Here is a 121021-nt window from a genome sequence, read left to right on the forward strand (position 1 = left end):
AAAAAAACTCTCCAGGTAAGCAGGTCAGAATACAAACAACAGAAACCAACCGAGACATGTTTGATGAATAGAATGACTCTATAACTTATATGAGTGAGTGAAATGAAGTTTTAGAGTTTGAGTAACCTGGTTCACTCATAGAGCCGCTCAGTGGAAGGAATAAAGGACTGTTCACTCACCCGTTCCACATGGGTGCCTGTGGTTTGGGCCTGTCGTGACCACAGAGTGTGTGTGTGTGTGTTCAACCCTTCCTGCACCATCACTCAACAACATGCACACACAGGACTGCGGAGCCCCAACGATGATGGAAACCAAACGCTCAATGACATCATTTTACAAGACATAACAAAACTTTGATGAGTAAACTCAGCGGCGGCAAAAAATTTGTTAAAGAAAGCGTTGACTAATTTCCTTGCATTCCTTGTGTGGGTGTACTGTGTCCACCTGAACAGGTCATCAGCCAAAAACACTCTGAACTATCACGGAAATGCACAAACTGAGAAATGAAAAAGTGCAATGCTAAAAACTGTGACATGGAAAAAAGAAATGATACTACTGGCACAATTATATTGTGAACAAGGAAGGCACATACCTTCACCAACACCCAACAATCCACTCTAATTCAATCAAGCTGCCCCAAATTACACTAACCCACAGATATCAGTCGCCTAAATATGCATTTTTTTTATCTAGATCCATGAATTTTTCCTGGGGTAATTGGGGAAAATACAAAAAATATTGCCTTACATCACTAAAGGACGTGAAAAAAAAATCTTGATCCGACCCCATAACCAGATCTGCACCTGAACTTAAATGGGTTGTTCCCAGACCCATATCACATCCTTCCACCAAGAGGAATCTGATAATATACAGATTATCGGTCTGAATTTAAGGTGACATGAGCTTGAAGGAACCATTCATGTGCAAGGAGTAACTGTAATAATGCATTTACCATTTACATCCTAAGTAACAGGATCCAAGTCCTTTTTCGGGGAAAAAAAAAAACATCCCTAATAGGAATGAGTGAAATCACAGCTCAGCTCTAAAGTACTTTTTGGAGTCATCAGCATATAATATCCCTCTACGTCAGAGTCTTCAGGGGTCAAATGGAGAAAAAATTCTCTATAGTTGCATATAATTACACAATAAAAGAGACCAGCTAGTGTGAATTCAACCATTTCCAGAGAGTCTTGTTACCTCTGTTGGGTGAAACGCTCACGCACATAAAAGGCTCAGTGTAAAAGATACAAGTTTTCCATCAACGGCCTTTCACTCGCCCCACAAGGCCTCATCTCTGTTTCCGCTGGCCTGGCTGCATAGATTATAAAGATGGTCATGCACAATCAATCTCCCCCGTTCTCACCTCCCTCCCCCCTGTGGAAACGCCTTCAAAAAGAAGAGAGAAAGCCACTGTCTGGACTGTGTTTGGTACATCGCAGTCTTTCTCTCCCAGTCTCTGTCTCCCTGGCTTACCGTCAGGTTGGCAGAGCCGTTGCTGGCCTGCAGACTGGCACAGCCATTGTTTTCATTTCCCTTCCATTAAACACAGCCTTGGGAGAGGAGAGAGGGAAAGCAGGAGAGGAGAGGGGAGAGGAGAGGAGGGGTGGGGAACCATCTTGGGAGGATCTGTTGCTACTAGACAGCGTGTTTATCATAACAGCTGCTGTCCACAGGGGAAACTTGGCAGGTTGCATCAAAGACTCATTCACAGCCCACCTCAACCATCTGACACACATAACACAACCACGCACACAGGCGAACGCCCACTCCCTCGCAGGAGGATGTGCTATCATCCCATTCAATGTGCAAAACAATTTATCAAAACAACCCATGAAAGGTTAATTCTCAGGTTAAAGGAAGTTATGTTCCAGCCTTTGTTACCGCGGCCGTTAGCTCTCGGCAGCAGAGTCTGTTTTTACGATTGTTCTGGTTTTGGTGTAAATAAATTAAAGTTCCATTTGAGTGGCGCCCCTTGTATATGCCAACACATTCTTCAGATTGAGAACGGAGCTGGCCCGGCTTCAACACATCTCTCTCACAGACTCTCATTAATAGGCAGCAGTCCTCGCAGTCCATCCCCTCAAGACAGAGAGAGCAAGAGCAAGACAGAGGGAGAGAGAGGGAGGGTAGGGGGAAGCCAATGAGAGTTTTTATGCAGCAATTTAGCAGAATCCTCAAAGGCTCAGAGGATGAGGTTACATTTTATTTCCTTGTTAAGTTTCCCCCATGCGCCGTGGAGAAAATCCATTAGTGGCACTCTGCTGCCACCGTGAGGCCGAGAACAGCAACCACAAACTACCTTTCCAAAAACAGCATCATAACAGTGCAGTGAAGAGGACTGATGGGGATTGTTTGACTTTTAATGATATTGGGGAAAGAGTCACACTAGCTCATGGATAATTCTTTTTTCCCTAAAATTATTTCTGAATATCAGTTAACAGAGACGTCAGCGACACTGAGCTAAATTCATAAATTATGTTGAATCAAGTTCCATGTCTGCAGGTACAGAGTGTATATATGGTAAATGGAGTGTACTTGTTTGTAACTTTTTCAAATTTGATCGTCCACTCAAAGCACTTAACAGTATTAAGCACATTCACACTTTGACGCAACACTACTATCTGCTGCGCTTCGTCTATCACACACTTGTCATCTGGGGCAATTTGGCTCTTGCCCAAGGACACTTCAGAATGCATACGGGAAACCAGGGATAGAACCTACGACCCTTTTGGTTAGTGCATGAGAGCCAAAGTCATCACAATATGTAGTAAATGCATAACTGAACTACATAATGTGATTCACATATTAAAGCAGCTAATATCAACTTTGCAAAGAAAATGAGGCACTGATATGCCTCTGTAATGAAGGAACCCATTTCCTGCAGGTGAGTTGTTGAATATAACTGCTCTCGTGTATAAAACATGGAAGTTTCAGCTGCTATTGGAAATACACGTCTATAATTGAAAAAGGGAGTGAACGAAGAAATTAAAAAAAATAATAATATGAGCAAAATATCAGTTCTTATTACAGAACAGACTTGATAATAAAATGTTGACATTTGCATATGAACACTTCCCTTTACTACCATGTATTAATCAAAATGTAATCTGTTCGACACTGACCTGAGAATGAACATCAGAAATGCCAACTCCTCATTAATTAAGCTGATTTGGCTTCGAGACAACTGCATATGCTACAAATAACCAAATATTATTACATAGACTATGTAACCCTGCAGTAAGAGCTAAAATGGGGTCATTTGGTCTGATCAGCAGTCAGTATGTTAAGATCTGTTGAGTTGATTTATATATCATTTCGATCCTTTTTTGCAAATGTACTACTTTTGCTTGGTTTTGTTACCCATCTTAAATTTTGTAAATACTTTAGTTGAACAAAACCTTTTTTCCCACTAATCCCTGCTATTCTAGTTTTCATTCTTTACAATATGATATTGGAAAATTACAGGTTTTGTTTACAAAGAAATCGAAATGGATTTTCACTTCCTAGGTTTTCATGAGAGCGATTAAGACCCTTTATCAGCAAGTCATACACTCACACTCACACTCAGACTCTCTCTCTCTCTCACACACACACACACACACACACACACACACACACACACACACACACACACACAGGTTAGGTTTAGGGTGAGGGTTATGGATAAAAGAAGGTCATAGAGACTTGCAAACAGGCACTCCTGATCGATTGGTACAAATCCCCGAGCTGCTATGACCTTCGGAAGGGAAAAAAACAATTTGTGAAGTGCTAGGGTTAGTGTTGCTATTAGGGTGAGAGATATGGTTAGGGTTAGGGTTAAGGGCTAGGGTTAGAGTTAGGGTTAAGGACTAGGCTTAGGGTTATGGATAAGAAGAGAGACTTAGTTGAGTGCTTCTTGCCATAATATGGATTAGAACTGTAGTCGAATAGGCCTATTCACTGTGTAGAACTCTACACCAACCCTGCCGCTGTACAACACAACTCATGGTCTCAAACCCATTAATAAGGCAAGAATTTCCACAAATTAACTCTTGACAAGGCAAACCTGTTAATTGAAAACCATTCCAGGTGACTACCACATGAAGCTCGTTGAAAAAAGGCCAAGAGCACAAAAGCTGTCACCAGAGCAAAAGGTGGCTACTTTGAAGAATCTAAAATATAAAACATATTCTGGTTTATTTAACACTTTTTTCTTTACCAAATAATTCCATATGTGTTCCTTCATAGTTTTGAGGTCTTCAATATTAATCTGCAATTAAAAGGAAGAAAAGTGAAGAAAAACCATTGAATGAGAAGGTGTGTCCAAACTTTTGACTGGTAGTGTAGGTGGATTTGTTTTTGAGGCTTCTGAGTAAAGATCTCAGAAAACTAATATTTCCCATAATGAGCAAACACTCTTATCATCAAGGAACCTCAACAGAACCAGTCTTCGAGAGAGCAAGATGTCAGTGCATCATGGGAATTTAATGCTAGCTTTATCAAACTGGATACTTTTTAAGCCTAATCTTAAATGCAGAAGGGATTTTTTTCTCTCGAACTCTAATTTCTCATTGATTTTATGAGCTCTGGACATCATCTTCACTTTAATTTCTCAAAAGGATTTTTTTTTTTTTGTTGAAATGATTATGATGAAATAAAAATGCCTTTCAAGCAGGGTCTAAATCACATGTGCCAAAATAGACAAAAAACATTCACAGACAACTTTTTATAACTTTTATTTATTCAAGTAAACAGAGCTGTGCTCAAAGACAGTACACAACAAAAATAATGTCCGACCACAGGTAAACCATAGTTTATAGGGAAGTTTGTGCATATAGACACGTACTCTACAAGGTAATCTGACAGGCACACACACACGCACACACACGCACACACACACACACACACACACACACACACAAACACTGTTTATCACTCAGCTTCAAAGCATGCAGCGTTTAGTCCTGTTAGTTAATGTGTTTGCTTTACTGTTAATTTTTATTTCTTTAAAATGATTACAAAGCATTTACTTGTTTTAATGATTCAGATGCTATAAAATATAAAACCTACTGAATAGGCAAAGCCGAATAAAAAGTGAAAAGGATTTTCAATGCACTTTGTTTGTACTTTGACTAATTAAAACAAATCAATCCCCTGATTAGATGGGTGCGAGTGTTTGGCAACCATTGGTTCCTTGTCAGCTGTTCTTCTTCTGTATTTCAGTAACAACCCACAGATTTAGAGTAGAGGGAATCTTATTTAAATAAAGTAAATAAACAATGCTGTTCAAATCTAAACCACTTTGATTTTATAAACCAGCTCGTAGTTAATATAATTTACCTTGGGAGTCTTATGGCACTTTTGTTAAAAGGCACAAGTAAATAACTTTGGTCAGATAAAGCAGACTCATCGGTCAAACTTCATCATCATCCTCCCTAAGAAAATGAAGAATTTTTATGGATTTTGATACAATTTACATTCAATCTCAAGAAAATCCGATTTTTATGCAACACTGGTTGGTGTAGAATATTATGTATTTAAGTAAAGGTTCTGAATATATAGCTTAAGTAAGGAAGCATTTCTAAGTGTATGAATCTGTTTTCACAATCCAGTTAAAAATACCTTTTTGTTAGTTTGTTCAATATGAACTTCACATGAGGAAAGCACGTCGCGTATTAAAACACTCCTCTGTAGCTGAAAGGCACTGGTGATCCCATAATATCACAAGGTTGGCACCAAAGAATAAAACCTCATGCAGATATCAACATACAGAATTTTCTGTCCTGCATCACACATCACTAGGGTCACAAGAGAAAGTGATTCACTCCCTTAGTCAGAAGCATCAAAACATTGGGGTCAAACGATTCTCAGTATTAGGGAGATTTAAAAAGAATAAGTTGTAAAACTATGATATAACAAACCCTCAAATATGACTTTCGTATAGTAATACTACATCTTTATTTTCTCATAGTATTACTACTTTTTTCTCAACTATGAAACTATTCTTGTATTATTACAGCTTCATTCTTTAAACAAAACAAATCTTCAGTATCACCATAATACTCCAGTGAAGTCATCTCTGAGGACAGGAGAGAATTAAATAAATGTTTTCATAACTTGTGAAAAGTTTAAACATGCCAACACTTGGGAGCTTTACTATATCTAATGTTAAATGCTAATCAGCTGGTTTAAATGCTTCTTCAGTCCATTGTTAATTCAAATAAATTGCAGGCAGATAAAATGAACAGTAAATGTACCGTCACTTAAAATAACAGTTGAGAATATAATACTACTATTTTGAGAATTGCACTTGCACTTGTTGCCTGGTTGACAAACGTGTAATTAATCTTTATTCGACTGACAAACATTAGTAAAACAGACAAGAGATAAATGAATTCCCTCTACATACATACAGCACATTCATGCATACAGCACATACTGTACAACACTGGTGTGTGGTCGAGTTCCTCTGTGGTGACTGTGTCCAGCCCTTAGCTGGCTCTAATGGATGAAGGGCATGCGCTCCTTGCTGTCGTTGTCCCCCTCGGGCTCCTCTTCTTCCTCTCCTGCTTCACTGGTCTCTGTGCTGTCACTGGCCATCTACAGTAGAGATAAAAATACAGTCCTACTCTCATTAGGTGTATTACCGAGCTGCACCGAGAGGAGAGCAGAGGGGAACGTAGATGTGAGCAGACACGAGGAGCTGCAGTGTAGCACAGAATGTGCTCTTGGCTAATGGGCAGCTGTACAATATGGCTTCAATATGAGCATGTCTATAGGTCTAATGGCTTTTCTAGGTTTAATGTTGAGATCACCATGGAAATGACGGCGGTAAAAACAGGAGGAAATCCCACTCACTGCCTCTGTGTGACCATGACTGGACCTGAAACTGCATCACAAATGTCAAGCTGAACTATTACTCTACCAAAAATAGCACACTGCAATTCAGCCAGCTAATTAGCCACGGACATTAAGATCATTCAACTCGTCTTTTTCCTAAAAATCCTTTCCACCACAGATCTTCTTAAGGGACCAGTGTGTGGGATTTAGTGACATCTAGATGTTGAAGATTTTAGATTTCAAACAACTGTCAATTTAAAATGATTGTTGTTACCAGAGGAGTGGGCGACTTCTCCACATCCAGGATGAGTTTCCCAATGTTTCCTCTGTCGTGAATTCTCTGCATGGCTTCTTTTACCTGAGGATAGAACACAATAGTTAAGTTACCGTCAACAAGCTGAATTTGCACATATCACTAAAACAATCTCATTTAATTTCTACTTTCTCTTTTAACCTCTAAAAATAGCAGAACATTTTAACTACAAAACTATGAAACACAAATTGAAAATTAATTTGCTTCTTTTTCTCTGAAGTCAGTGTAGTTTATTTAAAGACAACAACCTTGAGAGAAGTTCTTTTTTGTGGAACAGCATTTGTCTGGTATTACATTCATTGAGCACGTCTTCTGAAAACTTACGTTTTTGCACGAAACAGACAAAACTGAGAAGTGCAGCAGGAAACCATGTGGGTTTAGTCAATAGTATAAGTGAGACAGCTGCTTTGACCCTTTTTTAAAGAGGTATATTATCCTTTTTTAACCTCCTCCACCCATGGCATGTTTGTAGTCTTCAGAGACTGTGGCGCCCTCTAGTGGATTAATTGCTAACAACTATGTCAACGTAAAGGACGCATGGAAGAATGTGGGCAACAACGGCTAAATATTTATGTATTTCTTTTCATAACAGCGGCATTAATGAGTCTGAGGGTTCTCAAAAAATTGTTGGTGGTGTTCTCAGGGGCCCACTCTCAGCTCTGAGCCCCAGATAAATATTTCGCCTTCCCTGTTGTGACACCCCTGCATCTAAGTATAATCTGGATCATTTTATTGATAATGAAAGTGTTCATTGAACCCTGAGAACATTTTTAATTTTCAACAGGAGTTGTAACAAATTTTGTATTTAATGTATTAAAAAAAAAAGAAGACAGAATTATGATACCTCACAATTCAATTGAAAATTATCTTTCAACAATAAAAGCTTTCACAGAGGGGGTCTGCTTTAAAAAGGAAAACAACTGTGGTAAATATTCCCCACAAAAGAGACGTCTGCAACCATTTCCTGGTTATTAGAGACGCAGGATCTCTTTTCTCAGAACAGCTATAATCTTAACTCCCTCAGTGTGAGACTTTAATGGCCTTAATGTTGACTAAAAGATGCTGACTCATCCTGCTGGGCCACGGTTGAGCACCTCACTGCCTGCAATGATCACAGCCAGTCTATATTAAGCAGACAAGTACAAGACACTGCTTTATTTTAACTGTGACTGCAGGAACAATAAAGGTTGCTTTTTGCATGGGAGACCCAATTAACCAGCTTTGGACCGGTTGGATAGAATGGGATTGAATAACAAATAAAATGACGTGGATAATAAATGTCTCAGATTCCTGGTGGACACAATACATTCGAGTTAAACACTGAAATAACAAATGATTTTAAGATTCATAATAAAACACAAATTGTCCTTCTGGAGTTTGGTTTAATTTAGGAGGATGATGAATGAATTAAGCATCTTCATAATAATTGTAGTGAAGATTGAATAATAAAATGAAATGCAGCTTAAGATATAACTCTCTGCCCACTCGAAGCACTGTTTATCACTGTGTTGGGCACATCATCATTTTTTCCCATCTCACAGAGTAATTACCAGACAAACTTTTAACACTGACATTACATTGTCTATCTAAGTCAGAAAAACATCAAATTTTGAATATCCCCAATGGGAGATTACATTTAATTTAGCAGTAATTATGTTTCTTTCAGAATTAAGAGACTAAATATAAAGAAGCATTTCCTCCGGATATGAGCGCTGCCATTTTGCACATTTGAAGTCAGAGTCTGTTCGGTGTTCGGGGGATGGAGCCACGTAGTGAGGTCCCATCATTACACCCATTCGACCAATTGTGAGTCAGTCTCAGTTGTCAATCATGGCATTTCAATTCGTTTTTATAACATCAAATAAATTCTTCAAACCAATATTGGAAAATATGATACACCAATATGATACACCAGTGTGATGAGAGCTACCTGAAATTAACCATCTTGAGGAAACTTTATTTGACATGTACATGGAGGACGCAGGACTAATGAACTATACTGCAGCCAGCCACCAGATGGCGATCAAGATGCTTTGGTTTCTCTTTTGCATCATGTCTTCCAACAAAACTAGCAATGACTGACCCATCAATTCTGTTATATTGATATGGGACAGTCGTGCCTGACATTTAATACAACAGAGATCTACCGACAGGGTTTTTAATCACTCCCCCACTCAAAGTGAAGGCCAGGCCTCTGTCATCAGGGAGTCTGCCCCGCAGTACGTTTTATATGAGCTGACATTTTGTTCAGATCAAACCGTACCTTCTCTTCTAGACCTAAAGTTTGTCGAATGACTCAACTAAACTACTCTTGTCGATTGGTCTAAACTATAATAAAAATTAAAGGTTGGTGAAACTCATTAAAGCTTCTCTGAAAAATTCACAGATTATTAAAGTTTATTCAGGATGCCATATCTTGTGTTCTCATTACAATCCACACAGAGACACAACTGAGCTGACTGCCTCTTTGTCTACAAGCCATTGTGTCACAAGCATTCATTTGTTAAATGAAATGATGGCGATCAAGCCAAGAGCAAAATTAGGTCAGAAACTTGTCCAGGGTGCAGCTGTGAGGGAACACGTTTGCAGAAGGAGAGAAGGGATGTACAAGTTCCATTTGCACGTAGTTCACTTAGAAACACTATTTATAAGTCCGCTTTTATTTTTTCAGTATCCTAAGTATCAAGCACCTTGGAAACCAAAGTAAAAGACAAAAGAATAATTTCCTCACTGAAACTGCTGGTGGTCAGAAAACCTCAGATTCCACTCAAGTCACACAAACTCTCCGACTTTTCATTCCAAATGAAAAAAAGGTTGCCATGGTCAACGTGTAAACTAACACCGTCTGAATTCTCCTCTCAGGCATGTACACAAATGAGGCAGGCTGTGCCTCCGACACTACATCCCACGTCATCCTCCCAACTAATGAGATTCTTCATGGGCAATGGTTCCATTGACTGGCCAGTGCAACCTGGCAAAGTTTAATGACGAGAATACGGGGGACGTTTCCCGTGAGAATTGAAGACAGAAATGATTTCATCAACATATTCTCTCTGTGACTGAAGAGAGAACGTTCGGTGAGACTTCTAATCAGCTTCCTGTGCTGTTTCACCTGCTCTGTCTCTGCTCTTAATTGAATGTTTGGAAAGTTTGGTGGGTGTGGAAACAAATTCCAAACATTCTACTCCCAAAGACAGATTATGCTTTTTTATATCACTGCTGGAAACAGTGATCAAAAACATGTACATGTGGTTTATGTGTGTATTCGAGGGTTTTAAAATCACCTTAATTGTTCAAGTTGCTCCTAAAATGTACATAGTTCAATGTTTTTAGTGTGTTCTGATATTAAAGCACAGAAAAAATGTATAATACAGGTTTCAAAACAAGGAATCTTTGAATCTTAAATCCTAAATTGAATCAACATTTTTAAATTCATCCAAAAGCTGAACACATGTGCACTTCTTTTTACCATTTGTCTATCTTTCTTTCTTTTTAAGCAAATCAGCTCCACAGGGTTTAAGTCTGGTTTAAGACTGTGCTGCTCTTCCATCATGTGACGGCAGCATCGGGTTCTTTTCTTTTAATGTTGTGGGACATTATTTTACTGGTGGATAAACCCCTGACCCACCAATGGAAAAATGGGGGAGTTCTAAATCTTATCTTGTAAATATAAATCTTGTAAATATATGACTACTGAAAGCAGCTTTTACCAATCAGATTCTACAGTAGTGGCTTACAGCTGGATGAACCTTCAGCAACTACACAGTATGACTCCATTTTTTGTTTATGGTACAAAGGGATTTAAAGGCGCTGCTATGTCCGATTTACATCTGGTCACCAAACATCATAAATGCTAAAGTTGTGGCCTCCAAGCGCTACAAACTTTGTCAGTGAAAAAAGTTCTAATTAGGCAAATTATTGACAACACAGGTTGGAAAAAAGTTTTCTGGATACATTGTTTGTTTCTGTTTCAATTCGTGTTCTTCGAATCACTCACTTTTGAGTCCGTTCACACTAACGGACGTGTGGAGCGTTCAAGTTAACTTTAAAGCTATGGAGACTTCTGATGGTAGAATATGGAAGATTCTCAAAAAATTGTAATCAGACATTCTGGGGGGGGCTATCTCAGCTTTGGGCCCCAGAAAATGGCCTGCTTTTCATACCCTGACTACGATGTTACAGCACTGGGTCATCACGAGCACTGAACGTCTTCAATACGCTCTGGACTAATCTATAAGCAACCTATGGAAAAACACCATGAGGAAAACCAGGACTCCCCAGGTGAGGAATAACAACAGGAAGAGTATTTGTAGAAATGTGGAGCAAAGTGATTGACATGGCCTGTCGGGATTTGTGTGGGTGTGAAATAATTGTGGAACAGGAAGATGCAACCTACCCACCATCTGTGGAAAAATGTTCATTAACAGCAGGGAGGAACAAAAGATGGTGTGCGAGCCAAGATGTTTTCATAAAATCTTCTCTTTCATCTTACCTTGCATCCCTGTTTGTCTTAACACACTTGCCACCAAAACGTTTTTTTTTAATCTCATCATCATTAAATTCACTGCCCCCCCCCAGGCTATTACCTCCTCCAGTGCCCACAAGGAGTCCACGACTGGCTTGATCTTCTTCTGCTCGTAGAGACGTAGGAGTTTATCCATCACTGCTCTGACGAGGCTACATCTGCCTTGTTTGAAGAGGAGGTTGAGGAGCGAGAATCCAGCTATGACCTTGTTCTCCTCGTACAGTTTAATGGGGTTCACCTTCTCCACCTGCCACCACTGCAGGAAAAGGAACAGGGACACGTTCATCCTGAGTGACTCATATATATATATATATGTGTGTGTGTGTGTGTGTGTGTGTTTCATTTGCCGTGAAACGCTACTATTTCCTTCAAATGTTGCAGACAGACTGCATCTGTGACTCACCGATTTTGCAAAGCTGAAGAAACTCTTTGTTTCCCCGGTGACCATGTTTGACGCGCCTGAAGAAACAGAAATAAAAGAGTTCGATAAAAACCGTGCTAGTGGTTGGACAGAAGTGACTGGTCCACATTGGCAGCAGAGAAGCTAGAGGGTGAGGTGCACGGGGGGGAGAAGTGGCTGGCACCTTTAGACCTTTGAGATGAGTGCGAGCATGCCTTCGCACATATTCAGGATATAACTAGAGAATTAATCTCCCTCTAATTCTGTTACTGGATTCACGAGGCTGGGCGGGACCTGAAGCAATGAACAGATATCAGAGCAGAGTAGTGGCGGTGACAGACAATATATTTCATTTTCAGGCTGTGGGAGGATGTTTTATTCCATTGAGTCTCACCATCTCAGGTTGCCATGACTGAATGCAAGACTCGCCTTGAACGGTTCAGTGTGTAAGATGTAGGTGAAAGGGATCTATTGGCAGGAATTGAATACAAAATAATCCTAGTTCTGTTTTCACTAGTGTGTTTTATTTAAATTGTACAAGTTGTTGTTTTCTTTACCCTTGAATTGGCCCTTTATATTTATAAATACTTTATATTTACATCTGGAGCGGGGCCTCTCTATGAAGGCCACCATGTTTTCGACAGTAGCCCAGACAGGACAAACTAAACACCTTTTGAGTTTTTATGACAACTGAAGGCTGCCACAGGTTCTTTTTCATGGAAGTGGAGGGTTAGGTGAGGAGATGTCACTAAATTCTACACATTGACCCTTTAAAGGAATAGTGGGACATTAGCTTAGCATAAAGACAGAGAAAGGGGGAACAGCACGCCTGGTTCTGTCCAGTGGGAACAAACCTATACAAATCTATAAGCACATTTTACAATTTAAAAAAAAAAATCTTAAAGACATAATTTTGCTGTAATATGTGTTGGCTAAAGCAATTATATTAATATCTGTCTCTTGGGTCAGACTTGAAAATAACTGCAGATCCATCCATTATCTGTACAGCTTATCATTTGAGGGTCACACGGGGGGAGATGCATCCTATCCGACCTGACAGTGGGCGAGAGGCGGGGCACACCCTGGACTAACAACCATTCACACTCACACCTAGGGTCACTTTAACTTAACCCCAATCTGCATGTGTTTGGACTGGGAAGGAAGTCAGAGTAACCAGAGAAAATCCACGCAGACACAAGGAGAACATGCAAACCCTATCCAAATCAGATATTGAACTGGGAACCCTCTTGCTCTGAGGCAACGGTGCTGACCGCTGTAGCACCATGCCACTCCCCATAACTGCAGAGATACAAAATATAAATGCCGTCGATCTTCTCATGCAGAACAACACAAAAAAGCCTTAAGTGTATATTCAAACTGTTGAAGTATTCTTTTAATCGTATATTCAAACTGTTGAAGTATTCTTTTAATCGTATATTCAAACTGTTGAAGTATTCTTTTAATCGTATAGTCAAACTGTTGAAGTATTCTGAAAGTAACTAAAGAAAACACATTAACACAGTGAACATTGAGAAGTATTGTTCCTACCATAGAGGATGTATGTTCCCAGTGGCTTCAGCAGACTCAGGCCTTTCCCTGTGTTCTCTCCACACAGACAGTCCAACAAGATGTCGACTCCCTCCGGAGAAATTCTGCAACATCGAGAACCAAGTAGAGGTGAAGTCAACTGAAAAAGGGGATTCATATAACCTTATATAGATGTAAAAGTATAGTCCAATATTAAAGTTACAACGAATGACTATTTTTATTATAGATTGATCCTTTTTTAGGTTTTAAAGTGTTGGATTGACAAAACAAGCCATTTGAAGGAATCACCTTGGGAATAAGGAAATAATTGTGATCACTGTTTTTCACCATTGACATTTATTGAGAATCAATAAGGAAAATGAGACGTAGCCCTAAAATATTTGCAGCTTAATTTCCTGTTTATCTACTTCATCAGCAAACAGTTTCAGCTCTAGTAAATGTGTTGTAAAGAGGCCATCAACCAAGACAAAATGTACTTAAAATTAAGATAAGACAAGAATCAATGACAGTCTGCTCCTTTATGACTGCGAGCACCAAAAGTGGAAACACATTCAGTCCATCTTTTCAGCCTATGACTCAGGATTAGTCTAATTATGGATTCTTGGCATTTGATCATTGAATCCTCTGAGAAAAAGTTGCAGTTTGCAACCTACATGTCTCTTTTGACTCTGCCCACACTTCTCTTCTAAAGAGATTATTGAGGCCCACATCACTCCTCATGACTAAAGCCTCTTACATCATGTAAGAAAAAGTTCATCTTCTTATCAATTGGTGTAAAGAAATTAAATAAAGCATCTGGCATGACCAGTCTCATTGAAGGTACATATATGGAAGAATGAGAAGCATGTTGTTCTCACGGGCACCTCTAAGTCCTCACTCTCTCCCTTGTTGCCCTGGACACCTGCTTGGCTAAACTGCTTGGTGGTCTTGTGATTTCCATGGTTTTTGCCTTTTGTAAAAAGATTAATTTAATTGTACTTTGCTCGTGATCCCGAGAAGAATGTGTGAGCCAGAGAGATGAAAGAAACATTAATCCCCTGCCACTGTGGACATGCGAGTAGAGAGCAGGAAACAATCAGTGTTAATGAAGCAACATTTGAATCTCTACGTGTTATCAGATAAACATAGCCATACAGCGGCCTTTAAAGCAGAAGACAGGAAAGCTCTACGACATCTTTACCAACAGACCCTACAGTGTAGATACAGTAAACCTGTAGCCATTAAAAGTTTTTGCTCTGTAGCGTAAAGTGGCTAACGGTTGTGTTGTGGATGAACACAACACAACCGATTGCTTCGGTTGCTCCACGTTGCCAGTGCAGACCCCCGCCCCGACAGATTCCACTGCTGCCTCAGATGAACTGTCGGGGGACCAAGGCCACACAAGACCCAAATAAGGGAAACGGGTAATGTCTACATTCAGTGAAGTCCACGTTATCACATTAGCTGACATGTGCACCATGTGACTACGCCTTCAAGTTCAGTCCAGCTCTAACCATTTGCAAATCGAATGTTTCTGAAACTAAATTGTCACCAACTCAAATCGAGGACGACACAGACAAACCTGCCGCGCTTACTTTTTGACCTCCTGCACATAATCCGCGTTTCTGTCGAACAGGTGAGTCACGGAGTCTCGGATGGCTGCGTGTTTGGAGCATGAGGCGATCCCGAACACGGTGACATTGGGAACGGTGGAGCACAGCTGAGCCACAGCCTGACCCTGGAAATAACAAAGAGTTGGAAGAATTCATCTGTGGGAACACGGAGTGCGGCTCTTAACGTGCTTACAATCCCAGACAGACAACACAACACACATCACAAACACCTTCTTAAAGATACTGTTATTGTACTTATCATTACTGTTTGTGTAATACTAATGATTACTTGGTTAGCTTGAATTATAACTCACAACATTGACTGTCTTTGGATTTGAAAAAGTCATTTCAAAACATAAATCAAGGATGTTCAAGAAGTGAAGACAGAAATAACTGGATGTTGATGTTTTCATTTTTTCACTGTAACATTAACAGCAGGGAGCAAGCAGCTGGCTCCATTCGCAGCAGTGAAGCAGTCAGTTTTAATGAGAGTTGGATGAAACGGCTGAACTCTCTTTGTGGCTGTCTGCATCAGTCATCAGAGGCGGACTTACTACACCACCTCCTGCTGAGTGCACCAGCACCGACATCCCCTCCCGCAGATTGGCGACCTCAAAGAGCATCATGTAGGCGGCCACGAAGTTCAGGGCGAACGCTGCCGCCTCAGCAAAACTCATGTCGTCTGGCATCTTGTAGACAAAGTCCACCGGTGTGCACACCACCTCCGCCCAGGCGTTGTAGTTCACCAACGCCATGACCCTGTCGCCGATCTGAAAGAAACATGTCGGGATGAAGCTGAATCATGTGACACGAGGGAGGTTGCGTTTTCGTCTGCGAATTGAATTTATCTGTTTGTTAAAAGGTTTACGCAAAAACTACCCGACCAGCTTCCATGATATTCGGTGGAGGGGTGGGGCACAACCCCTGGGATCAGGCCCAGATAAAGGGGATTTTTTTCTTTTTATTTAACATTGTGAGATTGGATGTTTTGCAACATTTATGTTGATTCCTCAATAATAATTAATGGATCTTGATTTTAAAAAAATCGATTTTTAGACATATTTAGGGGACTAATATGTGTGAAATTTGGTGCAGATCCAATTAGAAATCCAGGTATACTGATTAAAAATGAGGTTTCATGAGGGCAGGGTTAGGCAGAGAGATGTGCACTCTATTGAGCTCCACTCTATTTTGTACCAGGTACGGATCCAGTGGCAGGGCCAAGAGGACACTGGGTAATGAGTGGCCCCAAAAGTGCCCCTGTCGCCAGTAGTCTTTATTTTCTTTAGATGAAATAGTCCCCTACTGACAACACTGACTATAATATGACAAATTGCTGAGAGTTTATATTTTCTAAGCTTTTTTTTAACTACACAATGTGCATGAACAAGGAACCATTTTCAAAACATATTCAGTGATGTGTGTTTTTGCAGGAGAAGTGACTTGAATGTGCACCTTACTGAATCAGGAGCTGTGCACAGATGTGGGACATGACATCTGCCCCTCTCTGTAAATCGTGTCCCCTTTGGGACCCTCGGTTTTATAAACTCCTCGATCCACCACTGGTTTGTAGAGTATATTATGGACTCTGATGTATTCCTCATCAATATACTCTCAGCATGTTTATAAGTCTATTATTTTTCTTGATGCAGGTTTCTATTGTTCAGAAAATTGAGACACTTCAACATCGATCACCTCATTAACAACCTGTAACTTCACTAACCTCAAAGCCCTTTGTGTTCTCACCCACCGACTCCACGATACCACAGCATTCGAACCCAGGGACCAGTGGAGGTTTGGGGGGATTATCTATTGTCCCCTGACGAACGACCAGATCCAGGAAATTCAAGCCACTGCAACAACAACAACAAAAATCAATACAGACCCTTCAAATAAATCATGCAGCTGAACTGACTCTGACCTCAGCTGTTAAATCAATAATAAAAACCTGAATCTAAGAGAAATCCCATGGATTATTATTACTTTAATGATTATAAGCACTGAGGGTCCGATAAGGAATACTCTCTTACTACTTAATTTACATAAACTGTGAATATTTGGCAAAGGATCAGCTCAATAATTACAGCATTTAGAATAAAGGTAATTGCAATACAATGAGAACGACTGTATCTTCTTGAAAACCAGATTTGCTTGGTATGATGGGCTCCAGCAGCCAACCTGCTGTACCAGAAGAAAATACCTGTGGCTTCATGGCTTCACAACCCCTCTGAAACACAATGCAGCGTATTGACCGTTCATCCTGGTGATGAATCCTGAAATAATGAAGTGTCACAGCCCATCTCGTATTTATTGAATGACAGGTGTTGTGATATTTACCATGCTTTGACGCGGATCTTCACTTCCCCCTCCTGAGGCTCGGGCATCGGCTTCCTGCTCACCCTGAGTTTGTTAAGACCCCCGAACCCCGCCAGGACCACCGCTCGCATCTCTTTGGCGTCGCTGCGCGGACCCGCCACGTTCTCCGCGTCTCTCCCCTGCACGTGTCTGTCGATCATGAACTCGGTTTCCTCCGTCATGTCTACTCCTTCTTTCGCCATGTCGCAGACCAGCTGCTCTCCGCTCCTCTCCGCTCCTCCTCGGGGTTTACGGGGACGAGGTCGGTGCGCAGCCTGAGCGCAAACACGCGCAGCCACAACCCTCACCGCCTGCGCATTTATTCCATCATGTAACAATACCGTCCTGAATAATAGGTTTCTTATCGCAAGACACGGGAATAATGATCAATTCAACTAAACGTCACCATTTCATTGATCTGAAATTGAATTAATCCCTGTGTATTGTCTTTGCAGGAGGTTGAAGTATGAAGTGCGCCACCTGCTGGTGATGAGGGTTCGAACTTTATCTATATTCAATCCAAAAAATTCAACTCACTCAATGATTCCAGGATTTTCTACAATACTGAATATAAGTACAACTTTGAGGTACTTTAGTACTTAACTTGAGATTTCCCATTCATCCCAATTTATAGGCTGCTTCTACACCACAGAGGGAAATACATTTATTTGACTTTGACTTCAATTAGTTACTATAGATTTATGTGTTTATATTAGACAAATTATGCAGGAGTATATAAAAATAGAGCTGAATTCATTAGCTGATTAATCTCTAATCAGACATTTGATGTTCCAGCTTATTAAATAGAGAAACTTCCTGTTGACACTTTTGCTAGCACATAGCTCTGTGAAGGCGTGACGATAGGTTCTGGGTAATTGGATTGTTTTCCCTTTTATTTTAAAAACCAACCAATCTATTAAAAATAACTACACTGATTGATCCTTGATGAAAACAATTATCCGTTACAGAACTGTACAAATTAATGACAATGAGCTCCACTTCAATCAACTACAATAAAGTTCTCCTGCATATTGTAAGTTAATAATTAATCTAGATTAGAGTACAACATTAAAGCGGACCACTCAATTTTAACTATATTTTCCCTAAACAAATATACAGACATGTTTTACGTAGGCAACATTACTTTTATGTCACAGTGTAACAGTAATTAAGTGAATTCAAGCTTCTCATACTTATAAACTCCTATATAGAAAGATTAATTTGACTACAAGTGGTAACTGATTCAAATATTACACGATTCCTTTTCTTTGCAAACTTGATTGAAAACAGTTTTTCTTATCGCTACAGTTTCAAGGGTCAGTCAAGTAAAAAGTATGCCGGGGAAGAGCAGCTGCTTTTTTAATTAATTTCCTATTCTCGTTGCATAGGTAGAATAAATACAGGGTATATGTACAAGCCAATGGATTGTAACCGATTTTTAAAAATCAATCATATTTCATGGGAGTGTAACATATATGTTGTGATCAGTGTGAATGATTTTCTAAAGTAAAGCTAAACAAACTAGAGTTTCCCTCGGTTTAAAACAAGGGTCTGTAGTAATTATCTGATAATAAGAGTGTTATATTTACTGAACTGTATTTCATTTTACCAACATCATTTCAACCCTGAGAAGACCAACATGACTTGACTTTGTACTGGCTTTTAACCAAGTCGTTTTGTGCGTATCAAAGCCTTCATTGGTTTTATACATATATATTTAATCTCAGAGGAACAGATATCTCACTAGTTAAAACATATCCTGGAATTCATTTACTACACAATTTCCTCTTTAAAGCTGTACATTCATGAACAAAAGCAGAAAGGTGAGAGTCAGCAGTGGAAGGACTTGCTCTAATGTTTTGGGACATCAGTGAATATTCGCAGTCCATGCATTCCTTGAATCTCTTCCTTCAGTGCCTGTGGAAGAGGAGACAAAACAGCTAATGAAGAAAATTCAACGTGAACAAACATTTTCTGTTTATAGTAACCACGTCCTTCTAAGTTAAGGGGATCATCATAAAAAGATCAAAAGAATGGTTGAGGAAAATGTTCAGTAAAATCAGCAAGGAAAGCAAAAAAAAAAGTAGAAGTATACCATATAACACAGTTAGGACAATATATTACTTTACACTGCCACCTTCATTGTTGTTATTAGGATTTACCTGATTGACTAACTGGTGTTGCTGAATCGTCCTTTTCCCCTTGAATTCACTGGACTCTATATGGATCTCATACATGGCCCCACAGCCACCTACACAGCACAGATAACACAAATAACACTGTTAAGTATTTGATTCATTATGGCAAATAATTATTATATGAATCAGTCGAAAAATGAATATTGTTTATTCAAGAGCTATCTTGGGATGTGACCCACTGACATCAAACAATATATTGCTATCCTAAACAAACAGGACACACCTCTTTACGAGGTGTTAGAGCTTCTTTTACATTTTATATGAATATTACCTAAACAAATCTTTAATCGCAATTTTTTGATAGATTCATGGGACCTAGTGACTCCAAAACAAGGTCAACCCTTTTTGTGGATAGTGTGCTTTGGAAATGATTCCAGGGGATTCATAAAAGTGATGAACCTAGCTGTAGTTCGATTCTTTCTGAGGTTCAAGCATTGAACTATACAGCTAGGTTCATCCCTTTGTTGTCTCCCTTTTCCGGTGTGGTTTTTGTATTTTGCCTTGAGTTTCTGTATATGCATGTGTTGTGACTTTTTGGAGAGCATGTGTCGTCAAATTGATGAAATCTCACCTCAGCCATGGAGAGTGTGGATTACCAAAACAATTGAACTCATCTACTAACATCTTGTTATAACTTTAATTGCAGACTCTTTTGTCCCTATCAGGATCCTGTAGGAATGATCAGCCAGTACTTGCAGTGATCTGATTGGTCAGTAGTTAACCAATCAAATCAGTTGGTGAAGTTAACTTGAAACTGAACTTTCTTCATGTTAGTGAAAACCCGGGATAAACCTGAAGAAACCTCGCCAACCTGCAGCTCGGTCCTCTGGTCACTGTGGAGGTGTCTGTGTGTCTTTTACCTGAAATATCCACGACTCTGAGGGACGACGCTGAGGGAAACTTCTCCTTCAGGACGTTGGTGATGCGGACCTCTCCGTCTGTCCCCGTCTGTGAGGACACATGTCTCCGCACCGGGCCGAGCACAACAACCTGAGGAGGCAACAGACAAGCAGCGGTCAGTGATCAACTTCCCTCCACAGGTCCACCGACCGACCGACAGAGAAGTGTTGTTTACCCGGTTAGTCGAAAGCAGAGCCCGCAGTGCAGAGGTCATGGTGCCGGTCAGGCCCCGTTTGCACGACAACATTGTGGAGTTTATTTATGAAACGATCACATCCACACTGGTGATCTCAACAAGTCATGTCCTCACCACTGCTCCGGCTCACAAATATGACGTCACACATCCGGGTCCCCGATGGTGCTCTGGCTCACAAACATTATCTAGATATTGCAAATATAAAATCTAAGGTAAATATACAAGGAATAATACTTAAATGATATGTAATACAATGATGGCAATATTACATCAATAACATATAAATAAATATCAAATATCAAGGGATGGAGAGGATGCCCATATTCTTTACTTACTTAAGTAGAAACACTATAAAAACATAACTACTGCGTTGAAAGTTTTACTCAAGTGAAAGCATTTGAGTATGTAAAAAATGTTCTTCAAATATAAAAAATAAAGTTTTCACTGTATAAATAGACCATCATTATTCATTATCCATGGATTAACGTATAAGAAATATTTCACTACTGCAGGCTTATTTGTAAACTTTTGGGAATAATACTTACTAGTAGAATTTCTATTTTAACTTCTGTGAATAAAATCTCTAAAGGATTTATTATACTTTTGTTTACTGGAGTCAACATGTATGTGAGGAGACTCAGAGACGTTTAAATCTTTTAATTGAAGAAACCTTGACAACAGGAAAATCTCAATTTTGCTCCCTCGGTTACATGTTCCTGGGTTACTTTCAGTAAAGCTTAACTCAACATTTTTAATTTAAGAAAATTAACCCTATTTACAAATAATAGTTTCTTTTTTAACACAGAAACCCTCTGTGTGAACATCCTCAGGCTCATGAGGCAGTTACAGCCAGATGGTGGCTTCAAAGTTCAGTTTGACATTTTCATAGCAACAGGTCTGAATGAGAAGCTTATCTCACCCTGCAGGTTGTGGAGCTCTGCAGTAAGGGGGGAAACGGAGCAATCACTGGCTGTTGACAGTTGTCATGTCCCTTTTCTCTGAGCTTTGTTTGTGCACAACATTAATGGCCGAAACACAAAGGTGGGCAGCTGTCAAAGAAGCCATCCTGATCCCCAAGGGCTGGTCAGTGTCACAGCGGCTGACGTCAGTACCCTTTAAAGAAGTGTTACCATGAGAGTCTGAGCAGTGTGCAGATGCAGAGATGGACAGCACTGCTTTCCCAACACTGACTTTGTTGATCCTCTCCCTCAGCCAGAGTTCTTTTGCTGAGCCCGACACGGAGACTCTATCCTGTCCAGAACACCAGGAGGGCTTTGACGGCTCCTGCTATGAGTTTGTGGGTCTGCAGCAGCCCTTTCTGAGTGCCCAGGGATGGTGTGAGCGGGGGGGCGGACACCTCGCCTTCATCCTGAACGATGAAGCTCAGCAGTTCCTGCAGAAACACCTGGAGCCAGAGAAGGACTGGTGGCTTGGGCTGGCACCTGCTGCTCCGAACCTCACGCTGGAGGCTGCTGCCACTGAGGGTGAGAGGACACGTTGTCAGAGGAAGCAGTGTTGAAATGATTTAATGAGAGTTTATATAGATTTTTTTGAACAACAAATTTGTGATAAACGTTAAATCTCTTTTAAAAAGTTAGAAATTAGATCAACTGCTGTCATTATTGCAGTGTGCACGTGAAGTGTGTTTGTTCACTGACATGAATGGAAGGCGTTGGATATCTTCCTCCACCAGCAGGTGTAATGACAAATATTTCCCCATTCATTTGAACCTGTCAATAGGCTCGCTGTCAAGTGGCCTGATTTACAAATGTGTCTTTATTGCCCTTCACAGAGAACGAGTCCTTATCTTTCCCTCAGCAGCTCAGTCTGAGGCTTTGTTGTTTTACGATCCCTAATCACATCTTAACAAATAACTGATGACCTTCTCTGAACATCCTCTGCAGCATTTATGCGTGAATAGCAGGATATAAAACCGAAATTTGTTGTCAGTCATTTGAGGGAATTTAATCCACTTTTCTCAGGTTCCCTTGCGTGGCTGGACAGCTCAGATGTCAGCTACAGTAACTGGGTGACCGTGCCAGTTGCCCAAGCATCCTGTGGATATGTCCTGAGTCATTCAGGTTTCCAGTGGGAAGCCACAGCGAACTGCAGCCAGGAATTCAACTTCATCTGCCAGTTTGGTATACAGCCCTAAATATAAATATACACACAGAATTAAACGTATGATGTGTTTGCTCCCCTTGTATTATTCTTTTATTCATTTTTTTTTTTTTTTTAATTCTCAGATTCCGGGAGATCTATTGCATGTGATGGTCGAAATGCGACACTGCAGTGTGGTTCTGGTCAAGTTATAGAAATTGACGACAGCTTCTATGGTCGGAAGACGGTTCACTACTGCCGATCCCAACTGACAGCGTCTCCCACGTCTTCGCAGGAGGAGTGCAGCTGGATCGATGTGGTGGATTCAGTCACAGGTACTTTTATCAGTTTGTCTGTTGGTTGGTTTGTATGTTTTATTGTAAGCGAGATTACAAAAACAACTGGACGGATTCCCACGAAACCTGCTGGTGAGATGAGGTTTGGGTCAGAGAGGAACTCATTAAATATTGTTGAGGCTCCAGATCAGGGGGTGGATCCACATAGGCCATTTAAAATGTTTTCATTGATTTTCTAGGGGGAAATGAATGGATCTTGTTAAGAAAATGGTTTATACATGGTATACAACTGATATCTACGAGTGTGTGAAATTTGGTGCAGCTTGATTAAATTGAAAGGGGACTGTGTTCTACAATACTAAATTTTTGTAAATCTGATGTATTTTTTCATTAATAGTACATGTAATATGTTCTGCTCTGGCTATGATAGTAATAAGTAGAAAAATATATGTCTGACAGATTTGGTTACTCTTGATTTATTGACAGGGTTAGCTCGCATGAATAATGGGGTATTAACTGTCAAAGGTATATTTGTATTTACACTCAAAATCTACAGGAACATATTTGGCTTTGTTAAAAGACAAGATAAACATACTGAAAGAACAGCCAACTACGCTTTTTGTTACGTGCTTTGTGTCAAACATAAAAAGGCTGATTGCCCCATGACTGCAGAGTATAGGATTACTCTGTCAGGAAAGACCTTAGACATGTCCCCTCCTGGGAGCTGAATAATGGGCTTTAAGTTAAACTCACAATCATGTCAGTGTGGAGTTTTACTGGAGGAGTTCAAACAATCAGTGAGCAAACAGTTGGTGTTTCTCCTTATTGTTAATACACCTCTTACGAAAAGCTTTCAGCCCCTTTTTAGTAGCGGGTCATAAGAAAGAAGATAATATATATATTCAATAGGATGACGGTTGAACTGTGTCATGTTTTTTTAATAAACCTATTGGAACCCACTTGATTTCTGTCTCATTCCAGCCAATTGCCACAGACTGCAGGCTTGTCAGGCTCCAGTGGATCTGAGCTCTTTTGGTGAACCATGTCCTGCGCTGGGAAGTTACCTCTCTGTAGAGTACCACTGCAAAAACGGTCAGACGCTCGACTTTTTGTTTTACTTCCACTATACGTAGTCCTTTGCTCTCTATAATAATACAGTATAGATTATATGGAGAAGATTAGGAAAAATAAGCTGTATTTACCATGGCCGACTTCTAAATATCTTTGTCTTCTTGATTATCAGGTGAGCGTCTCTGAAAACACTAATTTTGTTTGTAAGAAGACTCAGAGGTGTCGGACATTTTAGAATTTATACACAAATCTCTTGATGCGTTTTTTCTGCACAAGTGCTGCACATAGATAAACTGTATGAATGTGTGTGTGTAATAAAAAACTCTACAGTAAAGTGCTTTGAGTGGTCATCAGACTAGAAGAGCGCCATATAAATACAGATCGTTTACTATCGTTGTTTGTTTTTATTACTGTGTGTCATTATTCATTTTTTTACGATTATCTGTCTTCATGTTGTTGCTTATTTATTGGTAAAACAAAGACAGTTTTCCATTGAGGTGAACAATTAATTCCTATTCTATTCTATTCTATTCTATTCTTATACCAATATATTTAATTACTTTACATGTTTAGCTCACTTCTATTTGGAAATTAATTAAACTTGTGGTTGTTATTGTTGTTGCCCTCAGACTTTTTGCACAATATCTCGTGTTCCTCTTTTTGTGACTCTGAATTGTGTATTTCTTGTCTTACCACCATGTAGTCTCACTAGTTGATGATCAACTCAAACAACCATGTCAGTGGTGTAAATAGCAGAGTGATCACCTTTGTTCCTTTTTATTAATATCTGCTGCCACGTTTCCATGATCATAAACCAACACTGTGATCTCCTCCCAGGACTCCACTTGTTGATGAGCAAACTGGCGGCTGTCTTTGATAATGTCACCATCACAGTGAAGTGGCTCCTCCATCCATTTCAGGGAAACCTTACGTGCACAGTGAACGCTGGAGACGGCCACACTATTGATCCGTACAGCCCGGAGGAGTGAGTAAACCCATCAATCAAATTCAGTAGATATTCCACAGATGTTGATAGTGGAGCTTTATTTATAGTGAGTTGAGTTTTATCTGACCTCTCTCACAGGATGGAGAGTTCCATCATTCACAAATTCACCCGCCCTGGTGTTTTCATGGTTGAGGTGGAGTGCACCACCAGCGACTGGCACGTTGCAGCTCAGAAAGCCATAACCATCCAGGAGCCTGTTGGAGAGTTTAAAGTGATCAGGTGCTATAGCAGGAACAAGTCAGCAGATGGCGGTAAATGCAATGCGCTGTATGGCAGCCCCGTTCAAGTTCAGTTGATGGTTGAAGCAGGTGAGTAAATAAAAATAGGACAAAATGCTTCTGATAAACTGTTTATCATACAAACAAATATATAACTTGATTCCCCTGATCGCTGTCAACAGGTTCAAATGTTTCCTACACGATTCAACGTGAGGACTATGTGGTGGCAAACACATCAGTGGACAGAGGGATTGAACCCCACAACATTACACTGAACTCAAGTGTGGCAGAGACGCTTGGCCACGGCTGCCACAACCTGACTCTGACTGCTTCCAATAGGGTCACAGCCCGCTCAGTGTCCACTGACCTGGAGCTGTGTCTGCTTGAGCCTGTCAGTGGCCTGCAGGCCTCAGTGATGTCAGAGGACAGCGAGTGTCCAGTCTCCTCAGAAGTCATCTTCAGGGTTTCATTGGAGCGAGGGGCCCCTGTGCAGCTTTTCTTCAACCTCACCGGAGCCAGGGAAACTTTGTCTGAGACCAGAGACATGCTCAATGGCAGCTTACAAGATTATATGTTCTCCAGTCCGTTAGAGGGTACCTGAAGCTTTAAGTGTTTTGTAATTAAATGAAAAAAAATTATGCTATGACAATAAAACATACTTAAAACTCTTTTCATACAGGGTTGTTTAAAGTTGAAGTTCGAGCCGTGAACGCCTTTTCCGTCTCTGATGTGGACGTGGACTTGGAGAAAATACTCGAGGCTTGTCAGAATTATTCCGACTTTTCACCAGATGAACTTGGAAACATGGTATGTTGACTGGTATCAAACAATAATAATTTGTGCACAGATGAAATATGTTTTTTTAGATAAAATGATCAATATGAGTGTATGTGCTTGTTGCTGACTGAGTTTTTAATCTACAGACCGACGATACGAGCGGTGCCGACTCTCCCAACTTGAAAATAACTGCTGCTCCTGCCTCTGTGATCAACTACGCTAACATTGTCACACTGACAGTTAATGGAACAGAATCATTACCCAGTAAAGGGCTTACGTTTGCATGGAGGTGCAGTAAGTACAACAACCACAGACATTTGAATTGAATCTAATTGTATCAGTTAAATCATGATTAACATAATGGAGACGATTAGAGGAGCTAATTGAAATGCTTAGTTTTTGACAGTGAGAACATTTTCGTGCAGGTTTTTCCACGAGGATATAGAGTAACAAGCCAGTGGGAAAAAGTAGTCAGCTTTTGAGGTCTGGTGGTCTGCTCCAAAGCCCAAATGTGGGGCCTCTTGTGCATTCTAATGTCAATAATCCTTCATACACACTGAACTCATTAATTTAATCGTTTAATGGGTTGTTAAAATGTACTGAATTATTGTTAAGGGATATTAGGAATTATCAAAAAAACATTTCGAATTAACCTTTTACTTTGTTTCACGCAAAGCAGGAGATAATGACTCAGTACCAAGAGACACCACAAGGCTCATAGTGTTTAGTTTCTGGCTGTGCTGACACTGCTTTATTTTTCTAAAATAATAATAATAATTTCTATTTGGTTTCTCCGTCCAATCACCAGTAATAGAAGATTAAAGCACCAGTACAGTTCAGCCTCATCATTCTCCAGTTTTGACCTTCGTTTCAGCTTTACCCACATCAGATTTTCTGTTTCCTTTCCCTCTGGATTAAAGCTTAGACACTCCTGCACATGTAAAGACACTCACTGTGTCAAATATGTAATAATTCTCTTGGAGGGCAGTTTCTGAGGTTATTGTTTCGTGCTGACGTTCTCCTGGGTCTCATTGTGTTTCTGTCGTTTTGTCTGTTCCCACTAATTCTGTGATTCACAATCTCTTTAGTGCTTTTTTAAAGCTCGGCCTCTGCTTCTTTCCCAAACAGGAGGAAACTGCAAATGCAGAAACAAAACAATGGATCAGTTTCACGTCATCGAAAAAGATTGCCTTCCTAATCCCTTTGAATTTAACAAATACGTTTTAAAGGTGAAACAAAGAAGCTTCTTCAGGAAATGGGTTGACCTTGGTTCAGCTTCAAAATGCATCACTGTTGCTCCTAAAGAATTCACAAACGTCAAAATCAGGTAACATGTCACCAGTCAGAAAATAAATGATCTAACATGTTCAAAAATAATCATTCTGTTGACTGTTTGCAAGTTTTAAGGAAAAGTTATTCCAAAACTCTTGCAGTGCTCCACACAAATAGCATGCAAAAGAAATTCACAGGAAAAATGTCAAGCTTAAACGTTTGTCTTTTTTAGAAGCCACAAACTCTGCAACTTTAAATCAGCATTTATTTAAACAGATTATGTTTCTTCTTGCAGTTGTGATAATTGTGCTTCTATAAACGTGAACGACAATGTGAAGCTGAAACTGAGCTGTGACACAACTTGTCCCGACGTAGACTGGTACATTGAGGACCCCAAACCTCTGAAGGTGGGTCTGAAACAGCAATTTCAAGTTTTTTTAAATGTTTTTAAATAAGAGATTAATGTGTCAAACTAATGTTAATTGATTGTTCTTTTCACAGGGTGCCGTTGCTCCATGTTACAACCGAGCAGGATGGAGGCCCCCTATTGAGAAGCAAGAGGGCGGCACTGAATATACTGTACACAAACAACATCTGACAGTTTCAAGGGACAAACTGCAAAACATCATAGTGATTGCTTACGGTGCGTTTTCCTCCCACAGTCGGGGCTACAGGTCTTAAGAAACACAGAATCTTATGGTTGTTGTTTTCTTCCAGGCAAGAAGGAGGCAGGATTTGCTAGGTTCACTCTTCCAGTACCAAACCCTGAGCCGCCTGAACCAGCTGCAAACCCAACCGATGCCCCAACAGGCCCCAGCCCCCCCTCGTGTAGCATCTCTCCCACGTCAGGGACGGTTCTTGATGCTTTTGACATCACGTGCAAACCGAGCTCCTTCTGCTCTGAAGGCTGTTTTTATTGCTTCACGACTGACACAGGTGAGATTGTGATGCATCTTTTGAGTCAGTGTTAAACAAACAAAAAGCAAAGACAAGGAGACAGAAGGAAGAGGAGAATACATATGGTTGGAGGTGAAAAATGTACAATTAAGTGTTAAAAGTATAGTGAATGAGCCTCAATGGGCTGCGGGTAAGTTTAGTCATAATCAGCATTGTGCACAGTTTATTTTATCATTTATTCCTCAGGTTCATATTAATTGTTAAATGATGATACAAGAATAAGAAAACTGTTTGGTTATTAATACAGGGATCTTACCTTTTTTTTATTGTAAATGAAGTAAAGCCTAATTTTTCCCAAAAGAAACTAAAGAGAATCTATTGACTGTGAGTTATTATGGCTAAAATGGGTTTTGGACCTTACATTTAGTGTTTGGGGTTAATCTTGATTTGTGCCCATTAAGCAGCATGAATGTAGATAAATAAAAAAAACAGTTTTATTAAATTGTTTCTTTTGTCTTTCAGGAAAACATCTGCGCTGCAGTAATGCAAATGAGGTGAAATCTGTCTTCCTGCCACTCGGAGACAAGAACAACAATTACAGCTTGTCTGTTGTGGTGACAGTGAAGCATGGAGATGAGAAAGTTACCACGACTGTCACCGCTCAGGTTTGTCATCATCATCAGCCAGTTATCACAGAGGTTAGAGAGAGAATCAGGAACATTATGAAGTGGAATAATTCAGATTGATTCTGTTTGTCTCACTGAAGGTAAGAAGAAGTGAGTCCAGCTCCTCGGTGGAGGCTCTTCAGTTTGCAGTGCAGGACACTGTGACTCAGTTAGAGGAGCAAGGCCTGCTCTCTGGAGAAGCACTCGGACAAATGTTCACCTCAGTGTCTGACATGCTGAATACGGATGTCGGCCAAGATCAGAAGCATGCAAGGACGAAGGTAACAGTGGAGGTTGAGATGCAGAAACGTGCTCATACACTGCTGTGACGTGTGTGAGGCTTCCTGTTCGTGTTGTGAGTGAGCGGAGAGCATGTGCTTTTCTTTCTTACAGCTCAGAGAGACAATGCTGACCAGAATGGCCACAGTGCTGGTGGACGCCCCCTCCAACACAACGCAGGAGGTGCAAGTGACGGCCCGAGCTGTGGCTGGACTCACCCAGCGCTCGGATGAGCTCACTCCCGCTGCTCAAGTACAAAGCTTTATGTCATGTTCAAAAAAATCTTTTGGATAATAAAATATAACAATTAAGTCACAAGATGCTGTGCAGGCAGCAGTTTGTACAGTCAATATGTAATAGTAATTATCATTGATTGCACATCACTGCATGAATATTTGATTAGTAAATTACAAAAAATAAGAGTTAATTGTCTCCTAGCCTTAATATTTCAGCTTAGGACATGTTGACAATCTTTAACACTCACTATACTGCATCATCCAAATCTAAATGCTTTTTCAAAGCCTTTGTTTGATAAACAATACATTTTTTAGTGAATGTAAGTGGAAGTTTAATTTGAGCTTATTTCATTCATTTTGTTCAATGTTATCCCAAAAACATTGTGAAAAAAAAGGAAAATAGGAGCAGGAAGTAGAGACGTCTTAAGTTAATCTTTCCCTATCAAATAACACAATATTAACTTCTTTGATTTCCTTTCTTTTCACCAATCACATAAGAAATCAGTTTTTCTTCATAAAACTGTTATGAATCAATTTAGGTCTAAACTTTAATAAAGAAGGAAAGAAAATTATTTTGATTATTTTGAAGGTGACTTTGCAATAAGTGAAACAACAAGGGTATTTACAAATGTTAAAATGTTGTTCTCAGCCTGAAATCTTGAATAAATAGAATTAATGAAAAGTCACTTCATAAATAAAATGTGTTGGTTTCAGTGGAATACTTTTTTCCCCAGCTCTTTTGAAAGTTGGACATTGATCAACTCTGATCTTTTCCGTATTTCTTCTCCAGGAAGAAGCAGGTTCGTTGCTGGTTGACCTCAGCGCCTCCCTCAACACCATCAGTATTACTCAGGACGACAGGGACGATGGAGGAGTTGTGAAAGCAGCTACACCAATAGTTGAAGCAGCCAGTAATATTTTGAATGTTTCAACGAATGTAAGAAAAATAACACAGGCAGTTATTTTTGTTCATTTTTCCACAAGCTTCACAAAACCGATCTAAAATTTTCTACAGAAAAAAGTCTCGGACTTCCTCCTGACTGGGATAAACAACGTTCAAAGTGCTTTGCTGAATAATAAAAAGATGGATGGAGACCCTGCCATCATTGACTCTGGTCAGATCAGCGTTTATGTCAACAGGTGAAGAGATGACATGAACATGTACAGAACACTCAACTGATATTTGCTGAAGTCACTGACATGATTCTGACGTGTTCTTTCTGCAGAGTACTTCCAGAAACGATGCAGAAACAAGATATAAACGTGCAGAAGAGCAGCTCGTCCAGGTTTTCATTCCCTCGACTGCCGGAAGACGTCGTTTCTTCAGATGAGCCGGTGGATGTCAGGGTAAGGGAGAGAAACGTTTACAGTGAATTACAAGTGGCCAATCAGAGCCTGAGATTCATCGTCCTACTCTGTGGTTGGTCCTTTTCAAGTCGTGTCTAAGTGGCTCTGCGTGGATATGTCCAGGACAAGATTATATTATAGCTGAACATCTAAAGATCACAAATGACACAAACCACTGCTGCCAGGCTTTTATTTTTATATTAATAGTTTTTATCTTGGTACATTTTATGTTTTGGATTTCATTACATACATTATCTGTTTTATTATAAAGCACTTTGTAACTTCAATTTGAAAGATGCTATACAAATAAGGCTATTCATATTATTCATATTATTATTGTCATTGTGCTTAGACCAGTTAAAATATGCAACAGAGAACCAATGTGTCTCAAGTTTTTATTTGCAGCAGTAACCAATCTGCCTCTGTAACCTTAATGTTTGCCCTCGCTTGGGTCAATTTCCTTTTGAGAATACTATATTCAATATCAGGAGAAATTATTGCATCTCAAAAAGAGTGAAAATAGTATCATCAGATTCGGTTTGGTTTGCTAATGCAGCTTTTTGTCTTATTGATACACCAATGTATGTTTTCCTCTCTCCAGATGATGAGCTTTGAGAAGAATCCCTATTCTTGGAAGGAGGGAAACATCACAGGAACTGTAGGATCAGTGTCTCTCACCAGGGTCAACGGCACGGTCATTCCTGTCGAGAACTTACCTGAAGAGATCGAGGTAATCTTTATTTTGTAGAAATACGTTTTGTTCTTCAGGATAACATCGACAGATTGTTTAAAATAATGTGTTTCTTATATCTTGGTCTTCAGATTCTCCTTCCAAGGCCTGACGTTGGGCAGGAGAACAGCACGATCCTTGACCTCGCCAATTTCAGCACGATAATAATCGATGTCCCCTCGCCGGATGTGACACTGGTGCTGAAAATGGAGCCGTCTGATGACATTTCCTTCATGTTATACCTGGGATATAAAGATTATCCAAATGAGGAGAATTATGTTGCTAAAACTCAGATCCCTCTAGAGAATACCAAAGAAGGTAAAATTAACTTATAAAGTATTATTTAAAATGTACTCACTGGATCCGTTCCTTGATAATCACACGCTAAACACATATTTATCTGCATGTGTGCGTGTTTTTCATACACAATCATTTGTTGTTTTCAAACAGAGGAGAAATATACCTGGGTGCTGAGTCCCAGTGACAGAACAGCAGGCGTTGGTGTGCACTACCTTGTGATGAAGCCCATTGTAGAACCAGGCATCAAATCCATCAACACCACTGTCACAGTTGTTTCCATCGCTGCTCAGTGCAAATACTGGAATGAGACAGACTCCTCTTGGAGTGAAGATGGCTGCAGGGTGAGTGATAAAAAAAAAAAAACACAAGTGCACGCAACAGTTCATCATTAAGAAGGGAGCTGTGAAGTTTGATTGGCGACTTCTCTTTTTTCTTGTCCCCACAGGTCGGTCCGCTCACCACGCCGTGGGTCACTCAGTGCCTCTGTAACCACTTGACTTTCTTCGGCAGCTCTTTCTTCGTCATGCCCAACTTGGTGGATGTGTCACGCACCGCCGAACTTTTCGCCACGTTCACCAACAATCCCGTGGTGGTGTGTTTCGTGGGGGCCATCTTTGCTGCTTATCTCCTGGTGGTAGTGTGGGCCCGCAGGAAAGACATCCAGGACTCAGCCAAGGTAACTCTCAGTGAAGTATTTCCGCATATTATACTGTTGGTATGATGTGCCAGATCATTTGGTCTGATTCAGACTCGATGGGTCCAATTTGCGCATTAAAAGAAGAAATATGAACTACACTATATTTTCTCAGTAAATAATCGATGTAAACTTTGATCTCTGCATGCTGTGTCTTCACATTCACATGTAGGTCAAGATAACAGTGCTCGAGGACAACGACCCCCTGGCCGAGTATCGTTATATGCTGAGTGTCAGCACCGGACATCGGCATGGTGCATCCACCTCCTCTCAGGTCAGTGGTGTCTGTTGAAACCTGAGGGGGAGTCACATAAACAAAATCCGTCTGATGTTTTTTATGTTGCACAGCATTTATGACAACAACGCTCTCCCCTCGTCTTGACTGACCTTTTCTGTCTCAGGTGACAATAACTCTGTTGGGTACAGAGGGAGAGAGTGACCCCCACCACCTGACGGACAATGAGAAACCTGTGTTCGAGAGGGGCGGCGTGGACATGATACTGCTGACCACACACTTTTCTCTTGGAGATCTGCAGAGCATCAGACTGTGGCACGACAACTCGGGAGAACAGCCGGCGTGGTACGAGTTAGAGATTCTGATGTGATCAAACTTGGATGGCACTCGATGGAGCGCTGCGTCGGCCAATCACACGCATGATTGTTTAGTTCTGACATTAGAAATATAAAAGATAAAATCTAAATGATTTATTATCTCTGTAGTTTATGTTTTCATTGCTGTTTCTCTGTTTATTGGCAGGATTACGAAAAAACGGGTCAATTAATTTGATTGAAACTTGGTGGGAGAGTGATGTATGGGTCAAGGAAGAATCCACTTATTAATTCCCTTCTAAAAAGGGGGCGGATCCAGGATTCCCCCCCCCCCCCCCCCCCCATCTATTTAACATTGTGAGTTTGGGGCTGAAGCTTGGTGGAGGTTTCCACCATCCAATTGCCCCTCTAGTTTGTAAAATACAATAACAAAATTCTTGGGCGCCCCCCTTGATCTGTATCATCGCATTAATGTAAGGGGTTCTCTTCAGGCCTCACACCCCAAGGCCCAACAGTCCCCTTTAGAAACCACATTTAAATTCACTAGATCAAGATTTTTCTTCATTATTATCCTCTGACAAATCAACACAAATGTTGAGAAATACCTGTTAAACTAAGTGGAAACACAAATGTCCTGAATGTGCACCCTGATCTGGATCTGCAGCAAAATCTTATGGGTTCTTCCCAGACTCATACCACATCCTTCCACCAAGATTCAGGTGAACTGTCAAATAGTTTGTTATGTTGCTTAGTATCAAACAAACAAATGCAGATGAAATGATTACCTACTTAGCTGAGGTAATTCATTTAAGCTGGAGTCGGTCAGTTGTCATTATTTTTTGCACAGATATCAAATAGTTAATGATGTCATGTGCAGGTATGTCAACAAAGTGATGGTGCAGGATCTGGAGAGTGGTCAGAAGTGGCACTTCCTGTGTAACTCGTGGCTTGCTGTGGACGTGGGAGACTGCGCTCTCGACATGGTCTTCCCTGTAGCGACAGAAATGGATTTGAAGAAGTTTAGGTGAGACCTGACCCAGTGAAGACACATCACTGAAATGTTATAACATATAGTACATACTCATTTCTCTTCCACACTCTCTAGTAACTTGTTCTTCATGAAGACGGCTAAAGATTTCCGCGATGGCCACATCTGGTTCTCTGTGATCAGTCGGCCTCCGTGCAGCACCTTCACACGTGTGCAGCGAGTGTCCTGCTGCTTTTCTCTCCTGCTGTGCACCATGTTGACCAGCATTATGTTTTGGGGCATCCCGACAGACCCATCTGAGCAGACCATGGACCTGGGTAGGTAATGTTATATACACATTTATATGTTTCTTTTGACTGGAATTTACTGTTTCTCAGACAGTGGTGAGTGACTAAAGGAACCTGTCTTTAATTTAGAGCCAATCAAAATTTTGACTTTACTTTGCAGGCCACATCGAGTTCACCTGGCAACAGGTTATGATCGGAATTCAAAGTTCAATCATCATGTTCCCCATCAATCTCCTTATTGTGAGCATCTTCAGAAACACTCGTCCTCGTGAGAAAACCAGTAAAACAGACGCGTCCAAACAGGGGAAGACCCGCCGAGTTTCTCCCTCACAGATGTCTTCGCCACAGAAGGAGCTGAAGGATATCACAGCAGACACTGTGATCAAGGTGAGGCCACAGGCATCCAGAACAGGACCCGTGTCCCTCCTCTGTTCTCCATGTCTGAAGATCTTGTTTCTTCTACACCAGGACATAAAGAAAATTGCTCAGTCGCTCTCGAAGGCCATGAAGAGTCCGCTGCCCCTTCATCAGGAGCTGCGTCAGCAGGCAGACATCAACACTCTGCTGTCTCTGGTGGAGGACATCATCCGACAGCAGAACCGAGCGGCAGGAGACTTCTACTCTGACGCCTCCAAAAGAGATCACTCCATGATCCTCAGTTTAGGTGAGTTACCTTCACAATGCTACTGATATCATGTGACATGATTCCTACCTATTTTTATTAGCTCCTACATTTGGAGGACCAGAATTATTACCAAATAAAATAACAAAACTAGTAATGTTGAGAAAAGTCTGTTAATATCCCAAAATTTTCCCTCAACAGAAGTTTAATCTGAAGTTGATAAGGAGATATACAAATTACTCCCTATTATTATTTTGTCTAGTCTCTGTTGAAAAATGTAATTAAATTATAGGAAAAACTGTATGTTTCCTTTTACTGTTTTAAATTATAAAATTCTCAAGCAAACTTTCCTGTCATTTCCAGACTCGTCATAGACCAACTGAATGATTTGGGTGTGATAAGTGATGATGTCATTTGTCTAGATTAGTTGATCAATTATTTTTATATTGACATATTTTCACACACAAATAAATAATGCAACAACCTCTTAAAGGAAAAATAAATGAGTATATAATTCCTCTGAATTATTAAAATAGAAATGTGGTCAGATTTTTTACTGTGTTTAGACTTTACGACTTTTAAATGAACAGTTTCACATCCTAACTGACTATTGCTGTTTTGAACTGCTGAACAGAAAACAGTGTGTGGGGGAGCCCTGAGAAGACTTCAGATGAAGCTCAGAAGAAGAGCAACAACAGCCGATACCTTTACAGGCAGCTGCGTCATGTCGAGAAGGAGCTGGGGCTGCTGGGACCTTCGCGTTTTCCAAACCCGGACAGCTACAACCGAGCCATGCAGCAGGTTCAAGGGATGAAGGGTCTCCTGGAGAACCGCCTCCCAGCATCCGGCCTGGACGGTGACCAGCCCGACCGCAGCCCCAGTCCAGAAGAGAGCATCAGCAACGGGGACTCCGCCAAGAAAGGAGGGCTGCCCTGGTGGTTTGTCTTTGTCGGATGGACACTGGTGATCGCAACCAGCGGTGTGTCTGGATACTTCACCATGATGTACGGGCTGACGTACGGGAAAGATCGCTCGATCAGCTGGCTCATCTCAATGCTGGTCTCCTTCTTTGAGAGCCTCTTTATTACTCAACCCCTGAAGGTAAGGGTCAGATAACAAGTTCCATCATTTGTGTTGAATTTACTCTATTAGGCTGATGTTTCCAGGGCTCCTTTCAACACCAAAGTCACCCAGTGTTTGATACAAGACGTAGCAAATTCTTAAGAAGATAAACCAATTTAAATAAAAAACTAAATAAAAAATTCCATTCCATTGAATTATTGAAACTTTTTACAAATATCAATTGTTTTATAGCTATTTGTAAGCCTTTCCACTTCCAACATATATTTATAATACATTGATACGTGTGCATTTAAACGTGTCATCTTCCAACTCGTACATACACAGATTGTTTAATAAAAAATTATCTACTCAATGAACTTGATAGCTACTGTAGTGCTGGAAATTTCCTCCTGTGGTGTTAATAATTTTTTTTTTATTTATGATGTTTCCTGCTAAAGTCTGAAACTCTCCTTCTCTCACAGGTTCTTGGTTTTGCCGCTTTCTTTGCTCTCGTCCTTAAGAAAGTGGACCAGGAGGAGTACGGAGAACCACAGATAGATGACACTCTTAGAAATCCAGGTATGTTTTAACTCTCATTGCAAATGTCAGTTGCATTATTTTGTGTGAGAAGAATAGTTAATAGACCTCAACAGAAACTCTCCCCCTCAGACGATGCTTATGCCGTGCGGGCGGCGAGGAGAGACAGCACATGCAGCTTCTATCAGCCGCCCCCTCCCACTGACATCGAGAGGATGAGGAACAACATGATTAAAGAGCGGAAAGTCTTCGGACTAATGGGGGAGATTCTTAGTAGGAGAATCCACTTTGATACATAACAACACAGGAAGCAATCCAGCAGTTTGAGATGCTGATGTGAGCTATTTGTTTGTGTTGCAGCCTACATGGGATTCATGTGGATGTTGCTTCTGGTGGCGTACGGTCAGAGGGACCCCAACGCTTACTTCCTGAGCCGCCACATTCGACAGAGCTTCAGTAATGGGGTCTCAGACAGTATGAGCATTCAGGACATGTTCAACTGGGCCAACACGACTCTGCTGAGCAACTTGTTTGGAGAGCGCCCAGGTCAGTGGTGAAGTTTGATTTATTGCACCGTTTTATTGCAGAAATCCCTGTTTGTATTTGCAAATCTGCACTTATGACAAAATGATTTATGCCCTCTGCCAATGAGGTTATGTTTTCACCCCTGTCCGTTTGTTTGTCTGTAAGCAAGATTGTAAACTTTTGCTGTGGATCCAGGATTTCATGTTTTATCTTCACTTTGTTTAAATTTAAAATTTTTAACATTTAGCATTTTCTTTAATTTCTCAGAGAATAATCTTGATGATAATGTGTACTAGTCTAGTTATTAAAGAATTTATTTAGTAAATAAATAATTAGCTAAATTATATCATTGGAAATTTGGGCTGCAGTTTCCCGAATACACAGAATTTTTCAGGACCCTTATCAAAATTGATTTGGACTGACTGGGACAGAGAAAATACTAATTATTCTTGTTTTGTTGAAGGATTCATCACAGACGGAAACTCAAAGCTGGTGGGTAACGCTCGTCTTCGTCAGGTGAGGGTGAAGAGCAACTCCTGCCAGGTCGCTCGTTCCATGCAGCAGTCTGTGCGGGAGTGTCACTCTCCGTACTCGTGGGAGCTGGAGGACATGGGCTCCTACGGTCCAGCCTGGAGCCGCTCTGAGGGAGAAAACACCTCAGTGACCCTTCAGAGCCCGTGGTCGTACCAGTCCCAGCGTAAACTGAGGGCCTTCCCCATCTGGGGCAGTGTGGTACTCTACAGAGGAGGAGGGTTTGTGGTGGATCTGGGGCCGGATTTAACAAATTCTAGCAGGTAGACATCTTAACATGTGTTGTGCAAGTTCACTACTCTCATGAACAAGTTCAAAGTTCAGTTCATACAAGTAAACATGAATAGTTCACGTTCATAGTTCACCATTTAAATTCTGAACTAGTTCATATTTCAGTTCATTTCATAGTTTTAAGGTGGAAAGTGAGAGTGAAAGACTTAACTTGTTAAAGAAAACCTTATCCATCACTACCCCTTGCCTTTACTGTCGGAATGTTTATCAGACAGTGTGTAAAAATCCCTCAGATAATAATAAGGTGCATCGGATCTCGGATGTAGTTGCTGAGTCTGCGTCTCTGCTTTCTCTTGCCATCTGTATATGAGACCGAGAGCTGTTGTGTTGCAGGTATGGCCTGCCCCTTTAAGGAAAGTTTGTAGTGTGTGACGTAGTGCACCAGGGTATTGTGGGAAAATACGCTAAAAGTGTGTTTATAAGGAGAAGTGACGGAGCACCTAGAGGTGATGCGAGTGTTGCTCCTGCTGTAGATCCGAGAAATAAAGTGGCCGCATTCCAAGTAAAGAAACATCTCCTCCTCCTTCTTCACGGAGCGGTCCGGACGGCTGGTTACCGACCAGAAGTCTACTGCGCACATTCTGCGCAGAAGCCCATTGCGCAGGAATTGCGCGCGCAGCTTCTTTTTTTTTTTTTTTTAATTAAATTAAATTTTCCCTGTTTTTATATTTAATTACTTTAAATTAACATAGTGTAAGATATTTTGCAATTAATAGGAGAAGTCCTGCCAATTTTAAGTGTAACATAATGCCAGCTTAAAAATGTGAAGGAGTGGGATTCAAACCCAGGTTGTCGTTGTTAGAGACCGAACGCTTTACCGACTAGATCACTTCAGCTGATGGCTTTGGTTTGGAACTAAGCACATTAAGACGATGGACAAATTATCGTGTGTGTGTCGGTGTCATTTTATGCTGCTTTGATAAACACTTCAGAGAAAATATTTTCTACTTTACTACATTTATATGACAGCCTTACTTAAAAGTTACTTTTATATTTTTGGCTTTTAGATACTGGATGAAACCTATTGTTAGAGAATAACCCAGTGGGGGGGGGGGGGGGGGGATATTTTTTGAGAGAAGATTCCAGATTCATTCACTATACGGCTTAATAGAGCTGTATAGTCTCTGATCCATGAAGCTTCCTTCTACCAAGTTGTGTGGTACGGAGCCGAGACACTGGCCAGAGAAGAAAACACTTGGAATACGTTGCTTGTTTGGTCTGCATATGTGTGCCATGAGTGATGGGTAACGTAGTGCGAAGTCTAGTTAGTTGGTTTCGGTTAGGCTAAATCGCGGACATTTTACGGGCACTGAGCAACGACATGATGAAAGCATTCGATTTAGGCTTCTCTCCTGAGGAGAGAGTATTGAAATGTCCCGAGGGTCAGTGAACAGGTAGGGGTGGGGCACGTGACAGTCTAGGCCAATGGCTGTAGAGTTTTGTGGGATGCCAGGCTCTCATTGGCTGATGAGTTGGCCTATCAAGGGTGAATGAGGAAGGGGAGTGAAGAATACAGTGGTGGATGAGAGGAGTGTCGGAGTTACGAACAAGAAGTGTGTCGTGTTCGCTGGACTTTAATAAAGTTACACATAAAGAGAGAAGTTTCCTGTCGTCTATACGCGAGGACGCTACAATATGAATTTGTTCACCGTTCAAATTCATTATTTGTCATTGAGTTGCGTTCAGTTCATCGTTCTCATAAAAGTGAACGTGTTCAATGAGCGTGTTCTTTTGCGTTCGTTCATGCACAACACTGCATCTTAATACATAAAGAATCCACTGATGTTAACTCAGGTGATGATAAAAAGATGTTTAGGACTGAAAAGACTCATTATTTGACTTATTTTATCGATTAGATAATTCAAAGACATAACTTTATAGTAAAATGCAATGGATCTATTTTCTGACAATTTAAAGATGAAATCAATTTACCAATTCATCCAAAACAATCCACACATTAATCTATAATATAAATAATTGTTAGTGGCAGCCCTTAAGTTGATAAGGAGATAAACTAAATGCACAAAAATACAAACAAACTTAATACACATTTTATATATTAAACCTGTGTATTTAGATTTATAAATGTGTGACTATTTGCTTTAACTTATTGTCTTGCTGTGATTAATTTAGATCGGTAATGCTGCTGATTCATGATCTGTAAGTTGTGAGTCATGTTAACATCATATCATTTATCTGTCTGTGCAGATCCCTTCAGTACCTTTATGACAACGCCTGGTTCGATGTGCACACCCAGGCCGTCTTTGTTGAGTTCACTGTGTACAACGCCAACGTCAACCTCTTTTGCATTGTCACACTCATGCTGGAGTCCGCAGCCACAGGTGCGTTGTCCATGTTCAGCCGCTGTGTGAGAGCTGCCCAGTGATTAGTGTGTTAATGTGTGTGAAATGTTGTGTTTCTTTCAGGAGCGCTCCAGTTCCGCAGCGAGCTTCAGATTGTGCGTCTCTACCAGTCAACTGGAGGCCTCCACATTTTTGTCATGGCCTCTGAAGCCATCTACTTCCTCTTTATCATATATTACATGTTTGTTCAGGTGTATATCCGTTATCCTTATTTTACCACCACCACTAGAATAATGTGGCTTACACGTTCTCACTTGAACTTGTGACACAGGCTCTTCTCATGTCCTGACAGGGGAAGCTGATGAAGCAGCAGAAATGGGCGTATTTCAAGAGTAAGTGGAACCTGTTGGAGCTGGCCATCATCATTCTGAGCTGGAGTGCACTGTCCGTCTTCATCAAGAGGACTTTACTGGGTTTACGGGACATGGACTATTACCAGAACAACAAAGACCAGTAAGCAATAACGAAAACATGTAAATACATATTTGAACACAGGTGTTAAAATGTGGGTGCATTTCTCTTATTTATCTATATTAATACTGAATATTAGTCAGATTTACAGTACGTGTACATTGTTTGCAACCAGCTCTATTAATCATACAATTGGTAGTTAATCAAATAAATTATAACTAACATAATTATGTGATATTATACATGTTTAATATTATAATGTATGAAGCTATGTCATGTACCTCACAGAAACAGGCCCAATCAAATATACCTTGCAACTGTGGGACAACGGAGCTTCAGCACAGTAGGAGAGCTTGAAATAAGTGTTAAATCTGTTCAATAAAACAGAGTTCAGGAAGTCAGGTAAAGAACTGTACCAGAAATAAGTGCTAATATGGCATTTTAGAGCATTAGAGTCTTAGGAGAAGTCCTGTCAGATGAGTTCAGCTATTATTTTTGTATTCCTTTCCAAATCTGCTCATATTGGTTTTATTGCTCCTTTCATCATTATCTGTTCAAGAGTTTCACAATTGGGGTGGAAATTCTTCCTCAGTATATATTTTTCTAAATCTCAGGAGTTGGAGCAGGTTGTCTAGGAGAAATTATTTACTGGGATTAACCCTTTGAGATGCATCATCTCATTTTCAAGGGGGTCCCCAACACAATAATACAAGTACAAACACATATTTTATCAAGCACACACGCACAAGAAAACAGATTACAAACATCAGAACAAATAAAATACAAAGTACAAAAGCAAACAATTAATGCTAAAAACAATGATAATAAAAAAGTGACTCAATAGTTCGTATAATAAAAAAGGTCAGTTATATCAGTATGGTCATTGATACAATTTGAGATCGTAAACTGATCCCTAAACTGCCCTGCCATAGGTTGATGAATGGGGAGGAATGAGTGAATGAGTGTGTGTGACTGACTAAATGTGACCATAGAGCTTTTGAGTGGTGGTTCAGAGTAGAAAAGTGTTTTATAAATACAGCCCCTTTTACCATACAACCTGACTCTGTCTCCAGATACGCCAGCTTCCATGAGACGGCCAAGGCTGATGCGGTGCTCGGGTATCTGATTGCCTTCTTGGTGCTGTTGGCGACCGTCAAACTGTGGCACCTGCTGAGACTGAACCCCAAGCTGCACATGATCACGTCCACACTGCAGCGAGCCTGGACGGATATTTCAGGCTTCCTGGTGGTCATGACCATCATGTTCCTGGCCTACTCCATTGCTGTGAGGAGTTTCCCACACTCAACTGCATCAACATGCGGTAGGAGAAGTCATTGAATAAGTGGTGATTAACACACAAATCTTCTTCTTCTCAGTCTAACCTGATGTATGGCTGGAAGTTGTACTCCTATCGGACTCTGCTGGACGCCGCGCAGACCATGGTCAGCCTGCAGCTCGGCATTTTTAATTACGAAGAGGTGAGTCTGACACTTTTCGAACTGTATCACAGCAGATTATGCCTGCTGTGCTTTCTTTAATAATGTGTTTCCTCCTTCAGGTTCTGAATTATAACCCGGTGCTCGGAGCTTTCCTCATCGGCTCCTGCATCGCGTTCATGACCTTTGTGGTGTTGAACCTCTTCATCTCTGTCATCCTGGTGGCATTCAGTCAAGAGCGGATACATCACAAGGTAGCTCACCCATGCTGAGTCTGAGTGTGCGTGTGCGTGTGTGCGTGTGTGTGTGTGTGTGTGTGTGTGTGTGTGTGCGTGTGCGTGCGTGCGTGTGTGTGCGTGTGTGTGTGTGTGTGTGTGTTTGTGGGAGAGGAAACAAAAAAAAAATACTCCATGTGGCCACATGAATCCCAGACCACCGAATATTGATACCGGGTCTAACCAGGATCTTATTTCTCTGTTTCACAGCCATCAGAGGAGGAAGAGATTGTGGACCTGATGCTCATGAAACTCTGCAGTTTATTCGGACTGAAATGTAAGAAACAAGGTGGCGACAGCCCGACCGAGAGGCCATTTGTTCCATCTGTCTCAGCGACATCAACTAATTCTCCTGGAAAAATTCATGACGACTGATATGTTACTCAAAAGTCAGACGTCCAAATGTGATTTATGTCAGTTATCGCTTTTGCTGTAGCTTTATTGCATCTTTAATGAAAACCAACATGTTGCTTTGCGCCTGAATGTTTGCAAGTTTGTAAATTATTAGCATTTCTTTCTATGGCTGCAGATCCGTTATTATTAAAGAGAGAGCATAGAGAAAGCAGGATCTAAGGATGTTTTGCAGTGAGCCACTGTATGTAGGCTTCAGTATATTTGTTAAATAAATAGTTGTGCTTCTGTGACTAAACCCTGTGCAATACTTTTCTTCCACTAAATAAATATTCCTGAATGTTATATTTGCGTCTGATCTGTTAAAAAAACATTGGCTGTAAAACCAAAACCTTATACATCAAACATGATTTCCTTCAGCATTCAGTTTAAATGTGCTCACCATGTCCAGTAGCAGATAATAGTTAGATTTATCAATATGTGTAAGTATATAAAAGTAGCCAAATAATACTCAGATTCAAATTCAGTGATAATACTAGAATGGCACCCAGTAACCCTTATGAAGCCACATTTTATTTCACTAGATTCAGATTTTGTTCTGAATCTGCACCAAACTCCACAGACCCATAAATACTAGTCCTCTAAAGTTGCCTTTTTTTTATAAATATCTTTAAATTAATCGCTGAGAAAAATGTTGGAAAATGTCTGATGTGTTTTGAAGAAAGTGTAAAAAAAATTATCCTGGATCCATCAGGGTTGAAAACATAACCTCCTTGATCCTTGATGTATGTAATAACAGTTGCTTCTTATGAAACAAGCACATTTTAAGTTGAAGTATCTAAGACATACGTAACATCTCAGTAATAGCAACGACTTTGCAACGAAAAACAGTGAGGAGTGAATAACTGTCCACTTTACCACAAATGTAAAGTGGCTTAATGAAATAAAGCTAATAGCAAAACAACAATTCTGAGAGCATATAGTGCTATATAGTGCTATACTACTGCTGGATGTTTTAAGATTCAACAAGATATCATTTTACTGTATGTATATAGTCAAAATACATAGTAATAAGTAATACAGTCAGGGGAGGTGAACCATAAACATCACCACACACTTGACGTCTATCTTCAAGTGCCCTTTAATGTTTTTTTTACCATTTCAGCCTGTGGTACTCTCACGTGCTCCTGATGTACACCGAGAAGGAATAAAGTCGGTGTGCGCTACATTGTTAGAATCAACCCGGGGTCTAATCAATGTCATTAAACCCCGCTGTACTGAAATAGAGGCTTATGTCTTCCTTCGATCATCATTGATCCTTGTTGTTCATCCTGTCCTTTTGTGATGAACGCACCGTGTAACTTGTCGGAAGGTGTTCTGTGTCGGTTTGTGATATGAAAGGACAAACTCTTACAACACAAAGCGATATTGATAACCAAATGTAAAGGTCAGATGACAACAAAGGATGAGTCGGCTGACACCGGGCGAACAGGGAGGTGATTCTAGGACACATGAATACACTGCTGACAATTTAGTTTAAGCAGCCGCCCCAAAAACAGATAATAATACTGAAGCCAGTTCTGCAAGAATCAACACTTGTATTTTTAAAACAGTGTTTGTACTGTTCAAAATGAAATACATGTGAGTAGAAAATTGTTTGAAGATGGGAGACCATGGGATAAATATTTTCCTTTAAACGTTTGATGATCTGATGGGGTTTCATAAATACTGATGAGGAGGAACTTCAGTTCAAGACATAAGATCAGATAAAGAAGTGATTAAAGAAATGCTTCAACCAGTTTATTTTGAATGTGTTAATGTGAGAAAATATCACAATAAGAGGCATAAATATGGAATAACGGAATGTTTTGGGATATGTTGTACAGATAAAAATACATGTAATGTGCAAAAGGATACTGAGTAGATGCGCTATGAAAAACAATGCTACATTTGTTTTTACATTATGACTAGTTAGAGAGTCCGACTAGTGTTCCCACAGTGTCTTGAAAGCACTTTGTAACAATGTTAAGAACAGTGCTATATAAATAAAGTTTATTATCGTATTATAATATAGATAAAATAATCCTTTAAAAAGCAGCGATAATTACTCCCCCACACTGTCCAGCTTGCAATCAGTGATTTATTATGCTGCGATCTTTCGGTACTCGACCATCAGGCAGATATTTCTAATACTGAGAAGCCATCTTAAATAGTTACTGGCCTGTAAAAAACCTGTAAACCAAAAAAAAAAAAAAAAAAAAGGATTTCATATACAGTCGAAACTGCATATATACATCTATGACACGTAATAAAATAATCCTTTATCAGTCCTGCAAAAGGGAAAGTTGACATATTACATCAGCAAAGGAGTTGGTTTTCAATTTAAACATAATATGTACTGCAATTAAAAATAGAAGAATGAAGCACAGCATTAGAGCACAAATACTATAATAAAAATGTTTCAGATGACAAAAAAGTAAAAAAGTATAAATAAGACATTACGGAATTATCAAATTAGCCGGTAAACTAGATTAAAAGTGAATAATGAATAATTAAAGATAAAATGTCTAAGCACACCTATCAAATATCTTTAAGAAGCATTGGAAAAGCAGTTTTTTCACATGTGCTCATATACGATCCAGACCCGTCATCGTTGCATCGCTTTCTGCGTGTTGCGTCACGTGTGTGGGCGTGGCTCGCGGACGGGTCTCCTGCTGGCTTGCACATGCGCGGTGGGAGGAGCCAGGTGGGCGGGGTCCGGTCCGCTCAAGCTCTGAGTGACAGCGGCCGCAGTCGAGCAGGAATAAACAGAGAGAGAAGAGACACGAGAGAGAAGTGAGGCGACCGGAGGCTGTGTTAACTTTGTACCGTGACGGCGACACGCGCAGGGACCCCACCGCTCATCGCCAGCCAGTGTGTGTGCTGTGGTGCGACCGCTGGTGCCCGGTTCCCCCGCAGCGCGAAGGAGTGCGATGCCCTCTGACTTCACCTCGCTGCTCTTCAGCGGGGACCTCGAGCTGACTTCTCCCGGAGCCCTCCTCCACCTCCGAGGTAACCACCGCACCTCTCCCCCCGTCCGCTGCGTGGAAATGTGCGTTTAGCTCACTGCCTACCTGCCCTGTGTGGGTCTGTGTGTGTGTGTCTGTCTGTGTACCCCTGTACTTGTATCTTACTGAGAACCATTTTTAGCATAGACCCTACAGAGTGAGGACATTTTTGGAAAGTGAGGACTTTTCTTCAACGGTCCTCGCTTCTTCAAAGGGCTGTTTGGGGGTTAACACTTAGTTTTAGGGTTAGAATTAGGTTAGAGTGAGAGTGCATTTTGCCAATGAGTGTCCTCACTAAGATATAAGTACAAACGTGTTTGTGTTTATTCATTGCCCACCCCACGTCACTTTTCAATCTGTTCCCCATGTTGTAAAATGTTGTTTCCTGGAGCACGGCAAGGTGGTGTTTTTTGTCCCGCACACCGGTCGGACCAGTTTACTTTATCTCCTGCCAGCTAAAAAAAAAGAAGCAGTGCCGTACATTTTCTGTGGGCTGCTTAAGTCAAACGGTGCCCCCACCCCCCCCCCTGCAGTGGTGCTACTCTCTCTCTCTCTCTCCCCTACCATTAGCATAAACTGTAAAGTGTGCCAGTCTGGGTGTGGGAGCCTCATGCGGGTAGAGGAGTGACTGAAGCTGCTGTCAGACGTGCTCCAGGTCCTCTGTATTTTCTCCAGAAGAGTATGTAAACACAAATGTCCAAGTGAGACGCTCAGCAGTTTCTACGGACTTTATCCGCCTGAACTCTCCGAATAACGTCTGTAGATATCCAGGAGAATTCAATGTGTGAACACAGCAGAGGATGCCCCGCTGGATTCACCGCTAGGTTTCTAGCAAGCAACAGATGCAAAAACAGACTACAAGAAATCAAATGTCTCCCGGTAAAAAAGTGTTGACACACAGGTAGAAGACATCGACGAAGATGCCAAGAGAGTTTGTGGCAATAACAGCCGACAACAGTTAGGGGGTGCTGTGAACAACATCACGTGATGTACGTGATGTGGTTAATACATCACTTCCTGCCTCTGTCCGCTGCACCCGGCTGCTCCAACTCTCGCCTGAATAATGTGGAGGATTTGATGCTGTTGTGAACACGTCTGTGCAGAGAACCTCCCGCTGCGTTGTGCATGTGTGAGAGCCAGACTGCGAGTAAACTCCGCAGCCAATTTTCCGGATTTTCCCCGCGGGTCATATCTGCTCAGTCAGAACCGCAAAGTCTGGATAATGAAAAAAAACTACCAAATATCTAGCAGTGAGAATAGCCCTCAGTAGAGCACATACCACAGCAAAGGCCCAACAGTCCCCTTAAGTTCAGTCAAGCCAACAAATTTCACACACTCACTTAGATATCAGTTCCTCAAGAATGTAAAATAAAAATACATCCTGGATCTGTCCTCTGATCCAGAGACTGAATGTATCAATGGCTAACCTTTTGCCTCCTGTTCACTTCCAATCTATGCTAATCTAATCTAATGGTTATTATAACTGGTTAAATATTTGCCCTTTAATATATGGTTGTTTCAGAAGTGTGACCAACCAAGCATTGTGCTGAGATTAAATTGTTAAACTCTGGATAACTGAGCAGATTTCTCAGGGAAGAGACGTTCTCTCCCTTACCACTAGTTGTAATGACTCTTGACGGCAGAGATTCTACAATATTAGCCTTTGAGCTTTAGGCCAATTTAATGGAAGCGAATGGATTTTTCACTCAAAGCAGCTGAACATGTAAGTTTACTGTCAGAGGATCCTCTCATGATAAGGAAAGCCCTGATTATTCTACAAGAAAAGTGAAGATTGGAAAAATAGAGAAAGTGGCTTGTTGATCATGCTAAAGATCAGCCAGAACCCACTGAAGTAAAAACATAACTAATGTTGTTTTTATAATAGTCACTTTTGCATTGGTTAAGATTTTCACAATCCCTCATCAAGCAGTTAAATACCATTGAATCCCAGTAAATATAAAGCGAATAGATTACCTAACCAGTCGAGCACAATAGAACTAATTGTAAATGAAAAAGATAAAAGACTTTTCTCTGAGACCAGTTTGAATTTAACTCCCGATATTATTTACTGTTGTATTCAGATTCAGTTGACTTATATCTTACAATAATAAAATGTAATCATTAATGAGTAAGCAAAAATTCCTTTTGAGATCTGGACCAATGGTTACTTGTTCTATAGTCTACTTTATTTGCCTACTAATCACACTATTGTGAATGTGTGTCAAGATAGTTGACTTGGCTCTGTGTGAGAGGTGAACGTAGTTTTGCACCTTTTGACGAACCCCCCCCCCCCCTATAGTTTTGTTGCTTCACGGTTGAGATTCCTCAGCATTGACAAGTGATAGGGGGAGCCTGGATCAACATTTTTAGGAAACTCGTATTTGTAGCGTATGAGTAGTTCAGGGAATACCAAGGAAAAACCACACAGTAACAATAGCTCTCAGGATAGGAATGTAACTTTATGTGGTTGATAAAGAACAGCTGGTTCATTGATGTCATCAAACTTCTTCCCATCAGCTTTACTTCAACGGTGAAGAATGTTATGGCTTTTCCCATAAGTTCCGTCAAACCTGGTTAACAATTGTGCTAAGACGGTTTAAAAAAAAATGTTTTTATTGACACCCAACAAAGCCTGGTCAATCATTAACCCTCTGGCTGCTCCGTGTGTAAACCTGGGCTTAAATAGCACTGTATTAATATTGACTGCCGTGTTAAGCAAACTCAGCGGCATGTGCTCAAAAATACTTGAGTGCCTTGAAAGCTTGTTCTCGCTCTGATGATGAAAGAAAAAATACCGGACAGGGAAAACATCTGATAAAGTGTATTTTGTGTTCATGAATCATTTGTTGCATTGGGTTAGGTGTCTTCTCTAAAGAAATCGGTAGGTGGATGCAAAATTTTAACACAAAATAAAGCTTAAACTGTATCTGCTATTACTGTTTTTAAATTTTCATATAACTTTGTCATAATAGAGATAGTATTTTGTTGTCATCCAAATCAGTCTTTACCTTGTTGTCATCTGTTTAACATGGACCCCAACCTGTTCTGCATATTTTAGACAAGTTTTGCTGACGTGCTTCTGCTCAATTAGGACTTCATCATGTGAATAACTATTATTTTCCCCCAAGCTATAATGTGTTAAAACTCGCATGCACAGCCAGCCAACTCTGGATGCAACATTAATATGAGCTCTGTGAAAATGAGTTCTGTGAATCTCTATGTAGACAATAGTTCCAAATTCATTAGAGGTTTCTTAAAGGTTCGCTAAAGGCCGCCACTGTTCAAGCTGTTATGCTCAGGTTGGCCCTTCTGAAGAGGCGTATGTGGCTCTAACTTGTTTGTTTTTTTCACTACAACGTCCTTCTGAGGAACTCTGGAGTTGTACCTGTATTTTGACTGAAGTGGCGTTCGTAGTGTTGAATGGCCTTGGAAGTTCTTGTAAGGAGATATTTTTTATTAGATTTAATTAATGAGTTACACACAAAGACTGGTTGCTGTTGGTATATATAGACTTCTGTTACTGCACAGTTCACAGTGGAAGTTAACTGTTAACCTTTACTAAACTCATTCCATGCATCCAATAAAATAAATGATCCAGTCAACGGAGATTACTCAGATCCCTGAACGCGGTGTGACTTTCTTTCCTTATCATCTTTTTGATCCCTTTAACTAATCATTAATGCAAACCAAACTCCAGTAAAACTCTAATCAGGGTCAGGTCATAATGTCACCTCCTCTGGTATTTACTGCACACTTGTGACTATGTTTTGGCCACATCAAATCAATGTATGAGTGGTTTAACCTGTTAAAGACATACACGCTGTGTGTGCATGGCTGTGTTTGTGTATGTGTGTTTGATGAAGTCGTGAGCAATAACTCGGATTTTAAAATTGCAATTTGTTAAAACAAATCAAACACTCCTTAGTAAATATTTTTGCTTTGCACACAAAAGCTGTTGTCATCAATTTTGGGATCAGTGCAAAAACGGGTCAAATATCTGTCAAAGAAATATTGATGATATATCTGACAAAAGATATGAGTAATAAAAATTGTTTTAAAAGATCAGTGGAATATCAACAAAACATTCAAATAAAATTACAGTTAAATATATGAAAAATATAACCAAAATACAATTTCTATAAAAAATTCATACATATACAGTATATTGTGTTTCAGTATAGTATGTTTTTGATTTTGTCAGGTCTGACAGTTCATAGGGACATGTACTATTTAATGTACTTCTACAGCTTTCATGATGACAAGCAATGACGTCATCAAACTCGTGAAACCTCTAAAATATTACAATTATGTTTCGTTGACTTGCTGTTTTTGTGAGAAGAGGAGGGATGTTTCCTTGGCCTAGGCTAGGTACACTTATTTTCTGGGTAAATTAATGTGGAGCAGGGTGTCACTTAGAAAAACTACAGTGATGTGTACGAAATGGAGCAATATACTGAAGCTTCCAGTCAATGCTTGCAGCAGTATTTTGCTGAGCTGAATTTCTGCCTCTCCGTGTTTCTGTATCTCGTCTATAAAGATGAGTTAAGTTCAGCGTAGGATTTGTGTTGATGAAACTGTAGACCTTTTTGTCCTCATTTGCCAAAATTGAAAGATATCGATTAGTACATAACCTCTCGCTTGTTTAACGAAAGATGAATAGATTCCTGATGATTTGGTTTCCAGTCGTCTTGTGGAGGATTTCTCACAGTCGTCTGTGAAAAGCCGAAAGCACCTGTGAGATCTCACGTCTGCTCCTCTTTTTTTCTCTCCGGTGCGAAATGATTCTGAACTGAGAAATGAAATATGAAGTGAATTTATCATCTGTGAATTAGAAGCAAAAGCTCGGAACTAGTACCTAAACCATGATCCATTGATTTAATAAGGTTGATGTACGAGCAAGATTTTTTTGTGAAATTTATCATAAATGTTTACAGTAAAGTGAGACCACAGATGATACAAAGAATGCGCATAAACCAACAGTAAGACAAGAAAGCCTGTGTTTATATTACAGTGTGGAGTTTTACATGTACGCTGAAGCCTCAAACCAGAGCACCAGATCCATGTAATCCAATATAGAGGCCTTACAATAAACCCTCCCCAGGTGCAGCTTATCATATTTAGTTATAGTTGAGACTGTGCCAGAGAGCTGTTGATTCAAGTCTTTGTTCTTTTAGAAGGCTGAATATTGTGAAAGCATATTGTTTGATTTTGAAATACTAAAATAAGCTTTAAATTGCAACGGGTCGACCTTAGATGTCTGTCCGCTGCTGAGTGTCCACTCTCTCACCATCCTTCCGCTTCTACTATCAGACCTGACAAATTGGCTGCATTTTGTTGGTGATGTGTTGGTAATGAATTATGCTGTAATTGTCGTTGTTGTATGTAATTAGCTCATCTATCATCCTGCCATGTTGTCATTTTCTTCCAGCCTCATCATGGAGTGAATTTGTTGTTTGAAGAGATATCTTAAATACAGTGGTCTTGAAATATTTTAATTGAATTGCAGACATTGCAATCGTCACCACCAGACGCCCCCTGTGTATTTCTTCTCTTTGACTCAGGCTGCATCTTAGTAAGTGATACATCTGGTTGCTGCTATTGTTGTTCTAACATTTTTCCAGATCAAGTTTTTGGACTAAGGGTTTGGGAAGCTTTTCCCTTAGTTTGTTTTGGGGTAGATCCAAAATTTAGTAATTGTAGAAACCTTTACATGTCTGTTTCACTTTTCCATTTGAGTCCCAAAACCCTGCTCCCTCACTCAAGTGGGTCCGGTCTTTCTCCGGACTTTGCCTTTCGCATATGAAGAACGCAGCAGGAGATTTGTGCTTTCATAACAACAGGAAAATGTCTGGCGCTTTCGGGTGAGGTGTGGCTCAGTATGCATGATACAGGAGATCAACACCAACCAACTGCGCTTATTTTACCAAAAGCTGTTGAATCTCGTTGTCTTTCCAAGTTGACATCTTCTTCGGTGTCTTCTGCACATATGGCTCCTCTTTTTCATCCTGAGATATCTTAATTCTTTCTGTTTTTTTTGTTTTTTGTTTTGCTTCTGTCGCACGTTACAAACGTCAACAACTCCCTTGCTATGAAGCTAGCTAATTTTCATTTAACACAGCCTGTCCCATCACAAAGTTTCCTTATAGAGGCGGATACAGAGACGTAGTTTATGACCTCCAGAAACGCTGAATTCCTTTGGCATAACGTAAACAAAGAATCCATCCTCCAGTCTCAGGTTGGGGTATCTCAATATCCTGTGTTTTAAGTCCTTTATTCTGAGTCATTTTCTACTTCCTTGGCAGACTGGCATGGCGGGACAGAACAGCAGGACTGGACAGGCAGATTTCCTCCTGCATCCTGTCATTGTTAGTATTTTCTTTGCTTACTTGACTTAATTCACACTCGTGGGTTTGGACGCCAAGTGTGATGTCTGGTAAGGCCAAGGCCACCAGAAAACTAATTGTAGCAGAGGAATTCTGAGTGTTGAAAGAAGAAGTAACGTCTTTGTCTGTTCCTTGAGATAATAACTTTTGTCAGTGTGATACTATTTTGTTTAGTGTGGTGAGCTGGCATTGAAGGGACGACAAACCAACTGGTTATTGTACCCACAAACAAAACTTGTATCTGTACAGAGGATAAGCGTCATAAATCATTTGTAGACCATCAGTGAATTTAATGGTTATATACAGATTTCGTACTTTTGCGTCCCCCACTGGGGTTTTAAAAATGATGTTGTGACAGCAGTGACAAAACGGCTGAAATCAGCACGTAGACTGCGCCAGTTCTCACCACAAGACTGAAACAAAACATCACAATAGTTTGAATATAATGTGACACAAGATTGTGTTCTTCCCTTTTTTTTTCTTCTTTTTTTTAATGATACCGGACCTAGGATAAAAGTACAAGTGAAGCCTCTGACAACATATGTCACATGTCCTTTGTGCTAGGTTTTGACAATGTAAGTATAAGGAGTGGTTTGGGTCAGCTCTGTAGATTTTTAAATGAACATTTTGATAACCCCTTTTGCATGCAGTCCAGACCTAGGTAGGACTTATTACAGGGTTGTTGCATTAGACTCAATAAGTTAGAGGTTCTTAAAAAAATGGTAACTAAAAAGGCTCTAAAGCCAGTTAACCGTAATGCTTGTTTATCATGAAACCTTTAAAATATGTAGGAGCTGATGACTTACCTCCTGACTGCATTATAGACATTTTAACCTTTTTTTGTCCTTTTATAGTTTCATTAAAAAAACAAAGGTCACGTTAACATCTAGCCCCCACAGACATTTTAGTGTGTTGCAGCATGACAAGTCAAGGTGAACTTGGCTTCAACTGAGTAACTTTACATACATTTTATGCAAATTATTCTTGTCACCTTTGTCCTATTTTTGTTCTGGTTTTCAAAGTCACATTGAATTTCTTGCCCTAATTGTATTCACACAGGTTATTCACAGTCTATTTTTTTACCTCTACTTTTTTGGAATATATCTAAATCACATTTTTCTTGAAAGACAGATACTTAAATTCATGGACAATTATAAATAATTTAATAATAATTTGATGAACTTAAGTCATCGTCTCAGTGAAAATTGCATTATTTTGTATTATGTCAGTATTTTTTTGTCATGTTTGGTCTCCTTCTTGTATCTTCTTCATGTCTAAGTTTGGCAAAGATGGAGTTTTTCTTTAATTTGCTGAGTAAAGCTGAAGTGACAGTGCTCTTCTGTTACCACAAACCACAGCCTACTGCAATAGAAATATGACTTTATTCAAGAGAAACGCCAGAGCAACTTTATTTGGTTTCATGGTGGTTGTTTTCGCTGAATCTTGATCAGTCTTTTCCTCAGTTTGCTGTGGTTTTGCTTGATTAGACTTCACACCAAATCTTCTTAATTAATTAATAACTTGAGGTGCAGGCTCAGTCGTAAGAACAGATTGTCATAAATGTGGAAAATGGCAAGTCTTAGAAGCGAGGGCAGAAAGTTTGTACAGTATGAAAAAGTGCTAAAAGCCTGAAGAGACCTACTGATAACTTTTTGTTTAGGACAGTGATTGTTATGAAATGGCTTCTCAGTTTTCTCAATTTTGCCGTTAGGTTTCCAGTCATACATTCTTACTCTTTGTTGTTCAAGTGTGAATCTCTGACGCCTCAAGACTCAAACATAATTTCCAAGCGCTGACACAGTTTCAGCCCTTTTATCTGTTTATTATCAGCAGATTCCATCAGAAGCAAGTCCGCAAGGTTCAAAACACAAGCGAATTTTTCGTGTTTTTTTTATGTTGACTGTGATTGTATAAACAAAGAGTATTTGAGTTTTCATCTTGGATCACACACACAGAAGATTTTGTTTTTAAAGGAACAGTTCAACATTTTAGAAAAAGCATGCTGATTCGCCCTCTGGTGAATAACTACTGTCAACTGCTTGTTAGCTTAGCTTAGCATGAAAACGGGAAAAGACTAGCCAATAAATAGAAATGGCAGTAATCCATTTAGAATGACTAAAAACTGACGTGAAAGTGGTAGTAAGAGGAATCTACTTTAGTCTTTAGTTAATAACCATGTTTTTCCCAAATGTTGAAGTATTCCTTGAACTAGCTCTATCTGTAATATAATATAAAGTGTTTTACAGCATCGGTCTTACCTTTGCTATTTGTTGGCCTATTTATCTGAACATTTTCACATAAAGACTAAAACTGCACGGTTATTAATTTATTATGGACCTAACCTGGGTCAAATCTGGATAATCGGATATGGATTTCACCCACACAGGTTTGCCTTTCACACATGCACAACGCAGCGGGAGGTTCTCTGCACAGCACAATAACTCATTAACGGACATTTGCGCTCATTTTATATTTATTTTGTTTGGTATAATGTATATGGCATTTTAATCTCTCGTTGGTTGGGTCAAATGGTCGGTGTGACATTGAAATGAAAACTAATAACTTACCCATTCACTGTTTTGCATACTCTGGTTAGCTCATGAATTCAGTGTTTATGATTCCTTTCCTGGTTCAGACACTGGTAACAAGGCGGCTTGCTGATGTCTCACCACTGGTGAATGTCAGGCGTTGCTAAAGGCTTTTCCTGTTGCCTCAGCGCGGTCTTTCTGTGACCACGACAGAACTGTTGGCACACCAATCTATTAGCCTGTAATAAGTGGTTTATTTTTGTGCGTTTCTGGTGATTCACAGGAAAATTGTCCATCACTTCTCGTCACCAGTTAGGTCTGACTTCACTACAAGTATGAGCAGGAGTTGAGTCCATATTCCAGAGAAATTGTCAATTTGTATAATAAGTGTACGTGTGTGAGATAGTGTGTGTTATCATCTGTTAATAGTTTGGGCTCCTCTGCTCTCTGAAGTCACACATTCTGGTTAAACTCAGTGTCTTTTTTTTCTTTTGAATCTACAGAGTTAAAGGTAGATAATGTTCTTGTTGTTTACCGGCCCAAATACCCCACTCTATAACACTGACTCTGTGAGGATTATTATATTTGTATATAAAATGTGACTAACCACCCACTTTGTTTTCTAAATCCTGACTTGTAGCCGGGTGGTTTGGCCCTCACAGCAGCCTCAGTGGTCTGTTTTGTCAAGTCAGGATTGTGTTGGGTGTTTGTTGAAAGCAAGTAATGTAAACTGAAGCCTGGAGGTCGTTCCTGGTCACCTCAGGATTAGCGGGACTGAAAAGAGCTACATGCCACAAACTCTGAGCCTGCTGGGTCACAAACAGATGAATTGTCCCGTTCTTAAGCCTGATTGACTTTAACTTTTTTTCCACTTTGTATAGCAGCAATTAACCATATGATCCTGTTTCTATGAGCATTAGCATTCATGTAATCTCGATAATTCGGCAGGTACAGGTGCAGCACACAAGCAGAATATCTATGGTTCCACACATCTTATCTGACGTGTTGTGGCACTCATTCAGGTGAAGAGTTTGTCCCGTAGAGTGCCATGCTCCTTCCTGAATGAAATGCCTGGTTAAGTACAGTGATAATACCTGCCTTTTATAATGGTTGCTATTGTGCAATAAGCACTGTAAGCCTTGTCTATCAACATATTTGACTCATCATGTGTCATGCAATCATGACAATACAATGACATTACTGATGGGCTCTGTAATCGGAAATGATACTTTTGTTACCTGAATTTAACAAGTAGGTGATATTATATTACTCTTTTGATTTCGATAATATACAGTGCAAGCTGAGGAAACATGGTGAACACTGTATATTATTTAGATTCTGACTTTTCTGCCATCAGCCTTTATTATCTGCTTCTTAATGCTCACCTTAGATAATATGACTTAAATATGACACATAACTTATGTCCAAATAATGTAAGAGTCATGAATGACTCATCATTATGAAATGCATTCATCAGTCTACAACATATCAATAAATCATTGGGTTACAGGAATGACAGAGGTATTTTTAGGTTCATATATTAGTATGAACACAATTAGCAACAGTTGAAGCATTCAAATAGAGAACTGTGTTGAATGCTTCTGGTTTTCACAGCTGAACCTGCTGCCAGCTGCATTAATGAATGTGTTGATGAATTTATAACTTGTGACCTGATTATTTACCATTATTAGTTGTTTAATATTAAACAGTAACTTTTTTTATTTGAAAAACAAATGCATTAACTATAAGTTAATGAGTCATGAATGATGAACTCATGTTGTAAAAGGGAAATATAGTTTTATGAGTGAATGGTAACATTTTACATATTCAGATTTGTTTCCACAGTTCTTCATTTAAAGGGGGAAATAAAGCTGTCTTTTTCTCTCATTTTCTCCACATTGTCTCACAAGAGACGCAGACGCCTAAAAGACTTGTCCCCTGATCTGTGTTGCTATGGAGTCCCTGGCAGCCTTCGTGTAGGCTTGGCTGTAAACATTTCAGGGTTGTTGTACATGGTTTGCTGCAGGTGCCGGCCCTTTCGCTGTTTTTCTTTCCTTCTTATGCTTGAATTAAACTCCAAATGTTCTGACACGGTGCAGCTAATCTCGTCCATCGCTTTTTGCAGAGCAGTATTCCGCGCATTTCAACAAATCCACCTCGTGAAATGTTTCAACTGAAGTGGGCTTATTCTACTGCTTCATTTCTGCTTGGCAAGATTCCACACGACAATACCTCTAACCTGTTGGGCAAGTTGAAGTACAGAAAAGGGTCTGGGCGCACAGTAAACAAGGCGAGGAGCGGGAGGGAAGGTGGAGGAGGGGGACAGAAAGGGAGTTAAATCAGTCACTCAGCCAAAAAAACCAGTGCCACGCCCCAGGTGCCAGGGCTAGTAAGAACAGCAACAGGAATGTGAGGGAAATGAATGGGAGTGTAAGTCCTGCCACACACATGGTGAGTGCTTTCTTTTTTCACCTTTAGTCTGCGCTATTTACCATATAAACAAATGATGAGGTACATTGAGGGTCTGAGGAGATAAAATGTTGTTTCCTGAGGTTTCTAATTTTATGCAGGATTTCTGACGTTACTTGTAACTGTAGCTGGTTCAATGTTAATCCATCTGTTTACATTGAATGTGAGTGGATTTAGCTAACTTTGTGAAACTGCTAATGAGGTTGATTTGTATGAAAATGTATTATTAGCAGGTGGAGACCTGATCAACACAGACCACGTTATAAAGGCGTCTGTAAGCGTGAATGATTTGGGTCGAGTCTCATCTGTAATGACAATGATCACAGACAGGACTGAAAAGGAAAGGTTCACTCGATGTTCTGCACAACTTGAGTGCACTTGGAAGATAAACACAAAACATCACGTGGTGTGTGTGAGTCAGGATGGTATATTTCCCAGCTAATGGGTCTGGTCATTTTTTTTTTTTTTTTTCTCCCATGTGAAAGGGACAGTGTTTTGTCACGTGTAAATAAATTGCACTCTGTCTGCTTAAGGGGAAACAAATATGCAGCAAAATAAGATTTTTTTTATTTTTTAAAGACGTCAAGGGACTGTGGAAACACTTTGAACAGGCCAGCCAGTGATTCAGGACCCACTGCTCTGAGAGTAGAGTACATATTTTCTGTCTGTGCGGTTGGCAATCTGTTTACTGGAAGGGCTGTGCTCGGAGCACATGTTGCTGCATGTGCAGTCAGTCAGGGAGCCCTGAGAAGACTGAAGAGCTGAAGTGTAAATGCAGGGGCAGAGAAAGTGTTTTTGTGGAGCCGGTGGTGAAGGGGGCGTTTGCGTGCGAACGCATGCATGTGTGTCTGTGATTTTGTTTGGAGGACCAGCAAAACCACACTAGAATCCTGTGTGTGTATATGTGTGGTTCAGTGTGAGTTATACGAGTATGAGTTTGCTGCCCAGATTTAAGCTCCCTTTCTGGGAACCAGCATTCCCTGCTCTTCTAAAGCGAGCTGTAAGAGACTGGAGGGCTTTGGGAATGAAGAGGCATGGGCTGGTTTCAGTATGTCCCAGGTTTGTCTATTGTACACAGTGAGTGGTAACAATGGGAGGGTTAAGTATCTGATATACACACCAAACCCCGGGACTCAGCTGCAAGTAATTAAAGCTGGCAGTTGGCAGAGAAGAGAGTCAGGCGACTGTAATGGCCGCTCGAAGTTCATACCATAATATTTGGATGATGAATCAGGCTGCTAGTAAAAGTGTTGTCATGCTGTTGACCCAAGGCTTTCTCCCCTCACCATGTCCTGTCAGCCCGAGGGAGGCACAGAGAGGAGAGAAAAAGGCTTTGTACAACCCTGCTGCCTGTTTGTAATGGGATCGGCTGTTTATTTGGTGTGCTGCAGCTTTTGACCTCATTAGTCCCCATCTGGTTTGTTCCTCCGCACGGTGTATATCTAGAGCCAGCGCTCCCATTTTAGCATTAACCTTGTGGATAATATTGAGAGATGGCATTCATGGGACAGTGGATGTTACATTTGATTTACTGTTTTACTTCAATCTCCAAGATATTGAACTAATCCATAAAGAGAAGATGTAGCTTGGATATTAGGTTTGCTAAGGTATACAAAAACACCATATATAGGGCTGGAAGTATTTTTTGATTAATCAAGTAATTATTTGGTTTTATTTTGAAAACATAATAAATACATACGGTAAATTAATACAATGTTCATCTCATTGTCTCCGTAAGCCCAGATATGCTCAATTTACAATTATAAATACAAATAAAATTAAGAGAAACTGAAAAATAACTTTAACTATTTATCTATCCGTCCGTCAATTCATCCATTCTGCTTTCCTTTGCCATCCCAGCTGACATTCTCTGAAAGGCGGGTTACAAAGGGCCAACATACACAGACAACAACCATTTAAAACCAGATACACAATGGGTTGGGTTGCATTGTGGGTAATGTATCCACTAGGTTTTGACAAGCATGAAGAAAATAAGCAATAAAAAAGATGACACTCCTGATCCTGCTCCATTTTGACTTTTTTCATTAAGTTAAAAGTTCTGATTAGTTCACTTGACATTTCTTCCCACTTAAATATCAAGTTAATTATGCTCTGGGCTTTTGTTTATTATCAATCTTGGTGACAACAGGCATTGTGTGGCGTGATAGTTGCATACCGGCAGTCGGATACAGAGTTTGGCAGTAGTGTTGTGTTGTGGAAGCTCATTTGGCATCATGCTGATATTATTATGCATTGTTCCCAAAGTAATAGTGCTGTAGTGTGAGCATCTCCTTATCATTTATCAGGTTGTTGGTATTTTCTTGCATTTCCGCAAGAGTTGTGATTGTTGTACAGTCGTCTACTGCATCAGTGTTAAACTGAATGACATAGAGAAATGGAATTTGAGGAATGCATTGTACAGAGTAACGAGTCGTCTTAGTTCTCAACTTTCATGTCAGCAAATTTGTAATTAAAGTGACACATTTAAATTATCAGTTCCATTTTACTCACTGTTGAGTTCTTGTTAAAATGTCACATTGATTTAACTTCGATCTGTTCTCCCTCCTCTCTCTATAGAATCGGTGTGTGATCTTCTACCCATAGAGCTGCAGTTGCCTTCCTACACTCAGCAGAACCCAAAAGTCATGAGTCAAAAGAGTGGCGGAGAGGCAGGGCCTCCTCCTTCTGCTACTGTAGCATCAGGTAGGATCCTGCTCCTCTTTTTCTTATTTCTCATCTGTGAGCAGGCCTGATCACGCCCCACCCCAAAACACTGTGTACCTGTAGGCAAACAAACCCCTGCATATGACGGGAAGCCAGTGAGACAACCCGCTTCTTACTCTGTGATCCTCACGTTTTGGTCCACATAAAATATAAAGAAACATGTGAGAAGGGAATTATATCATTGGAGTGGAATCAACAGAACATGTCTGCTGTATGTGCCTTCCACACACAATATTTGGTTGAAAGGATTGTTGGGATTTCCTAAATGTTGTAGTCTATTGCAGCAACTCTGTTTTGAAATGTTGGTCACATACAACAGGTTCACAGTAATTAAAGCCCTCTGTGAATTTTCCATTTTTTTAAAATGTTGCAGGATCGACGGCACGCATGCAATGTAAGAGTAAATGATGCAAGAGCCTGGCAAAGCTTATTTGAGTTTGCATCCTCAGCACTGAATAGTTGATTGGTTAAATAGTTTTGTCTCTTTTGTTTAAGCAAGTTAGAAGTTTTAAATGGCTGTTATGTATTTTGCACTTCCAATTCAGAGCTATATTGTTCATAGTGGAAAGTGAAAATGCAAGAGAAACAAAATAGTCCAGAAATAAGATATAGAACCCCATCCAACACCCAGTGAAAAGTGGTGGCAAGTGGGACCAAGTACAATGCAAGTGTCTTTTGGCAGCAGAAAGCGAGTGATCAACAAAAACCTGGTCCAAAGTCAATTGTGTCATGTTTCCCTGTTATTTAAGAGCACATTACAGATACAATAGTATACACCCACATAGACGGGTGTACAATGATACTAATGACTAAAATACAAATTTTCTAAATAAAATGTCCTGTAACTCTTGTTACTAATATGTTGCTATTATGCATTGTTGTAGTCAAATACAAAACATTCCCCTGAGTGGCAACTGATAAATAATTAAAGACAGAATATGATGAATAATTGGCAGTGATACAACAACAGCTAGATTACACAACCGAGCATAAAGACTGACTCTGGTCTCACAAACGCCAGGTTTACTGTGTGTCAACTGATTTTATTGAAATTGTCTTTGCAGTTGTATTTGCAATTATGGCACGTGACTGACTTGATAACAACTTGACATTTGGTAGGATACTATTCAAATAAAAGAAACTGTGTTTTCTGATTCAATTTATCATGTTACCACACAGCAAACCTGGGGCCAGGCTATATTCAGTGTACAAATACTGTACACCTGACACAGTAAGTGTAAGGGAGAGATTGTTGTTGTAGCATGTTTTTTTATTGGCCCAGGTCACACTACCAGTAAACAGGATGTAATTTCCCATTTAAAAAAGTACAAGAAGAAAGGACAAATGTGTTCGGCCAAACTTATCAATAATGAACTGTAATTTGTATTAATGCATATCATTTATATATCCTATTTTCTTACTCCGAGCTTGAATGTTTTTAGAGTCAATGGCAGATAAGACCGGGACCGTCAGACAGGATGGAGCATCTTCTTTTATTTGTCTATATTTTCTGGTTGCCATGATATGTGATCATATATGTCTTTGTGTCACAACACTTGCTAAAAATGACACTATCTCCATATACATTGTATGTGCTTGTTTTTTTTTCCCGAATGTGTGTTTTGAAAACTAATGAGTCACCAAACAATCCAGAATGTCAACAGAAGTCTAACTCCTTCTTTTTTTTTTAAACGATCTACAAATTAACCCCACCTTTCCGTGCTCTTCATCTAGTTCACCGTAACTATTTGAATGCTTTTGAAATTACAGTGTTTGTCAGCCGGCTGGAGCAGCACCTTTTGACAAAGAAAAAAAAATACCCTGTGTTAATAATATTTTTTTCACTGATAAAACTTTTACTGTTCAGCTCTTATTGCTCATTCGCTGTCTCATTTTTATATTCCAGGAAGTTCCCTCTGAAGCAGGGAGTGTCTGCATATAAAATGGTCTGCAGTTCTCTGCTTCATAGGTCAGAAGCTTGTTTATTTTGTCTCTGTGGCTACGTTCAGTCCCAACGAAGAACTTATGTAGCAAAAAAATAAATAAACAAAATAAAGCTCCAATAATTGGCATGCATCTTACTGTGCACATGAACATTTTGAACTTCCTCTCCATTTCACCATTTTGGCTCATTTTTTCATTCAGTTGAACATGAACAAAATGCTAATAATAATGATAAATTCATTCAGTTGTTAGACTTTTTTAGTAGTTACTTTACTCACAAGCATTTTTACTCTTCAGTTTTTTTATTAGGGGGGGCTGCTCACCTCTCATCTCTTCTTTGGCCCCGTTTTAGTTTATAACAATACTTTTATTCACACACTGTCCACAGACACATACATATAAGATCCAAAAAAAGGACAATTTTTAATTGGATGTGTAAAAAATACTAAACAAAAGCAAAAATTAACAACACATTTTGCTGCTTAAATGGGACTGCTAGCCAACACAGGTTGAGATGCCTTTATTCACTGTCTAATCATTTGCACTGTAGATGCCATGTCCTCTTCTATGACCATGGAAGGCCCCCGCAGTGCTCTTTCCAACTCTTCCAGCTCCACCATACATTCCAGTTCTTCAGCCAGTGACCAGAACCCAGTCCACAGCAACAATGTTGACCAGGAGGATGCCAGGAATAGCCGCGTGGTACCAGAGGTCGTCGGATCAGAGAACGGAAATGGCAACGGCGGTGGTGGTGTTAACTGCAGGGGGAGCAGTGAACTGGGAGGTGGAAGAGGTGCGACATACCAGGATGCGCAGGCACATCACCAGATGACCCCGTCTAAGCGCCGCACTGTACTGAACATCTCTCCGCCTCCGCAAGACTTGTTTGATGACAGCCACATGTCTTGCCAGAATGAAGCCTCCCTGGACTCAGAGCAGAGCAACAGCATCTGGATGGATGACTCTCTCTCCAACTTTAGTATCATGAGCAGTGTTTCCTACAATGACAACACAGAGGTACCAAGAAAGTCCCGTAAACGTACCCCTCGACAGAGGCCTGGTCCGAAGGCTGTGCCTGCAGGGGAACCCAGCATGGATGTGTTTGATGCAGACAGTGCTAAAGGCCCGCACTTTGTCTTGTCACAGTTAGGACCCGACAACAAGACAGCATCAAAAGGAAGGTTTGTGTGAACTTTATTTGTATTTAGAAAGACTTGATCTGTTTGATTCTTAACGCCTTCTGGCCCATGTCCATTCAACTAACATGGATGCTGCAGGGTTTACGACCTATACTGCAGCCAGCCAGCCAGCAGGTGGCGATTGAGTTGCTTTGGCTTCACTTTTGTGGAGCTGCCATTTTTACAATCTTTATATACAGTCATGGCAAGAACATGTCCAAGTCATGTCCCTATAAATCTCATGTGGGTCTGTGCAGTTATGTGGAGAAATAAAAACAACTTGAGGTGTCACATTAAATATTAGCTCTGGTTAACTAAATGTTCTGACATTGGTAGTTGTAGCATTAGGCTTTTAATAGATTGTGACAATTTGTTCTTGCTGTTGCAGTCACTGTCCCCCTGGATAGTCTCACACAGCACTCATCCTGATTGTCAGAATAGGTTATTATTAGGAAAGGACACACTGACACACACACATACACAAACACACACACACACCAACAGATGGAAATTAACAAACCACGCTGGCTTCGGATTTCCCACCACGCTTGGACTGAAGAGGAGCGGCCAGATCAGAGGGGAGGGAGGGGCAGGATACTGAAGTACAAACAATGGTCAGCCACAGTGAATCACAGAGCCCCTCTCAAAGACCTAGGATAAGCAGGGCAGATTAAATAAACAGATAACTCTGAACGCTTTAAGAGCTGCGGATAGAATATGCTTCGTTGATGGAGGGCCTCTTAACTCTGCATTGCTCAGTGCACCATGGCAACTTGCAGGCCGTTTCACCATTGTGGCTACAAAGAGCAGTTTTCCAGCATCACACCCCAGAACAAATTTCAGCCAGATCTACACACAGATATTTATTATTTACAGTTGTCATTTTGTGGGTATCCTTTTTACTAGTTGGGTTCTGAACCTTAGGATTTGGGCCAATGTAGTAAATGTAGACAGTAGAATTGATACAAATGTCAGAATTAGAAGTGATCCTCTGACGTCTCTGTTAAAACGGGTCTTTGTTGCAGCTCTGACAATCCTAAGGCAGCTAACCATAAAGGGGGGACTCTATCGATGCAATACCCACAGAAGAGTGAGGGGAAGGAGCTGAAGATGCAGGTCCAACCTGAGACTCAGCACCGGGCCCGCTATCTTACTGAAGGCAGCAGAGGGTCAGTGAAGGACCGCACGCAGCAAAGCTTCCCTACTGTGAAGGTAATGAACTCTATAGGTGAAGTTTCAGCTTTTCTGGTTCAAGGTGCAGTGTTTAAGATTTAGGTGAATGTGATCTATTGGCAGAAATAGAGTATAAAATAATCCTAGTGATGTTTTCACTACTGTTAATTGGTTTCTTTTCCCTTGAATAGGCCCTTTATATTTTTTTACTTCATATTTACATTGGGAGCGGGTCGTCTCTACGGAGGCCGCCATGTTTTTTACAGTAGCCCAGACTTGACAAACTAAACACCTTTTTAGAGTTTTTATGACAACTGAATTCTCCCACAGTTTCTCTTTCATGTTTGGAAGAGGAGGGTGAGCTGAGCGGTATTCAGCTGCAACTTGCAACTTTACCACTTGATGTCACTAAATTCTACAAACTGAACCTTTAAGTTGAGATAATGAATGGATTATTGTCAGAGGCTTTTACCTATGTGTATATAGGATTTACTTTACTATACAATGTTATGTTTTCATCATGCTTTTAGCATTTTGTATCAACATACTGCAACATGCAAATAGACACAACACTATATAACACAATATTTTGTGGTTGTGTTTGTAATTTCAGTATTTTTATTTGCTGTGTAAGTGTTGAAAGTTGGCAGAAAGTTTGCACTGGATTTGAAGAGCCCCTCTTCATCCCCAGCATGTTACGACTGCAAGTTGGATATAAAAGAAAACTTCATCTTTCTGAAACACCGCTGTGCCCTTTTTTTAGAGGTGGAACTGAGAGATGAAGAGAAGTGAAAATACCTCTGTCCAGTCACCTCAGTATCATCAGGGATGATCATTAATTTAGCAAGTTTGTATCTCTTACTGGTCGACTAGGTGATTTTGTGCTGGCCCAGCTTCTGGCTACAGAAGTTGAAACCATGAACAAAAACAGAGAGTCACAGCAGTAGATACAAAATACCAGTAGATTGCATAATAAAGTGGAATCAAAGTCGGCTTATAAACAAGCTACGACTCATAGAGGAAGGTTTTGTAAATGGGCAGAACACACAAGGCTTGATTGGTTGAAGACAAGATGCCATTAAAGATGCTCATGAGGGCATCTGCTGGACAGGTAAGGAAGGACACTTAGTTAACGTCTGCAAAACAAGAGAAAGTTGAAGAGACACAGGAACAAGTTTGCAGCTGCATCAGGACAGTGTGTTATAGGACAGGAGAAAACATTTTCTGATCCTTCTGACTCATTTTGAAAATTAGCGGATGCATTTCTAGTTTTTAAGTTTTGCAGAAAAAGTTAGCATCACACGGATGTCCTACACAACATATAAGATTCAGATCCATTCTCATTTAGCAGATGCATTTTGAATCCTTCGTCTTTTTTCACTCTCACAGCTGGAGGGTGTGAACGAGCCAGTGATTTTACAAGTGTTTGTGGGCAACGATACCGGGCGTGTGAAGCCTCATGGGTTTTACCAAGCGTGCAGGGTGACCGGCCGCAACACCACAGCCTGCAAGGAGGTGGACATTGACGGCACAACTGTCATTGAGGTGTCCCTTGATCCAAGCACCAACATGACACTAGCGTATGTACTGTTCTTGAGAAAGAGATCGCTAGATTGTGTGATAATTTATGTTAAACCACATAAAACAAAGGCAATACAAGTGTTGCTTTGACTGCATGTCTTATACTTCACAGATTTTTCAATTACTTAATAAAATCATTGTGTAAAGGACCCCTGTGAGCTGTAAGGTAGATACTGTAAATATATGAACATTTTGTTAATCGGCAGTTAACACAAGCTGTTTTCAGACCTAACATGCATTCCAGATTTCGACACTGTCATCGGCTTTATTGCCTTAAGCTCTCTTACTCTATCGTCTTTCCAAGTTGGCATCTTTGTCTGTGTTTTTTTCATCCTGATTTATTTATTGTGATTTTATTCTGGAAAATATCCTGCCTTTTCCTCACACGTTCTCTGGAGTTTTTTCCCGCTAACCCCTTGGTAAAAACTCAGGAGAATGTCCGATAGAGCCCATTTATCCAGTGGAACTGACTCGATTATTAGGGTTCTCACAAACAGCCACTCTGGAAAATGTAGTATCTGGAGTTCAGTGCTTGTCTCAAAGCAGCTATGATGACACATAGTAAGATGCAGTGTGTTGGTGTTTAAGTGTTGTAAAGGGATTTTGGGAAATGAAGTTGTTTTACGTTGCTTCTCTGTGCAGGGTGGACTGTGTCGGGATCCTGAAGCTCCGTAACGCTGACGTCGAGGCTCGTATTGGCGTCGCTGGGTCCAAGAAGAAGAGCACACGTGCTCGCCTGGTGTTTCGGGTCAACATTCCCCGTTCAGACGGATCAGTGCTCACACTCCAGACTCCCTCATCTCCAATCCTGTGTAGTATGTCAGCCTCCTTGTTGTATTTATCTCTGTGGTAACAGTTATTACATTAATTGATACATTGTTTCAATCACCAAGAAATAAGTTTGGTTTATTTTTGCACAAATTATAATGTTTTATTTTTCTTAATGAAAGTTTAAAATGGGTTTAACAAACAGCCTACAAGCCGACCTGTGACCTACTTACTTAATAATCACAATTTATACTGTAAGCTGAGCCATTTTCTTCTCTTTTAACAAGAGAGTCCCTGTTTCTAAAGTTTAGTGTTGCCCAGGGTCAGGAAACTGTTGTTGTCTTTTGATGTCGCATTCTGAGACAATCTGTAAAGATTCCTTCAGTCTCAGGTGTTATTTAATAATACGTACAGTATGAGGGTGTGGTTGGTTTCATAAACAGGAAAGACACTTAAGGCTATAAGAGTTTCTGTGTAAGTGGAATTGAGAGAGACAGGGGAGAAAGCGAAGGAAAGGACCAAACAATAGAGGTGTGTGGACTTCTATTGTTTACACGGAGCCAGCGTGCTAGCCAGGGAAATATCTTTCCACAAATCTAAAAAGAAATGCCCCTTGGCATGTGAGTGTGTGAGTGTTGCTGCAGAGAACTGAAAAAGGTTGGTGAAGTGTATCAGAGCTAAAGTTATTTGATGTCAGGATCATAGAATATATACAAAGATATAAATGTCAATCTTTATATACATTCTGTGGTCAGAATATTGAAAGCTCATTTGACCACAAAGATGTCAACAATCATTTATTTAGAAAAGTGCTTTCCCTACCAGATACACCTAGCCAAGCAAAGGTCTCAAACTGCAGTGGTGGTAGTGTTTGCTTTATAAGTAACAAATAGTAACAAGATGTTAAGGGTTAGGGGTAATTTTAGGTTTAAATCATTTTTATTTTATCAATTTTAAAAGTTCTTTAAAAGTTAATGATTGATTGAATACTTCATATATTTATATTTGCACTGATAAGAGAGAGTTCAGCAAAATCATTGAATCGTGTTTAGAAACACTGTGAAACCTTTAAAAGCTTCAACTAAATACCCATATATAAAATACATTAAAAAAAAATATTAGTGCTTTGGGGTCAACATTGTTTTGTCTATGATAAATATTATGATCTATCTGCATTAAATATGAAATATGAATATTAAACTTAATACAAAACTTTGAATCTAGATTCTAATGGCTTCACAACAGGTGCGAAGCCAGTTAACGTGTACTTATTTAGTTGGACCACACCCATCTTTGAACATGGAGTTCCTTTTCATCTCAGCTTCAGTACATACCTAACATAACATTTGTGACTGCAACTTCCCGAGTTGACAGATATACACCAGCTCAATGGGATAAAAATAGAACCTAGTGTACTATTAAGCTGTAAACTTTAAAACTTGTAAAAGGCATTTAATATTGATCTGGTACTTCCAAAAAAAAAGTGGGCTTGATATCCGACACATAAAGTCACATAAAGATCTTTGTTCTCTCTCCCCTTTTTTGATTTCCAACCGACTCTGTATTTGATCTGTTTACAGCCCAACCTGCAGGGGTGCCTGAAATCTTAAAAAAATCACTGCACAGTTGTTCAGTGAGAGGTGGAGAAGAAGTCTTCATCATCGGCAAAAACTTTCTTAAAGACACCAAAGTCATATTTCAAGAGAATATTTCAGGTGAGAGTCTTTCCGAATGCTTTTTAATCATCTGCATGTATAGGTTCATACATTTTAAATTTTTGTGTTTGTTTCTGTGGTCAACCTGAAACTCTTTCTTCTGTCCAGATGAGAACTCGTGGAAGGCTGAGGCTGAAATCGACATGGAGCTGTTTCACCAGGTAAAATCTGATCTTGTTTTTGTACCAAATTATTAACGCTAATGAGCTGAGTTGATTTGTATGGGCCTTGTAATCATGTAATCACCTTAAATAGCTGCTGGTTGAAAGGTTTGAGTAGTCTCATTGTGTTTTGACCTAATTACACTCAGTCTCTCAGTGTGGACTTGAATGTCTCAGCAGTCCAGTTTTAAACCTTTGCCCTTGTGAACAAAACGCTCAGGAGTTTATCTTTTGTTTTTATTGGAGGCACACTGTGGATTTGTCGTGGGGGGGGGACATATACACATTGTACACAACTATGCTTCTCACTCAAATATCATCGTGTTTTTAAAATCCTGCACCATTTAAGTTCATCGCTGTTGGTAGCTCATTCCTTTGCTACCTCAAGTGTTCACGAGTACGACATCCCCATGCTCCTGATGTGCTGTTAGAACATGATCCATTAACATGGTGATGACCTACTCAGAAACTTATTGTAATTTTATATTCAATCACTGTTTTCTAATCTACTGCCCCTTTGACTCAGATTAGTTACGTGCACAAAGACCTACTGCTGTTGAAATTGTTCCTGGTTGCTGACTTTACTTTTTTGTTGGCTCATATCCAAGAATCACTTGATAGTGAAGGTTCCTCCGTACCAGAATCAAACCGTCACCTCAGCAGTGTATGTGGGAGTCTATGTGGTGACGAATGCTGGGAGATCGCATGATGTTCAGCCTTTTACTTACACTCCAGATCCAGGTTTGTTTTCGACTCCATTTCACTTTAACTACTTTACATATACGTTTCTCTTTATTCATCAGTCTATTGATGATATGAACACTTTGTTAAATATGTACATCTTCCTTAATGACTTGAATGAGATGAAATAATATTTCTGATGGTTTATATAGATTTTCTTTTGTTGTTGACTCTGTGAAATCTCTTTACATTTGCTATTCCAGGACCACATGATGTTCCTGTGAAGAAAGAGATGCTTTCTCCAGTGAAGACTTGTACTTTTGATGAACAAATTAAAGGTTATTTTTTCTTTTGTAAACTAATATAAACAATCACGATTATTTATTTTACTAGTGTGTATTTCAAAAACATATTTATACAAGTGGATGGAGATTTGGAGTTGCCCATCAGGCTTTGCTTTCACTTTAAGGCTGTTTATTTCCTTGAAAATTGCAGAGAATGTAAACTGTACATTTCACTTTTTTAGCTCACAGCTGAAGAGACATTTTTCAGTAAGAACATATTGACAATACGTTTGACTGTGGTATTCAATATATGAATATGTTCCCCGCTATTGCTCCCACAGTTCTGGATGGTGCTCTGATGCCCTCGATGTTGCCTTTAGTGAAAAGAGAAGACGTCACTCCGATGGAAGTGACAAGCAACATTCAATCTTCTGGCGTATATAAGGTGACGTATTGATTTGTTACCTGAAGAAAGGGCTCAGCATTTACATAATGAAAACAATTGAACTGTTTTGGATGTGATCTGATATTCCAAATTAAACTTGGAGGAAAATGTAATAACCTTCATAATTACCCTCAAGAAAGGGTTCTTGTGGATATAGGTTTTAAATGTCAAAGTAGTGGTGTGTACTCTAAGAAAAAACTAAACACACCTTTTGCCCTCTGTTTTGTGTTGTCATCAGACTGGTGATCTTTGTCAAGCCCAGCAGAACCCAGACATGACTGCAGCACATCTAAATAAAAACCGACCCTTCTCCAACAACTTGTCTCTGGCTGCAGCTGACCCTGACAAAGCTCAGGCTTCTGTTTTTACCAACACTGAGCCCCTGAGCACCATCCAGAAGCAGGACATTGCTCCCACCAGCTCATTTCCTGTGCCTACAGACTCTCTGCTCCAGCAGGGTTCCCAGCAGTTCCTCCTGGAGCCAAGAGAGGGCCTCGGCCTGGAGAGACCAGGCAGTGGCTCAGGAGGTGTGGTGAGGCTGTGTGGAGAACCTACCCCCCAGCAGCAGCAGCAGCAGCAGCTGCCACTGTTCCCTCTAGATGAGGTGGCCCAGCTTGAAGAGGCAGTGAGACAACTTAAAGCCAAAGGGTACTGTAACTTACCTCTTCAGTCTGAAAACTCCATGGCCAAACAACAGCAGCAGCAGCAGCAACAGCAGCACATGCAGCACCAACAGCAGATCCAAAAACAGCAAATCCAGCAGCAACAACAGCAACAACAGCAACAAATGCATCAGCAGCAACAGGTGCTGGAGAATTTACAGCAGCATCTGTTTCAGTCACAGATTCAGATGCAGTGTGGCATGTTTCAGGACGCCACCCAGGGCAAGAACTCAGAACAGCAGGGCTCATCACAAGGAGGGGGGCCAAACCCTGGATCTCTCTTCCAGCAGCAACAGCAGCAGCAGCAACAGCAGCAGCAGCAACAAGCAGTTCTCTTTCAACAGGCAAACTTACTTTCCATTCAGACCAACTTCCTCCAGCAAACACCCTCTCACCCTTCACCACCCATGTTCCACAACCCCAGCTCTCTGGCTGACACACAAGATCCACAGGGGGCTCTATTTCAGAAGGCTTCTCAGGAGCAGGTCCAGGCTGCTCTCTTTCAAAACACCATGACAGTACTGCAGGCCCCAGAGCAACAGCCCACAACCCCTGGACTTTTCCTCCCCCAGTCCTCCCTGCCCACTCAGCTCACAACCAGCAATTCTCAACAACAGCAGCAACAACAGAAGCAGCAGCAGCTGGTCTTCCTCAATGCCCTACAGTCCCCTGCCCCTGAACCACAATCAGTATTTCAGGTTCAGTCCCAGCTCTCCCCTATCCAGCAGAGGAGTCCCATGGAGCAGCAGCCGCCCTCCCAGCCTCAGACCCACACACAGCCAACCCAGCAAGTTCCCTTATTCCAGAACATCTCTCCACATCCACCTGCAAACACACTCTCTCCAGGCCAGCAGCAGCAGCAGACTGGCCTCCTGTTCTGCAACAATACTCTGTCCACCCCAGACCAGGCCTCCAGCCTCCTCTTCAGCAGCCAGGGCCAGATGCCTCCTCTGACCAGCAGCAGTCTGGTTTCTCAAGAGCCCCAAAACTCCTCTCTGCTGTTTTCACAATCCAATCTGGTGACTGTAAACCAGCAGGATCGCTCTGAGCCAATGGCCTTGGGGAACCCCACCCATCCACGACAACAAGTCATGTTTCAGGAGCAGCAGCCGATGCAGCTGGGTGGCAGCTCAAACAGCCGACAGGAGCCTCCTGTGGGCCTCTTCATGCCTCAATCCAACATGGCCTCTCTGCAGGGGGGTCTGGCTCAAGAGCTTGCACAGTCAGCCATGTTTGCTTCACAGAACGGCGTGGCGAACATTCAGACGACTACCCCCTCCCCTGCTCAACAGCCAGGACCGCTCTTTCAGACGACCGTGAGTGGGGGCATCAATCAGCCCAGCCAGCCTCAACAGCCTGGCCTGTTCCTCTTTGGGATTCAGAACGGTAAGGAATCTATTACCTCAGTGTACGCAGTTAAAACTGATGAGATGACAGCAAGTAAAACAAGCTCAGAAATGTTAAATCAAGTTTCAACTTTCACAAATAATGATAAATAATTATTTGATCATTTTTACATGAACGCTGTTGCTAGAGAGAATTCTAAGTCCACTCTGCATTTCCTCTTAGCTCTGTTTTGATTTTCTCTCTTCTCTCATCAGCATTGTCTCCAAATGCTGCAGACAGCTGTTTTCAACAAAAAAATCTATGAAATCCCACTGTACACTAAAAGCAAACAGAAACAGTTTGGGCTGCAGAGGATTTAGCAGTGAAAGGGACAGATATTTTTCTCTGGAGTTGACAAAGACCAAAGCAGAACTGAAAGAGAGAGTGAATTTTGGACTAAGATTCGTCAGCTGGTCAGAGGCATGACTCCAGAGTTACACTATCCGTGCTCTGTTTCTGCTTAATGTGTAAATAGAGGACTGTTTGTTAAGATGTAGGCCACATCAGCTGTAAAGTTGATGTCAGTGTTGTGACTCTGCTTGTTTCTGCTGCCCCCAAGTGGTCAAATATCTGCTGATCTAGTTTTAACGAGAGTCATGTGACACATATAAGCTAAAACTGTTATTAGATAGGAAAGCACTGCGTGAAATATTACATAAAATCATTTAGATTTTCTATGTGATTTTTCATTTTATTTGTTTTATTAATATCATATTTAATGTACCAATTTATTGATTAAATAATTGTCAATCTTTCTTACCTTCTTACTGCTGTATATTTCCAAATGGTATATAAACAATTATTTATCTTCAAAGTAAATACATTTTTTTACCAGGTTAGCTCGTCTATAAATGTGGCAAGAATGAAATAAAATCAACAATAGTACTTTAGAGCAACAATTTGACAATTTATACCCAATTTTGTGTCTAAACAAATTACTAAACATACATGATTTTTCTTATTAAACTGTTTTGAAGTAACTTTGCATATAAAAGCAAAATATATATATTTTTTCAAGGTTGTTAACTCACTCACTCTCACCCACCTGTTTCTGCTTCCTCACAGGATGTGGCCAGTTGATGAACACTCCTGGAAACACACTGTCGGATCAGATCATAGCCATCAGCCAGTCTGGTCAGAACCAAAGAGAGAGTGATGCTCGTATTCAGTCTCTGCTCAATCAGTCCCTGTCTCAGTCTGGGACTGTGCAGAACAGCATGTCCGCCTCACAGAACATGGAGAAGATCGACGACCTGCTGGTCAGCCTGCAGGAGTCCGGAAGCAACTTAAGTCGTTCATATTAACCCCTGTACTTCATTCTTTGACTGATATTCTGTATGGGAAATTAGACACAGTTAAACGTATATGAATTTGTTTTGACAAACCGCATGATGTGCGTCACCAAATGTTTTTCTAGCCTACTCACATATAATTGAGTCTTCATTAGGAAAGAAACTGTGAAGCATTGTCAAGTGCTGCCGGCCGTGCTGAGAGCGACTCTTATTAAAACTATGGCATAATACGTTGCCTAAAGCAAACTGGAGAAATTAATATCGAGACAGTGAACTAGAAATTTGTGTCGGACTTTCTTCGCCGACCAGTTGGACCAAGAGAGGCAAATATCTCTTAATAACATTAAAGACTGAATGACTCCCCAATGTTAAATCATGAATGTGAAAACTGAGGTGGACTGTAGATGAGAACTGTGAGACAATTTGTCGTAACTGTCTGATGACGATGAAGATGATGATGAGGCAGGTGAAATTTAGCCCAAATTTTCGTTCATATATCTTGTGAATTTTTGTTGAAATCCGTAAGTAGATTGTGAGTCGTGTTGTTTGGTTGTCGTGGTGTTTTCTAAAGTGTTCTCCAAAGTGTTTGGTGGTTTCCGTGAATAGTGTTCCCTTTAATACTTCTTTCGTAGTTTTGTCGTTGTTGCATGGAGGGTGGAGCGCGTGGTACGGTAGGAGTGTAGAGTGTAGGTATAGTCACTGTTGACGGGGTTTGGAATTATTAACAGTGAAGCAAGTGAAGCAAGAGTAGGTGAGAGGGGAAGAGTGGAGGAAGGTAACTGAGAAGTCGAAAATTGCAATGAATAGAAACATTTCCTTATGTCTTATGTGATGTGTAGCTACAAACATGTGTCTTTCATGTATGTGGATGCTTGTTATTTCAGTGTTGCAGCAGATAGCTGATGATATGAATGAGTTCACTGTAGCTGTTTCTGAAAGGCCACGAAGTGACGTAGGTTTTCATTGATGATGTGATAAAGACAGAAACTGCATTCAGTCTGTGTCTGAGTAAAGATCTTTAAAAACAAAAAAAACCCGACTAATAAAGTTTAGACCTGTTTGGTACAGTAATAAAAAAAAAGAATATTTGTCATAGAGCGAGTAGCGGTCAGTAACATGATCATCAGGAGCTCTAAAGCATATCTTTCTATATTAGATATTTCGCCGTCACCACAGTGTACAGACAGCACTTTGTAATGTAGTATAAATGAACAGGCTAACATTTAGTCTGTATTCATCAAAAACAAACTGTGTCAGTTTGATTATTTTTACAGCTTAGTCTCCTTTGAATACATTAGGAAGAAATAACTCTTTTAAGATAGTGTAGTGGAAGAAATGTAACAAATAATGGCTGATATGTTTGTTTTTTACATGTAGATTCAGCACTTTACGATGCTGTGACGACTTCACTCATCCAGGGTACACTACAGTCCCACGAGAGGTGGCTTTCCTTCTTTTTGATCTCAGCCGCCTCTTCCTCATTGTTTACAGTGAAGAAGATACATTTCCCATGTGTTTGCATAGCAACGCTCATGTAGTCGGGCAAACTCAACAAACATATTTCCACTCTTTTGAGATGCTATCATACAGTTTAATACATATATTTCACATTATACAGTTAAATACAACATCTAATTTCCAGCCATGTTACAACTACTACTTTTCAATCCCAAAACCTAGTGCGTTATTTATTTCTGGATAGAGAAAAAACTGCTTAGAAATCTGGACAAATGAGGAAAATGTGGTTCAAGACATTTTTATTTTAATGACTTTTATTTAAATACATGCATCTGCAGTAGAGAGAGAGAGCAGAATGTAATATAGTATATTAATATAATTTTTTTGTCATAAGGGTAGGATCGTTTTGTGTTGTAGTGTCATTTTGCGTCAGGCACGCATGAACTGGAGTAGTATTCTTAAACGAGCTAGAGAAGAGCCTTTTTACCCGTTTTATTCAAGTGATGAATTCAGCTGAATGTTGAGGAGAAGCAGTCGTTTGTCGGCTACAACTGTACATTATATATCTCACCTGGATCGACGTATTAACATGCAGTAACAGAGCCCTTTTTCTAGGTTTCCCTTTAACTAGAAACCCGTCTGCAGATCTAATGTTAGCCTGTGGCCTCAGGACCAAAGTTTGACTCCAATCTTGCTTTGCATGTATCCTGATAACAGGCCAGTTTTATGGCTCGTGAGCCTTTATTTACTTTTATTTTTTCCAACTCACAATTAAACTTTTGAAAAATCATAGACAGCCTTTTCTTTTCCCTCCTAAAGATACAGATTTCAGTGACGTCACACCTTTCTCTGTTTGTTGTGTTGTGTTGTGTGGTTTTACTGTACGTGTGTGCATGAACAAGGGGCTGGTCTCTACTGACGATCCAATGGGCTCTAGTTTAATGCCTTGTCTCATTTTTCTCTGTAGAGTCTGTCAGAAACTCAGAAACACAGTTACATTTTATACACTTTTCAATCAGTTTGTTGTTTTTTGTGACAGATATGATGTAAACTTGACCAATGTGATATGTGGAACTACAGTGTGTCGGTTTGAGCAGTTAGACGGTGTTTTTTAAAGGGACCCTACTCCTGAAGGAAACCTGACTTTGGAGAAAAGAGCTGTCTGTGATTGGCTTTCTTCAACTTGTGAAGTAGAAGAAATGAGATCTCCAGTGTTGAATATTTATGATTTTATTTGTTTTACAGATTTCTTTTTTCTTTTTTTTTGTTGTAGTACCTGTTCCTCGTTTTGGAGAATCTAATTTATTCGTGTGTTGGTTATTATCTAAATTGTTTCCTGTAATCCTAGTTCTGAATGTACTGATAAGCCCCCACAATAATATACATTCCTGTGCACAGTTACACATTAATGAACATATATCATATGTGTTTGCTCGAGACTTTTAATTGGCCCTTCATTTCTGCTTTAACCACGAAGATAAAAGCAGAGAAAAATTGCACGGAACTTCAACAGTTTTTTAAAGAAATCTTAAAAATAGGAGCAACAAATTTCAGTATTTTTTACGATGACTATAATTCTGATTGTGATTACAAAGTGTGGTTGTAGACGCCTCACTTGAGATCCAGAATGTTCTTTTTTACACACACTGGGGAGGTAATTACTTTTTTGTAATTACAGTTTCCTCTTTGTTAATTTACAATGTAGCTGTAGATTAGAAAAACACGAGTGTTACTCTTCATACAGTCTTTACTAATTGTATGTAAAAGAGCAGGATTGTTGATAAAGGTTCTCACTTTTTCCAAGATGCTACTAACTAACTCTGTGTTTTCCTGCAATAGAACAAGACGTGGCTTGCTATTAACATTACCAGTTCATTTAAGATCACCAAACTGAATTTGCTATCACAGGTATTTTTTCCCCCCTAAAATGTCACTATAGACACGAATATAAGCTGTACATGTGCCTTGAGGAGATGTCGTGGTATCGACCAGATGTTTCACCGTTCAACAAGCCCATGGCCCCTGTAGGCCGGTGTCGATTAGAATGTTTTAAGCCATAAGACTTTAAGTGTGCTTCAAATGCTCAACAACAGTGACCAGATAAGTGTGGTTGTGGTTGATACATGTGTTGTGCAATTCCTGTCATGCGTCTAATTTGTTTGTACTGAAGTATCCATTGCATTTATGTTACACGACGTAGATGCAGACAAACTTTTTCTCTGAAACTGCTATGCAGCTAATATACTGTAAATGTAGATCTGTTAGTTTTTGAATATATATATTTTTTCTATATATGGCCTCACCTGAGAAACCAAAATAGATGTTCTTTCTATTATTTATGTTGCTTGTTGAAATGTTTTCTGATGCTTTAAGTGCCGCCTGAAAGCGATTAGAACTCGTTTAGTCAGTTGAAATGTAAAATTCTCTATCTCTTTTTTTGATTCAAGGGTCACTAATTGTCTTTTTTATTACATTGTTGCTAGTACAGTTAATGTGGTGGTTTGTGTTATATCCAGGCCTGTTGTTTATTGGTGTAGTGGTTACTCGTCTTTATGATTTCTCTCAGGGCCTTGGAGATATCAGGATTCTTATTCTGACCAATAACATCAATGCATGATGGTTTTGTGGGTCTTTTAATTACACATTCTGCAAAGCAAAATTCACTGTAATTTATCCCGACTTAGTCTGACATTGGAATTTTCCAAAAATGTGCCTTTTCCACATTCTTTTTGTAATATCTTTAAAGTCTGTTCACTCTTAACACAAAAGAACCACTTTACCAATAAACAGCTTCTTTTAGTCCTGGAAATAAAGAGGGGGAATTTAGTCTTTTTGTTTCTAACAATGTGAACAATCGTCTGATAATCACCCTGGGGAGAAAACGATCTTTCTATATATTTGGCTTTGGTTGGGACATTTGTTTTTCTTGCAAATACATTTTTGTAAACTTGCTGCTATCTATATTAAACATATACACGTTCAATGTGTTGCCTCTGAGCTTTTATTTAATAATTTACTGCAGAAGACTGGGCCTTCTGCCAACAAACAAAATATGTCAGAAAAAGTAACTTCTCTCCAGGTTGTCCTTCAAAAAAGCAAGTCCACACAATCTGCCCTTAGAAATAATGGTGCAAACGTTGACTAGAAATATATATATATTAGTTTTTTTTTAAGAAAATGACAAATTTCAAATTTAAAGACAAATTGTATAGTTTAATATAATTTGAATAGATTCCTTTCACCTCAATCTTTTACACTTAACACTAAGGATGGTAGAGAAACACAGGACAGGCTTGGTTAAGGGTTGTCAGGAAAAGGAATCAGTGGAGCATGTGGTTATGAGTTGTAGGAGCAATGGGACACAGAGGGTGTAATGATGAGTGGACTCAGGGAATTAGGTGTCCCACGATAGGATGAATACGACAGATAACAGGTGAGGGTACTAGTAGCATTTTGAAGGGATAAAGTAGACTATATGTTAGAGTGTGGTTGTGGGTGTTTTGTATATATATCATATACTTATTTGAATGTTATATATTTGGATTGAGTGTATTAATTTGTATGCCCTGTCGATGGTCTGTTTTCTGACCAACACGCCGGAGCAGAAGTTGGCGGTAATGCGCCCATAAGCCGGAAGCCAAGCGCCGTTAAACAACAAGAAGATGAAGACCTTTGTGAGCGGCCCATTTTCCGACAGTCCCTCAAACGCACCATCCACTTCTCGCGTGTTTGCGGCGCGCGCACGTCCTCCTATCTTTCAGGGGCGCAGAGGGAAACATGGCCGACGTGGTAGAGGCGGACGGAGAGAAACTCAGCAAAAAGTAAGCGTCTGGATTTCCACGGTCACATTTAGACCTTTCTCTAACGCGCTGTTATTTCACTGACACGAACCGCGGCCTCGACCCGGGTCTCTGTTAAAAACGTGGCCGCGCGGTGTGACTCCATGTTACATCAGGTTCTAGTGAAGTGAGGAGTCCATATGGAGGCTGGAGAGGAGCCTACACATCCCATGATTCAGTTCGGCTCTGCCTCTGGTAGTTGTATTTCTGAGTGTGAGCTGGAGCTATTTGTGTTTGTGCGTTTTGCCAAACAGAAAAACTACAAGATCCGAAATGCATGCAAAAAAAGATGTCTTCCGTACATTGATTTCGGATTCGATTTTGTTTAATATTGAATTGAACGTGCCGAATGTATAATCGCGATGTTTTGTTGTAGTCATATTTAATATTGTACATGAGCGTCCCAGCAAGTCTTCAGTGGTGGTAACTGCGTTTTCTAAAGCTTAGACTTGCTGCATATGCAAACAAACGTGAATGATTTCTTCATTAAATAGTCTGACTCAGTTGGAGCGAAAGAAACAGGTAACATGAAAGCACATCAAGGGAACACACATCTCATTTGAACTAAGACATATCTAATAATGAAATCAGCTGAAGGGCTTTCTTGTGTTTCCACTGTCTTATATCACTGGTAGTAATTCTGTTGTCTGTGACACACCCGCTTGGCCAATCAAAAGTCAAGTCAAATCCTGCACCAGTTTCTTAATGTAAAGTCTGCCCCCTCTTCTTTCTACCTCATTGGGATTTGGTCTGAGTTACGTTTCCAACAATCAGTGTTTCCTGATTGTCTACAGACATACTTTGCTAGAAAAGCTGCAAACTGTCCTGATATATGAAGTCACTTTCAGGGGGGCTGAGTGTGAGGATGCAGATACCAGGGTCAGAGGCTCTGGACCTTTCCAGCCTCTAAGTTTTACTCTGGATAATGTCCGGAGGAGCCAACGTGAGCACACAGCAGGAGATTCTCTGGAAGATTCTCCGCAAGCAAGTGGGCGTTGGGGACATTTCAAAAACGTGACAGAAGCAAAAATAAACACTTAGAATAAAAATATCTCAGAATGAAAAAAAGTTGGGGTACACATAGAAGACACAGACAAAGATGTCAACAGAGATTTGGGTTACAATCAAAAACACAGGATCCCCTCAGCGAAGTTGAGGGGACTAAGTCGGGACCCAATTCTGCCGACATTCTCCGGAGTTCATGTCTGAAAACGGCTTATGTCTATTTCCTCAGGTGTGCCTGCTGCTGACTGTGGTAGATCAGCATGCTGTGTCTGGTCAGGGCAGCCAGGCAGCAGCTGTGCCACGCCTGTGGTGTCAGGGGACAGTGGTTAAAATGTGCGTCCCCACGTACAGCTGCAGTCCTGGCTCAATTTTACGGAAACCAATCGAGAGGTGACAAAAGGTTGGTGGCTTTTCCATTCCAGTGAGAAAACAACCAACCTTTTGTCACCGGAGCAAATGTGGTTCCTCTCCCCTGTCTGCATGATTATTTGTTGTGCGTCTGTTATTACTAGATTGTGCCCATTCCTTTGTCTTGGTATTTAATTACAGTTTAGAACAAGATGTACAGTGGGAAATTATTTGTGTTTCCTGTTCAACAGTTTGAATGTCCATTAAATCTCAGCTGAGGTTGTGTCATTAACAGCAACAATGTTATATTTGGATTCTTCCTCACTTTTCCATCAGTGAGCTGAAGAGACGAATGAAAGCTGAGAAGAAGGCAGCCGAGAAAGATGCCAAGGTCAAGGAGCAGGTGGAGCTCAAGAAAGAATCCAATGAGGGAGCGCAAAATGTCGGTGGGCTTGATGAGGAGACTCTCGACCCAAATGTGAGTTTTTTTGTATGATGATTACACCTTTACTTAAACCCTCTTATATTTTAGTCTCAATCACAACGTGTTTTCCTCTTTTGTAGCAATACTTCAAGATCCGCTCCCAGGCCATCCAGGAACTAAAGGGCACAGCTGAGGACCCGTACCCACACAAGTACCATGTAGACCTGTCACTCACAGATTTCATTGAGAAATACAATCATCTAGAGTCGGGAGACCAGCTGACGGAGGTTTTTGTCAATGTGACAGGTACCAGAAATATTTTATGATCCTATACTTATGAGCTAATATATACCGATAGTGTAATTCAGCTGTAAAACGTAATATATAATTTTTCAGGTCGCGTCCATGCCAAGAGGGAGTCTGGGGCCAAGCTGATCTTCTATGACCTGCGAGGCGAAGGCGTCAAGCTGCAGGTTATGGCAAACTCAAGGTACAGCTTGATGGCCAATGTCAAAAGCACACTTTTAATCTGTCGTCTGCAGATGATTTTTATTTTCAGGATTAACAATCGTCAGGTCACAGCTCAGTAGATTCACTGTGTATTTTCACTAATTCAAACAAATGCAGATTCATATACGTTGACATTCATTTGGATACGTGTGAGTGCATTGAGTTTGCTTTCTGAACTGTATCTTCTTGTTCCGTTGTCAGAAACTATAAGTCTGAGGAGGCCTTTGTGGCCATCAACAACAAACTACGCCGTGGTGACATCATCGGCGTCCGTGGGAACCCGGGGAAGACTAAAAAAGGGGAGTTGAGCATCATTCCCGTCGAGCTGACCCTGCTGTCTCCTTGTTTGCACATGCTGCCCCACCTCCACTTTGGCCTCAAAGACAAGGTAATGCCTGACGTGATGAGACACTCCATGTCATTGAAGGACGTCTTAAAGCCTGACAGCCACAAAGTCATACATTTCTGTAAATACCACATTAAGATATTTCATTCCGACTAAAACCGAATTATTTAAAGTAGAAGTATTAGTTCTTAGGTCTTTAAAGTTGCTTTGCGTCTAAGGCAGTGACAGATTCTTTTTTAAGCATTTGCATTGTGAAAGTCTGAACTATATTAATTATATTTAAATTATTGTTGTAACTAGTGCAGGGCTGTATACAACCTATTAGGCAAGCAAGCTGGGGAAGTTTCCAGTTTATCTGGTACAATGCTACAGGAATTATTTTACAGAAAATTGAACTCTAAAATGAGGACTCATGTTTCTTTCTTTCTTTTCTGAGTAGAGAAAGAAGAATCATGGGAACCACTAGCCTTATATAACTACTGCCTCCATTTGTTTCGTCTTATGAGCCTTTCCTCGATGGTCTCACTATCACTTTCCATTGCTTAAAGATTAACTCATCTGTCTGTGCACTGTTTCACATGCGAGTATGTTGCAGTCAATTTAGTAAAAATCTGCCCAAACCTGTTTCAGGTGGGGGTAGCCACCTTTCTTGTTTGACTGTTTTCTAATGCCACCAGTTAATGAATTATAATTGTGAATGTATATATGTGCATTAAGATATGGGCTAATGGTTGATGTTTAGTCCAGATACATGGAACACGTTAACACTATAGTACAGAACAAGCAATTTCAAGCTGTAACTTTCAAATTTGCTGAATACAAAGACAAACAGGCTCAGTTCTTTAACCAGGAAACACTTAGGGCTTCAGTTTCAGTATAATTTGGTGTACAATATAGATTCCAACCCAATCCATTGAGAATTAAGAATTTATGAGACTAAAAGAATTGCAAACATGGTGAAAACACCAAACTAAAGTTATAGGATTTGTGCAAGGTTCCCAAATTTAACTGAAGTTTTCATCAAGGAAATCCATATCTGGAGACAAAAAAGACAAATTGACAATCAACACCGTTACAACTGCAACAATCAACTTTGAAAGTCTTTTTCTCACAACTATGCGATCTGTCTCTCAAAGGAAACACGATTCCGCCAGCGCTACTTGGATCTGATCCTCAACGACTACGTGAGGCAGAAGTTTATCACTCGCTCCAAGATCATCACCTATCTGCGTAGTTTCCTGGATCAGCTCGGATTTTTAGAGGTAAGAAGTCTGAAGCAGATTGAAACATTGAAGTTGATTGAGTCGAATTTGTAAATGTTTTTAACATTTGAGTCATTTCAAATCAGAGCATTTAAATTTGCTTTGCTGAATCCCATAGATTGAGACACCGATGATGAACATTATTCCTGGTGGAGCAGTGGCTCGTCCATTTGTTACTTACCACAACGATCTGGATATGAACCTGTTCATGAGGATTGCTCCTGAGCTCTACCACAAGGTAAATTATTAATAAGTGTCACTCATTAAGTCCTTCTCAGTAATCATTTCCAGAGGGAATGTTTGAGTAATTTCCCTCTGGGTTTGGGCTTGTTACATTTCTCAAAATATAATATTTATACTGTACTTCATATTGTCCCCGCAGATGCTTGTGGTTGGTGGAATAGACAGAGTGTACGAGATTGGTCGTCAATTCAGGAATGAAGGCATCGACCTGACTCATAATCCAGAGTTCACTACCTGTGAATTCTACATGGCTTATGCAGATTACAATGACTTGATGGAAATCACTGAGAAACTTCTCTCAGGTAAGTGAAAACACTAGCGCAGGCTGCAGTATAGCTCCAGTGAACTGGTATTTTTCTGCAGGGTACTGACATTTGGTATGTTGATGACTTGCTGAGGGGAATGGGACCCTGACTGTCACCACTTCCTGTAATCATGTCAGAAATGCTCTTGGTATGTCCCGGATGCACAGAGCATGGCTCACTTGACTGCGATCGGCTCTGTGCTGCTGGATTCACATAGTTAAAGTGCTAAGCTCAGTCTCATTGCCTCTAGGTTTGTGGATTTGTAGTCGATTGCGTCTTCAGCTGTCGTCTCATATTTTGAGGGAGGCATTTGGGATTTCTCGGATTTCCAAGACGACTTGATTGGCTAGTTGGGAGTGCGGTTTAAAAGGAGAACAGGCAATGGAAATAAGAGTCTCTAGAAAGAAATGCCTCCCTTGTCTTGAGTTGATTCAGTAGGAAATGTAAACTTTTATTTACCAACACATAGATTACTTATTAATTACTCTGAATTCTGTGTATCATAATTAAACAAACAGCTGACACTATAATATTTTCTGCACTAAATATTGTAGAACAGTATCAAGTTTTAGAACGGATAGCATTAATCCTTACACCTTATTTCTAATTTGGTTTCATTCTTTTTACTTTTTTTCACTTTTTTTCAATTCAAAATTTGTTCTTGCCTCCTTTGAGCTGACGTGACAGCCCTCTTCTACCCAAATCATCCACCATGCATTTCAAAAATTGTACAATGACCTGCAGTCAGTGTGGAGCTCGCCATGAGCTTCTCAGGTGGCCCCTCAACTATATACATACTGAAAATTTGACTGTTCCAGCACAAAGCCTGAATGTTGTCCCTGAGGCTCAGCCACAGAAACGCCCTGTGCAACCGAAAGTGAACTTTTAGTTTCTCTTTTGTTTTTGCTGTATGAACCTGTCCTAGAGCTCGGTTTCTTGGTAAACTTTGTATTTACGGGAAATGTGTACAGTGGGCAAATAGTAAAACTGCTCTCCCTAACTCAGTGGCTCCCTCTTTGTTCAGGAATGGTGAAGCACATCACCGGAGGATACAAGGTGATGTATCACCCTGATGGTCCAGAGGGTCAGGCCTATGAGATTGACTTCACTCCCCCATTCAGAAGAGTGAGCATGACCCACGACCTGGAGAAGATCATGGGAGTTAAATTCCCTCCAACTGACAGCTACGACAGTGATGGTGAGAGTCTGTAGAGATTAAATGGAAAAGTGAGATTAGAATGTCTTTCTTTTCCTCTTTTCTATGACATTCTTTCTTCATTACTCTTCCAGAAATTAGAATTTATTTCACAGCTTTATAATTTCTTTGAAAAAAAACCTCACTAAGAGTTTATCTGATCCCTCTTTGTCTTCCACCCTTTTGTCCCCAGAGACACGTAAATTCTTTGACGTCCTGTGCGCACAGAAAGGAGTCGAATGTCCCCCACCCAGAACTACTGCCCGCCTCCTTGACAAGGTGCTCTATAGATGAAATCACCACCTGTTGTACAGTATACTGTTTCTCCCCATATTTTTCTATGAGGCCTTTACCAATTACGTTTTCCAATACAGTTGGTTGGAGATTACCTTGAGGTCACGTGCATCAATCCCACATTCATCTGCGATCATCCTCAAATCATGAGTCCCTTAGCGAAATGGTGAGAAACACTTAATTTCAAATTCATATTTATGGTTAGAAAACACAGTGCTCAGCTTCATAACGAAATCCTGTCATTGTTTCAGGCACAGAACCCACAAAGGCCTGACTGAGCGGTTTGAGCTCTTTGTGATGAAGAAGGAAGTCTGCAATGCTTATACCGAGTTGAATGATCCAATTAGGCAGAGGGAGCTGTTTGAGCAGCAAGCCATGGTGAGGATCAAACCATTCTCCATCTACCCTGATACCTCCTCCAATTATCTAAAGGTTCAGGCTTCTGACTGTGGCAGTGGGAGTGTGTGCATCACCGCATGTTGATAATAACACTTGAATCTTTTTCAGGCCAAAGCGGAGGGTGACGATGAAGCCATGTTCATTGATGAGACCTTCTGCACAGCTCTGGAGTATGGTCTGCCACCAACCGCTGGCTGGGGAATGGGCATCGATCGTCTCACCATGTTCCTGACCGACTCCAACAACATCAAGGTGAAGATGTCGTATGAATCCGGATTGGTCCTTATCTGTCATTGTCTTTGAAAAGAACCAATCTGAGCATTTTTTCTGATCTGCTTGCCTCAGTGAAGGCTAAGGGGAAGTCCTTGTCATTGTTAAAGGAAACATTTGACCTGTTTTTGCTTTGTGCACTCGTCAACCACCACAGTCGTCATGTCTTGACATTTCCCTGCGCTACGAAAAAGATTCACTAATAAAGCTCAGTCCAATCACCTGTGACGGATTGTAGCCTCCTGCTGTAGCTTGGTAAACCTCACTGGTATGGTGATGGTCAGTCAGAGCTGTAACGAGATGAAAAGTCAGTTTCATTAGATTCATAATAAAAATTAACCTAAAATATTATCTAGTCTGACAGTTCTGTCTGTTCACAGGAGGTGCTGCTGTTCCCTGCCATGAAGCCTGACGACAACAAGACTTCAGCACCCGTAGAGGGCACGTCTGTCTAATGACATGACCTCACGTGACCTCTGATCTGAGCAGGAGTCAGTATCAAAACCTTCACCTCACTGTGGTCATCAGTGGAATCTCCAGGGTTTTGTGTTTTATCGATGTTAGTCTGTCACAGGTCACAAAATTGCTGTTAAGGGAAACCATCCTGTGTCAGTGAGGCTTTTTCTTTCTCTCATGTTTTTCTTACTTTCATGGACACATTCTGATCCTAATAGTCATCCAGACTGTAAATGCTATCATGTGACCTGAAGTATGCAGACCTGGAGGAAATATATGTTGAGATACTTCCAATGGTGCTTGTTTGGTGTTGCCAAATACACAGATTAGATGCATCACATGACAACAAAGCTCTAGCTCCTGATGAGTTGAAGTTTTCTCAGTCTAACCATCTGTTTTTACCAGGTCTGCTCTTTTACTTGTTTGATTCTACAAAATCTAAATTCCTCTGCCAAGACTGTTTAAACATGATTAAATCTGAATAAAGGGCAAATGAATCTATGCGTTTGAGTCTCTTTTGATGTTTTTCAGTCCGTTTACAGAACAAACATCTGATTAATTCAGTCCCTCTTTTTAAATGCCCTTTGACTCTTCCACTGGGAGAAAGCATAGTCACACTGACCTGCAGCTGGATTAGTAAACATTAAACTCCGTGATGCAAGAAAACTGTAAAACAATAGTTAAATGCATTTATTAGGGCCCGAGCACTGACAGGCACTGACAGACAGTGAGGCCCTATTGAAATTGTAAGGATTATTATTATTTTACAGGCAAATTAATTGGCTTTTTGAGGGCTTTAACATGCTCAAATTTTTGCCAAAATTTGCAGAAAACTAGGAAGTGGTGAAAATTTACTTTTCATTTAATTAAATAAAATGATAATGATAAAAATAAAATAAATCTTTTTTAATTTAATACGATATTGTGCAATGGATAGGTGGTTGAAGTCCCGCCAATTTTAGAGGTTCAGTATCTTGCCAAGATGGGGAAGAGTGTGAATCGAACCACTCTATCCCCTAGACCAGTGTGCCGTGAGAGATAGGTGTGCCGTGGGAAATTATCTAATATCTAGTGTTGCACCGAAGTATCGGCCGAACATCGGTAGCGGCCGATAGTCACCTCGTTTACTGACATCGGCACATCGGTAATAATCTTGACTTTCACCGATATAATTGGTATTTGTGGTTAAATCACTGGGCAAGTGCCGCGGCTGGGTTAGCAGTCGCCCTCCTCTCCACGCCGCCGGAGACTCGGCGTGCGGCACGCCTCGACGTTTTTTTGGGGGGGAGGTGCTCTTCCGCGGTGCCTCACGGCGTCAGTGGTGCGGGGGCTTTCTTTCTCTTGGACCGTGGGGCGTTGTCCGTCGCCGGTGCGGAAGGCGGGCCGTTGGAGGGGACCAGGTACGGCGGTCGGCGGCAGCGACTCTGGACGCGTGTCGGGCCCTTCTCTTGGATCACCTCAGCTACGTCGCCTGCTGGGGGAACCCTCCGTTCGCGCGGGGGCCCCCTCCGGCGTTGCGCCTAGCAGCCAGAACTGGTGCGGACCAGGGGAATCCGACTGTTTAATTAAAACAAAGCATCGCGAAGGCCCACGGTGGGTGTTGACGCGATGTGATTTCTGCCCAGTGCTCTGAATGTCAAAGTGTCAAACGGCGGGAGTATTACTACTAGTACTATTGGCACTCAAAACAGGTCAATCTGTTTTAGACAGGGTTAAAAGGTCCTGTTTTAAATGATCCTTGTGGTATTTTGACCAAAATATGTTACAGACATTTCATTAAGACCCCAAGGAACCATATCAACTGTGATAAAATGGGTATAATGTGTCTCCGTTAAATAAAGTTTAGTTAAATCAAAGATTGTTTCATAAATCAGATTCAATTTGTGCTCATTAAAAGATAAGAGTAATAAAATAAAATAGTGCTTTTTAATACATTTAGAAACTATATTACTAACTATATGTATTATATGTACTGTGTTAGTCCATAGAGTGTCATTTTGGTTGGTGGTGTGCCCCAGGATTTTGTAAATGTAAAAAATGTGCCGCGGCTCAAAAAAGGTTGAAAATCACTGCCCTAGGCCACACAGCCTGCTCATTCCAATGAGAAACTAAGCAGATCAAGAAGATGGATAAATTATTCTGTGCGTGTGTCTGTGTCATTCTATGCTGCTGTTTGATGTAATTCATCTTAATTTTCACCCTGACTCAGTATGATTGATGCACACAGAGTACCAAAGGAGATGTGTTGGTAGTAACATTTAAACCAGGATGCTGTGCTCTCGACTCATACTGCATGTGACCATGCAGTATTCTTTCATTAGCAAAGCAGGAAAACAGCTGGAGTGCAGCTGTTTGGTCACAGCCATGGAAACCTAAGTAATGATACTGTTATGTATTCTCGTTTCTCAGGTTTGTGCTGCAGAAAGATTGCAATAAAGTATGTTGGGCATGGACTGCCTGATATACCCCTGTAGTGTCACTTCACATACTGGAAATTAAAAGTAGAATGAAATGTTTCTAGAATATCTAAATAGTTGACAGGGAATTTACTGTTTGTCGACTTATCAATTAATTTATTAAAAGCTCATTTCCCCCTGCTGCTTAGTCTGTACGGTTTTTATATTGTGTTTTATTTACATTGTATATATTGGTTTATTTTTGTCATGCACTAGTTGCTGGTTGTACATCAAATTGCCCTTGAAGGATAATAAAGATTTTCTTTTGTCATTCATGCTTCCCCAACCGTTGCGCGTCTTACAAAGCAATTCCGCGCCAGAACACTAGGCGGAGTAATGCTTTTTGTCGAAGACGACCTGAGAGACGCCTTCTTTCTTCTTCATCGATTGTTTATTTACATAGCTACTGCGGCTCCTTGTAGCCTTTTTCAGGCGGACAAATACGCCAGTCAGTGACGGGTTATACAAGTGGACATACTTTCGGATCTCTTCTGCCAAACGCTCTTCTATTTGGTCCATATTCATTCTTCTATATCTCCCGTCGTTTCTGACTGTATTATGGGGCATGAAACCGGAAATGCAGCTCTAGAAGGGATGTAGAGCAGACCAATCACAGCCTTGTGGGCTGAGTGAGCTTGCGGAGCTTTGCCGTAAATTTTAGAAAAGGGGGTCGACACCCGTCAGCACGTAAGGAGGGATACATAAGCACGTAAGGGACCTGGAAGGGCTCTCAGGTGGTGTAGCCTAGTTGGTAGAGTTATGGTCATCATTGCGAGGGTCTCAGGTTCGAGTCCCACTCTTTCCCATCTTCTTGCCGGCAAATGAACTCTTAAAATTGGCAGGATTTAATTTAATAAATTAAATTAATTAAATATAAAAACAGAAATAAAGGAAAATTTAATTAAATTAATTTAAAAAAAAAAAAAAAAACTGCGCGCGCAATTCCTGCGCACTAGGCTTCTGCGCACATGTGCACAATGGGCTTCTGCGCAGAATGTGCGCACGCAGTTTTTTTTTAATTTAATTTAATTTAAGTTAATTGAAAAAAATGATTAAATTAAATTAATTTGATAATAAAAATAATAATCACTACAATTTCAATAGGGCTCGGGCCCTAATAAATAAAATAGTGTGACATTTTTATCCCTCTCTCAGTCCATCACTTTGATTCAGATTAAAAGATTTCTGGTGAAGGATATCTCTAGCCTGACGTTGTCAGACTCACAATTCTAGTCAGAATGTGAGTCTGAGACCGCTCCATTGGCCGCGGAAGGCCACGCAGCTGCATCGACGGACTCGTTTTGGTTTATACTTCTCTAACGTGCTGCGCGTGTTGCAACGCAATTCACCGCCAGAACCCTAGGCGGAGTAACGGTTTTTTTCAAAGACAAAACACACAAAGAAGAGACGTCTTCTTCTTCGTCGACTGTTTATTTACATCGCCACTCCGGCTCCTCATAGCCTATTTCTGGCGGACAAATCGGCCAGTCAGTGACGGGTTATACAAGTGGTCATACTTTCGGATCTCTTCTGCCAAACGCTCTTCTATTTGGTCCATATTCATTCTTCTATATCTCCCGTTGTTTCTGACTGTATTATGGGGCATGAAACCGGAAATGCAGCTCTAGAAGGGATGTAGAGCAGACCAATCACAGCCTTGTGGGCTGAGTGAGCTTGCGGAGCTTTGCCGTAAATTTTAGAAAAGGGGGTCGACACCCGTCAGCACGTAAGGAGGGATACATAAGCACGTAAGGGACCTGGAAGGGCTCTCAGGTGGTGTAGCCTAGTTGGTAGAGTTATGGTCATCATTGCGAGGGTCTCAGGTTCGAGTCCCACTCTTTCCCATCTTCTTGCCGGCAAATGAACTCTTAAAATTGGCAGGATTTAATTTAATAAATTAAATTAATTAAATATAAAAACAGAAATAAAGGAAAATTTAATTAAATTAATTAAAAAAAAAAAAAAAAAACTGCGCGCGCAATTCCTGCGCACTAGGCTTCTGCGCACATGTGCACAATGGGCTTCTGCGCAGAATGTGCGCACGCAGTTTTTTTTTAATTTAATTTAATTTAAGTTAATTGAAAAAAATGATTAAATTAAATTAATTTGATAATAAAAATAAAAATAATAATCACTACAATTTCAATAGGGCTCGGGCCCTAATAAATAAAATAGTGTGACATTTTTATCCCTCTCTCAGTCCATCACTTTGATTCAGATTAAAAGATTTCTGGTGAAGGATATCTCTAGCCTGACGTTGTCAGACTCACAATTCTAGTCAGAATGTGAGTCTGAGACCGCTCCATTGGCCGCGGAAGGCCACGCAGCTGCATCGACGGACTCGTTTTGGTTTATACTTCTCTAACGTGCTGCGCGTGTTGCAACGCAATTCACCGCCAGAACCCTAGGCGGAGTAACGGTTTTTTTCAAAGACAAAACACACAAAGAAGAGACGTCTTCTTCTTCGTCGACTGTTTATTTACATCGCCACTCCGGCTCCTCATAGCCTATTTCTGGCGGACAAATCGGCCAGTCAGTGACGGGTTATACAAGTGGTCATACTTTCGGATCTCTTTTGCCAAGTGCTCTTCTATTTGGTCCATATTCGTTCTTCTAAATCTTCCGTGATTTCCGCGTATTGTGGGGCATGAAACCGGAAACTAGACTCCGGACGGGATGTAGTAAGCAGACCAATCACAAGCCTTGCCCTGCGTGTAGTTAGAAAAATTGGCGGACGCACGCAAGCCCGCAGAGGGCACGAAAGGGGCGTGTTGCATGTCTTGCGTGCATGCGTGCGTGCGTGCAACCCGACTATAATTCAGCCTAAAGGCCGAATTATAGTCCTGCGACTGCAACCGCGGAAGGCCACGCAGCTGCATCGACGGACTCGTTTTGGTTTATACTTCTCTAACGTGCTGCGCGTGTTGCAACGCAATTCACCGCCAGAACCATAGGCGGAGTAACGTTTTTCTCCAAAGACAAAACACACAAAGAAGAGACGTCTTCTTCTTCGTCGACTGTTTATTTACATCGCCACTCCGGCTCCTCATAGCCTATTTCTGGTGGACAAATCGGCCAGTCAGTGACGGGTTATACAAGTGGTCATACTTTCGGATCTCTTTTGCCAAGTGCTCTTCTATTTGGTCCATATTCGTTCTTCTAAATCTTCCGTGATTTCCGCGTATTGTGGGGCATGAAACCGGAAACTAGACTCCGGACGGGATGTAGTAAGCAGACCAATCACAAGCCTTGCGGGCTGCGTGAGGCTCGCGTCGTTTTGTCGTATAGTTAGAAAAATTGGCCGTCGCACGCAAGCCCGCAGAGGGCACGAAAGGGGCGTGTTGCGTGTCTTGCGTCCATGCGTGCTTGAATTTGGATATTTTCCACAGTCAGTTTTGAACTCACTTGGTCTGTGCGCTCTGTTAAATAATTATAAGATCAAATAAATGATGTCCATTTTACTGTCGGGTTGGTTTATGATGAGTTGGTACTGGTCTTTCTTCTCTCTTTTTTTTTTTTTTTTTTTTTTTTTTTTTTCCTTGATCTGCAACAGCTGTTGGTTGTTGGTATGATTTTACACCTCAGTGAGAGCTGTCGTCTTTCTTCTGCTTTGTTCCTCGTCTGTGAGGGAAGCGACACTCTCTCCCTGGGCCTCCGTCTCAAGTGGCGGACTTATATCAGCACCCAGTCTCCTGGTTTCCAATTATGCAACTGGCCCTCTGCTGGTTGCGGGATTGCTGCATTTACCTGTGTGTATAAGGCTCAACATTTTGGTTATGTCCACACAGTACATACCTGTTCTGGCCCTTCCCCTCCCTCTCATGGTCAGTAAACACTACCGGTAGTGCTTTGATCCATGAGAGTTCTGTGTCATCACAGCACTTGACCATTTGTTTTTAATTGTTCCAATGTTCTCTTTCAACTGCTCCACCCCTTGTTGATTTCATGTGGGATTTCTAGGGTGAATGTTTTCTCGCACTAACACCATTGCGACTGCAGAGGCATCTGCTTTATCTGTAGGGAAAACATGTCAACAGCCACATGACAATGCTCCTTTCCTTCAAATGGTGTTAGTTCAAGGAAATCCATTTGCAAGCGATCAATCGGTTGGCCAGGGGGTTGTACGTCCTGGCCTCCTGTAGTGTTGCCTGTCAGAAAATTTAAACATTTTGAAATATAACGTAAAGGCGTAGTTTGGGAAACCAGACAATTTTCAATAAAACAGAAACAAACAAAACAACAAATAAACATTTAAACACACATGGACGGCCGTCCTTAGATTGACATACATTGTTAAAACATTTACATTCTGCTTTCTCTATGTTGTTAGCATGGCTCTGTGCTTCTGCTAAATCTGTGAGAGAAAGGAAAAAGGAATATCAATAACAGTATGTTGGTGAGTTGCCGCTTCCTCTGCTGCTGTATCTGCTTGAGCATTACCTGTTGAAAAACAGAATCACCTTTAGTGTGAGCTTCACATTTTACAGAGTAAAATGGCTGTTAATAGAATTAGGTTGCTGCTCTAGCAGAATAGACGATCCAGAATATGGCATTAACAATGTGACCTCTTGATATCATTCTGCTCTTAGACAGAGAAGCTGACCCAATGCCAAGCTATCTAATTTCTTGAGGAGAAATACGCCACTGGTCGTTTGCACTAAACTGTTGTCATGAAACCCCGTTTCTCATTTACAGTCTGTGTAAATGATCTGTTTTGATCTGGTGGTCCCAGTGTAGGTGTCGAAGTCAGTCTGTTGTAGTTAGGTAAATGCTGTGTCAGCGTCTGTCGTCCACGTCAGGTTGTCGGTTGGTGTCAGTCCTTGGCCATGCATAACATACAGGAGTGGAGCCTCCAGGGATGCATAATCACAGATCCACTGTTTACAGTAGTCCGTCATCCCTGAAAAAATTACATTAATTGTTTTTTAGAACGCGGTGTTAGAATCTTGAGGATGGCTTCCACTCGTTTGAGCTCAATGTTTTTACCGCTGCTAGAAATTTTGTGTCCTAGGAAAGTTACACTTTTCTGGACAAATTGCAGCTTAGCCAGGCTGGCCTCGTGGCCCTGGTCTGCAAGATATTTTAGCATGCTACTGTGTCGACTTTAAAGGCCTGTGTTGTTGGTGAACAAATCATCTAATCATCAACATTTATATCAGCGCGCTTACCGCTGGTAATGCCAAGTCCTCCAGACTCACTTGCATAACCCGTGACCTGACTGCGCGGGATTCCACAAAACTTTTGGACATACGTCTGAACGTATATGATTTATCCGGAATTGTGAAAGCAAACCAATACTGAGAGTGTGGATGAACTGGGACACTGAAAAATGCATTAGCAAAATAAACAATTCAAAATAAACAAAAACTACATGCTTTCTGGTGGAACCAGAGAATCTTTTATATTATCCTCTCTTTTTTGTTTTATTTTAATTTATTTAATAGGCATTCTTACTGGTGAGTGTGCACATGGAATGACGACTCCGGTTTTCTACCAGTTTTAAAATTCTGGTGTTATCCCTTATTTAATAGGCATTCTTACTGGTGAGTGTGCACATGGAATGACGACTCCGGTTTTCTACCAGTTTTAAAATTCTGGTGTTATCCCTGCTGCTGCTTCTGGATTGAGTGGATGTGCGCTCGAACATTAACGTTATGTGCTCTTTGGTGTCACATTGAGATGTTCAGTATAAAATAATCCCAGATCATACTTATCATTAGTCCATACATTTTGTTGCACTTTTTGTAACTCTGAAGAGTCAATTGTTAAACTGCAAACCTTTTGTTTAAATTTAGCGGTTTGTTCTAAATACACATGCCATACCCTGTGGACAGCGCTTGATTGGAGCCAATTTCCTCCTACAACAGGACAATGACCCAAAGCACACCTCCAAATTATGCAAGAACTATTTAGGGAAGAAGCAGGCAGCTGGTTTGCTGTCTGTAATGGAGTGGCCAGCACAGTCACCAGATCTCAACCCCATTGAGCTGTAGTGGGAGCAGCTTGACCGTATGCTACCCAAGAAGTGCCCATCAAGCCAATCCAACTTGTGGGAGGGGCTTCAGGAAGCGTGGGGTGAAATTTCTACAGATTACCTCAACAAATGAACAGCTAGAATGCCAAAGGTCTGCAATGCTGTAATTGCTGCAAATGGAGCATTCTTTGATGAAAGCACAATTTGAAGAACAAAATTAATATTTCAAATAAAAATCATTATTTCTAACCTTGTCAATGTCTTGACTATATTTTCTATTCATTTTGCAACTCATTTTATAAATAAAAGTGTGAGTTTTCATGGAAAACACGAAATTGTGTGGGTGACCCCAAACTTTTGAACGGTAGTGTATATATGTATATTATCCATGCTGCTGTACAGCATGAGTCAACTGATAAGCATATTATATCATCTTATCCATGCTGTAAAGTATAAATGTGTTAATTTTCATTGAATGCTCTATCAAAGTATTATGTCTAATATTTGGTTTTAAACATTATGTACTAAAATAACAGAAATAATGTATTTGTTTAACTCGTCTAAGTTGAATACAGACTTTTAAACTTTTAATCAAACTTTACATTTAGATTTATATTTCAAAAACAGTTGTATGGTGCTTTAAAATAAAATGTCCTGAGTTTCTTCCTGCACATCGTCAAAAATCCTATTTTGTGAATTGTTGTTTTTGCTTCATGGAAGAGAAGAGCGCTGCACAAATGCTGCAAAAGCCTACCATCCAGTGGATCAAAGTGGTACTAATAAGGCATGCATCTATGCAAGATTCAAGATTCAAGATTTTTATTGTCAAATGTACAACAATAACATTAAGCAGTCGCTGGCAGTGAAATGCTTGAGTCTCAGGCTCTCTTCTAACAATGCTCAAGTAATTACAACCTATACAATAAAATAAAATAGAAATAGTATAAAATAGAATATCAAAATTTAAAATAGAAAATAAAGTATATATATCTAAATATGTATATAAACAGCTGAGGAGAAAATAAAACAACAATAGTGCAAATATCCAAATATGTCACGGAGAGGAGTTTAAAAGTCTTATGGCCTGGGGGATGAAACTGTCTCTGAGCCTGGTGGTGCGGGCCCGGATGCTGCGGTACCGTCGGCCAGATGGCAGCAGGATCAGGATCAGCATCACTGCCTGCCTTTCCCTTTAGTCTGTCAGAGCCTGTCTCTCAGTCTGGGTTGTGGTGGTTGTGATGCTCATAAGGCCTGGTCGTCTGAGCCGACTGATGATGGCGAGTGTGAGAGAGAGAGTTTTTCTTGTGAGGTGACACATCATCAAGATCACCTCCTTTTCTTTTCTGCCCCGACAGAGTCTGACCCTCGGGACCGGCTGCTTCCTGAAGGACCCGTTTTGTGGTTGGGGCGGTAATCAACAGGCCTGGTCCTATGATCCGACTGAGGATGTCCAGTGTGCCAACGATCATGTCGGCTGTTTGATGAGGGAACAGAGTTTTTCCTGTGAGGCGGCGAATCTTCAAGCTCAATCTTCCTCTTTCTTGACCCCTCAGTTCCTCTGGTCTTGGTGGTGGTGGTGCAGGGATGTAGGTCGGTGCGGTGGGGCTGGACGTTTTTTCTCCCCTCAGCAAGAGATGGAGGGTTCTGCTGGACGGGGTTGGTAGCTGTGTACCGGGGCGGCTTCAGTGGCCCACACACAGCTGTGCCACTGCCAGAAGTCGGGATTCGCTTCTGACACATTTGCATCATTTTAAAACAGAAGCTGACACTGCAAGAAAATGAATCCTTTCATTAGATCATCCTTTCATGTATTAGACGTATTGTAAGCACCTGTACATGAACTGTATCCGCAGTAACAAAGGTACGAGTGGAATATATATAGCAAAAGATAAATTGTACATTTAAAAACATTTAACCAGATCACATTGTTGACTTACTAGAGGCTTTTATGGTCCATGTTGGCGATGTGGCGCATGCTGATGAATTTGTGCTCCAGCACCTGACGGGGTGTGATCCTTCTGTCGGGATCAAGCTGAAGCATCGCCTTCAGCATGTCCACAAACATGTGGGCGTCGGCCATCTCTGCAACTTTATCTGCAGAGTTGGCATTCCTGATGGGTCGGGTCTAAAACACAAACATGTCATCGGTTAGCTCCAGTACTGAATAAAAACCTCTCTAGGACAGTCCGAGTGTTGTTCTTCTTATCTTAAAGGAACAAGCTCATGTTGAATGATCTTAAAGAAGACATACATGCAAGAGGCCGTCCAGGGAGGTTAACTTCCAAAACCTGTTCTCCATTGGCTGCTTCCCCGTCTCTTTGTGGTACTCCTCTGGTGTCTGTTCAGAAAGTGGTGGGGTTAGCAGAGTGCATCAGACTCGCACAAGCGTGTAGAGGGAACCAAATATGTTACAGCAAGGTAGACATGAGATGGAGATAGAGATATTTGAATATAACAAGCGGTTTCAGGTCGGCACCTTGAGTTTCCAGACGGAGGTGGTGGAGTCGACGTTTCTCTTGAAGAATTGTGGAGTTTTACATCCATGGTTGAGCATGGTGTCGGGTAGCTGACCCTGAGTCTCCAGGATGTATCTGATCTGAAAATACAACACAGCTTAAAATTCCACCACAGTCCAGGTGAAGTACTACTTATTTATCTTAATATTATGCACATATGTATATGTACCATTTCATATTCACCCAATCCAGGGTAGAGCAGGGCCCCGAGGTACATGGCAGCAGCAATGCAGCCCAGCGACCACATGTCTATGGCCTCTGTGAAGGGATGCCCCAGCATGATCTCTGGGGATCTGACAGAGGAGCAACAACCACGATCACATAAACCATGCAAAATGTGGGTTGTTTTGAAGGACACCTTAATAACTCTTACTGCTACATTTGTGTGAATGGATAAAGACTTGATGTTTTTATTCTCAGTTAAAATGTTTTCTTTTAGTAAATAATACGCCATTAAGATCCATCATGGTTCCAGATGCTCACCGGTATGGAAGGGTCTGAATGTGGGAACCCAACTTGGCAGCTGACACGTCAAACGCCAGTCCGAAGTCGATCACTTTGACCCTGAAGGGCTCCCGTAGCTGATCGACCAACATGACGTTGTCCAACTTGAGGTCTGCGTGGACAATCCCTGCAGCCTTCAGGTGGTTGAGCGCATGGGCAATCTGACAAGTTAATTTCATAAAAATGTCAACAATGTTCCACCGCATATATTTCCATACTGTTTGTTAGTGCACAAAGGAAAACAGGAGGACACACATACCTGCTGGACAATTGGTCTAACCTCTATCAAGGAGAGAGGTCTGAAACATCGTTGCCTCATGAAATCAAGGAGACTTTTGTCCAGGTGTTCAAACTCCAGGCAAATGTGTCCTCGGTCAAAGAATGACTGGTACCACTGGACAAGGTAGAACGATTCCAACGATCTCAATTTCTTCAGAGCAGCCACCTGGAGATACATGGCAGGCCACAGGAACATTGTATATCAGCTTGATGTAAACTTAAACAAGGAAGTATGTGAACATATGGATTTTAGATGGTATAATTCACACTGGGATCAGCGCACAGATTTGTTTCATACCTCTTGATTTACAACTTTTACATTACAGGCCCGCAGTTCAATCATTTTGATGGCCACAGTCTTGTTGTCGTCCAGTCTCTTGCACTTAACCACTTTTCCGAATGAGCCCTGTCCGAGAAAAGACTGCATCTCGTAGTAAGAGGAGCCGGAGGTTAGCAGGCTTCCTGGAACCACCTGGTTGTCCTGGGCAGTTAGCGTGGCAGCCATGTCGCCTCAATTAATCTGTAAAAATGAAGAAAAATGCACAAAGTGTGTAGTAGGTTCGAGAGCAAAAGGAGAAATCACGGGAATTCTGTCAAGCCTTGAAACCATGAACACGATTGTGAATGTTATAAAAGCTATGTTTTATCCTGAGTAGGTTGGTCTATTTGTAATAACAGGATTACACAGACAACTCAACCGCTTTCCTCCAAGTCAAAAACCATAGGCAGGCAATGAGGGATGATGCAGAAAGAAGCCTCAACTGAAACCTTTGAAGTCTTTCAAACCTGGTAACCGTGGCAACTATTGTTGTTATGATTTATAAAAGTTGTATTTTATCCTGCGTATATTGGTTTATTTGTAAAAACAGATTACACGAACAACTAAACTGATTTCCTCCAAAAACAACTAAACCTATTTCTTCCAAATTATAAATTATTATAATAAAGGGAGGATGCAGATACAAGGTTCAATTGTATTCTGTAAAGCCAGGTAACTGTGGCTCCTCCCCCCCCCCCCCCCCCCCCTCTTTCTTTCTCTCGCACTGCATGCTGGGAGTTTGGTAGTGTTGAGCGTGTGAGAGTTTGTGTTTTCCCGCAAACTTCTATACTGTATTTCTAACTGTGTTTTTGTATGATTGTGTAGTTGTTAGTTGTTGTGTTGTTAGTGTGTCTGTGGTTGTTTGACGGACCGTGAGCCGCTGTCCCTGTCTGTGAGACACGGAGTGAGGCTGGTACCGCAGCAGGACAGCCCGGTGCAGCAGGTGTTGGCGGTTCGAGAGCAGGTGGAACACGGGAACATCTCCTACAACTCACGGAGGAACGAAGCGTTGGTCGTGTTTCTGAGAGCGGCCTGGTGATCCGGGATCAGCTTGTCCAGGTGTGGAGATGTGGGTCACCAGCGGATCTCCTGTCCCCACAGCAGCCACAGCGGGCCGGGGGGAAGGAGGCTGTTCCAGCGGGGTCCGGCGAGGCAGGCGACTCCGCGCATGCTGTCGGTGCTGCCGGGGGCCAGGTGGTCGGGTCTGCTGGTGTCAGAGACTCGGTTGCCGGGTCGGCGGGGATCAGAGGCTCGTTGGCCGGTGTCATTGCTGCCGGTGGCTCTGTTGTTAAGTCCGCCGGGGATGGCGTGTCTAAAGATGGGTCCACTGGTGGTTGCAGCCCGGTTCTGTGGTTGTTAGCGGCCCTGTGGCCCTCTGGTCGGGCTGCGGGTCTTAGTGGCCCGGTGCCCGGTGGCCCTCTGGTCGGGCTGCGGGTCTTGGTGGCCCGGTGGCCGGTGGCCCTCTGGTCGGGCTGCGGGTCTTGGTGGTCCGGTGCCCGGTGGCCCTCTGGTCGGGCTGCGGGTCTTGGTGGCCCGGTGCCCGGTGGCCCTCTGGTCGGGCTGCGGGTCTTGGTGGTCCGGTGCCCGGTGGCCCTCTGGTCGGGCTGCGGGTCTTGGTGGTCCGATGCCCGGTGGCTCTGATCGGTCCTGCTGAACAGGGGCCTGCTGGTTGTCATGGTGATGACGTGACTCTGACTCTGAAAGTGTGTCAAGTGTTTCTCAAACTGTTTCCACTGGAGGAGATTAACATTTAGATGACACCTTCGGTAAAACAGTTCATGTGAAAGATCTGAAATTCGGCTTCATCAATATCCATACACCCAATCAAGGCTCTGAGCGGGAAAGACTTCGTCACATTTTCAAAGAAACATTCAGTGGTTATTGACCAAGAAGAATGTAGTGTTGTGTGTGGAGACTGGAACTGCTGCACAGATTTTAATTTAGTCTTTCAGTCATCTCTGTTTTTATCTGGTGGAAGGTTCACTGGTCCTTCATTTTTAAAGTGTGTGTGTGTGTGTGTGTGTGTGTGTGTGTGTGTGTGTGTGTGTGTGTGTGTGTGTGTGTGTGTGTGTGTGTGTGTGTGTGTGTGTGTGTGTGTGTGTGTGTGTGTGTGTGTGTGTGCGTGTGTGTCTGTCTGCGTGTGTGTCTGTCTGCGTGTGTCTGTCTGCGTGTGTGTCTGCGTGTGTGTCTACGTGTGTGTCTGCGCGTGTGTGTGTCTGCGCGTGTGTGTGTCTGCGTGTGTCTGCGTCATGTAGTTTTCTTTTGTAAAATATCTGATTGAATAAATAATTCTTATTTATTTAGATAATAAACTCTGACTGCAGTTCCAGTTATTTTTGGATTTATTACTCAAACACAGTAACACACGGACTTAGAGCACCCCAAACAGGGAGACAACACTGACAGAGAGAGACAAAGTGAAACACTGTACTGATTCAAACACAAATTTTACATTCACATAAATGAGGCCTCATACAGTAGTGAACACTCATTGTATGGTGTAAGTATCCCTTCACTCTCTATTTGTTTCCCTCCTACGCTCTGCCCTTAGACACTTCACACCCCTTATGTGTGTGCTATGTAGCTTATAGTGATTGTATAATGCAGTTAGAGCAAAGCAAATGTTTTCCCACATGCGGCCCAAACAAATGTGTTTCTCCTCCTGAACACGTGTGCACAAGATGTGTGCGTGTGTGTGACAGTATGTTACACACTGGCACAGAATCTGGGCTGCTGTGATTGTGTTGGTGATGGGTAAATTGTGCAATAAGTGGTGGGACTGCACAGCAGAGAGAAAACTAGAGCCTGTAGCACGGACAGGGTGAGTTACAGCTCTGCTCCCAACTTACATCTCATCATATTTCTATTCAGACATTTTGTAAAACCATATTTTTGCCTGAAATATAGCTTTGTTTTGATATTTTTTCCCTCGTCAACAATAAGACTGCAAATAGTGATTAAACGGAGCATTTTCTTTATTTTCATGTCAACTACAAATCTGTAGTTTTGTCCGGAAAAAAAACACTCCAGATCACCAATGTACTCCCTTTTCAAGGACATAAAAAACTTAAATCTTCACGTTTAAGAACCAGCAAATTGTTCAGTAAATTCATAGTCAAATAAAGTAGCTGATTATGTCTCATCAAATTCACATAACTGGTCATTTCAGGCACAAGAAACAGGTTCCAGGGTCTCACAATGAAGACTGTAGATATACAGCATGTGTGTGAGAGTTTATATTAGCCTCAGTGGGCACACACAAAGGTCTGTTGCGCCATGGTCCGCTGAGAGACAAAGTGTGTTTGTGTGTGTGAGAGTTTGAGAGAGAGAGAGTGTCTTCTATGGGAAGGGGTCATCGGGAGTGCAGTTGAAGCTGGCGTCTAAGAACATGGCCAGAGTTTCCAGGGTGGTGATGATGACAAACAACCACAGGAAGAGACGGTCCACCACCAGAGCAGTGAACTGCCAGTCACCTGTCATCTGCAGGAGAGCTCACAGACACACACACACACACACACTCTTACTGTAAGCAGAGTCAGCATTGCACTGTACAGTATGTAAGCAATGACACGTGACCATCACTGCGACCTGTTTGAACCACTGTGCTCAGGGCCTGTAGAGAGACAGGCGTAGAGAACAAGCTGCCTGACAGCCTCGGTCGTGTCATGCCATGTCGTGCAAATTTCTCAACGTGGCATCCTTGTCCTGCCTCTTCAGCTGCTCGGTCATGTATGTCACTGCAGAGAGGGCCGACTTCAGGTTGGGAGGGAGGATGAGACAGTAGCTGTCAGTGTTCGGGAGCCGTTGGAGCTGCACCGTGCTCTCACACCTAATAGACAGAAAGAAAGAGAGAACTTGGAGAGCGGCAGGCAAAGGAGTAGAAAGAGCCTGGAAACATTATTTAGTCCATAAATTCTATGTTAACATAATACACTACATCAATAAAACTAAATAGTAATAACTCAAGATTGATTTAGGACCTTTTGGTAAGATTTTTCTCTCAATTCTCAAGAATGAAGGATAAACTCAACCTAAAGTGAGAGTTGGGACCAGAGGTGGGGCCAAGGGAATACTGATTTGATCCTTAGATGGGTAGGGTGACAGTAGCTTTATCTTATAAATAAACAATAAGGAAATTAAACTGATTGAATGATCATAATTTCAAACCTGACTAAGTTTGATCTTAAAATTATGGAATATTTATGGAGAACATAATGAAAATTATAACTAATATTGTTATGTTGCTGTAATAGCCAAAATTAAAAAAATAAAAAATTCTAATCTACTGTCATCGAAGACTAAGAAAGCCAGGAAAGGATCTTTAAATATAAATGTTTAACTCCAGACAATTCATATCGTCAAATGCCATTGAAAAACAATATGGAAAACATGAAATAAGACGTGATTGAATATCAGATTAGAAATATAGAAATGGGTAAATAAATGTAATCAAAACAAGATTAACAAGGGGAAATAATAGTCAAAAAATAAAGCAAATAAAACCAATACATTTAGACCAAAGTAATTTTTTTAGAATACATTTTAATGCATATCCAGACCATCAGGGGGAATGTAACCTCAGTTTAAGACCCACGGGAGTGTAGCCAACCTCCCTGGACGTGGATGCATCAGGAAAATTGATGACTAAATGAAGAGACGGATAATACGAATGGTAACCAAAGAGTCCAGAACAACTTCCAAAGAGATTAGAGGTGAACTCCAAGGTCAAGGTCCATCAGTCTCAGATCGCTAGCCTGACGTTGTCAGACTCACAATTCTAGTCAGAATGTGAGTCTGAGACCGCTCCATTGGGCTGTGATTATGGGGCGTGTTTCAACTGACCAGGAAGTAAAATTCTTCTTCGCTCAATTGGATAGACCTACAACCAATCAGAGCAACGTAGTATGTGACGTATGCTAAGCAACGCATTGTGAGTTATTTACTAGCGCCGGGTTCACACCGGACGCTTCAGCGCAGCGCCAAGCCTTAAATAACAGCTGGCTCCCATCCACTCCCATGTTAAAACTTTGTGCCGGTCACACCGGGGGCTGAAGCACCGCGAGGCAGCCTTGGCGCAGCGCGGTGCTTCAGCCTCCGGTGTGACTGGCACAAAGCCGTGCAGCGATCTACTGGATCAACGGGTGATATTATTAGCGCTGCCCGGCGGTTCAGCGTCGCTTCAGTGTCCGTTGTGAACAGCCAAGCGCCGGGGCGATAGGGATTAGCGCGGTGCCCTGGCGTCGCCTCCACGTTCTGTGTTCCTCTTTCAAAATGAATGCGCTGTCGATGTCTTCTAAAACAGACTCAATGGCAGCATCTACACATCTCAGCTCGCCAGCGGCAGGCATGTTTGTTGAAAACGAATTCAACCCAAGGGCACTTTGATGACGTGGTTGATTACGTTACCGTTGATCATCTGTCAATCATCGTATAAAGCCCGCCCTGACAATCGGATTGGCCCGGTCGGGCCATAATTTTTCCTCAACAGAGCGACTCCAGACCGAACTGCCCGACCTAAAATGTTGTGGGCGGGGCTAAGTTCGTCTGGCATCCAGGCTAGGATATCTCATGAATGCTGCAGAGCATTAGAGTGAAGTGTAATTTCCCTATTTTAAAGTGGAAAGAGTTTGAATTGTAGTAAACTAACAGAGTGAGAGAGTGTATATTTTAAGGATAGGTGGAATTATGCTCAGTTTAATAACTGTAAACTGAACTACTTTATAAGACTGTCATTTGAAAATATGCACCGTTATCCCCAGGAAGACGAGACATAGTGTTGCATTCAGTTGTGCTTTTGAAAAGTGTTTGGTGATAAATGAATAAAAATAAAACAAACTAAAAAACAACCTTAAAAGACTGCGTGAAATGTGTTTGAAGATCGCCTTGTGAAAGTTAAGTTACAAAGCTGGTTTTACCGTAATGAGTCAAACAGCACGGTTCCATTTGAAAAGATTCCCTGAATACAGTCGAGATGGCGAGTCTCTCTTTTGAAATGATAGTGAAACAACTGGTGCAACAGTTGTTTCGCCCTAATCCAAATCAGTTATGAGTTCGGACCCAGCTCCTGTGTCCACTGGTGTCCTGGTTCCACCCATGGCCGCGTAGTGGCGTGGGGCTGGCTCATCCCTGTGGCCCAGGGAGCGCATTTCTCCGCACTGGTTCAGGGGTAAATGATGCTGGTCTTCACAGGTGACTGAGCTACGCAAGCCTGTAGCCGCAGCCCCTAAACAGTAGATTATGTGCTTGTGTGTGTGTGTGTGTGTGGCCGCGGCGCTTCCCGGTTCTTCCCAGCACTACGCAGCCGGTGTGAACAGCCCAAGGATTAAGAGTATGATGGTGTGACGTTAATGTATTGTTTTACATTGCATGTTTCATGATAACTCAGTCTCTTGTGCCGCCCTCTCGTAATTTTGTACCAGGAGCTGCCCCTCCCCTGTGCTGCCTGAACACTTCCACATGTAGTACCCATTGGTCAGTGTTCGAATTACGTGGGAGCCAGAGGGAGCCCAGCCCCCAGAGAGTGAGGACTAGCTCCCATGAAAGCAACAAAGTCAAAAATCTGAGGGGGTCTCTCATATCTGAAGGTGTCTGCCATACATAAAGTGTATAGATGCTAATTAAATAACTGTTGATAAAGCAAGGGGATATGGTTGGGCAATCATATGTCTACAAAGTTTCAGTAATAAGTTAAAGTAAAATAGGTAGAGTGTAGTCAATCTAACATGCTAGTTAGGTGAAATGGTCAGCAGTTGCTGGTAGTGACCTTCACTCAAGAATAGTGACTCCCTATTGGTTGAGAGGCGGGATCTAAACAAACACACGGGAGAGCACAGAGAGAAAAAGAGATGAGAAAGGAGACCGACTGAGTTGAAGTAACAGTGAAGTAAAAGAGGGAAATTAATAAGAATACTACAGCAGTATTAAGAAGGTGACGCCACTTTAAGTTTTTTACCTAAGAGTTGTTTGTTTTCATTCAGCTCGCGAAAGGGCACAGTATTTGATGTTCCGTTTTGGAGACATCTAGCTTGCTCAGCATTGTGCACGTATACAGTGCTAGCGGATTTAGCGGAGGTGTACCGCCGTCATCTAGCAAGATAACGTGCTGCTCAAATAGCACCCGAGCAACCCGGACGCTCGTGGTTCCTTTGAGGCAGCCTACGTGGGAGCTAGAGAACCCAGTTAACAGGCCTGCAACGGGGGTTTGAACTGATCGTTTTATTTGTGCCTTTCCAGTGCCAGCTTTTGTATTTTCTTTTATACCTGTATGACTGTAATTTCATGTGAAAACAAAGTTTATGTTATACTAGGGATAGTTTTGTGATAGTTACTATTCTGTGTGGCCTATTATTAGCTCCCATATGGATAATTCAGTTTTAAATGTGAAGTGCTGTTTTATGCAGTTAATTGATAAGGGAGATTGCTATTGTCATTATTGGCCTAGTGCCCATATCCATTGAGTTTGTTATACAGGGACTAAATATAGTTTAAATAGCCTAAACATAACTACATCTTTTTCCGGTAGCGAATCATTATTATTTCAACTACATGACTGCTTTGGTGAAATAAATTATTTGTAAATAGTTGACAATGTGTTATGGACTCCACTCATTTCCATTAGTAGACATTATTCAGGTGGTTTAAAGTGAACTCAGGTAAAAGCCGAGTCTTAACAGGGAATGACTATAGGGCTACATATATATGGACTATTACAATCAATAATATATTGAAATTAATTAGAATAAATAAATTTCTGTACAAAAATGTCTGTCTGTTGTGTGCGTGTGTCAAGTTATATACAGCCTATGTCTACCGTGCGCAAAAGCGCTGCTCGCACCTAGGCTATTTCATTGTTTAGCCTTGGTAGGCTTTGTGCGTGGTGCGCCAACTTTTTTATGAGATAGAGACCCCCTTAGAGACAAAAAGATCATTCGAACCCTGATTGAACTGATTGAGACACATTTTGATCAGGGCTCTTCAGCTCTTGTGTCTTGGGATCTCCGTTCTTTGGGATCTCCGTTCAAAATCTCAGAAAAATTGATCTCCAAGTTTATTGAGAAATTTTCACCACAGGATGCAACGTGTTGAAGCTCTTTCTAATCCCAGTCTCCAAACTAAAATCTGAACCCTGGATTGTGATTCAAATCAAATAATTTATTACGAGAAACAGTTGAAAACTAATAATAAACAGTTAGAGTAGGCGTAAACAAGGACAAAATAACAACAAACAAAAATCCCCTCATGAAAGTGCTGACTGAAGTAGAGGAAATAAGTCACTCTCACACAAGCAGCTTTAGGAAACAGGAGCAAACCGCAGACAGACGCCACAAATGCTGTTAACATTCCTTTGTGTGTGCGTCTGTGTTTTTGTTACGTCTTTAAGACCAGCATGAACACTAACCTTGTGGGGAACAGCAGACCTCATGGGGACCAAAGCCTGATCCTAATGATGCAAAACATCAATTCTGAGGTCCTGAAAAAGGTTTAGCAGTAGGATGTGAATTTTGGTTAGGTTAAGGTTGGTCATTGTTAAGGTTAGGGATAAGTTTTTGGTATTGATTTCCAAAATCAAGGGATGTTAATGCAAAGCCTTAACAAGGGTACTTCAAGAGTCTTTAATAAGCTTTTAAAAGGGTTAGGGTTAGGACAGGCTCTGTTGGTGTAGGAGGTGTCCTATGTCAGAATCTGCAGATACGACCTCCTCCTCCATGTTGTGCTCTGTCTCTCCTCCTGAAAACCAAGCGCCAGCTGAGTCAGCCCTCTCTTTGTCCCTGCTTCCTCTCTCAGCATGTTGATGTGGTTTGGACTCATCTTCAGGTTTGGTGTCTGCAGCAAATCTTGCCGTAGGCTTTAGGTAGTTTATCGAGATGTCAGCCCCTCTTCTAGACATCCAGGTTGAGTCTGTACTTCAGGTCATCTGGGCAGTTGAGGTTTTGGAAGAAAACTTTTCCTACGCTTTGTGACCTCATTTTGCAGCATCATGTGGATATGCTCCAGCAAATCATTTTTAAAGGTCTGGTGGTCTGGTGGTGTGTTGATGTTCAACCTAAAAAAAAGCTCCATCAGGACACTTCTGATGGTGGATTCTTCAACCAAAGCTCTGGGATCAGTTCTTATCAGACCTCAACCATGCACATGCTGGAGAGGACACAGCTCGGGTGGTTTGAGGCAGCAGGACCGCGGCTGCTGGATTGGAATCAATGTGCAGGTTGGCTTTGTGTCCATTTAGTAAAGTTGGTTATGTAGCTTATGGATCAAGTTGCTGTGGAGGCAGTAACTTAGTTCATTTACTCAAGTATTTTACATAGGTAGGTGTATTTGAGGGGACCATTGTACTTTTCAGATACATTTAATATAAATTCTATCAACAAAAGATACATTGTATAAAAAGATGCATTGTTTGAGATTAGAGGATTTTGTGACTTGATGTATCTTTTATTTTTCCTGACCCTGATGTTGTTTCACAGGAGGCTGATTTGAGAGCTCAGTCCTCTGAAGGAACGCTTTAGATTGGGATGTTTATGTTTTTTTGTCTTTTTCACAGAGATTAGAGGAACCATGATAGTCTCCGACATCACGAAGATAATGATGATCCTGACATCACAAAGACACCTAGACTTATCATTTGATCCCTTCCAATATGCTAGAATACTGAGACGTTTCTTAATGTCAAGCTTTTTAGTGTGGCTGCCTGTATGTGAGCTTTAATAAGACTGTCCTCTGAATTGAATTTGACCTGTGTATTTATGACTGTGACTGCCATCAAGATCAGCCAATAACTCTACTTTATTTTTCATCATCACTTACCGACGGCATATTTGAAATACTTACAATTAACTATCTTTTGCTGTGTCAGTTTAGAGAGAGAGGGGATTGTACTTAAGAAATAATTTTTAGGTGGTTAAAGGCAGATGTTAAGACAAACCGTAGATTAGACTTACATTTTTGATCTGAGTCGCAGATCATGTTAGGTTGTCCCGCTTGCTGGCCTGGGTTAAGTCCAATGAAATTTAGTTTTTCGACTGATTTCTCTTTGAGCTTTAGGAATTTCAGTTTTGTGTTGGTGGATTGAGCTGTAAAAAGTAATGTGCCATTAATATTGTTAAAACATGAATCGGTATGGTTAAAAAAAACTTTTCTCACAAAAACATACAACTTTTTAACGTGATACTCAGTCTAAATGTCCGCTGTTATCCGCCTTGTTCCTGCGTGGATCACAGAGGACATTTAGGCTACAAACTTGTAAATGTCGCCGTTTCAAGTCATATTTGAATGTCAGGGTTTACAGATACTATGATGACACCACAGGAACAGAATGGTGACATTTTATGTTTTTTGCTGTTTACATTTGACGAATCGGTCACCATTTACTTTAATTAGATTGGATTTGGCTGCAACTCTGTTTACTCCTGAGACTCCAGAAGTGATCTGTGGACTCAACCCCCCCCCCCCCCCATCAGCATAGTGCATCCTGCGGAAATACTCCAAACATGAATGCATTACTTTGATTGTTTTTATAACTGAATAATACTGTTACCTTATGAACCTGACAGTTATTTTCTTATAATAAACCAATGTACATGTGTTGTTATTTTAAAGTGAATAAAGTCACATTGGGTTTTAAAGCCCCCCCCCCCCCCCCCTTTTGACCCTGCCCCTCTGCTGGCGGGAGCGCGCACTGGCTGGGCTGGTGCTCGCCTCCGCGGTGTGGTGTGGTGCAGCGGGCTGAGCAGCGGACTCACTCCCGGTGAAGATGGCGATGAGGACAGCGCTGCGACGCGTCTCTGCGAACTTCTCCCCCAGGCTGCCTCAGCTGGCGCCCGCAGCGCAGCTCTGCGCCGCCCGGCTGCTGTGGAGGAGCGACTCCCCGCGCACCCTGAGCTCCACCGCGGTCCTGTCCTCAGGTATCGAACATTATACAGAGAGAATACAGCAGCCTGCAGCTGCACGGAGCCGATGTAACGGTGCACACCGCTGCACACACCAAAAAAGCTCAGGAATGCAGCATGGAGGGCAGCGAAAAGTTTGTTTTGAAAAGTGGTGAATCTGCAGTTCACACAGAGAAGAGCCAGCCACGTGTTGTGTTGGGGAAAGTTTACAGATAGACTTTATTTCCTTGTTGTGTGTCCAAGACTGCAAACATGGGGGATGTCAATCAATAAGCGGAAATAACAAATTACACAGGTCTCGAGCTACAAGCAGCAGCTCATTAAACAACATGTCACCCACGATCCTGAAGGTTACATGATTACATGTGGTCTAAAAGTCACTTTCATTGGTTTATTCTTCCTCACAGACGTCACTTCGTGTGATCTTAAAATCTCTGACCCAGTTAAATCATGACAACAACATTTCTCTGGCTCTGTACAACATATCTCTCAGGACACTTCCCCAACATCTTGCACAGCTCACAATCTGGTTCAAACCTGTATTTTCCTCTATGTTGTGATTCATGCCAACACTGGAAATTGTTGAGCCATGGCAGCTCTTCTCTGAGTGTGACAGTGTGGGCTTTGAATCAAAGCCATTTCGTCTGTTAAAACACTGAGGGTCCGGATCCAAAGCTGAAGATTGTTGAGGTTGTTCTAATGGAACTAGCAAACGGCATATGTTTAATCTGTAATTGACAACACATGGTGTTGCATAAGAAACTGTCTACTCCCTCAGCTTTGGGGCCTATTCCAGTAAAATTATTTTAGGACATAGAAAGAATGGACTTCCGCAATTCATTCCTCTTTCATCATCGTAATTCACAGTTTCGTGACGTGTAAACACATGAATGAATCCATCTGTTCCACACTAACTCTGCTCTGTCTTTCCACAGCACTAAAGTTCACAGATAAGCACGAGTGGGTGAAAGTAGAAGGAGGCATCGGCACAGTCGGTATCAGCAATTATGCTCAGGTACGTCCCTTCACTCACCATTGATTTATGACACACTTGGTTCAGAGGTTCACTGGCGGCATTAACGAAACAGTGATACGCTCACGCCTGTAGTGTGCTGCTGGCCACTGCACTTTGTCCTCCCCTGCCGCAGCTTTACTGTATCAGGCTAATTTACTGCTTTATGACCATTGTTGGAGACAATTGATTAGCGACAGACTGCAGTGATGTGCAGAAAATGTCAACCTATAGACTTTCAAAGCTACGAATGAAAGCACTTGACCTTCTATCTTCAAGGCAGCTCACAGAGAAACAGTTGCTTACTTATAAACAGTGTTATCATATCACAGGCAGTGAAATTGAAAAAGCAAATCATTTGATCTCTGCTGCTCACCGCTCAGTAGGGCTGTAGGATAATATAATGTAAAGATGGTGATGTGGAGAGATAGAGGAGACACTTTGTCTACTGCATTGGTTGTTGCTTTACTTTAAAAGGAAACTGCAAATATCCTTGGAGATTTTTATTACGTGTTGTCAAACATTTATTGGTATGAAACCTCTGAAGCATTTACCTCACTATGTGTTTCCCCTGCACCTACTCTTTGCAGTGTTTTAATGCCTCTGTATATATTCGGTAGCCCCTGTGTCCTTGCATTCAAACGGAAATGTTCAAACTGTGGATGTGCAACTGTAAATGTAAATGTGAAGATAACCCAGCCAGAATAATGGACTGAGTAGACCAAATATTTAATGGTAATTTTATAGACTTCAGATTTGTTTCTGTTTTCCCAGGGCGTTATAGAACTATACCAAAAGGTTTTAAGAAAGACTAAGTCTGACGTAACAGCATCATTTTTATGTTCAACTCAAAGGATTTAAGCCTTGATGAAGTGGAAAGTTTAATTTAAAGGCTGAAACCATGGTGGCAAAGCCTTGACCCTCAAAAGTGAACTGTACAGATATACGAATTAGTGTCAGATCAAGGTTACAGGGGTTCAGGACGTGCAGCTGCCACTGGATTGTGCAGATGCAGCATTTACGCAGGGAACAAAGTTCAACTGAGCTAAAAGTCATACAGTACAGTTCTCTCCAATGCTGTTGCCTCTATGCTTTTCTGCTGGGATTAACCTTCTTACATTTGTTTACTTAGCAAAACATTTAATGTCTGTTTTGTATTCATATATACATAAGGCAGCACTTACAGAAGTTCAGATGAGATTCTGTCGGGGCAGATTTGTTACTACAGCAGAAGGAGTTCAAAATGAGATGCTGTGCACGTACACTACGGTTCAGTAATGTGTAAGATTAATCAAACCACATTTTGTACAGTTGTCTGACCTGCTGATAAATACATTTTTATATCTTGTATGGATATTTATTCCTTCATCTGAAGGAACTTTATAAACAGCATTTCACACAATTGTCCCTACATGTGCAGTAAGAAGTCATGATCATAATTTCACAAGAAAGAGAGAGACTCCTACACTGATCTTGATCTTTTCATGGGATGAGTCGACAAAGTAAAGAGCAGCAGCGGCCTTTTCTGATTTCTATATAAAACTTAAAGTGGGTTTATTCATACACTGTGTCCTATCATTGCAGCTAGCATTAGGTGATGTGGTTTACTGTGGACTCCCTGAAGTTGGCCAAAGACTTGAACAAATGGGTAAGAGCCTGGAGTACACTTCACCTTTCTCTTAGTAATTGAGGGCAGTAGTGAGATGAAGAGTGTGTTTATATGCATAAGTTTGTTAACCCCTGGGGAAATAACATACAATGTTGATTTTTCAGGTGAAAAGGAGGAAATACAACCAAGGCAGCAAACAAACGTTAAAATGATCCTTTATTCGAATGTTAATGCACCAATACCTTTTATTTCATTGACATAAACTATTGGTAAAGTTTGCGTACTGTAACTTTAGTCATCTGTCTGTGTGTGCTGCAGAGGAGTTTGGTGCTTTGGAGAGTGTGAAGGCTGCCAGTGAGCTGTACTCCCCACTGACAGGAGAAGTGACTGAAATCAACAAGGAGCTAACGGAGAATCCTGCACTTGTGAATAAAGCCTGCTATGAAGAGGGTGAGAATCTCCAACAGTTCATTGGTCATAGTTGTTTCTAGGAATTGCTCCCAGTTAATCTGTGGCCAGTGCAGATAAAAAGCTGCCAAACCAGAATAATGTCCCAGCTGGTTCACGAAACAGTGCTCATTTGAAATCTTACCTTTCAGGATGGCTAATCAAGATGACGATCGAGAAGCCCGGAGAACTCGACGGCCTCATGGATCAAGCTGCGTACGACAAATTAATTCATTCACTTGAAGAATAAATCCATGAAGTCGGTGTGCTTGTTTTGTCATTTCAATCAAAGATTAGTAGGTTGTGTTACTAACATCTCGTGCGACACTTATTTATTTTGATACTGTATTTTTTGCTATCAAAATAATTTTTAATACTCTAACAACTTCCCACTTAGAAGGTGAAGATTTGTTTTAGCCACTAGCAAACCGAAAGTGCTCTTAATCTCAAGATCTCATGTCTGTATCACTGGGTCTTGTTTCTGGTGCTTTACTCAAATTTTAAATGTGCACAGATGTGGTAAAAGACTGAAGAGGTATTGTTAAAGTGCTGTGTCACTTTCATTCAATAAAATCTAAATAAAAAAAATAACATCCTGGCTGTTTTACTGGAATGTATTGAGATGATTTCAAGGCACCAGCTCACACAGGGACAAAGACAGTCCAGCAACCGACATCTTGCAAATAGGCTCATTCACAGTGTATGATGTGCTGGAGACAGGAAGCGTGTTCATAGTATGTTATTGGTTATGCGCTGACACGACATGCTGCTGCTTTTCGCTTATAGCCGCACACATCTCGACCTTTGCCCTCCGGTGAAGATAGGTAGAGATAACAGAAGCCAGCTGATGAATGATTAATGAATCAGTGACGGAACAAAAAGCTGTACTGTCAGGCTGATAGTGGGAAATAAGAGCTGTTACCAGATCAGTCCATTCAATCATTGACAAGTTCTCACCAAATAAACTATCAGAAAATATAGATTTCCACTGACTTTGATGGAAAGACGTGGTATACAAAGATCCAGGAAATGTTTTCACTTTCTTTAACATTGTGAGAAATAATGTTTTTCTACATTGTCACTGTTTACCCAGGGAATGATTCATAGATCTTGATGAAAAAAATAATTTAAGGAACTGATAGTTATTTAACTTAAAGGGACTGTTTGGCTTTGGCGGAGATATACACTCTGATTGACATTCAATTTTTTTAATATCCAACTATCCGTAGAATAACTTCCTTTTAAAGAAAAGGTTGACTGTGTGTAGTTTTGTACTATTCAAACATAAATTATATTCAGCTGTGTTTGAAGTTTATGATCACCTGAGGGCAAGCAGCTGAAATTAAATCAAAACGAACTCTAACCAACTAACTCCTAACCAGTAATTTCATCAATCAGTAATGTTAAGGGAACATAAATCAGAAGCTGTTGACTGTTTTCATTTTATGACTATTGCTAAAAGCATTGCACGCAAGAAATGTCTTCTTCTCGTATAATTATCTCTGAGGTATTTATGGTCCCTTCATTATGTCAGCAGACTACACAGCAGCTCTGGAGCATGCAGAGAAACAGGTTCAGACCGAGCACATCAAATACTATATATATACAAACATATATATATATATAATTAACTGGGAGAAATTCCTGGAACCAACTATGACAAATTGTTGGAGATTCTCACCCTCTTCATAGCAGGCTTTATTAATAAGTGCAGGATATATATGATCTTAAGCTGGAGTATGATTTTATTCTCAAATGTCGCAAATGGCAGGCACTGATTGATAAGGCAACCATAGACAAATCAGTCTATTGACACACATAACAATAATTTGAAAGCTGCTTTGCCTTTTTAACCTACTACAATTCAGCACTTCATTTAATTTCAATTAAACAAGTGATATTACTAATCAATGTCTGTTTACAATAAGCCTACTAACTATGATCTAAAAATATGTGGTCAAGCCTACTGCTGATTCTTGATATTTGGTGAGAGGCGACATCTAGTGGCCAGGACAGAAAACACAATACTTACAGCAGGCCCACTCATCTCCAGAACACAGAATATATCTCAAACTCAATTACCATCGACTTTAGTTTGCAGAATACACCTCAGGTGCAATGATACGCTCACAGACGTCTGAATCTTTAAGATTTTAAACCGAATGTATTTAAAACTTTCACAATATAGTTTTATTATGATCTACAATAATGTATCGAGGCTTTGCAATTCTACAGTTGGGTCACGATTATCGCCAAAAATCCATGGAACACATAAAAGCCACAGATACAGGGGAAACTAAATCAAATTCACATTGTAACAATAAGAAAAGGCACCAGAAAACTGAACGTGTTTCCTTGAATTGAGACAAAGATGAATGAAGTGAATTGAAAGTGTTATTATCGTGGTTTTACTCAAATTACCCATTTCTATTCCCCCCTGTTCTATATGTTTTCTTTATGTGTCCATAATATGTGCAAATGTCCAAACATTGAACAGTCTGAGATATTTATATTCCGCTCTTATCAAATACAGTGATTCATCTTTACGTGTTTCCGGGTCGTTTTCGTGGGCCGGGTTGCTCTTTTAAACACTCTTTGGCAACACGTCTGTTCTCCTATTGGCTGGCTCACACATATCCCACAATCCACCGGATGACAACTTCCTTTTTCCCTTCGGCCATTTTCCTCCCTCGTAGGTACGAAAATCTCTCCCCACATATTTCGAACTAATCTGAGTCAATCCTTGTTATTTCATCCATGGTTGTTAATTCCACTTACAGCTGTAAATAGTGTGTTTCTTCCCCTTTGAAATAAGGTGATTATTGATGTAGATGTCCTCGTTGTTTAGCGGATAAGCGTCTGCTTTAGCAGCGATGCTCGGACAAGTGTGTGTGACTGTTAGCATAGCGGCTACAGCCCAGTGGTTTTAGCGTTAAACTTCAATAATGTATTTAAACGCTGAACCGACCACATCAAGTAATGGTGGATTAGCAAATATCACTAAATGTATAGTGTAACGTCACCTTATAGCCTAGCTCACCGGCTAGCTTAGCATCTCAGACCTAGCTCCGTGAAGACTGAGCTAGAGGTGTGTTTCGGCATGACGCTCAGCTCACGTTCCTGTGCTGTGTTGCAGGGAAGTAGGCAGCCATGGCCCCCAGCCGGAATGGAATGATCCTGAACCCCCACTTCCACAAAGACTGGCAGAAGAGAGTGCGCACCTGGTTCAACCAGCCCGCCCGGAAGATCCGCAGGTGAGAGCAGCCTGCTGCCCTGGGACAGAAGGGATGCTAACAGAAGCTAACGCACCTCCACAGCCACTTCTTGGTTTACTTGTGTTGTCTTGAGTTGTTAGTGTTGATTCATAAATGGGTTACAATTGAGTGCTTTTATTTGAACATTTAACAGGCTATTAAAATGCCAGATGATATCATGAGAAGGTTCCCTCTAGTAACAACAACACATAATTTTGTGATGTGTATGTCAGTGAGTTCGTAAAGTAAATGCTGACTTGGAGCATTTTCAAATGGAATAACGAAATGCCTGCACCAACATGTTGTTGGGGACATGTGGCCGAATAAATCATTAATATAAGAATCATATTTTATTTACCACTGTAGCAGTCAGATGATGACAAATCTCCGGAATCTCTGCATATGCTTGATGATACGTTGAACCCCTTTTCTGATGACTGTTGTAGTAACTCAAAAAGAAAAAAGCAATTTGACCAAATCAACCAACTGGGCATCTCTTGTGTTGTCTTGAGACCAAGGGACTGCATCCATCAAGATAACAAGCTAATACGAATTCATTTCGAGATTTAAACTTTATAATAACCATTTATATTAACTGAAAGCACATGCTGTTGTGATTATGACACTGACAAGTAGGGATGCAAGTAACCTGTAAGTTCGTTATCATTATATTAAGTGTTATCAAAGTCAGGGCTCCTCCTAACCTTCAGCTCCTACAAGGGCTTTTCAAATGTAGTGAATGTTCACCTTGCCTGCAGACATCAGTTCTCCAACTGTTGCTTTATTCCCTTTGTCAGTTTTGAGGCACATACTCGAATACACACCAAGCTTTACATGATTGTTTAAGATTAAGCTTGTTGTTCTTGCATGTGCAGCATTTTAAATGGAGGGGAATAATGTATTCAGGGGGTTTTAGATCAAGAGATGTCTGGTTCAAGTCCTGCATCACTAATGCTCTGTGACTGCTGCACAGAATGTAATGATTGTCATTTAACAGTTGGGGAGTTAGTTGAAGTAAAAAATAGTGGATGAGAAACAAAATTGTGTAATTGTGTCCGATAAAAGCACAAATTATTTTCGGCGTCATTGCTTGATATCTGAATTTTAAATCTCAAATCCTTGTATACGTTAAATGCAGAAAGTAGGACATGAGCCTCCTTAATCTTGGTTGTTTAATCGGTTTTATCTTGTATGCATGTTCACTAACTCATTGGCTGCAAATGATTTCAATGAGCTGCTTTGCTTTTTGGAACTAGCAGGTTTCAATCAGTAATCTATGTTGTATCTACTTGTATTGTTCCTGAGGCTTTTAGTTACTGTAGGTTCTTAGTTTGTGGGACTGAAAGGGCTTTACTTATGAAGATATCTTTCCACAGGCGTAAGGCTCGTCAGATTAAGGCCCGTAACATCGCCCCCCGTCCTGTCGCAGGACCGTTACGGCCGCAGGTTCGGTGTCCCACGATCAGGTACCATACAAAGGTTCGTGCCGGACGTGGCTTCACCCTGGAGGAACTCAAGGTAATATATTGCAGTTGTCTGTCAAAGATTTATTTACCTGCAATTCATTCTTTCCACTTTGTCCTAAATTGGACAGTTAAACTAAAGAAAATTAAGTCTAACTAACCATAATCTGTATTGAAACTTATTTTCATGCCAGCCTCACTGAGATACTAAAACCTTGAGTCAAACAATTTGATCTCCGCCTCAAAAGTATTGACAACTAGAAAGCAGGACAAGCTCAACCTTTTTGTGATGAATCATGCATCTCTCCCAAACAAAAACCTGCAGTTGCAGAACATGATGTGCAGCTCAAATACTTGATGTTCTTGCCAGAGTACTGCTGTGCCTCTCCTCCCATGTACTCGCCTGATGTGGGAGGCAGGCTAAATGAGTACTACTGTGCAGCACCCCACAACATGTGGACTAGTTTATTGTTTTCCTTCACATGTAGTCTCTTAAAGGAGTACGTTTTTTTTAATAAAATGTAAATAAATTCAATGTTAAGACCATATCACCATGAATAATAACCATTAAGATGACTATTTAATTAAGAGGGGGGAATGCCAAACACCCATGTCTGTTGTAAACAACTATCCCCAGTTCAGACCTAAATCCTCAGCATCAGCCAAATTTGTTTAATTTGATAATGGGAAAAATGTTGACACATGATATTTGTTACCATTAGGAGATCAGGATATGATATCACTACACTACTATACTTTACTATAAAACACTGAGCTTGAGTTTATTTGGTTAAAGTGTTGAATCATTATAAATGGGTTACAATTGAGTGCTTTTATTTGAACATTTATCAGGCTATTAAAATGCCAGATGATAACATGAGAAGGCTCCCTCTACTAACAAGGCTTCATTTTGTGATGTGTATGCAAGTGAACTCGTAAGGTAAATGCTGACTTTGAGCATTTTCAAATGGAGCTTTGTCCTGTATAAATGTAGAATAACGATATACCTGCACCAACATGTTGTTGGGGACATGTGGCTGAATAAATCAGAAATATGAGAATCTTATTTTATTTACCACTGCAGCAGTCAGATGATGACAAATCTCCGGAATCTCTGCATATGCTTGATGATACGTTGAACCCCTTTTCTGATGACTGTTGTAGTAACTCAAAAAGAAAAAAGCAATTTGACCAAATCAACCAACTGGGCATCTCTTATTGTGTGGTAGGCAATAAATCTGAAGTTATAGTTTGTTAATCCTAACGTGCTGTGCTTTGCTCTACAGGCAGCTGGCATCCACAAAAAGACAGCCCGCACCATCGGCATCGCTGTTGACTCCCGCCGTCGTAACAGATCCACAGAGTCTCTTCAGGCCAACGTGCAGCGTCTGAAGGAGTACCGCTCCAAGCTCATCCTGTTCCCCAGGAAGGCTTCAGCCCCCAAGAAGGGAGACAGCACTGTAAGTTTGTCTCTTGTCACAAAGTAATGTTGTGGATTCAGAAACTCAATCACTCTTACAGACTTTATTAGTGGTGAAAATGAATGCTGAGTTTTCTGAGATGGTTTAAATTATTCTTTAAAGGCATCAGGAGAGAATCATCTTAATTGTGGTGTTTGGCTGTTAATGAAAATAAATCAAAAAAAATGTTTAGTTTACTGGAAAAACAGACTAACCCAACTTTACCATGCTTTACATATCTTAACTACAGTAGGGAAATCTGTAACTCGGTGAAACTGTTGAGCTCTTCTTTTTGGCATTTGCACACGATCCTAGCTTGTGTTCTAATGGTTTTTTTTCTGAATTGCCTCAAGTTCTATTACTTTGTACTCATTTTGGTGATGTTTTTGAAGAACTAAAAGTTTGTTATCTTTCCAGGAGGAGGAAGTGAAGATGGCCACTCAGCTCGCTGGGCCACTCATGCCCATCAAAACTGTAAGTTGCTATCTCTACAAGATTTTATTTGAACCTTTTGGAAAGATGAGGGGTTGGGGTCGTGAGCTCAGGAGATGGGTCTGGGTCGTCCACTAGGTTAATAATCTGCCTCTTACAGGCCTAACTCTCCTTAGCCGGATACTGATCCCACACACACAATGTGTGCAGCAGTCAGATGATGACAAATCTCCGGAATCTCTGTATTTCCTTGATGAAACATTTGAACCTATTTTCTGATGACTGCTTTTTAGAAATCCAGCTAGAAATTGAAAATAGTCATGTTCCAAAATTGATTTGTATCATTTCACTTTCACGTGGGCTGGATTTTGTGATTTTTGTGTGAGACAATTGTTGATCACTGAAGGAAAATGACATGAGGTTTTTGTTTTTCCCCTCTTCAGATCCACAAGAAGGAGAAGGCCCGAGTTATCTCCGAGGACGAGAAGAACTTCAAGGCTTTCGCCAGCTTGCGTATGGCCCGCTCCAATGCTCGTCTCTTCGGCATCCGTGCCAAGAGAGCCAAGGAGGCTGCCGAACAGGACGTGGAGAAGAAGAAGTAAAAATAGTCCCTATCGAACTTTGCAAAATAAAGTGTTCAAAAAGATCAATGTGAAAATGTCGTGATTTAGATCTGGTGGATTGGCAGATGGTGGTTTTCACCATCTAGTCATTGACTTGATGGAATAGAGCCATTTTACTGGGGCTTAAATATGGAGACTTATAAATACTGGCAAAGAATAGAAGTGTCTGTTCAATGCCTGGATCACATTAATACACTTATCAAGCAACATTCAAGTGAAAATCCATCACCTTGACTCAAACACAAGTTTCTTCAGTACCTTGACACATGGCACAGCAGTGTGGGTCTAACTAAGACACTGAATGACAGCTGATGTGAACAGACACTTTCCCAGAAGACATCTTGACTTTTTACAAGAGCACAGATGCCACAATAGGTGTGTTCTGTTCCAGTGTCACACTCTTCCACAAACCTGAAGCAGCTAAATAAATATCCAACCACGTTAGATTTTATTACTTCAACGTTGTGAAATTCTCTACTGGGGAAATTATCTATACACCAATCAAATCTCATCTACGTCGGAGCTAAACTGCCTGTGAACTCGCACATTAGATTAATCACTATATATTTACGACAGTAGGTGGCACTAGAGGCACAAAAGGTATCTCGTTAATGTAGATGTAAGAGCATTGAAAAGTGTGTGTGGGGGGGTGCTGATTACATGAGAAATTGTACAGTCACTTTGACAAAAAGAGGTTTCTTTATTTGAGGGAACATGCCTAACTGAATTCAAGCTTGTTAATGCTAACACTTTATACATCTGGTCAACAGTCTGAACATTAGAATATTAAAATATAAGTTTCATTAGCCACAGCAATTTAACATGGCTTTAGTGGAGCAGAAGAAGATGACAATCAGCACCTCTTCTGCGCAGGTCAGGGAGAAAAAAAAACTGACTCCAGTGTGAATATTTTAACACTGATCCACTACACAAGGGTGAAGCTGGAATTTAATTTTAATAGAGAAAGTAACATGCTGGCCGACACAAACCCAAAGATAAACATTGCTTTATCACAGGTTCTGCACATTTCCAAACAATGTGCACATAAAGGGTGTGCTGCGTTCTGATGAGATGAATTTAATGAATACAAGGGGGAAAGAGAAGCTCCTATTGAGTTCAATTTGAAAAAACAATCTATCAGAATTTTTATTGCCATGTATATTTCCACATACAGGAAATTGCCTGTGTGGTTGGTGCACTGTACAAACTATAAAAACAATATATACAGTAAGAGTTATGGGCACGTGCGGTTCTAAGGTGCAGATATTGGTGATAATGCCAATAATATATAGTTATAAATTATGTGCGGGGGGGGTCAGCAGAGTCAGTGTGATGCAGGGGGCTTGTTTGTGAGCCCCACGGCCATAGGGAAAAAACTGTTCAGGTGACGCAAGGTTTTAGTCCTGACATTTTTTTAAAAGTGCGGGTTCAAAAACGGTCCTCAGGACGTGGTGTGAGACAAAATGCCCTTGTGTGCTTCTCCTTCAGTGTCGGTCTCTGTCCCAACAGTCTGAATACAAATAAATAATTCAGTTAATGAAGGTGAGTGGACAGTCGAGTCTTTAGAACAGGAAAGATGGATATAGCAGAAACAAGGACAAAATACTGTGGTATTCAAACCTTATTATTTCTATTTACTTTTACATCCTCCACGCCAGATTGACGAGGTTGCATGTGAGCTGCAGCGTCAGCTCCACTTATTGTATGTATCATGTTTACTCTTCCAGATCTTTTTGAGCCCATTTGTAGGTCAGTAAGGCAAATGAAACGACTGCAGAGGAGACTCCTGGAGATAACGTTTCAATTCGAAGGTGAAGAGGCTGCTGAAACCCAAGCTCCGGGATTGATTCCTCCTAATGTGCCTCCTACAGCTATCACCAATGTGAAGAACGTAATCAATACAGCTTTGGAAAAACGCACAAAAACGAACCTTTGCAGGAAATACACCTTGAGTGAGAGGAGCTGCTGACACAGTGCAGCTTGAGAGTGTGAAGGGTGCAGCAGGCCGTGTGAAGAGTTGTCTCCTGCTCTGGTATCGTACATGCAGCGT

General features: G+C 40.9%; 7 protein-coding genes and 3 non-coding genes across 13 annotated transcripts; 8 read left to right on the forward strand and 2 right to left on the reverse strand.

The window, feature by feature from the left end:
* Positions 1-4775: 4775 nt before the first annotated feature.
* On the reverse strand, positions 4776-17755 carry vat1l (vesicle amine transport 1-like). Its single transcript, XM_053422516.1, has 9 exons — positions 17535-17755; positions 16921-17050; positions 15752-15967; positions 15180-15322; positions 13606-13709; positions 12061-12116; positions 11719-11913; positions 7094-7177; positions 4776-6579 (listed from the first exon to the last, which is right to left on the reverse strand). Exons 1-9 carry the CDS (start codon positions 17753-17755, stop codon positions 6481-6483), a joined length of 1248 nt encoding a protein of 415 aa, XP_053278491.1. The 3' UTR covers positions 4776-6480.
* A 921-nt stretch (positions 17756-18676) lies between these two features.
* bola3 (bolA family member 3) lies at positions 18677-20971 on the reverse strand. Its single transcript, XM_053427103.1, has 4 exons — positions 20826-20971; positions 20611-20740; positions 19715-19803; positions 18677-19469 (listed from the first exon to the last, which is right to left on the reverse strand). Exons 1-4 carry the CDS (start codon positions 20895-20897, stop codon positions 19404-19406), a joined length of 357 nt encoding a protein of 118 aa, XP_053283078.1. The 5' UTR covers positions 20898-20971; the 3' UTR covers positions 18677-19403.
* A 1037-nt stretch (positions 20972-22008) lies between these two features.
* Positions 22009-43256, forward strand: LOC128444549 (polycystic kidney disease protein 1-like 2). The gene is made up of 41 exons (XM_053427093.1): positions 22009-22330; positions 22829-22987; positions 23093-23281; positions 24224-24334; positions 25151-25298; positions 25398-25627; positions 25720-26130; positions 26217-26344; positions 26461-26608; positions 27443-27641; positions 27882-27993; positions 28088-28229; positions 28304-28522; positions 29006-29148; positions 29250-29429; positions 29542-29679; positions 30454-30600; positions 30679-30803; positions 30890-31010; positions 31612-31740; positions 31833-32058; positions 32191-32381; positions 32486-32716; positions 32907-33008; positions 33136-33314; positions 34161-34307; positions 34389-34588; positions 34719-34945; positions 35027-35238; positions 35813-36281; positions 36725-36821; positions 36912-37052; positions 37140-37325; positions 37768-38098; positions 40335-40468; positions 40553-40680; positions 40782-40942; positions 41974-42184; positions 42277-42378; positions 42459-42590; positions 42822-43256. Exons 1-41 carry the CDS (start codon positions 22009-22011, stop codon positions 42984-42986), a joined length of 7473 nt encoding a protein of 2490 aa, XP_053283068.1. The 3' UTR covers positions 42987-43256.
* A 2515-nt stretch (positions 43257-45771) lies between these two features.
* Positions 45772-77824, forward strand: nfat5b (nuclear factor of activated T cells 5b). 3 transcript variants are annotated; one of them, XM_053427406.1, is made up of 14 exons: positions 46000-46013; positions 59967-60092; positions 62020-62082; positions 62608-63238; positions 64261-64447; positions 65798-65988; positions 66632-66804; positions 68338-68472; positions 68581-68633; positions 69242-69374; positions 69578-69652; positions 69940-70043; positions 70282-72091; positions 73157-77824. In XM_053427406.1, the coding sequence occupies exons 4-14, from the start codon at positions 62613-62615 to the stop codon at positions 73393-73395; spliced, it is 3726 nt and encodes a 1241-aa protein (XP_053283381.1). In that variant the 5' UTR covers positions 46000-46013; positions 59967-60092; positions 62020-62082; positions 62608-62612; the 3' UTR covers positions 73396-77824. The 3 variants fall into 3 exon arrangements, with proteins under 3 accessions (XP_053283361.1, XP_053283381.1, XP_053283371.1); XM_053427386.1 differs by lacking the exon at positions 62020-62082 and having other exon boundaries at positions 45772-46013; XM_053427396.1 differs by lacking the exons at positions 46000-46013; positions 62020-62082 and adding an exon at positions 57267-57371.
* A 705-nt stretch (positions 77825-78529) lies between these two features.
* On the forward strand, positions 78530-86238 carry kars1 (lysyl-tRNA synthetase 1). Of its 2 annotated transcripts, XM_053427417.1 has the most exons (15): positions 78574-78662; positions 79915-80085; positions 80370-80511; positions 80598-80763; positions 80854-80947; positions 81169-81355; positions 82450-82575; positions 82694-82813; positions 82958-83120; positions 84148-84321; positions 84512-84597; positions 84693-84778; positions 84864-84990; positions 85120-85263; positions 85662-86238. In XM_053427417.1, exons 2-15 carry the CDS (start codon positions 79946-79948, stop codon positions 85734-85736), a joined length of 1830 nt encoding a protein of 609 aa, XP_053283392.1. In that variant the 5' UTR covers positions 78574-78662; positions 79915-79945; the 3' UTR covers positions 85737-86238. The 2 variants fall into 2 exon arrangements, with proteins under 2 accessions (XP_053283400.1, XP_053283392.1); XM_053427425.1 differs by lacking the exon at positions 79915-80085 and having other exon boundaries at positions 78530-78662.
* A 22291-nt stretch (positions 86239-108529) lies between these two features.
* Positions 108530-112330, forward strand: gcshb (glycine cleavage system protein H (aminomethyl carrier), b). The gene is made up of 5 exons (XM_053418249.1): positions 108530-108686; positions 109607-109686; positions 111268-111331; positions 111611-111742; positions 111892-112330. The coding sequence occupies exons 1-5, from the start codon at positions 108536-108538 to the stop codon at positions 111987-111989; spliced, it is 525 nt and encodes a 174-aa protein (XP_053274224.1). The 5' UTR covers positions 108530-108535; the 3' UTR covers positions 111990-112330.
* Positions 112331-114388: 2058 nt separating this feature from the next.
* Positions 114389-118994, forward strand: rpl13 (ribosomal protein L13). The gene is made up of 6 exons (XM_053423765.1): positions 114389-114435; positions 114876-114993; positions 116370-116511; positions 117743-117916; positions 118334-118390; positions 118792-118994. Exons 2-6 carry the CDS (start codon positions 114890-114892, stop codon positions 118948-118950), a joined length of 636 nt encoding a protein of 211 aa, XP_053279740.1. The 5' UTR covers positions 114389-114435; positions 114876-114889; the 3' UTR covers positions 118951-118994.
* Positions 115368-115448, forward strand: LOC128445981 (small nucleolar RNA MBII-202). The gene has a single exon (XR_008339534.1). It is a non-coding gene; the product is annotated as a small nucleolar RNA MBII-202 (small nucleolar RNA).
* On the forward strand, positions 117549-117629 carry LOC128445984 (small nucleolar RNA MBII-202). Its single transcript, XR_008339535.1, has one exon. It is a non-coding gene; the product is annotated as a small nucleolar RNA MBII-202 (small nucleolar RNA).
* Positions 118568-118645, forward strand: LOC128445973 (small nucleolar RNA MBII-202). Its single transcript, XR_008339531.1, has one exon. It is a non-coding gene; the product is annotated as a small nucleolar RNA MBII-202 (small nucleolar RNA).
* Positions 118995-121021: the final 2027 nt, after the last annotated feature.

This window comes from Pleuronectes platessa, chromosome 1 (genome assembly GCF_947347685.1).
Source record: "Pleuronectes platessa chromosome 1, fPlePla1.1, whole genome shotgun sequence".
Classification (NCBI taxonomy): Eukaryota; Metazoa; Chordata; class Actinopteri; order Pleuronectiformes; family Pleuronectidae; genus Pleuronectes; species Pleuronectes platessa.

Excerpts from the sequence above, each read along its gene's own strand:
- kars1 (XM_053427417.1), top strand. The coding sequence starts at position 79,946 with ATGCTGTGTCTGGTCAGGGCAGCCAGGCAGCAGCTGTGCCACGCCTGT. Across the intron at positions 80,086-80,369 it reads CAATCGAGAGGTGACAAAAG|TGAGCTGAAGAGACGAATGA; the intron begins GTTGGTGGCTTT and ends CTTTTCCATCAG. Across the intron at positions 81,356-82,449 it reads ACTTTGGCCTCAAAGACAAG|GAAACACGATTCCGCCAGCG; the intron begins GTAATGCCTGAC and ends TGTCTCTCAAAG.
- rpl13 (XM_053423765.1), top strand. The coding sequence starts at position 114,890 with ATGGCCCCCAGCCGGAATGGAATGATCCTGAACCCCCACTTCCACAAA. Across the intron at positions 114,994-116,369 it reads CCCGCCCGGAAGATCCGCAG|GCGTAAGGCTCGTCAGATTA; the intron begins GTGAGAGCAGCC and ends ATCTTTCCACAG. Across the intron at positions 118,391-118,791 it reads CACTCATGCCCATCAAAACT|ATCCACAAGAAGGAGAAGGC; the intron begins GTAAGTTGCTAT and ends TCCCCTCTTCAG.
- bola3 (XM_053427103.1), bottom strand. The coding sequence starts at position 20,897 with ATGTTGTCGTGCAAACGGGGCCTGACCGGCACCATGACCTCTGCACTG. Across the intron at positions 20,741-20,825 it reads CTCTGCTTTCGACTAACCGG|GTTGTTGTGCTCGGCCCGGT; the intron begins GTAAACAACACT and ends TTGCCTCCTCAG. Across the intron at positions 19,470-19,714 it reads AACACCAGTTAGTCAATCAG|GCACTGAAGGAAGAGATTCA; the intron begins GTAAATCCTAAT and ends CCTCTTCCACAG.
- LOC128444549 (XM_053427093.1), top strand. The coding sequence starts at position 22,009 with ATGGACAGCACTGCTTTCCCAACACTGACTTTGTTGATCCTCTCCCTC. Across the intron at positions 29,149-29,249 it reads CCACGACTGTCACCGCTCAG|GTAAGAAGAAGTGAGTCCAG; the intron begins GTTTGTCATCAT and ends GTCTCACTGAAG. Across the intron at positions 32,059-32,190 it reads TCTAGAGAATACCAAAGAAG|AGGAGAAATATACCTGGGTG; the intron begins GTAAAATTAACT and ends GTTTTCAAACAG.
- gcshb (XM_053418249.1), top strand. The coding sequence starts at position 108,536 with ATGGCGATGAGGACAGCGCTGCGACGCGTCTCTGCGAACTTCTCCCCC. Across the intron at positions 109,687-111,267 it reads GTATCAGCAATTATGCTCAG|CTAGCATTAGGTGATGTGGT; the intron begins GTACGTCCCTTC and ends CTATCATTGCAG. Across the intron at positions 111,332-111,610 it reads CCAAAGACTTGAACAAATGG|AGGAGTTTGGTGCTTTGGAG; the intron begins GTAAGAGCCTGG and ends TGTGTGCTGCAG.
- vat1l (XM_053422516.1), bottom strand. The coding sequence starts at position 17,755 with ATGGCGAAAGAAGGAGTAGACATGACGGAGGAAACCGAGTTCATGATC. Across the intron at positions 15,968-16,920 it reads AGAACACAAAGGGCTTTGAG|ATCGGCGACAGGGTCATGGC; the intron begins GTTAGTGAAGTT and ends TGTTTCTTTCAG. Across the intron at positions 6,580-7,093 it reads AGAAGTCGCCCACTCCTCTG|ATGGCCAGTGACAGCACAGA; the intron begins GTAACAACAATC and ends TCTCTACTGTAG.
- nfat5b (XM_053427386.1), top strand. The coding sequence starts at position 45,935 with ATGCCCTCTGACTTCACCTCGCTGCTCTTCAGCGGGGACCTCGAGCTG. Across the intron at positions 69,653-69,939 it reads TTTTGATGAACAAATTAAAG|TTCTGGATGGTGCTCTGATG; the intron begins GTTATTTTTTCT and ends TTGCTCCCACAG. Across the intron at positions 70,044-70,281 it reads AATCTTCTGGCGTATATAAG|ACTGGTGATCTTTGTCAAGC; the intron begins GTGACGTATTGA and ends TGTTGTCATCAG.